This window comes from Rhinatrema bivittatum, chromosome 14, assembly GCF_901001135.1.
Source record: "Rhinatrema bivittatum chromosome 14, aRhiBiv1.1, whole genome shotgun sequence".
NCBI lineage: Eukaryota > Metazoa > Chordata > Amphibia > Gymnophiona > Rhinatrematidae > Rhinatrema > Rhinatrema bivittatum.
This window is the reverse complement of record NC_042628.1, coordinates 4,198,980-4,341,778: the sequence shown is the minus strand read 5'-3', so window position 1 is coordinate 4,341,778 and position 142,799 is coordinate 4,198,980. Positions and strand designations below refer to the sequence as shown.

Here is a 142,799-nt window from a genome sequence, read left to right as displayed (position 1 = left end):
GTTTTTAGTTTGGTTGATTTTTTTAAGTAATGTGATATTCTGTTGTTCATTTCTGATTTGATGTTATTTTATGGTGTATTATCAGTTATAAAATATTTTTCTATTTCTGCCTTGAGCAGATTTGTAACGATGGTTTAGAAATGTGATAAACGAAATCATTTGTATGATTTGAAAATGCTATGTGCATACCCGGTGATTTTTATAAATTTTTTATTAAACGTTTGCTGATTACTTTGGAGAGGGCAAGCCACTACAGCACTCAGGGATTAAAAATGCTGGCCCCTTTGAGGATTCATTGTAAGCAAATGCATGTGTTTTTCTTTGAGGTCTTCATTGAAGATGCGGTCTGGAAGTACAGAGATGGAACCAAGAGCTGCATCTTTCACATCGGAGAATAGTGTGGTGGTCATTAGTGATGACGAAGCAGAAAGCACGCTTGGTAATTCAGTAATATTTGTTGAATGCTCGGGTAAGTGCACTGTTCATCCTTTGTCTCTCACACACTTGGCTGATTTTAGGATTCCCTGATTCCGTTTTATCATAATGATGTAAAATTCTATTTATTTGTTATTTATTTGATTTATATTCTATGTTTTTGTACTTCAGAGTGGATTACATTCAGGTACTGAGGGAATTCTCCTACCCCCAGTGAACTTACAATCTAAGGGCCAGATTCATCATCTCCCAGAATGGGAGAAATGCCTTAGTGATTCAGGCCCTAAGTTTATAGGGCTCAGATTTAACCCAAAAAATCAACTTCCTTGCTGCATCAGGCCATAGATTGATGATCCGTTCGCTGTCCTCTAACAGCTGATCATTATGGATCTCTGCGCCTTCTCTCACACTCTGGCCACTCCCAACTTCATTAAAACAGTAATGCAGGGGCAGAGGTCGCTGTGTAGGCAGTGCTTCTGGGCCCTTTCCTCCGCACTGGAGCACTGGCTCCCTACTGTTGCCTGCAACCACCCTGTTCCTCCAGGTTTCATGAGGCAGCACACCAGAAAGACCAATCACGCCCGGGGTCGCCCCTGTTGTGCATCTCCCTGTGCCAGCCTCCTGCTTCCTGGCTTCTGCTCACTGCTACCACCCTGTTCCTCCAGGTTTCATGAGGCAGCACACCAGACAGACCAATCACGCCCGGGGTCGCCCCTGTTGTGCATCTCCCTGTGCCAGCCTCCTGCTTCCTGGCTTCTGCTCCCTGCAACCACCCTGTTCCTCCAGGTTTCATGAGGCAGCACACCAGAAAGACCAATCTCGCCCGGGGTCGCCCCTGTTGTGCATCTCCCCGTGCCAGCCTCCTGCTTCCTGGCTTCTGCTCACTGCAACCACCCTGTTCCTCCAGGTTTCATGAGGCAGCACACCAGACAGACCAATCACGCCCGGGGTCGCCCCTGTTGTGCATCTCCCTGTGCCAGCCTCCTGCTTCCTGGCTTCTGCTCACTGCAACCACCCTGTTCCTCCAGGTTTCATGAGGCAGCACACCAGACAGACCAATCACGCCCGGGGTCGCCCCTGTTGTGCATCTCCCTGTGCCAGCCTCCTGCTTCCTGGCTTCTGCTCACTGCAACCACCCTGTTCCTCCAGGTTTCATGAGGCAGCACACCAGACAGACCAATCACGCCCGGGGTCGCCCCTGTTGTGCATCTCCCTGTGCCAGCCTCCTGCTTCCTGGCTTCTGCTCACTGCAACCACCCTGTTCCTCCAGGTTTCATGAGGCAGCACACCAGACAGACCAATCACGCCCGGGGTCGCCCCTGTTGTGCATCTCCCTGTGCCAGCCTCCTGCTTCCTGGCTTCTGCTCACTGCAACCACCCTGTTCCTCCAGGTTTCATGAGGTAGCACACCAGACAGACCAATCACGCCCGTGGTCGTCCCTGTTGTGCATCTCCCTGTGCCAGCCTCCTGCTTCCTGGCTTCTGCTCACTGCAACCACCCTGTTCCTCCAGGTTTCATGAGGCAGCACACCAGACAGACCAATCACGCCCGGGGTCGCCCCTGTTGTGCATCTCCCTGTGCCAGCCTCCTGCTTCCTGGCTTCTGCTCACTGCAACCACCCTGTTCCTCCAGGTTTCATGAGGCAGCACACCAGACAGACCAATCACGCCCGGGGTCGCCCCTGTTGTGCATCTCCCTGTGCCAGCCTCCTGCTTCCTGGCTTCTGCTCACTGCAACCACCCTGTTCCTCCAGGTTTCATGAGGCAGCACACCAGACAGACCAATCACGCCCGGGGTCGTCCCTGTTGTGCATCTCCCTGTGCCAGCCTCCTGCTTCCTGGCTTCTGCTCACTGCAACCACCCTGTTCCTCCAGGTTTCGTGAGGCAGCACACCAGACAGACCAATCACGCCCGGGGTCGCCCCTGTTGTGCATCTCCCTGTGCCAGCCTCCTGCTTCCTGGCTTCTGCTCACTGCAACCACCCTGTTCCTCCAGGTTTCATGAGGCAGCACACCAGACAGACCAATCACGCCCGGGGTCGCCCCTGTTGTGCATCTCCCCGTGCCAGCCTCCTGCTTCCTGGCATAATTTTATATTTCTTTTTCAGAGGAATCGGCTTTGGAAGAGAAGACTCCTGAAGAGGTGGTAGATGACGAAATAGCTGTTACATTCAGTAGAAAAGCGAATGTGTTGCCCCATGCCAGATACGACTGCACGGCACATCCATTTGTGTAAGAAATCCATAGCAACACAAAGTTTACCCTAGTCTCGTTCAGACAGTCCACATCCTTATGGTCTTTGTAGGGGCGGGGGTTGGTCTCCAAATGGAACCAAGTGCTCAACGTCACAAAGACCTGAAGTCCTGGCCCCTTCTGTTCTCCAGAACAGACATTTTGTATTGCATTGGGAGTGAATAAGCCCTGCACTGTGCCTAATGCCAAAACAGATCTGAGCCATCGGTACGTAGGTGACACTCGGCTCTTTCCAGGGTTTTTTCTTTTCTGTAAATGAAACAAAACCAAACTTGGTGTGCTTGTTTTTTCCTGTAATGTACAGCAGCTTGAAACTTGTTCATTTTGTCAACTTTATTCAGGAGAACAGAATATGACGTGAGCGCTCCCTTAGAGAGAAATAAGGATGTGTGTGGACAGTGCTTCTGCTATCTGTGCGATAAACTCGCCTCTCTGGTAAGTGGGGTGGTTAACGTTTGATTCGGTGTTGGAACGTGGGGCTGAGAGGAAGGGCGATGCCAGCTTTAAGGCAGGGCGTGGTAACAGAGGATTCCTACTACTGGGGTTCTCCTCTGGGTGCTTGCTTGCATGATCCCCGTGTGGAAGTGTGCAGAAGAGAGATGGTTTTAAAAGCCCATACACGCTTCTCTGCAGACATGGCTTTTACAATTATCTTCTTAAAGGACTGATTTGAATATTCACTGATTTTCCACCTTTGGCTGTCAAATGGAACCAAACTTTCAAAACAGTTTGACTTTGAAGCGAAGGATCGCCAGGCACCATGGAAAACAGTCGGCAACTGTTCTCAAAAGCCCTTTGGAGAGAGTTGGATGAGGCCTGTACCATACCTGCCCTCCCAGAATTGTTTCTTGGTGATCAGGGATGTGCTGTCATCACAGTGGCATTTGCTGTTTCTTTTTGTATCATTTCCCATCTGAAGTGATACAAAAAGCACAATTTTAACAAGTGCTAAATGGCTTTCTCGTGAGCTGAAATGCAAAACTGAAACAAAAAAAAAAGAAAAAAATAGTAAATAAAATGAAAACAAATGAAGTAAAATGTTTCCACGCACTCCCCTGACACTCATAGTTTTATTTCTTTCTTCCTTTTATTTATGTATTTTTCTTTTAACTGTATGTTTTAGGGCAATAATCCGTTAGGTTTTGGTCCGTACCTGCAGATATTTGCTCTTGACCACCATTTGGGTGCCTCTTGCTGTGACCCACAACTTGGTTGACGTTTTGAATTATAGTTGTGCAGGAAGAACGGCTGCCGAAAATTACTTTCTTCTTTAATTTTCATGTGAAAATGGTTGTTTTTAGTATGACAGAGTACATTTGTATGAAAAATAATAAAATAAATTGTAAATGTTTCCATGAAAACATAGACTATGAAAGCAGCTGACGCCCGTTAGGCCCATCCGCTGGGCCCAATTTTCATTCCTGGTGCAGGGCCCCAGACCCCAGTTACGATCAGCTGTGCAGAGCCCTGAAGCCACGAGGGGAATGATTAAGATCTTCTCCTTGTGTCTTCACAAATAGGGATCCTGCGTGCTCACCCCAACCTTTACTGAATTTCTTAAAAAAAAAAAAAAGAAATTCTCCATTGGGAGAGTTCCGCTTTGGAGAAAAGACATGGATTTTAATTGTTGCTTATTTAAATGTAATCAAAGCTTAAGTACCATATGCTTTCTTCAGCCTGCACTGATTAGGTTTCTCGGATGTTGCTCTGTGTTTGCAATTGAAAATGTGCCTGTTTTTCTCGCCCGTTGTAACAGTGTCCATATTGGACCACCCCTTCCATTTGCCACTGCAATGCACACAACAAGAGTAAGTACTGGAAGGCTGCCCGGGACACTTCCCTGGCAGGTGTGCTTACCATGTTCAACCTGGACCTCACGGAAATAGACGCAAACCTTCGCCAAGGAGGTAAGCCATGTGCTTCAGGACGGTCTTTAAAATTTAAATAAACATAAGGTTTTAGGATTTTTATAACCTGTACTTCTCTCTATTTCTACATCTTCATGTGATTGTATGGGACTGCGTCTGTCTTTTCTGCTTTGGTGAAATTCATTAATGCGTTAATGTGAAAAATCCTGTACATTTTTCATTTGTAGGTAATTATTTGCTAAAATTTATGCAGACGCTCTCAGTGCAATATAACAGTTATTTAGCAGGAGAGCAAGTCGCTCGAGAGGATCTGTATCCCTGCATGTGCAGCTGTCATGGACAGAATCGGAAAGGCGTGGGATGCCATAAGTGCAGCTACCATCATACGGAGACGACGACATACAGGTGGCGTGTCATACGTGAATGACGACCTAGAGGTGGTGTCCCAGTATTGAGGGGAGAACCACTTAAATGCAGAAGGGAACTTAAAGTGCATTGTCTAGCAGAGAACTGAACCCAGACATTCCAGCCTTAACCAGTAGATTAAAATGTTTTTGTAAGAACATGTGTGTGTGAAAATGTTTAGTTTGCTTGCTTTTAATGGACTGAAAGTGCAAACAAAAATGCTAATTGAAAAATGTAAAAAATCAGCACTAACTGGCCCAAATTACAAAACCGAACATAAGAACGTGCCATACTGGGTCAGACCAAGGGTCCGTCAAGCCCAGCATCCTGTCTCCAACAGTGGCCAATCCAGGCCCTAAGAACCAGTGATTTGCAGCTTCCCCTAGGACTTGAGATCCCACTGCTAGCGTAGGTGAAGCAGCGTCACCCTGTCAGCCCATTCATTTGTTTGTCAGCCACTGTTGTCCTAACCAGCTTTTCTCCCTTTCATCTTCCCCTTCTAGCTATTCTCCTTTGCATGATATGGTGAGTGAGTTTCTAACTCAAGCAGAGCAAGAGAATCCAGAAACCGCAGCTGTCATGTTTTTGGGGGTAGCCAAGGAGCTAATGCTTCAGAAAGAGCCTCCGCAGTGAGTATTCCTCCTCCAGGAGGGAGCCTGGTTTGCAGGGAACACAAATCCTGTTGCTAGCACTTACTCTCGGCACAGCTGGTTATTTTAGTAGAAATATTTCTTCAAATTAATTTCACCCTTGCTTCTGCCCTTACTTATAATTATGAAAAAAAGCATAATTTGACCATGGAAATAGGGGTAGATGAGAGAGGATTTCTCTAAACCTAATGTGATTTAATCACACTGTATACATCCTCTTTGGAGGTGGAAGGCCAGTACTGACTCTGGAACACATAAAAATAAGAACTTAAGAACTTGCCATGCTGGGTCAGACCAAGGGTCTATCAAGCCCAGCATCCTGTTTCCAACAGTGGCCAATCCAGGCCACAAGAACCTGGCAAGTACCCAAACACTAAGAAAATCCCATGCTGCTGATGCCAGTAATAGCGGTGGCTATTCCCTAAGTCAACTTAATTAATAGCAGGTAATGGACTTCTCCTCCAAGAACTTATCCAATCCTTTTTTAAACACAGCTACACTAACTGCATGAACCACATTCTCTGGCAACAAATTCCAGAGTTTAATTGTGCGTTGAGTGAAAAAGAATTTTCTCCGATTAGTTTTAAATGTGCCCCATGCTAACTTCATGGAGTGTCCCCTAGTCTTTCTACTATCCGAAAGAGTAAATAACCGATTCACATCTACCCGTTCTAGACCTCTCATGATTTTAAATACCTCTATCATATCCCCCCTCAGTCGTCTCTTGTCCAAGCTGAAAAGTCCTAACCTCTTTAATCTTTCCTATAATATGAAATAAGAACATAAGGTTTGCTATATTGGGTCTGACCAAGGTCCATCAAGCCCAGTATCTTGTTTCCAACAGTGGTCAATCCAGGTCATCTCAGAGACATTTCAGTCATATGATGTGCATTCTGGATATTTTCTAGACATTCTGATGGACATATTTGGCTCTAATTACCCACCTTTCCTAAACCATACTCAAAGCGAGTTCCTGTTCATACCCCCAGATCAGTCCAGTCTCCTGGGTTTTGCCTCCCTGCCAGCAGATGGAGACAGAGAAGAAAAGCTTTACTGATACTCTTCCTTAACCTAGAGTGCTACCTGCAGTCCTTCAGTATTTCTCTCTCCAGCAGATGGCAGAGGTTTAAACTTGCAGTCTGAACTTACTTTAAAAAGTTCACCTCAGGAGGTTTTTTGAGGTTTCTGCTTCGGGTATCCAGGCTGTGGTATGCAGAGAACTTGTTTGTGCTGGGTTCAGTGGTTACAAGCGAAGGAGAGATTTTCTTCATCCTCCATGAAGCAGGCGGAACGCTTGGACGCAGCGGGAGCCTACGCGGCAGAAGCATTGTACCACTTAATTAGGACGTCATCCTGATGTCAGCGGCTTCGACCAGGTGGATGATAAGGTTAAGAGAGTGATCTGCGGATGTTTGGTAAAAGTCTCAGCTAGGAGCTATTCGGGGAGGGAGTGACTGGTGAAGCATCTGGGAGAGTCCAAGGGGCATAAATTGCCAGAAGACAAGACAAAGGGGAGAAGAAATCCTCTAAGGTCTGTTTGGGTTTTACAGACTAGAGAAGAGGCCCTTCACTAGTACAAAGGCAAAGCTTGGGCAGGACCAGGGGAGCTAAGTCCACTCTTCACTTCTGGTGACTGGGGGCAATTAGCCTACATTTCCGTGGAGTGGACCAAAATCACAACTGAGCAGGGAGTTGTAGGCGTGATAAAAGACGGCTATGCATTAGAATTTGCTCACAGGATATGGGAAGCCGCCATCGTCTCGTCTTGCGCTCCCCATGCCAAACAGGTGGCATTTTGCGGCATGCTGTATCGCTTGCCCCAGCTAGAGGTGAAAGTACTGCTTTTCCCGGAGGAATGGGGAAAATATTGGTCTTCCATTTATTTCGAGGTCCCAAAAAAGGAGGGGGATGTTCAGTCTAATTTTGGATTTAAAGAAGGTGACTGCGGCCCTGAGGGGGCCATGGCATTCGGTCATTGTGGCAGTTCACAGAAGAGAGTTCTGGCATTATTGGACCTCACAGAGACCTATCTACATATCTCATTTTCAGTCATGTGGGTTAATGACCGCACCATGCACGTTCACAGAGGTCATGGAGGCTGCAGCCCTTCAGAAGGGAGGAGTGCTGGTACGACTGACTCGTTTGGGCAAAGTTGGCGGACCTCTGCAGCTGGTGGTACAACGGGTCCTAGGGAGATTGAGGGCTCTGGGCTGGGCAAGGAGCCTAGAGAAGAGTCATCTAATGCCATCCCGGACCTTGGCGTGTCTGGGGGGGGTGTCTGGATTTGACCTCAGGATTGGCAGGGTATCTCACGAAGGAGAGGATGGTGAAGCTGCAGCGTGAGGTTTGCCACCTCTTGCAAATCAAGGTGCCCAGAGTTTGGGATTATTTACAGGTCCTAGGTTCTATGGCATTGATGACAGAACTGATTCCCTGGGCATTCGTGAATATGCGACCCTTCAGAGAGAGCCCCTCTCCCCCTGGATTCCATTATCAGAGGAGTTTCTTTCCTCTTCCACTGGTCTAGCCTATAATTCCCTAAGGGTAAGGTGCAGGGAGTGTGCCTGATCTCCCATCCGGATCTGGTTTAATTTCTTCGAGGGGGTTAAAACACTTGTGGCCCTGGTGAAGATGGTTGTGTCCCTTGTGGAATCTTAATTTAGTTCTGAGGGTGTTGTGTGAGGCTGCGTTCAAGGCATTGCAGAGGGCGACGCTAAAGGATTTTTAATTTAACAGGCTGAATGCAAGGCCATCAGGTCATCCACCATGCATGTGGGGTCATCGGGTTCCCAATCTGCATCAAATCGGCAGCCGGTGTATTTTAGTGGTAATTTGTTCGGCTAGAAGAATGTCAGAGCTGCAGACTTTGTCTTGTGCAGATCCCTTTTCTTCAGCTTACGGAGAATGGGGTTTCGTTCTGAACCGTGCCCTTATTTCTGCCGATGGTGGTTTGAACAGTGTAACTCCCATTCTTTTCCTAATTTGGATGTGAGGTGGGTGGTGTTGAAGTATCTCAGGGTGACTAATAGTTTCCGGACATCTCTTTGTGCCTTGGAATGGACCAAGGAACCCGGTGCAAAGCATCCAAGGATAATTTCTGGGACACCGAGGTGTGTTCTTATCTCACCCATTCTATAGAGTTTGCATTGGCTCCCTATTAAATGGAGGATCTCTTTTAAGATACTAATGTTAGTTTTTAAAGGTTTGAATGGTGGCGTTCCTGCAAGTTTTAATGCGGTGCTTAAGATCCACTAGCCAAATGCTTTTGAACGTTCCTTCTCCTTGACGAATCTCGTGAGAGACTGTTGTATGTGCAGGGCCCTGTAATGTGGAATTCTCTCCCTCAAAGTCTAAAGGACGAGTCCTCTCTATTAAAATTTAGGAAACTCCTAAAGACCGGTTTTGGGGGTTTTTTTCAGGCTCATGCTTAATGTGAATTTAAGTAGGCAGCAGATTTTATGATGTGCACTGACACATCAGAATAGACGGCCAGTACTGATTATGGACCAAAAAGGATTATGAATGTAGTCAGCTAGTGTTAAGGTTTTTTATGTTTTAAATGTGTCCTGTTTTGTTTTAATTATGTTTTATGAATTTATTTTATTTATTTATTAAGGCTTTTATATACCGACTTTCTTGATACAGATCAAATCAACTCGGTTTACATCGAACTAAGCAGTAACTATAAAAGAGACATTTAGAAGGAGCATAAAAAAATGTTTTATTGAAAATCACTTAGTCGTTTTGATTTGCGGCATATACGTTTTTAAATGATTGATTAATGCTGCATGCTGGATGGAGAATGCTATTGGCTTGGTGAACATTTGCAGAGATCGTCCGGAGCCGGAGAATCGAAGGCCTCATTTGACTCTAGTGTAGGCGACCCCCATGGGCCAGATTTCAGCTGGTATTTTCGCCACAGGAACTCTGTTGGGCGGCTGCTTGGATGTCTTTACGCACTTTCGCCAGACATTACCAATTGGATGTCCAAGATTTGGACTCCATCATTCTTAGAGAGTATGTTTTGCGAGCAGGACTATCGCATTCCTGCGTAAAATAGGAGAGCTTGGGTACATCCCAGAATCTGGACTGATCTGGGGTATGAACAGGAAAGGAAAATTGGTTCTTCCCTGCAAATATTCATTCCTGGAATACCACTACTCAGTCCAGAGCCCTGCCTGTTCAGGAACGCCCACTCGTCATGGCACTGGATACTGATGCAGGCTACTTTGTTTTGGCTAAATGAATGTTCTACTTCGTGTTTGAACAAATTTTTGATAGAGGCTCTGCCTTCCTTCTGCTCATTGAGGGGGATTGAGGGTCTCAGCTGTTGTTAGTTATTCTCATCTTGGCTTGGGTACAGGTCATACTGAGGGACTGCAGGTGGCACTAAGTTAAGAAGCAGTGTCGGTAAAGCTTTTCTTCTCTGTCTCCATCTGCTGGTGGATGCAAAACCCACTTCTCTGGACTAATCTGTGGTATTCCAGGAAGGAAAATTAGCAGGTAAGAACCAATTTTCCTTTACAGTACAGGAACAGTAGGTAGATTCCTGCTTCAGGGGCTTAAAATCCGAGTTGGTACCTGAGGCAAGGTCACAGGGAGTGTTAGTGGGTGAAGTGAAGTTTGAAACCTGGCTTCCCTGGTTCTCAAGCCTCTGCTCCTAATCACTGTTCTTCCATTCCACTGGGTCCCCTACATGGTTCATTTGGAGGTTCAGTTCTATAGGTTTTGTGGCACAGTTAATACAAAATGAGGACTCCCTGAGAAAGTCAGAGAGAAACTTCAGATACTGCAAGAAACCTTTGCAAGCATATAACCAACATCGACCCATCCCGCAACTGTGCAGTCCCCTGCCTACTCTGAACATTTTCTGCCTAGGACTCGTGATTCTTCACCTGCTCATATTTCCGATGCATTTTGTATTGTAAACTCTTATTATTCTTTTAGTTTTGTTGCATAAGAAGTATATAAAATCTCACTTTATATTTTGTCAGGGTCTCTCAAAGTCGGGATCCAACTGCAATGCTGAAGACTTCTGTAGTTGCTTTAATGGAAAGGTAAAGTGCGTATTGAAGAAGGGATTGTAAGGAGAGGTTCAGGTTTATATTTATAGAGCCATCAAACACAGAAGTTATTACCACGTCTATCCTCTGTGTTACTGGGGTCGGGGGAAGGGGGTTTATTGTATATCTCATCTCTAGGTATAGTGCTGGCCCAAACAAATCTGCATCCTATAAAAGGATGCACCATTTGAGAGTAACTTTGAAATGTTACGTTATGTTACACCAATTTTCAAAGTGGACTTACGCACATAAATCTGCTTTGAAAACTATCCCACCACATCTGTCCCACACAACTTATACCAAGTATTTGCTGCACATAACCTTTTCCTGAAATTTTATGCACATGAATCACATTAAAAAAAATCTAAGGATAAATCCAAGCCTCGGTTCCACCCCCAGAAATTCCTCTGCTCGTTCCAGTAAACCTGCAGGTGTAGGTGACATTAAGCACATCAGCTTTCCTGCGTCTTGGGCTGGCACTTTTATACCAAGCTATTTCAGCACATAAAATACTGTTTTACAGGCAAAATTCCTTTGGAAAATCACTCCCTTTATGTCTAGCACTGTAAAGAATTTGATCTTCCTTATAGTCGAGCGCTTCAAAGAGCAGCACAGGCTTCTTGGGCCCCCCAAAAGATGAGATTTGAGGCAGGTATTGCTGTTACGTTTGGTTTATTTTTTATTTCTCTCTTCATTTTAGGATCACCTCAGATCTTCAGACCATATTGGTGCTGCATAATTTCCCTAACAATCTCTTTCGGAAATTTATTGATTTCTTCAGGTCTCTGGCATTCCCCCCGCACTGTTACTCGTTTACCAATAGGTATTAATACTGGCAGTATCCTTCTAGGCTGGCTTGAAATGCAGGACATCTCTGTAATCAAAAGTAATCTCCTCCTCCTCCTAGGCTTAATGTTTTACCATGGGATGACCTCTTACTGACCTCTGTCTTAATGGGTCAGAACGTCACTGGTGAACAACGAACGAAGAAAGGCAAAAAGGAAATTCTGTTTGAAGCTTTACCGGTTGTTCAGGCTCGGGTGAGGAGAATGGAAGAGGAGGAGAAGTAAGAACATTATCTGTATTTGAATGCTTTCATTCTTGAGTCTTCTCTTATACATTAAATCACAAAGAAGAGAGTTCATAGCTGTGAATGCTCAGATGGCTTGCTCTGTGTTCCTATGTGTACATTACTCGCTGAAGTGCGTTCTGCTGGGTGTTTCTTCATGTTTAATAATCATTCTGCTCTGGTTCCTATGTGTACATTACTCGCTGAAGTGCGTTCTGCTGGGTGTTTCTTCATGTTTAAGAATCATTCTGCTCTGTGTTCCTATGTGTACATTACTCGCTGAAGTGCGTTCTGCTGGGTGTTTCCTCATGTTTAAGAATCATTCTGCTCTGTGTTCCTATGTGTACATTACTCGCTGAAGTGTATTCTGCTGGGTGTTTCCTCATGTTTAAGAATCATTCTGCTCTGTGTTCCTATGTGTACATTACTCGCTGTAGTGCGTTCTGCTGGGTGTTTCCTCATGTTTAAGAATCATTCTGCTCTGTGTTCCTATGTGTACATTACTCGCTGTAGTGCGTTCTGCTGGGTGTTTCTTCATGTTTAATAATCATTCTGCTCTGGTTCCTATGTGTACATTACTCGCTGAAGTGCGTTCTGCTGGGTGTTTCTTCATGTTTAAGAATCATTCTGCTCTGTGTTCCTATGTGTACATTACTCGCTGAAGTGCATTCTGCTGGGTGTTCATGTTTAAGAATCATTCTGCTCTGGTTCCTATGTGTACATTACTCGCTGAAGTGCGTTCTGCTGGGTGTTTCTTCATGTTTAATAATCATTCTGCTCTGGTTCCTATGTGTACATTACTCGCTGAAGTGCGTTCTGCTGGGTGTTTCTTCATGTTTAATAATCATTCTGCTCTGGTTCCTATGTGTACATTACTCGCTGAAGTGCATTCTGCTGGGTGTTCATGTTTAAGAATCATTCTGCTCTGTGTTCCTATGTGTACATTACTCGCTGAAGTGCGTTCTGCTGGGTGTTTCCTCATGTTTAAGAATCATTCTGCTCTGGTTCCTATGTGTACATTACTCGCTGAAGTGCGTTCTGCTGGGTGTTTCTTCATGTTTAAGAATCATTCTGCTCTGGTTCCTATGTGTACATTACTCGCTGAAGTGCGTTCTGCTGGGTGTTTCTTCATGTTTAAGAATCATTCTGCTCTGTGTTCCTATGTGTACATTACTCACTGAAGTGCATTCTGCTGGGTGTTTCCTCATGTTTAAGAATCATTTTGCTCCGTTTTCCTATGTGTACATTACTCGCTGAAGTGCGTTCTGCTGGGTGTTTCTTCATGTTTAAGAATCATTCTGCTCTGTGTTCCTATGTGTACATTACTCGCTGAAGTGTATTCTGCTGGGTGTTTCCTCATGTTTAAGAATCATTCTGCTCTGTGTTCCTATGTGTACATTACTCACTGAAGTGCATTCTGCTGGGTGTTTCTTCATGTTTAAGAATCATTGTGCTCTGTGTTCCTATGTGTACATTACTCGCTGAAGTGTATTCTGCTGGGTGTTTCCTCATGTTTAAGAATCATTCTGCTCTGTGTTCCTATGTGTACATTACTCGCTGAAGTGCATTCTGCTGGGTGTTTCTTCATGTTTAAGAATCATTGTGCTCTGTGTTCCTATGTGTACATTACTCGCTGTAGTGCATTCTGCTGGGTGTTTCCTCATGTTTAATAATCATTCTGCTCTGTGTTCCTATGTGTACATTACTCGCTGAAGTGCATTCTGCTGGGTGTTTCTTCATGTTTAAGAATCATTTTGCTCCGTTTTCCTATGTGTACATTACTCGCTGAAGTGCATTCTGCTGGGTGTTTCCTCATGTTTAAGAATCATTCTGCTCTGTGTTCCTATGTGTACATTACTCGCTGAAGTGTATTCTGCTGGGTGTTTCCTCATGTTTAAGAATCATTCTGCTCTGTGTTCCTATGTGTACATTACTCGCTGTAGTGCATTCTGCTGGGTGTTTCCTCATGTTTAAGAATCATTGTGCTCTGTGTTCCTATGTGTACATTACTCGCTGAAGTGCGTTCTGCTGGGTGTTTCCTCATGTTTAAGAATCATTTTGCTCTGTGTTCCTATGTGTACATTACTCGCTGAAGTGCGTTCTGCTGGGTGTTTCCTCATGTTTAAGAATCATTCTGCTCTGTGTTCCTATGTGTACATTACTCGCTGAAGTGTATTCTGCTGGGTGTTTCCTCATGTTTAAGAATCATTCTGCTCTGTGTTCCTATGTGTACATTACTCGCTGTAGTGCATTCTGCTGGGTGTTTCCTCATGTTTAAGAATCATTGTGCTCTGTGTTCCTATGTGTACATTACTCGCTGAAGTGCGTTCTGCTGGGTGTTTCCTCATGTTTAAGAATCATTTTGCTCTGTGTTCCTATGTGTACATTACTCGCTGAAGTGCGTTCTGCTGGGTGTTTCCTCATGTTTAAGAATCATTCTGCTCTGTGTTCCTATGTGTACATTACTCGCTGAAGTGCATTCTGCTGGGTGTTTCCTCATGTTTAAGAATCATTTTGCTCAGTTTTCCTTTGTGTACATTACTCGCTGAAGTGCATTCTGCTGGGTGTTTCCTCATGTTTAAGAATCATTCTGCTCCGTGTTCCTATGTGTACATTACTCGCTGAAGTGCATTCTGCTGGGTGTTTCCTCATGTTTAATAATCATTCTGCTCTGGTTCCTATGTGTACATTACTCGCTGAAGTGCATTCTGCTGGGTGTTTCTTCATGTTTAAGAATCATTCTGCTCTGTGTTCCTATGTGTACATTACTCGCTGAAGTGCATTCTGCTGGGTGTTTCTTCATGTTTAGGAATCATTCTGCTCTGTGTTCCTATGTGTACATTACTCGCTGAAGTGCATTCTGCTGGGTGTTTCCTCATGTTTAAGAATCATTGTGCTCTGTGTTCCTATGTGTACATTACTCGCTGTAGTGCATTCTGCTGGGTGTTTCTTCATATTTAAGAATCATTTTGCTCCATGTTCCTATGTGTACATTACTCGCTGAAGTGCATTCTGCTGGGTGTTTCTTCATATTTAAGAATCATTTTGCTCCATGTTCCTATGTGTACATTACTCGCTGAAGTGCATTCTGCTGGGTGTTTCTTCATATTTAAGAATCATTTTGCTCCATGTTCCTATGTGTACATTACTCGCTAAAGTGTGTTCTGCTGGGTGTTTCTTCATATTTAAGAATCATTTTGCTCCATGTTCCTATGTGTACATTACTCGCTAAAGTGTGTTCTGCTGGGTGTTTCTTCATATTTAAGAATCATTTTGATGGGCAAACATGAACAAAACTTTTTTTTTTTTTTTTTTTTGTCGGCACCAAATTAGGAGTTCCTTAGAGAAATTTTCATTGATCTGGACCTCTTATTCTTCCTTTAGGTACAGACAGTTGGTTCGCTACCTAAAAGCAGTCAGATGCAACAATTCACTTCCGTGAGTATTTTTCTGAGCCATTTGTTTTTATTTTTCTCTTTTCGTAGTGATCTGATGTGTGGACAGAATTCACACCTAGGTGTGGGAACTGTGTGGCTCTGGTTCAGATATGGAGCAGGTTAATGCTAACTGGAAAATGCCATCAGAATGCAGATTCAAGTGCAGAGTGGTGGTTTGTTTTTTTTAAACTATGTGTGGTATAATTTCTGTACAAGTTTTTTTTTTTTTTGATAGCTTGAAACAGTAAGCAGTATCATTAATAAAAAGAATAAAAGCTTTTTCTTAAGGTGTGATTCCTCTTCATCCAGGCAGGCTGGTCCATACAAGTGGTTTGGGCTCTCCAACCAGCAGATGGAGATTACTGACTTGCTGATGTCACTCCTGTATGGGTCTGCACAGACATCAGCCTGCCAGGATCTCCCTCTCTAGCAAATTGTGGATGTGCTTACTTCTCGTGGGCTTAGGCCTGCCAAGATAAGGCTGGTAACCTGACGCACCTCCTGAGGTGAGGAATGAGATGAAGGCTGCTGCCCTCTTCCTCCTCTTGATAGAGGAGGAATCCCAGCAGGATAAGGAAGCCTTAGGCTCAGCCGTTCTCCTTACTTCTTTCTCTGTCTGTGTCCTGCTCTTTGTATGTATGCTGGCTTTCCTCTTCTCCCAGGGCGCTCTGTTTGTTGCAGGCAGGTAGCTGTCCATCTCAAGACTGACCGAGAAAGTTTTGGGGGGAAAAAAAACAAAGCAGTGCAGTTGTGGGCAGGATTCAGTGATCGCGCGGGAGTCCCAGCCGTCGGAAAGTTGTGCGGGGCAGCAGGAGTCAGCATGCTGTGTGTGAGCAGGGCCTGCAGAGCGGCGTGATCAATTGAGGCAGGTGCCATTCTGACAGCAGCACGCAGCACCGTGGGTAAGGACACGAGGCGGGCGCCAGTTGAGTTGCTGTGCATGCTGATAAGAGTAAGAGCATCGGGAAAGCAGTGCGAGAAGAGGCTCCATATTTGCACTGCCTGTGATAGGAAGGTCTCAGGAGATCCCTGAGCATATGCCAAAGGAGTGTTGAGGTGCAGGGAGAGGTCCCTACGGGGAGCTCTGGGGACCTGATGCAGATACACAGGGGGTTCCCCCGCTGCAGGAGGAGAGTGCAACAGCTTCTCCCTGAACTGGTGAGGGGCTCACCCAGTCGTCACTTCTTCCCATTCTTTCTGTGCCTATTGGTTTGGGCTCAGAAGCTGTCTTGCCCTCCCCAGAGATGGACCTTTAAGCCATTTTGTGGGTGGCTCCCAAGAAGGGAGGGCTCCATTTGACCTATCTTGGATCTGAAAGGGGTCAATTGGGCTCTTCGGGTTGGTTACCCATTTCAGGATGGAAACCTTAAAGTAGGTGATTATGGCTGTTCAGAAGGGAAAGTTTCTCACTTCGCTTGACATATCAGATGCATAGTCACACATTCACAAGCAGCATCAGCATTTCTTGCATTTTGCGTGTTAGGTCGTCATTACCAGTTTCAGGTATTACCCTTCAGTTTGGCCACGGCACCCAGAACCTTTTCTAAGGTGATGGTGATCGGGGCTTCGGCACTTTGAAAGGAAGGAATTCTGGCTCATCAGTACTTGGACGACTGGTTAATCCGACCCAAATCAGAAGTGGAGAGCTAGGGTGGATCAGCTTCTGCAGTACCTGGGATGGGGTAGTGAATTTGGTCAGAGCAGTCTACAGCCTTCCCAGGTTGTGGAATATCTGGGTGCCTGGTTTGATATAAAGCTCAAGGCAAGGTGTTTCTTCCAGAGCAGCATATCCAGAAGATTTAAGAGCAGGTCCAGGCCTTGTGGACAGCAGTCGATTTGTCCGGTATTGCATTCCTGCAGATGCTGGGCTCAGTGGTGGCGACTATAAATGTTGTACCATGGGCACAGCCACATATGCGTCTTCTGCAAAGGTCATTGCTGGCCCGATGGAATCCACAGATTCTCCTACTATGGCGCCTTTTGGATTAAGGAAATTATGACAGCAGCCCATGTTGATGCAGGGAAGCCTATGACGAAGCAGGTGAGGGCACATTTGACCTGGGTGTAGGCGGTGTCCTGCTTGTAATTGCTCTTACTTTCTTTAGTGGAGATCTGTAGGACAGCGACATGGTTTTTCTTGCATATGTTAGCCAGGCATTATCGATACAACAAGGGAGGATAAGTCTTTTGCTAGGGCGATGCTGCTAGGAGTACAGGCTGCCTCCTACCCTTCTGGGTAGTAGCTTTAGTACATCCAACTTGTGTGGACTGGCCTGCCTGGATGAAGAGGAAGGTGAACTTACTTTTTACCTAATAATGCCCTTTCCTCTAGGGCAGGCAGACCAGTCCACCATCCTGCCCCTGGCTGCCTTGTGGCGGTCAAGTTTCTGATTTTTAGGAATCTTGTAGTATTGTTACAAGGATCTCAAATGGGATCTGGACAGTGGAGAGCCTGGTAAGTGGGTTCCTTTTGTGGAATAGTCCTCTTTACTGTTCCCTATGTTATTGTTGTATTAATATAGTGCTGAGTCTGGTGCCTCCATTTTTTGGGGGGGGGGGAAATGTGTTTGTGTATACATTAATTCATGTTTAAGTTGAGTTGCTTTAGTGTCCACAGTTGGCTGCTGAAGAAAATACTGGCAGGCTGATGTCTGTGTAGAGCTATATAGGAGTGACAGTGAGTCAGTGATCTCTGTCTCCATCTGCTGGTTGGAGTGCACAACCTACCTGTGTGGACTGGCCTAGAGGAAAGGAAATTTATCAGGTAAGAAGACATTTCACCTACCTTAGCTTTGTGGACAGTGGTATGATTTAGGGGCAGTATTTGTTTTATTGTCTTTTCTTTCCCTCTGTCAGTGTGTTACGTTTCATGCTGAGATGTGTATCTTGATTTAATAATGCACAGAATAACATTTAAAAAAAAATAGCAAAAGCAGAAAACTCCATGCATAGCTTTGTTTGTCTTTGCAGAACTCTTGTTTATTTTTACTGTCTTTCCTAAGATATACTGTACATGGAAATGCAAAATTATTGACAAGGAAAAGTTTAGGACTACTGGGATAAATGTGGGGATGGGGGCACAAGAACTTGCTTAAAAACAAAGAGCCAGGAAGGAGGCCACTTTACAAGATTCACTGTCTGGATTGGCACTGAGAGAAAAAGCCAAGGATTTAATCAGCCCAAAAACCGAAATGCCCCAAAGTGGCTTCCTATATCTTCTAGGTTGGTCAGACTGTTCACCCTGCTCACAGTGCACCATATTAAAGATACATGAGCAAAATGGGGAGAGGGCTGTCCTGGGATTGGGAAGTTGACCTCCTGCTTCCATTTACTCCCGTTTCCCTCCTGCTGCTATCAGCTGAGTTTGCCACCTCTGCTGGCTTCAGTTTGAATTCTGAATGGAGAACTTGGGTTGGGGGCTGATTTATCCTGCACCTCCCTTCCCCCCAGGGTCGCACCTTACCTGGAGTGTTGGGGGCCTCTGGGACACACAAAGTAATTAGAATTTTAGGAACTGCTTTGACAGCAGAATTTTGATATTCGCGCTCAGTACTGGATCTGTAAAGTGTCAAATTGACCTGAGAGAGGATTCTGTTGAGAGTTGCAACCAGTTAGTTGATGGAGACCTCTTCTCAGCCAGAGGACAGGCTTTAGCATATAATATAGATGATTAATCCCTACAAAGTCAATACCAAAAAAGTAGATAAAGTAAACACACCGAATGCGTGGAAAAAGGAGTTCTCCATTGACAAGCCAAGGTTGAATTAGCGATGACACGTGGTTGTCATCCAGTGATGCTGAAATTCACCCTTTCTCCTAGCTCATAGAGCTTTTGGTATACTGAGCATGCGCGGGAGTTCCCATGCATGCGCCGCCTTGTGAGCCCCTCGGTCTTTTTTTTTATGTTATCCAAGCTTCTGCATAGGTCTGGACCCTCTCTCTAATCTGGCAGTTTTTCGAGTCTTTTCATCCTTAACTCGTTTCAAGTTGCCTCTCATGTGTCCCAGGACTTGATCCTGCTGTAGTAGGGTCTGCATCAAGGCTGACAGGCAGAGTGCTCTCTCCTACAGGGACTCGGTTCATGCCCTGAGGAACTTTGCTTTTTGGGTGGGAGCAAGGTTTGACCTGGCAAAATTGATAATGAACCCTAGTGACTGAGGAGCTGGATCATCTTCTGCAGGGAGTCTTTTTTTGGAAAAGTGTGTAATTGATGATGATAACCCGGGGGAATCAGATAATCTGCTTCCTCAGACTGTTGTACCATGATTGTATTGACTGATACTTTCCTGAAGGGAAAGAACAAAACTAGTATTAACTTATAAAACATTTTTACCATTAACCTTGTTTGTTTTAACTCTATATTCTGCTTTGTCAGGGCCTTGTTTCCTTAGGGCTTTGCATTTTGTTGTTCATGATTACCATACTGGAAGTAACACTTTTTTTTTTTGGTTTTCAATTTTATTTTTCAAGCTTTAGGGAGTTGAAAGACAAAGTTCCTTTTTATATGTGCAAATACGGAGCCTTTGATTGTGCTGCCAGCTGTCTGCTGAGCTGGAAATCTGTTTCCTGCTGTATTGCTTGCCGTATCACGCCGGTGCAGTTTGCTGCATATCTGAAGATGTTGAGAACGGGCAGCGTCCCCTCGGGCAATGAGCTGCAGTGTCAGGGACAATGGATAGTGCACCAAGGCAAGTATAGCTGGGTGCTCTTTGAGATTAGGGACTTGTCTTCTGTAAAGAATTGTGCTTTTGGTGGATAGGTGCTACAAGTCCAGTGTATTGAATGGGAAGATATTAAAACAATCACAAATGATTTGCAATATAATGGCAATAAGTTTGCTCTAAATATATATATATATATATATATATATATATATAGCTTTTAGTGAGTTCTTTTTCTGCAAGGGTGGTTCTGACAGATTCCAGAGCTGCTTCTTTTTCCATAGGCTCCCTCGTGAAGAACGGCACATTAATAAAGATTGCAATACAAATATTGTATGCCAATAAGCTGCTCTACAGGAATGTAAGTATTGCATAGATTTGGACAGATAGTAGTGGGGAGTTGGCAGGGCACTCAGCTAAGTGGAAACCAACACAGCGTTCCTCTGTTATCATGAAATTGGGGTCGAGTCCTAATTTTCTCCCTCCCGTTTTAGTGCTCGTTGCAAGATAGCAAGGGCCAGATTCCACTAGGGTAAGGGATTACAAAACCAGGACTAGACTTGCATTTCGTGATGACATGGAAGTGAGGTTGCCCACTCTGACACATTGATGAGAGAGACTTGGATCTAAGCCATTGTGGGTCTTCATTCTTATCTACTTTGTGTTTTGTTGCCCTTCAGTTGAGCAGCTGTAAACTGTTTGACTAAAGTGATATTTTCAGGGTAAGCAACATTTCTTTAATTTGGTTGTATTCCAGAGGTAGCCAGCTCTGGTTCTCGAAAGCGATAAACAGGTCTCTCTTTCATGATATTTACAATGAATGCACATGCGGTAGATTTACAGTCCCCCTAAACCTTTTACTGGGGATCAGATTACTAAACTTAAGCCTGCCAAAAGCTTCCTCCTACCTTCTGAATTGCACAAAAGGCCTGCTGAAAAATTCTGGAGAAATGTCTCTTGCATCCTGAGCCTGCTTAAGTGGACCTTCAGGGGAGCTAAAACTGAGGCATCTCCAAATTCCAGCATGGCATCAGAAGGTGTCTACAATGAAGAGACACCCGTAGAAGAGGGATTCAAAATAGAAGCCGTTCTCACCAAAAACACCACGTTGGTAACCACCTCAGAAGTGAACTCGTATCATGGAAAGGGGAGCGACATAGGCCATGACTGACCACTCCGAGACCTTAAGATGTTTCCCCGGGAACGTCCCCCGCCTTCATGTAAGCAGTTCAAAGAGGACCTGTGGCAGAAGCAGAGTCCACAGCAGTGGCCGCATACAGCTGTCTCCATGAGTAACCAAATCATACTGGCAGTTTTTTATTGGAATATTCCAAAAGAATGTGAGATTGCCAGCAAGACAATTCAGACGTAATCTCACAGAGCATTGTTTACACAGTAGGTTAAATCCAATTTACTGACCAATGAGCTCGTTTGTTTGTTTTAATTCTATCTCATACATATTAATGAAGCTGAGATACCTGTAAGTCATGTGACTTCTTGTAAATTGAGCCCAGAAGGCAGGAATGAAATTTAAGACTAAACACAACATGCTTTTTAACCTTTGACCTACACTTTATCATTTCAGCATATTTCATAATGTTAGCAACCTTCAATGATTCTACAAGTCTATAATCGGTGTAAAATCACAGTGCAGTAAAGGCTTCATAGGAAAATCTTTTCAAAGCACCTTGAGGGAGGCAGAGAAATCACCTGAACAGAATTTTCAACTCTGCTTTTCTTTTTTCTTCTTTTAATTCTGCCAAGAGACAATCCCTCTGGGACTGGGAAGCTTCTCAGCAGCCTCGCTCTCCTGGGTGTGCCAGGCTCATCAGTGCCTAGACACAAAGCCTGCTGCACCACCAGGGAGTCCTACCTTGTGCTGGAGGCGAGAGAATACAGATCCCTGAGTAGTGGCGATGATGTCACCAAGGAAATAGAAAAAAAAAACATTTCAGCCCAAAAATCATTTTCAAGGAAAATAAAAACCAAGCGTCCTGTCTATAATTTACAAATGATTGACACATGGTGTGTGCAGCCACACACAGCTGGGGGGGAACATCTCCTTGACCACACAAAGAAGGGGGGGTGTGTGGCTGCACAGAGAAACCAAAGAGATTCCCCCCTCTCCGCTTGACTGCACAGAGCGGGGAAGGCCACAGATTATAGACAGCGAGCGTGGGGGGGGGCTAGAGAGACTCTTCCTGCCCCAGCTGCATTGGGTAAGGAGATCTCACACACTTCCTCCCTTGCCTGCATGGAGAGTGGAGCCAAGACGATTTCTTCACCCTCTTCTCTCCCCCCATCTTGGCTGTATGGAGAGGAGGGGAGTGTGGGGGCAGGGTGGAGAGGGGAGCGATGCCTTCCCTTCCCTGGCTGCACAGTCAGACTGGCAGCCGGATCTCATTCCTTGACTGCACAGAATTTAAGCAGAAAAACCTTGCAAGCCTTTTCACATGCGTGCACTTAATGTGGTAGTTACAGTTCATTAATATGCACAAAAGACTCTGAATTATTGCAGATTTGAGACCATGTGCTTTTCTAATACTGGAAATGTCTTGCTTCTTAGCCAAAATGTTGGAGCATTCTTATCCAAACCTGGTGCAGTAAAACCATTTTGGGGGAGAATGGAGAGCTGGAAACATTTTATTGTGCTGAGCCAGCAGCAGTTTTTCAAAAGGTATGAAGCCAGGAAGCTCTTACTGTATTTGGAATTCAGTTCTGAGCCTCTGCCTTTGCCAAGAGAAGGAAGATCCTGTGTAGGGAGGCTGGGTAGACAGCAGGAGCATGGGGCACGCTAGTGAGCACCCAGTAAGGAGGGGAAGTATAAAATCTCTGGGCACAACAGCAAAAGCATATTTCAAAAATAAAATAAAGTATCCATGACCATGCACAGCCCAAATAAATACAGACAGATCTTTCTACGTGTTGGTATTAGTCTTCAGTTTAGTCAAGCGTTGTATCCACCATACACCAGAAGCTTGCATTTTGGTTTAAATTAGAGGATAATCCAAAGATCCCCCCTCTCCCTCAACTTTATAAACTATTATCCACATCATCTTGATCCATATATTGCTTTTTCCACCAGCAAAGTGGGCATAGAGTAGATTTAACCTCAGAGCAGTGTGGGATGAATACGCTGCCTTCAGTACCACACTGAGCTGTGTTCAGCAGACCTCTCATGCCTTTCTCTTCTAGAACATCCTTCATTTGTCGCTTGGTGTGCTGGACAAGCTGAAGCAACATATCCATGTCAAGTTGCCCAACCAGTTTTTTCATGTAAGCTTTTATTTATATATGTTACACTGTTGTTTTTACATAATGTAGCATGTGACTTCCTGGATCCAGCATTCCCCATAGCAGTCCTTATAAGTGGGGCTTCCCAACTCTCTCCTGGAGGCACACCCTACCCAGTCCGGTTTTCAGGATATCCCTAATAAATATGCATGAGATACATTTGCATACACTGGGTGTCGGTGTATATACGTCTTATCTGCTGCTTCCTTATCCTCATCTCCACCCTGTGATTGGCTTTCAGACTGCAGCTTGCACCTAAGAACACGTATCTTACATGGCAACGGTCATCGCCATAACGTGAAGTAGTAATTATGTTTTTACTGAAATAAAAAATAAAAAGGTAATTTAAACCGGCTGACTATAGGAATCAAAAACCTTGTTTTCAAGAATGAAGGAGACTGTGCTCTCTCTGCACACCGTAACTATTAGGTGGTATCACAAAACTGAAAAATTGAATGCAATGCATGTTAATCTGTTTTGTATCTAATCTACATGCCAGCCGCCCAGCAGTGCCAAATAAGGACAATATTTTTATGCAGAGAGATCACAGGGATGGGCAAAGGGCTCATGTTTAAACCTGGCACAGAAAGATTATCATCAGTGACATAAAGCTTGCTAGAAAAGCAGAAAAGGAGCTGTAAGACGGCTGACGGCTTACAATCTAGTTTCTCAAACAAAACTTGTAGCAGCGTTTGTGTTTCCTAACTCCCTCCTGGAGGCACACCTACCCCGTCAGGTTTTCAGGATTGCCACAGTGAATTATTGGAAATCACCTCTCTGCCTGAGGCGTTTATGGTTCTCAGAGTATTCTGACTTATGGGGGAAAGGATGGGAAGGGGTAGCACAAAGGAAGATATTTGGGGTTCAAATTGTAATGCTCCACTTCAGAAGGGAAATAACATTGCTGTGGGCCACTAAAGCCTTCACTTTTCAGTAAGGTGCGACATAAATCCAGACGTATTGCTGTAATTAACAGGTTTCTTTCTTCGTTAGATGTCGTGTGAGGCTGAGCTCATCCTTGCTGTGCAAGCCATGGTTCAGATGCTCTTAGATCATGATGGCCAGCAGGTGTTATGCTCTGTTCTAGAAATTGTGTTCGCTTTTGGGGTAAGTTGGCAATTTTAAAAAGAAGAGACTCTTCCTGAGAGCTTAAAACCCTCAACTGGTTTAGGGAAGCCTCTCTCCAGTTTTAGATTTAGTGCTAGCACTAAAGTAATCACGTCCTGTTACTTGTATGCATGTGAGATATTTCAGAAAGATTGTTGTTGTCTTTGCCTACTTTTTGCAGCAGTAGGGGCTGTTTGATGACCTCCCTGCCCCCCTTTCTTGGAAGATGTAGGACCAGATGTAAACATCACAAAATTAGACTAAAAAGGGGGAGAGAGCTTACAAGTCAATTTACTGACACACAGGCCGATACAATATCGGCTCGCATAATTATTTTTCACTCAACGCACAATTAAGCTCTGGAATTCATCGCCAGAGGATGTGATTAGTGCAGTTATTTATTTATTTATTTAAGGCTTTTTTATACCGACTTTCTTGATACAAATCAAATCAACTCTGTTTACATCGAACTAAGCAGAACTATAACCAACCAATCAACAAGGGACACTTGTTGATTGGTTAGTGTAGCTGGGTTCAAAAAAGGTTTGGATAAGTTCTTGGAGGAGAAGTCCATTAATGGCTATTAATCAAGTTTACTTAGGGAATAGCCACTGCTATTAATTGCATCAGTAGCATGGGATCTTCTTAGTTTTTGGGTACTTGCCAGGTTCTTGTGGCCTGGTTTGGCCTCTGTTGGAAACAAGATGCTGGGCTTGATGGACCCTTGGTCTGACCCAGCATGGCAATTTCTTATAAGACAGGCGCTGAATCATGAGTGCCCAGCCTCCTCTCCTGCATTATTTAAATGAGGGGTCATGTAAAAAGGACGCGCTGGGATAAATTGTGCATCCGTAGTGCGTCCATGGCATCAGGCGACAAGGAGAAGTAGCTGTGCGCCCGTTAGGAAAATGGACGCTTGCTTAATGGGTGTCTGTTTCCCTAAGCTGATCACCGGCAAGATTTCTTTTTCATGCTGATTCCTGGGGTTCCTCCTACTTAGTGTTGGGATGGTGCTAAGTAGGAGGAACCACAGAAAAGTTGTATTTTGGGCTTTTTTGTGTGTGTGGGGGGGGAGTGTTTCAGACAGCTCGGAGCGCATAAAGACAGGGCTGGCGTTAAGTTTTCCGTGTTAAAACATGCACATTGGCGCTCGGTGATATTTTGCATCGGGGGTAATACCTAATAGCCTTATCTACATGTGATGAGCACTATTGGCTACGCCCTGGTTTGCACGCGCTGATCCCCTTATTCCCTGTACGTAACAGGATCAGCCCAGACAGTGGGTTATGTCCCCCGTCCAGCAGATGGAGTCAGAACAAAGCTTCAGAGGGTGCTGCCTCATAAACCAGTGCACCCCCTGTAAAAGCCTCAGTATCTTTCTGACTCCAGCAGATAGGAGTAGGGGAAGCTTGGCTTCCCCTGGGTTGAAGAGAGATTTATTCTTTCTCTTTTTCTCTTCTGTTTTCTTGAGGCAGCACCCTCTGAAGCTTTGTTCTGACTCCATCTGCTGGATGGGGGACATAACCCACCGTCATAACCCACTACAGGAACGAAAATTAGCAGGTAAGGAATAATTTTCTTTTGCATCGGGTGTTAGCCTAGCGCGTCCAAGAGCTCGTTAGCCTGTGCGCTAGGCTCGGCACACGATATAGCATCAGTCTGCCAGTTTAAAAAGACTCATCTCTTGGCCTAGAAACTTCTCAGAGGAGAAAATAATTCTGCAATTAAACAAGTAGGGAAGGGATGCAGAGCCAAGTCTTTGGGATTTGTAGAAGGGGGTCATGAAGTTTGTACCTTTCATACTGGGTATTGCTGGTTCTGTGGTAAATTTGGGCATTATGCATATGAATGCAGAGCTAATCCTGATAGTAACAGTACTGGTAATAGAGGGAGACAAGGAGGATTCCCTCACTGGGATCCTGCGAATGAGATTCAGAGGTATAGAGCAGGAAATATGCTTCAGAGTGCGTTTTTTCAACATGGGGAGAGCAGCTTCACTCTCACACACACAATTTGTGTGTGTGAGAGTGAAGGTTACACTGCTGCTGCTTGTGATATACCTGTCCTGTGGTGGGGCTGTGTGCATGTATGTGTGTGAGAGTGTGTGTGTGTGTGTGTGTGTGTGTGAGTGAAGGTTGCACTGCTGCTGCTTGTGATATACCTGTCCTGTGGTGTGTGTGTGTGAGAGTGAAGGTTGCACTGCTGCTGCTTGTGATATACCTGTCCTGTGGTGGGTGTGTGTGAGAGAGTGTGTGTGTGTGTGTGTGTGTGAGTGAAGGTTACACTGCTGCTGCTTGTGATATACCTGTCCTGTGGTGTGTGTGTGTGAGAGAGAGAGTGTGTGTGTGTGAGTGAAGGTTACACTGCTGCTGCTTGTGATATACCTGTCCTGTGGTGGGGCTGTGTGCATGTGTGTGTGTGTGTGAGTGTGGCCTTCCAATATACTTAAGGAGGCAATTGGAGATGGTGGAATGTTGGCAAATTCTCCAGTCCTCATGGTCCCTACCAGACCAGTCCAGAACATGGGTGTTTCTCCCATACCAGCAGATAGATACAGAGAATAAAAGCTTTGCTGAAAGCAGTAGAACTGTGCCACCAGTCTTTCAGTATTTCTGTGTGTCTAGCAGATGGCAGAAGTGCCAAACATACAGTCTGTGGTTGAATGGACTCACAGAGGGGTGCTGTGGTTTTTTGTTTGAGAGAGGATGAGCCGGGGGATATGTGACCCTGATTCTGGAGGTGAGGGGGGCAGATTGCATAACCAGTGATACTGGTTCCCTCTTTTCCCCTCCCCCTCCCCTGAATCCACCCGCCCTGGGACCTCTAGCAGGAGAAGAATCCCGGCAGGGGAAGTACCCTCTTTTAATTCCTCTTTTCTGTGTTTTGGATGGAGCCTTTTTCCAAAAAAAAATTATAAAGGCTGAGTACATCAAGGAGCATGAAATGTACTGAAGCAGCAGGCCCTTGGATGTGCGGAGGTTGCTGTTGCACTATTTGTAGGTGTGTAGATATGGCAGTTTCCTGCCCTTTCAATGTCTGGACTGATCTGGCTGAAAAATAAGGAAGGAAAAATGTATGCTCACCTAATGATTCCTTTCCTTGAGTCCAGCCAGACCAGTCCAGAACCCTCCCTCTGTTTTCTGCCAAACATAAAATATTGTGTACTATCTATCTGAAGAAGAGAAATGTTCATTGAGTCTTTAATAGATTCCGATATTTTGTTATCCTTGATTGGGGAGTTGTAGTTATTGTAATATTCTTAGCTTGTTTCCGGATACTGGCAGGTTGACAGGCAGAGGTCAGCACAGGAGCAAACCTGTTATCTGTTTCCATCTGCTGGTCAGTAGGCATGTGCCTGGACTGGTCTGACTGAACTCAAGGAAAGGAAATACAGAACAACCCCATATAATTTCCTGCCTCTCAGAGAGGGGTAAGAGTATTACTATTCCCAAGCCTCTCCCTTGCTCAGCCACCTGGCAACCTCTTTCATTCTGAGGAAAGCTGCTTTTAGTGCCATTTTGTGTATAGTTTTTATAACTGAAGTTGATGAGCAGAGAAGTTATCGGGATAAAAGTACCTTGATAACTTTATCCAAATATTCAGTGGCACTTAACTCGCGTAGAACTGCCGCTGAATATAGGCTGCTACAATTACTTAGTTGTCCGGGTCATTTTTCCACAAATCAGACTTTTGAATATTGAAAGCAAAACTAACAAGTCGGCCCTGTCCCCCCCCCCCCCCCCCCTCGCCCAAAAAAGAGCCCTATAATTTTAAAATTGCAGCACAGATCAAGAGACACCCCCTAAGAAATTAAATAAAGGCAGTGGTGCTAATCACAGACCCCCATCCCTGACCCCCCAAAATTGGCCTGGAAGCCCAGAAGGAGGAGGAGAGGCTGGAACAGCTCCCCTATGAGGAAAGGCTGAAGAGGTTAGGGCTGTTCAGCTTGGAGAAGAGATGGCTGAGGGGGGATATGATAGAGGTGTTTAAAATCATGAGAGGTCTAGAACGGGTAGATGTGACTCGGTTATTTACTCTTTCAGATAGTAGAAAGACTAGGGAGCACTCTATGAAGTTAGCATGGGGCACATTTAAAACTAATCGGAGAAAGTTCTTTTTCACTCAACGCACAATTAAACTCTGGAATTTATTGCCAGAGGATGTGGTTGGTGCAGTTAGTGTAGCTGGGTTCAAAAAAGGTTTGGATAAGTTCTTGGAGGAAAAGTCCATTACCTGCTATTAATCAAGTTGACTTAGGGAATGGCCTCTGCCATTACTGGCATCAATAGCATGGGATATACTTACTGTTTGGGTACTTGCCAGGTTCTTATGGCCTGGATTGGCCACTGTTGGAAACAGGATGCTGGGCTTGATGGACCCTCGGTCTGACCATTAAGTGCCTATTTAGCTGTCAGCTGAAGGGAGCAGTCATTGCTCTAAGTCACTCTTGAGTGAAGTGAATGCATGAATATTGAGTGCCGGTACAGCTTAGTATTCAGCCCAGTGAGAGGAGATATGCGCTTTTCCTTCTGCTGTGCTTCTGGGCCACTTTTGGGGATTAGAAGAAAGTGTTTTTGTCTAAGGTAGGGGTTGAGGGAGAAGCAGCTCTGCTCGTCCCATGCTACAGTTTAATTTCTTGAGGGATGGGGGATCAGCCACTATTTTGTTATCTGACAGCAGTTTTTCCAGTCAGTCAGCCTTTCTTCCAGATCGCCCCTACATCACGTCTTTATATCTGGATAAATTTTAGCCAGGGGAGAATGTTTATATACTTCATTTTGTCCAAATAACTCCAAAAACTAACTGGACAAACGCTTTGAATGTCGACCTCAGTATGCACACGGTGAACAATTGAGGGAATTTTGGGTTGGATACATGAGTGACTAGAGCTGCTGTTAGAATTTCAGTAGATGGGGAGGTTCCTTGTTAACCCACTAGAAAGAAAATGAAGGAAAATTGGTTCCCTGTATGTACCCAGATCAGTCCAGACTCCTGGGCTTTGCCTTCCTTCCAGCAGATGGAGACAGAGAAAGTTTTGCTGACACTGCCACATAACCTGGTGTGCCACCTGCAGCTCCTCAGTATTTCTCTGGCTCCAGCAGACAGAACGGGGTGCAAATCCTGCAGTCTGAGAAGATATAAAAAAAAGAAAAGTTAGAGAGATTTAAAGGCAGTTTTAGGGTTAAGATGACTACTTAGGTCCTCCCTGAAGGTCGGCAGGTCCTGATGGAGGAGCAGACGAGCGAGAGGGGTTGGGAACCCCTGGGTCTGTCCGGAGGGGGGGTCTGTCTGAGGGGGGAGATTAGTGGTGGGACCAGTTCCCTCTCCTCCCCACCTACACGCGGACAGCCGGAGCCTGCAGCCGCTTTTTGTATAAAGTTTAAAAAACCCCCACAGGAACAGGCTTCTCAGTTTTTATTTTCTTTTTGTTGTGCCGGTCGGGTGCTTCGGAGACTTCGGGCGCGCTTGAGGCTGCTTCTTGCGTGACTACGACTTGAGCTTCTGTGGGCCACATTTTGTCTTTTTTTGCAGCAAGGTTTGGCTTTCAACTCTTCAAGGGCCTTGGGGTGCCTTAGAGGCGAGATGCATGGGTTGCCTCTGGCTGCGCATCCGGACGTGGTACGTTTTCTGCGAGGTGTGAAACATTTGCGTCTCCTGGTGCAGAAAGGGTCCCCCCCCCCCCCCCCCCCCCGGGTCTAATGACGCCAGAAACTGTCCTCTGCGGACTGATGCGATCACCGGCCACAATATTTCCATGCGTGGAAGTCGTAGCGCCGTATTAACCTTCTGGGGATCCAGAACGGGCCGGAAAGCACCCTCCTGTTTTGTTGCTACGAAATAACTGGAGCACCCGCCCTGTCCCTGCTCTGATGGAAGGCCTAAAGCAATTACATCCGCTGCAGCGCTTGCCTTGGGACTCACGAAGGCTGCTTTGGGCAAGAAAATTCTAAAGCGTGAGCATCTCTTACTACGTCCAAGACCTATTAGTGCTACGGGATCTTGGTCCACTCTTTTTGTAAAAGCGGGTCAATCTTCCCATCCTGGCTTCATTGCAAGGGCTTTCCTCTGCCGGCCCCTGCAGCCACCCCAAAAGGACTGCTGCCTTCCCGAGGCTGAAGAACCCTTGCCGGATCGAAACCTCCTTGTATCCTGGGAACGGTACGGCCGTTCTTCTTATCCTCCGGCAACTTGTTCCCCTTTGACTTCCCCAAATGTTTTATCAACTGGTCCAGGTCTTCCCAGAACAACAGCTTCCCCTTAAAAGGGAGATTACAAAGCCGCGTCTTAGACCCCACATCCACTGACCAGTGCAGTGTCACGCAATCAAAGGAGGCCTGCCACCAGTGCGAGTCACTGGCCCCGAACTGCTCCAGACCCCCAGAGTGGTCAAGGAGCTGACAATCTCTCTCCCCGTGGTGCAAGAGTCTCCTGCTGCTCTTCTAACTCTGTTCCTATTTTTCTTTTTTAATTTTAAATGTAAAGGAACAGCGCCTGTGAGAAAGGTAACCTCAGATACAGGCTTATACCTTCCTGTGGTGAGGGGGAGAAGACCTTGGAAGGAGAGCGGGAGCTAAGCCCCTGACTTTCAGTCCCTCCGGACTTTGCAGGAATCGACAACCCTGGCTCGCTGCGCTCCCCCTGAGCGATGGTCCATGAAGATACCGAACACCTCAGGGAGCACCTCAAAGGAATTCTTTCTTTCTGGTTTGGTTTTTTTATTTCTCTGACTGCAGGTCTGCACCTCTACCATCTGCTGGAGACAGAGAAATACTGAGGGATTGCAGGTCTGCACCTCTACCATCTGCTGGAGACCGAGAAATACTGAGGGATTGCAGGTCTGCACCTCTACCATCTGCTGGAGTCAGAGAAATACTGAGGGACTGCAGGTCTGCACCTCTACCATCTGCTGGAGTCAGAGAAATACTGAGGGATTGCAGGTCTGCACCTCTACCATCTGCTGGAGTCAGAGAAATACTGAGGGATTGCAGGTCTGCACCTCTACCATCTGCTGGAGTCAGAGAAATACTGAGGGATTGCAGGTCTGCACCTCTACCATCTGCTGGAGTCAGAGAAATACTAAGGGGATTGCAGGTGGCACTCAAGGTTATGTAGCAGAGCCTGAAAAGGTTTTGTTCTTGACTTCCATCAGCTGGTAGGGATGCAAAACCCACCTGTCTGGTCTGATCTGGGGTAGGAACAGGAAGGTAAAAATTACATGAGGTGAAGATGCCTTGGCCCTGAAAGGTTAAATCTTTAAACGTCTTTTAGCCTTCAAAAGTGAGCAGAGAAGGCACAGCTCTGCTACTGACACATCCCTTCTTTCTTTAGAGCAATCTCTGGGCCCTGAAACTTCTCTTGGAAGGCATTAGTGTCAACGAACCCTTGCTGTTTGCATTTGCCACAGCGTTTAACCGAGAGCTGTGTGACCAGAAAATGTGGGCACAGAGACTGTGAGTAGCTTTTCCTTTCCTCGTTTTGAGTTTTGTGATTCTTTGCTGCCTGATGTCAGGACACAGGATCTCCATCCCCCAGTAACGAGAGCTCTCTTCATGTTGTAATTACTGTCGGAAGGATTCAGTCAGACACAGGATCTCCATCCCCCAGTAACGAGAGCTCTCTTCATGTTGTAATTACTGTCGGAAGGATTCAGTCAGACACAGGATCTCCATCCCCCAGTAACGAGAGCTCTCTTCATGTTGTAATTACTGTCGGAAGGATTCAGTCAGACACAGGATCTCCATCCCCCAGTAACGAGAGCTCTCTTCATGTTGTAATTACTGTCGGAAGGATTCAGTCAGACACAGGATCTCCATCCCCCAGTAACGAGAGCTCTCTTCATGTTGTAATTACTGTCGGAAGGATTCAGTCAGACACAGGATCTCCATCCCCCAGTAACGAGAGCTCTCTTCATGTTGTAATTACTGTCGGAAGGATTCAGTCAGACACAGGATCTCCATCCCCCAGTAACGAGAGCTCTCTTCATGTTGTAATTACTGTCGGAAGGATTCAGTCAGACACAGGATCTCCATCCCCCAGTAACGAGAGCTCTCTTCATGTTGTAATTACTGTCGGAAGGATTCAGTCAGACACAGGATCTCCATCCCCCAGTAACGAGAGCTCTCTTCATGTTGTAATTACTGTCGGAAGGATTCAGTCAGACACAGGATCTCCATCCCCCAGTAACGAGAGCTCTCTTCATGTTGTAATTACTGTCGGAAGGATTCAGTCAGACACAGGATCTCCATCCCCCAGTAACGAGAGCTCTCTTCATGTTGTAATTACTGTCGGAAGGATTCAGTCAGACACAGGATCTCCATCCCCCAGTAACGAGAGCTCTCTTCATGTTGTAATTACTGTCGGAAGGATTCAGTCAGACACAGGATCTCCATCCCCCAGTAACGAGAGCTCTCTTCTTTTTTTTCTCTCCTCTTTCTTCATGTACTGAGCAGATGGATTGAGCAAGGCCCCCTCTATGTCTCTCAGCTGGTTTCTGTCTTCATAACCCACCAGAATGCAGTGGTACGTTCTGCTGCCTTTTTAATCCTGAATATTATTCTGGAGAACTTCAACCAGTAAGTATGGGGCGTTATGATACCACACACATTCATGAGTGGTGATGCTTTTGTGAGAGGATATGTACTGGGGATCTGGAGTGGGTGTGTTAACTTGAATAAAAAGAAAACCTGTGTCCTTTGTGGTCTTGTACTGTGCAGCATTTCCAAAGTACACTGCTATTAACTAAATATGGCTCTGCAGAGTATAGAAGAACTCGGTCTTTGTCTATTCTCTCTTCTGCCACTGTGCTGCAGATCCCGTGCATGTGATCCATTCTCTCTTCTGCCACTGTGCTGCAGATCCCGTGCATGTGATCCAGTCTCCCTTCTGCCACGTTGCTGCAGATCCCGTGCATGTGATCCATTCTCCCTTCTCCTGTGCTGCAGATCCCGTGCATGTGATCCATTCTCCTTTCTGCCACGTTGCTGCAGATCCCGTGCATGTGATCCATTCTCCCTTCTCCTGTGCTGCAGATCCCGTGCATGTGATCCATTCTCCCTTCTCCTGTGCTGCAGATCCCGTGCATGTGATCCATTCTCCCGTCTGCCACATTGCTGCAGATCCCATGCATGTGATCCATTCTCTCTTCTCCTGTGCTGTAGATCCCATGCATGTGATCCATTATCCCTTCTCCTGTGCTGAGGATCCCATGCATGTGATCCATTCTCCCTTCTGCCACGTTGCTGCAGATCCCATGCATGTGATCCATTCTCCCTTCTGCCACATTGCTGCAGATCCCGTGCATGTGATCCATTCTCCCTTCTCCTGTACTGCAGATCCCGTGCATGTGATCCATTCTCCCTTCTGCCACGTTGCTGCAGATCCCATGCATGTGATCCATTCTCCCTTCTGCCACGTTGCTGCAGATCCCATGCATGTGATCCCTTCTCCCGTGCTGCAGATCCCATGCATGTGATCCATTCTCCCTTCTGCCACGTTGCTGCAGATCCCATGCAAGTGATCCATTCTCCCTTCTCCTGTGCTGCAAATCCATGCATGTGATCCATTCTCCCTTCTGCCACGTTGCTGCAGATCCCGTGCATGTGATCCATTCTCCCTTCTCCTGTGCTGCAGATCCCGTGCATGTGATCCATTCTCCCTTCTGCCACGTTGCTGCAGATCCCGTGCAAGTGATCCATTATCCCTTCTCCTGTGCTGCAGATCCATGCATGTGATCCATTCTCCCTTCTGCCATGTTGCTGCAGATCCCGTGCAAGTGATCCATTCTCCCTTCTCCTGTGCTGCAGATCCCGTGCAAGTGATCCATTCTCCCTTCTCCTGTGCTGCAGATCCCGTGCATGTGATCCATTCTCCCTTCTCCTGTGCTGCAGATCCCGTGCATGTGATCAATTCTCCATTCTGCCACATTGCTGCAGATCCCGTGCATGTGATCCATTCTCCCGTGCTGCAGATCCCATGCATGTGATCCATTCTCCCTTCTGCCACGTTGCTGCAGATCCCGTGCATGTGATCCATTCTCCCTTCTCCTGTGCTGCAGATCCCGTGCATGTGATCCATTCTCCCTTCTGCCACGTTGCTGCAGATCCCGTGCATGTGATCCATTCTCCCTTCTGCCACGTTGCTGCAGATCCCGTGCATGTGATCCATTCTCCCTTCTGCCACGTTGCTGCAGATCCCGTGCATGTGATCCATTCTCCCTTCTGCCACGTTGCTGCAGATCCCGTGCATGTGATCCATTCTCCCTTCTGCCGTTGCTGCAGATCCCGTGCATGTGATCCATTCTCCCTTCTGCCATGTTGCTGCAGATCCCGTGCATGTGATCCTTTCTCCCTTCTGCCACGTTGCTGCAGATCCCGTGCATGTGATCCTTTCTCCCTTCTGCCACGTTGCTGCAGATCCCGTGCATGTGATCCTTTCTCCCTTCTGCCACGTTGCTGCAGATCCCGTGCATGTGATCCTTTCTCCCTTCTGCCACGTTGCTGCAGATCCCGTGCATGTGATCCATTCTCCCTTCTGCCACGTTGCTGCAGATCCCGTGCATGTGATCCATTCTCCCTTCTGCCACGTTGCTGCAGATCCCGTGCATGTGATCCATTCTCCCTTCTGCCACGTTGCTGCAGATCCCGTGCATGTGATCCATTCTCCTTTCTGCCACCTTGCTGCAGACCTTGTGTGTATGCTCCCGTCTTCCCTTCCTCGCATATCAAAAAACTGTACATTGTGATAACAGAAAAGGACACAGGATTAGCATTGCTGTTCGAGGTGTCCATCTACAGTGACTTTTCTGTGCATCGTGTGGACAAGCAGGATGTTAGTCCTCACGTGTGGGTGACGTCATTGGATGGAGCCTGGCACTGAACTTTGATCTCAGATTCTAGTGCGTTCACACCTGCCCTACTGAGCATGTGCAGCTGTAATCATCCTGCCCACTCTAGGCAGAGATTTCAGTCTCTTTTTTTTTTTTCCGCAGAGCCGTGTGGTTGCGGTATTCAGCTTTGCTCTTTTTATGGAACTGCAGCTGTTTTTCTTTCTTTTACTTACTGTAATTTTTGTTTCTTCTTTTACTTTCTTTACCTTTCAGCTTTCTGCCAGCTGTGCAGCTGGGCAGAGTCTACTTCTGATTTTTAATAAATGCTGCATCTGCAGTTCAGTTTGTGCCCTCTCCTTGCGCTGCCTTTTTTGTACTTTTGTCAGGTGCTAGCAGGGCTGACAGAACGCAGTCTGTGGGTGATCCGTGTAGGCCGCTGAGCCTGGGGACTTGCCTGAGTTCCACCCAGGCAGGAGTTCTGTGTTGTTTCACTGATAGATTGGCATCGATGGAGGCAAGGACAGTGAAGATATTGAGGGCCGCACCATTCCTGGGATGCATCTTCCCCACATTAGTCTCCATAGGCAGGAGCCCTGGATGATGTAGCCTCCCCTCCTGCTTGCCAGTGATGGCAGTGCACTCTCCTTGTGAGAGATGGTGAGCAGGAGCCTGCGCAAGCTGCACTGCTGCTGCAGTTTGGTGGTTATGCTCCGTATCGGTTGCCCGTGCATATCTATGGGCAGTGCATCGATGATCTGATACATCGGGACCGCCATTGGGCACCATGGTCACCCTTGACACCATTGAGGTGCCAGGGCACCCTCAATACTAATGACGCTATAAGGACCATCGATCATGGGCACCATTAAGTTCCGTGTATGCTGTCTATTCACGGTTGCGGGCCATAGGCACCGGCCGGCCAATCCAAGGGCTGCAATTAGCATCTTGAAGCATTGTCAGGTACCGTGGATACTGTGGGGCAATGCTGCCTACCACTGCCATAGACAGAACACCAGTGGCACTGGGGACGCCGTCAACACGGTATCTGCTGACTCTATTAAGAGTTGGTGTAACAGGGGAGTGCTCCATGCGCAGTCAGGAATGGTGGGGGTCATCTACTCCTCCAAGCACCTTAGACACTGGGGGGCGGCATTCTCTCGGCCTATACGCTACCAGAGATAGCGTAAGCGCCATCATTGCATCAGGGAATCAGCTTCTTCGTCCATTCGCACCTTTGAGTGCAATGGGGACACTAGCAAGGAGGACTCTCATCGCTTTTTTGCATTGCACAGATGGTGATCAGTCCCTGCTGTGCTGTGGGATTCTACCCGCGGATGGGGCGATGAGATGAATATGTGCACAGCCAGACACAAGATGGGTACCGGCCATCGTGCTTTAAAAGTGGAGGGCTCCAGTTACCCTCTAGTGTAGGTGTGTGGGTGTTTCCCTCATGGCGAGCACACCATGGTGTGTGCCGCTGCCACAAGCCTGCGTTCCTGGTCTAACCAGGAGGGAAGTGTCAGGAATCTTTCCTTCCCACAGAAGAGGGGGTGTATCTTTCAACCCCCTCTCCTATTAACTTACATTGAATCCCCTTAGGGGGGAAGCCTCTGGTACTCCATCCCTTGCAGGCCAGGACTCGCAGATGTCAGGGGACAGCAGCGGCAGTCATTGGACCGTTCTCACTGGTGCATGGATTACTGTGGTGTCCTACCCCTCGACTGGGTGGCCAACTCTGGCCGATCTGGTCACTTATGAACCTCAGCAATGGGTTTTCAGGATTGGGAGGCCCCGATTCCCATTGCTTTCCTGTCCCTTTGGGTAGGGGAGATACGACTGGGTTCCAGAGGCGACCCTTATGGATTACCCCTGGGCTTCCAGGTTGTCCACCCCTTCAAGTGGTGGCCCTCGTTCCCTGTTTCCTAAAAAAGGGATTTCGTCACCTCTGATGAGGGGTTGCTCTCTGTTCCCTGCGGGATCTGAGAGCAAGTCGGGCGATAGTGCTCATCCCTAGGTCATCCTGTGGCGCAGCAGGGAAGTTGTTCTGGATTCCAGTCTCCCTGTAATATCCAGGGTTGCCCCTCCCTGGCAAAGATTAGGGGTTTTCCCGTGCAGGAAGCGCCCTTTTCTTACCTGCGGAGCACACTGTGCGGTGTTCGCGGATCACCACTCTTGCCAGTCTCTCTCGCATACCTCGTTGGGGAGGGTTCTGGTCTAGTTACATCTCGGTTGGCAGGTGTCTCTTCCAACCTCTCCCCACATCTGTTGCTGCATGAGGTAGGGGCTGAGGGAACACACAACAGAGGTCAAAGTTGTGGACCGGGCTCCATCCGATGATGTCAGCCGTGTGTGATGACCGCCATCCTGCTTGTCCTCGGAGAACAACTGTTACAGGTAAGCAAACCTGCTATATCCTTAAGTATCGAGAGATGCAATCAAAAAATGTGACAGAAAAATATCGAAATAGTCCCAATTATATTGGGCAGCACAGGCTTGATTAGGAAGAATGTCCAAACACCTTAATTTGTTGCCTGGACATACCTTATGAACTCCAGAAAGCTCTCTCTGGTAGAAGGCAAGTTTTAAGAAGGGTTTTAGCAGTAAATTTGAGAGAGTGACAGATTCTGTCCTGTGCTTGTCCTTTGTTTTCTTGGATTTAGGTTTTAATGGTTTAACATTGCACACACAGTTGTGGAAAGCACAGCATTTCTATTCAGACTTTAAAGTCATTTTATGTTGTGGCATCTTGTCTTGTTGCTCGAAAGCAGAATCTTCTGCAAAGATTTGGGACCCATACAATTTTCAGAGGGTTCTTTACCCTCTGAAGGGATCCTTTAGAAAAGTGCACAACTGATGATTTATGCACATACGCACTCTGTGCTCGTACGTTTACGTGCATGGGGAGCGGCTTTCGAGTCTGGGCAGGGTTGCGACTTAAGGCATGTGTGTCTTGATTTAAAATATATTTGTAAATTCTCTCAGTAAAACTCTGCACACCAAATAGCAGGCAGAATTGGGTGCGCTTGGTTTTGTTCAAAGCAGACTTAAATGCATAAGTCCGCTTTGATGTTTGGTGTAACTTATGCACATATTTGCTGGCTAATTCCTGTGCAGTGTTACAGAATTACCCCGAAAAGGCATTCCCTGTACGTACCAGGATCAATTTGGAAGAGTCAGAAAGTAGATTTAAATGAAGAACCAGTTCCAGTGCACAGAATGTATTGTCTGAATTCTAGTGTTTTTATATTTCCAGGTATTCATGGACTTCTTATGTTGCTAATTATCTTAGGAACAGAGTAAGTGCTTTCCTCTACCTCATTATATAGTTGGGCAGCAGGCTCTCCAGATGAGCTACCAGTGCCACCACAGCACGACTATAGAAACCAGCAAAAGCACGGACATTCTTCTAGTTGTCAATTGCAGATGTTTCTCTGTGATGTTTATTGCTGTGGCAAGCACTGCCTGACTTAAGGGATCAGGCAGCAGGAGAAAGCGAGTTGTACATGATCTGTTTTCTAGCTGCTCCTCTATAACTGCAGCAGAGAGGGTGCCACAGCATAGTAACAAGGTGGGGAGCGGCTGAAAGAAGCCCAGAGGATTATCCAGTCCAGCCTTGCTGTTGACTGCTTAATAACTCTCTCTGTGGGGTAATCGAAGGTAAGGTGAAAAAAACTACAGTGCATCTGTAGAGAATGCTACACCAGCGAAACAAATTCCTTCCAAACACTGTGATCAGCCTAGACAACGCCTATTCCTTTCCAGCCCTAGCAGGTAGCAGGAAGCTGTGAGTATGGTCCTCCAAGCCTCTAATAATAGAATGGGGAACTCCAGTTCCAGAACTGTTCTGTCCAGCAGACTCTCCTTTTTAAAGAAAATGCCCATTATACATGATCAGAAAGGGGCCAGACCAGTTCCTGGAGCTGGTTCTCTGGGTCAGCAGGGGACAAGAATGCTGCAGAGGGAGCGTTCACACTCCTCAGAAGGGTTGGGGGTCCCAGCCAAACCCCATGCTCAAACTTCACAAAGGAAGTTGTGATCTGACTTCTGGCCAAAAAGAAAGCTCACTGCAGTGACTTAGGTGTCCTAAAAATGAGGGAAACATCCTGGGTAAAAAAAAAGAGCATCAGGCATAGAATGCCGGAGTGCAACAAGACGGTCGCACTGCATGAGGGTGGGGGCAGTTTGTTTCTCCTAGGACGAGCAGGATGGGTGACATCATCAGATGGAGCCCAGCATGGAAACTTTTTGTCAAAGTTTCTAGAACTCTGACTGGCACACTGAGCATGCCCAGCAAGCCACTATCCGCGCGTCCATGTGGAGTCCCTCTTCACTCTCTCTTTCTTTTTCCCCTTGAAATACCGTATTTTTCGCTCCATAAGACGCATTTTTTTCCCCCAAAAGTGGGGGGTAAAATGTCTGTGCGTCTTATGGAGTGAATATTTAAAAAAAAAATTTAACTACAACTCCCCACCCTCCTGACCCCCCCCCCCCCAAGACTTGCCAAAAGTCCCTGGTGGTCCAGCGGGGGTCCTGGAAGCGATCTCCCCCTCTCGGGCATTCGGCTGCCAGTAATCAAAATGGCTCCGGTAGCCCTTTGCCCTTACCATGTGACAGGGGCTGTCGATGCCATTGGTCGGCCCCTGTCACATGGTAGGAGCAATGGATGGTCCATGCCATTTTTTAGGATGGCGCCGGCCGTCCATTGTGGGGGGGGGTGGGGGGTTGTAGTTAATTAAATTTGAAGGGTTGGGGGTGGGGGTTTTTTTTGTTTTGTTTTTTCACAAACTAGCATGATAAAGGTTTTCCAATCCTCCCCAGACCCGAAAACGAAATGAGGACAAAAAAAATTGTATGCACACCCATCACTCCATAAGATGGACAAACGCTCGGGAACGGAGCCAGTTTAGCACACCATTTTTTTTTAAATTTTCCCCCTCTGAACCCTAGGTGCATCTTATGGTCAGGTGCGTCTTATGGATCGAAAAATACGGTAGTTACCTCGTGGTAGTGGAGCTCTGCTCTTAGCTCTTTTTCAAATTATTTTTTCCCAGTCGTTTTCGACATTTCAGCGCTGGGTCCCTCTTCGGTCAGTGCGGTAGGTGTTGAAATTTTCCTTGTGCAGTCGATTCCCAACAAGTCGCTTCTTGGTGACCGATGGCCATCGACAGTTTGCCGGCTATTTTTCATGGCGCCGTCTGTTTTTCGCCAATGCCACCAATGCCCGTGGACCATGTCGATTACTGATCCATATGAGGTCTGTATCCTTTGTCTGGGGGTGTTGCATGATGTCCGAGGGTGCTGTCTGTGTACCAGATGACTCTCAAGAGCCGTTTTGCCTGACTGGATAAGATGGAAAAGCTTTTTTCCAGAAAGTCTGATCCATCTACTCTAGTATCGGGGGCATCAACACCTAGAGGCTGAGAGGAGCTGTTAGATTGCACCGGTTCCGGAGTCGGGCGCTGATGGAGACTGGTGACTATGCTTGCAGGACTTTCCTCAGGGCTTGGCCCAGTCTTTCCCTGGAGCCAGGAAGAAGATCATGACGTCCTTGAGTGCGATGACATCAGAGACGATCTGTCACCGGCTCCTCTCTCACAAGAGGGATTCGCCGGAGGAGTAGAGTGATGGCATTTGCTGGCCGCCATGCTGCCACCGAAGTGACTTGAAGGGGAAGAGGTACTGTCCTCTATCAGACTCGGGAGTCCAAGTCGTTCCCCAGCAGTTGTAGTGCTGAGCACCGAGCCTCCTAGTGGCTCCGAGGAGGCTCTGATGCCTCTTCCTCCTCCTCCTCCCGTCTTAAATACAGCGGACTTTCAGGAGGAGTTGGACCGCAATGTTCATGCGGTGCTCCGAGCCCTGCAGGGGTATAAAGCTGTCCCTGGCACTAGTCCCCATGCCAGTGCCGGAGCCTGCGCAGTCTCTCTTGGCACCCCTGCTAGAGCGTATAGACGTCCTGGGTGTACTTCCGACGCAGCCGGTGCCCAGGGGACCATCAGTTTAATGGTGCCCACCATTGCCCTCCTCTGGAGCGATTCCCATTATTGGGTCCTCCAAGGAGGAAGAACCCGTGCGGCCAACAGTGCCCTCGGGGCCCATAGTACCACAGCTGGAGTTCCCCAGTCCTGATCTCAGGGCCGTCGTTGCCCATGGTGCATTGATGCCAAAACCGAAAGGTTTGCGCAGGGACCCTCCACGCCGGTCCCTGGCGGACCTTAGTGAGGAGGAGCCTCCATATGATTCCTGGGAGGATGACACATCTTCTTCCTCAAAGCACTCAGACGGCCTTCTTTCTGAGCCGTCTCCACCAGAAGAAAAGCATCTATCTTCCCCAAAGGATCTTTCCTTTGTGGGCTTTGTCCAGGATATGGCCGAGGCCATCCCGTTCCAACTCCTTACTGAAGACGATGCTAGGCACAAAATGCTGGAGGTTCTCCAGTTATTGTCATGTTGACCATTGTGGGCAAACAAACTCTGTCCAACTGTGGCACCTCTCCGAGGCTGGCCTTAAGGCCAACTCAGTCAGGGTCCACCTGAGTGCCATCAGCGCTCACCATCAAGGGTTGGTAGTACGCTTATCTCTGTGCAGTAGGGCGATTTATGTGGGGGTTGCTTCAGATGAAGCCCCCCCCCCCATGCGTCGTCCTGTTGTGTCCTGGGACCTCAACGTGGTGCTATCGCAGCTCATGAGTGACCCGTTCAAGCCTATGCATTCCTGCGATCTGAAGTACCTAACCTGGAAGGTTCTCTTCCTCGTGGCGGTCACTTCATCTCGCAGAATTAGTTTCAGGTGTTGGTTACTTATCTGCCCTACACAAAGTTTTTTCATGAAAGGGTGGTCCTGCGGACTCACCCTAAGTTTCTGCCTAAGGTGGTGACTGATTTTCATCTTAATCAGTCTATTATTCCGCCCACCTTTTTCCCCGAGACCTCATTCTCACCAAGGCGAGCGGGCTCTCCACAGTTTGGACTGCAAGAGGGCTTTGGCCTTCTATTTCGAATGTACTGCAGACCACAGGCAATCCACACAGTTCTTCATATCCTTTGACAAGAACAGAATGGGCATTACAGTGGGCAAACAAACTCTGTCCAACTGGCTGGCAGACTGCATCTCCTTCTGCTATGCACAGGCAGACATTCAGCTTGGAGGCCACATTAAGGCTCACTCATTGAGAGCCATGGCGGCATCAGTAACCCAGTTATGAGCGGTTCCCGTTGCCAAAATCTATAGAGCCACAATGTGAAGTTCCCTACACGTTTGCTGCTCACTTCTGCTTGGACAAAGATGGTCAACATGACGATAGCTTCGGCCAGTCTGTCCTTCGTAACCTCTTCCAGGTTTAAAAACCCAACTCTCCCTGTCTAAGGCCCACTGTTGTGTTCATGCTGTCTCCCTGTGATACCAACAGCACCGCAGTTATTTTTGTGCCTGTTGGCACCTGGTTTGATGCCTGTTGGTCATAAGCCTTACCAGGAGCAGCCTGTAGCTTGGTATTCACCTATCTGTGAGGACTACCATCCTGCTTGTCCTAGGAGAAAGCAGATTTGCTTATCTGTAACAGGTGTTCTCCTAGGTCAGCAGGCTGTTAGTCCTCAGGAAATCCGTTCGCCATCCTGCAGAGTTGGGTTCTCCGGTGTTTTATTTTATTTTTTCGCTAGTCAATTGTATGTTGCGAAACTGAAGAAGGACCCCACTTGGACGTGCAGATAGTGGCTTGCTGGGCATGCTCGGTGTGCCAGTCAGAGTTCTAGAAACGTTGACAAAAGTTTTCCGTACTGGGCTCCATCTGATGATGTCGCTCATCTGTGAGGACTGTGCTGTCCTAAGAGAACACCTGTTACAGGTAAGCAACTCTGCTTTCACCTGAAAAGGTTTTGAAGGAAAACCATACTGCGTCCCTGGGACCTGACGATGTGGTTCAAGATGTACAGTCTCCAGCACTTTGGTTCCTGTTTGTGTGTTAAATTGAATTTTGGGCCACCCTGATGGTTCAGTGACAGTGCTGAATGCTGCCATGTGGATGATCAGAGTACTTTTACCAGGTCAGGTCTTCTGTTTCCCAGGTTGGCTGGGCCGTGGTAGCACGGGAGGGAGTCCCAATCTGTGCTGATGTGAGGGGTCCAGTGGTTGTAGGGTTCTGGGGGGAGCCCTGATGCATAACCCCCAGCTGAGGACTTGTTACTGCAGTGATCAGACTGCGTTAGCTGGGCGGGAAGGAATCCCCAGGTAGTTGTGAGTGAAGGCTGATGGTACCAGATGCCAGCCGGAGGAAGCTGTCAGGTCAGAGAAAAAGTAAGAACGAATGGCTTTTAACTTCTTTCTCTTCACAGGTTTTAACAGTTTCGCTTAAGCTGACCCCTGAGGAGCAGCATGAACTCAAGAATAAAATTGCAGTTTTTCAGAAAAAAGCGTAGCAGCTCCTGCCAGAGGAGAAGAAATCTGAACTTTGGGAGAGCAGTAGCCAGAATGCCTTAGAAATGTGCCCGATTTGGAGGCAAAATGACTTCTTGTAAATTCTGTTCAGTGTACAGTGTTCTTTCACCATTCATTTTGGAAATAAAAAGGTTTTCTATTTAAATGCAGTTTATGAATTTCATCTATCAAAACGGAATGTAGCGCAGTCAAGAAAAAGTGCTATAAAGCTCCCGTTTCCTGGCTATACTGGTTTGACTGGTTCCATGGGGAAAGAGGCATTGAGGTCTGAGGCTTTTTCCTTCTCCCTTGCCCCCATAGTAAATTGTCATTCCTCCTTCCCCCCCCCCCTCCCCGAGTCAGCACAGAACTGCTGCGACTGCCCCCTCCCTGCTGGCTCTAGCCTTCTGGCGTGTAAAATTCATATTACTTGTGCACTTCGTCTCACAACACCCAGCAATGCCAGTGGCCCCATTGGATTCACACTTTTTTGCTTTAAGAATATGAACACACACATGCAGATGACTCAAAATTATTCAAATTCCTCTTTGGCCAGACCAGTCTGGACAAAGTGGGTAATGCCCGCCAACCAGCAAGTGGAGATAGAGAAGAAGAGGCTTCATATACCTATGTGCTGACAGCAGCTTGCCAGTATTCTCTGTCTCCAGCAGAGGGTGGATAAGCTTTCTGTGCTGTGACCTGATTTCTCCTTCCCTATCCCAAGAGGATGTGTGTATGGTTGGCAGCTCCTGGGGTGATAGCTTCAGGCTCGCTCCCTTCCTCAGTGGATTACCCGTGGGAGTACTTGGCTCTCTTTCTCTCCTCCGCTTGAGTATTCAGAGCCAGTTCAGGTCCAAAGTCTTGTGCTTCCTCCTCCGCTGGCCTACCCCACTCTCTTCCTCCCCTTACTGCTTGTCTTGCTGCTACCCTTTAAAGTTTTGACCCAATTTCTGGCTCCCCCCCCACAAAGGGGAATGCTGATTATTCAGCGGCCAGAGGTTTGTGGCAGCTGGAGAGCAAGGCTTGCCTCTCTGTATGGGCAGTAGACAAAGCATTGCATGTGTTGCAAAATGCAGCAGGTTCTCGACCCTGGGACCACAGCCCAATTTGACGTGCTATGGTGACGACGGTGATGTGCTATGGTGACGACGGTGATGTGCTATGGGTGACGACGTGCTACGTCACTTCCGATCAGACAATATGTTTTCTTGAGAACGCAGGTCGGCGGTTCCATAACAGATGTGTAAACATGTGAAGGTTTAAATGTATTATAATAGTTAAAGGGAACTCCGCGCTACACAGATGTTTGAAAAACGTGGTCAGTAAACAGAAGGGAACGCTGTGTTGGATGAACTTTGAAGGACGTTTTGAGTAATATACACATGACAAGCCTTTTATTTTTAGTGTATCAGCATATTTAAAATACATGAATAACATCAGTCCCTGAGGAAGCCCCTAACGATAGGGGTGAAACGAAGAGATTTTGTATCATCTTTTGTCGGACATAATGAGCAAATGATCCTGATTAAGTGGTCACGGAAACATGTGACATATGCAAATATTAATTGATATAATCTATGAGCATTTGTGAAATTAATAAGAATTTATGTCAATGTTTGAAACTTGTATCTCAAAAAGACATATTTTTTAATTTGTGGGTATGAATGTATGAGTGTGCTAGCTTAGTTTTATTGTCTATGTAGGTTTACATGTGTGATATTTTGAATACATTTTGTATGTTTTATATATACAGTTTGGCTCTCTAAGATTTGTGTGAATTCATGACAAGACTATAGAGAGTTGTATTTGATCACCCTGTGTGTAAAAATACTTCTGATTACAAGACAGTTTGCAAAAAGCTAAAATCACTTTATTTATTTTTTTTGCTTGATGTTAGTTTTTTGCATATTGTTCAATAATTAATGCCATATTTGGTGTTTTATGTTCTGTCAGTCTATGCTGTCATATTTATGTTTTTCATTGTAATGCGCTTAGGCTGGGTGCCTTAATTTATAACTGTAATAAGTAACTGTATATCCTAATTTTACTCTGATACCACAATCTCTTTCCTGCACATGATACCTGCAAACCCCCTCCGTTAGCTGCAGCGTGAATTCTCTCTTTCTCCCATGCAGAGGGTTTACTCTTCAGCGCTCAAGAAGAGAACTTTGCATTCATTTTCTGCCGGTGTTTTATTCTAAAACTAAGGGCCTAAGGGCGGGCTTGTGGAGGATGGGCAGGCTGTGTGGCTCAGGTAACCTTTGTGCCACCTGAAAGCCCAGCCGGGAGGATGTTTGTTTACAGGGCTCTTTCCTGAGGTTTCACATCAAAAATTAGGCAGACATGAAGAATTGTGGGAGCCATTTTAAACACATGCGATGCTGGGCCTGCTAATGGTGTTTCTTCAAAATATTTTCCAAGTTCCACTAACTTGAAAAAATCAGAAAATGCCAATGTGTGAGAGAGAGAGAAAAAGCTTAAAGGCAGGGCCCAGCTCGAGCAGGCGGCTTTGCTTCTATTTGCATTTTTACCAGCTCAGTATGGAAAGTGAGCTGCCGTTTGTTTTTGCTTTTTTGCATTTTCCCAAGGCCTGCAGTCAATCTTCAGCTGGGCCCAAAACCGAGCTCCAGGGTTGTTAATCCAATCTGAGAGTTGAGTGCTAGCACAGCCTTTTTCCAGAGGTGCTGCTTCACCCTGCTGGGGTAGGGTTTATGCCAAACTGTAAAGCTACATAAAAGAGAGGAAACCATATGACTGAAGTTGGAATGGAGACACTTTTAATATTGCCAGCCAGCATTTTATTTTTATGTCTTTCATCCTATACAGCCCACTCCCTTATAGTTGTGCCTTATGCGGTTGATAGCTGCTGCAGTGATTTTCCTATGCGAGCTCTTGGAGGAAACGCAATCAACCTAAGTTATTGAAATGGACGCATCCTTTCTGTGAGTTTTCACCTCTGTTCTGCAGTCTAATTCTGTAATGGGTAAATGTGTTCATTCCTCCAGGAACCAGCGAGTGGACGCTGCCCCTCTACTACCCTCCATGTTACCCCAGTTACCCCTGTTCCTCCATGCCGCCGCTAAATCCCCTTAACCACCCCCAAATTATGTTATATTTAAGTGAACACCATCGTACAGATAATACAGCCAGTCTCTCAATACCTCCTTAGCTCTACATAAGTTGATTATAACTGTACATATTGTCAACTGTATATAGTTTTCCTCTATTTTGTTTCTTACTTCTACCAGTTCTGCCTTTCCCATCCCCCTATCCCCTCCCTCTCCCACCCTACCCCTCCGTATCCTCCTTCCCCAATAGTTTTATTGTAATTTTCCTCCTTGAGTTCATTGTAAACCGTCATGATGTGCTTCACGAATGTCGGTAGACAAAAGTTAATAAATAAATAAATAAATTTAGAGCACGGCAAGAGCTGGAAGCAGAGCTGAGCTCTCTCCGGCATCTGCTATTTCCATGAAAAATCTCATTATTTTTCATAGAATAAAGGAAAAAAGACATTTGTTGTTTTGACGATTTATCCAAAGGATGCCCAAAGTGGCTCATAGCACATCCAAACCATAACAAATCTGTATTGTAAAAATGACAACAGAAAGCAAATCAAAACAATATGAGAAAAACTTAAACTATAAAATTGTGATCAAAGCAAAGATTAATCACAGGCACGAACCCTCAGCTGAACTAATTTGAACCATTTGTCCTATAAACTCAAATATCCTCTAAAAATAATTCCTTCCCAAAAGCAGAATAAAACAGCTCTTTAATTACCCAAAGATAAGCAACACCTCATCCCTGACCTCTATTCTAGGCCCAGATCCTGCAGCAGTGCTCAGGAGGGGTCCAGTGAGGGTTTTAACGTCTGAGAAATCAGGAATAATGTTTGTTCCGTTTCTCTGAAGGCTTCACGTTCAATCCCCAGTGGGGCCCAAATTAGTCCAACACCCTTCAGATATATTGGAAGCGACTGCTTTGTTGTACAACAACGCGTTATGTTTAGAATCAATGGAATTTAACTGCAGGTTAGGGATTTACGTGGGGGAAGAGAGTAATAAGTAATTAAGTAGAGTGAGTTTTGTAAGAGGAAAGAAGAAAGATTTAGGGACGACTCTGCTCCCTTCAGTGTACAGGGAGGATTTATCATTCATTCCTGCAATGCTCAATGTCCGGCCTTACGTGCTGAGTTCCAGTATCCACACTGGGCTTGGACAGAAGCACAGACTTTGTAGGACATTTTGGCACAAATGTGCTTCAAATGAAGGGCATTGAATTACATTTTTTGGTGGACAACATGAATGAAGGTAGTTTTTATCCTAAAGGAAGGGCTTTTTTTTTTTTTTTAAGAAATCCTCTTATCTAACTCTCCTCGCTGCTATAACAAATGATGGTGGAAAACGAGTTGTTGGCGCAGGTTATAAGGATAGCGCACAGCTGCCAGCCACAGAAACTCAGCCGTGCGTAGGATCCCACGCCTTATCCAAATCATTTTCATTTCTTTCCTCTGGTTTTTTGCCATCCAGGATAGATTAAGCATCCAACACCCCGCATTCCCACCCCCCTCCCATATCTTACTACCAAGTTTTGTAAAAGTCTAAAACAATTTCTCAGACATTTGCTTATAGTGCTGTGCGGGCACTGAGCATTGTAACATGGTTACCCCATGGCCAAGTCATGGTTCTGCTCTCTGCCCTTTCTTGCCTCTGCTCTTCAGGGAGGGTAGGATGAGTTGCCTGCACTGCTCCCCACCCTGGCTGTAGCACCGTCCGTCCTGGCCAGATTCTTTCCTGGTACAAGGCCGCTCAGATGAGATCTCATACTGGTACCTGCTCTCTAGAGGTGTTTTTGGCTTATGGTATATGTTTTGTACCTGAGATCCTGCCAAAAAAATACTGTGAATCCCTTTATGTCTTTGCGATTGTAAACGTCGTCGTTTCTCTCTACGTGGCCTTTCATTTATACAGAAATATTTCCTTCTCTCCTTCCCCCAAGCAGCAGTGATGCAGCCTCCAGAAAGAAAAGTGCAACCCTAATGCTCGATTGTTTCAGCGACCGTCGGTACCCGCTGGAAGCGAAGCTGCTCAAAGCCCCTCTTCTCAAAATGTGCTCTGACTTCCCTGAGACTACAGCCTTCACCCAGGGCTGGGGTCTGATCTCATAATTACCTGGGAATTTCTCCCCCCCCCCCTGAGTAACTTGGGCCTGCACCAGAGGCCATGCGCTGGGCTCCTTCTGGGGACCCTGCAATCATGCACCCTGAATCTGCCCATTAGGTGTCACCTTTAAGCCAAGGTCTGAGCTGCAGCCCCTCGGAGCTCTCCGCAGCATCCCCAGTCCTAACTCAAGGATTGAACGGGGCAGTGCAAAGCCTATAATAAGTCCCTTTTATGTGGAAGGGAAAAGCTGTCCAGAGAGGTACCTGTGCTGGCTGAAACCACAGAAATTGGTCTTGCACCAATAATTACCAAGAACCTGCAGCAGAAGTGCCATGTGCACATTGCAGAAGGAGAATGCCGCCAGCCTGCGTGTGATCATGCATAGGCCTATATCCTGCTATCTTTATTATCCTGATCCCGTCGGATCCCTTACTGCTCTGAGCTCCACATAAAGTTTAAGATGTAAAGATCCGTCTTTCACAGAAGTTATCTTACCTTCAGAGAGATGTATGGACGAAGTGAATCACCATCCTAGCACTTTTGCCTCTGGTTGAAAAGTGCTAATAAAAATGTAATAATGGATAGTGTATGATGGCAGAGAAAGACCAAGGCATTCAGATGTGTGATTGCTGCTCCATGCAGGTTACCCACATTCTGAAAAGTTACCCCAGTGTTTCATTTCTATCCTCGTGCCACTAGGGCTCCTCTGTATTTATCCCGCGCGCTGTTGAATGCTGTCACGGTTTTTGTCTTCACACTCCAAGTATCCATTACCCTTTCTGACGTTGTTCCTGAGCTTTGTTGTATATGAAAGGCAATAATGTGTTTATCTCACACACACGAGTTTCCTGGAAACGTGAGGGTAAATCCCCAGTAAGGGCTGAGTGCTCGTCCCTAATCATACTGGCGTGGATTCGTACTATTGTGCAGCTGTGTGGTGGCTGCATCTGGACCACATTCACAGGTCCAGCAGTGGGATTAGCCAACCCCCACCATTTCTGCCGAAAATGGCCACACAGAGAGTGGCACTGGGGCCTCAGCTTCCTGCTGCTTTCAGTCAGGGCAGGAGTTTATTCTACTCTGGGGAGGACTGAGGGTGGGGGCTTCTAAGCTGTCTAAAATAAAAGCACAGCCCTCTCCACCTAACAGTGTTTCACTTGCTCCAAGTAGGATTATTTTGTTCCTGATCAAGCTTTCCCCCCATTCTCTTTCTATGGGAAATATTTTGTAAATGCGGTAAGGCGGGTGACAATGAAGCACACCCCAAGCAATGTATTCTTTGTTATGTACCTCTGAGAAAAGCTTGAAGCCAGCATCCAACACGGCTTTAAAAAGAGCATCCTCGTCAGCCCTGATCAGCTGATTCCCACTGACACTGACCCTGGCTCCACACATTTAATCTCTTTCCAAATGACCGGACAAAACTACACTGAGCCAGATTGCTGTTGGCTGTCAGATTAAAGGAGGCCTAGAAATCATTAGTATTACTAATCTTTTGCATTTCATAATTCCTTAATCTCTAAAGCCACGAGCAGGAATAATACCCAGGCCACAATCTGCTGTGCTTGTTCCCCACCATGGCTGAGAATTGCTCACATTAAAACAGCTCGGGTGCATTGTGGACTGCAGCCGAGTCACTTTCACTCACTGTCGCCGATACAGCACAATTTAAAAAAAGAATTAACCCTAAGGCAGATATCAGAAAGCAGGCAGCAATCGTTAGGTTATTTAACTGTTCTAGCAAACATGTTAATAAAACAGAAGAAAGAATAGGGGGATGAGTGATTTTATTTCATGGGAGTTCTGTATTTCTTTTGTACTATTGTACGTCTTCTTTTATATTTATCTCTCTCCAGTTGTTTTAGTTTAAATTCTGTCCTGTCTTCCATCTACCATGTTTTTTAAGCTCCCTGTTTAATGTAACTTTACTTTCTAACTAGATGTTAATTGGTTTCCCCTCAGTTACATTGTAAACCGGTACGATAAGACCTTGTCTTGAGCATCGGTATAGTAAAAGAAATTAAATAAATAAAATAAATACTAATGGACCTCATATTAATAGGTACAGGGGGGGAGAATGTAAGTTGCATTTTTCATTTCAGAACGTGGTGCTGGGTCAGAGATGCAATAGGAAGCTGGGTCACTGGTGAGAAGAAGCCACTGTTTTAAGTTAAGTTCTTTTATTTGCAATCAAAAAATCTGAAGGAGAGTTAGAGCGTTGCAGGTGACAAGGTCCATGATGATGTAAGGTGGCATTAAAACAGAGCAATGATTGTTACTAAAGCAATCGAAGGCTTTAATTCGAGTCGGGCGCTGTAGGAGAAAAGTAAGGCTTGATGCTTCAGGGGAGGGCTCTCAGTACACTTCCTGCACAGCGCTGGGAAAGTAGGCAAGTCGGAGAGTAACACGGAGGAAAGAGAATTTAAAAACTGGACCGAAGCCAAGAGGCAGGCGAGTTAGGGAACTGGTTAAGTGCAAAGAAGAGCAGACGAGCAGCAGGCCCACCAAACCCAGCAGAAGATGGGAAACAGCTGCAGAACTGGGTCCAAATTAAAGAGTTCTGACCCAAAATATGGTGAAGGCTTCAGAATCGCTGGGTTAGCATCTCCCCCTGTCTGCCAGTAGCCTTTTCCCTGTTTCTTATAAATTGATTTGGTGGTGTTGTCGTTACTGGCAAAATGTTCCGTGATGTTCTGCTCCCAGTTCCACAACATCTCTCGCCCCTTAAGTATTTACTTAGCTGCCACCCTTTCAGCGCAGGTACTGGAGGCCTTTCCCTCTCCCCAGGGGGCTCGCACCTGAGGCGATGGAGGGTACAGGGACTGGCCCAAGGGGCCACTTGACTTAATTGGACCCTGGCTTTTAGCCGCTGCTCTAACCCCTACGCTGCTCCTCCACCAGAGGAGCCAAGTTTTCTAACTGATTGGCGGTGCTAAAGCCCCTGGATAGAGTTCGGGTGGTGTTCAAGCAGCACCCACAGGGGCAGCGTCTCCAAATGGGTTTGCTGAGCTCACACTAGGACAGGAATGAGCCTCAGCTCTCAAACGAGTCGCTCATGCTCTTTCCAATAATTGCAACGTGCCAAAGAGAGCTTCTTTGTGGCGTTCGCAGGATGCAAGATACCAAGGTGTGCCTAGAAGTTTCTATAATCAGGCCAATGGCGCCCATTATAACTGGGACGGTTTCTGTATCTCCGGCCCACATTTTCTTGGTCTCTGATTGCATCTTTTGGTATCTGAGGATCTTCTCTCTCTCTCTCTCTCTCCAGATAGACCACAGGATAGTTGCTGAATATAATATCAGCACTTTTTTGCTATGTTCATTTTTTTAGCATGAAGCTTTTTATTGGTTGGAATGTGAATATCCCAGCCAGGTGATCACAACTTTGTCCTTCTCTGTATTTCAGTCAGGGTCGTGATCCCAGTGGCTCTCTGCTTCAGTGATGTCAGTGGATGAGCAGTGCCGCCTTATTAGGCCTCCGGACATCCAGTCAAGAGGTGAGGAACTGTTTCCAGTTCTGTGCTTTCGTTGCAGACTGGGACCCATCTTGGCTGCAGGCCACTGTCCTGTGCCGCAATTACCAAGCTCCCCTCTCTCACCTCTCCTTAGCCATTCGGGTGTCGGGTTTTGATTTCCCTCTGTCTTTATGCTTTTGCCAGTTGGTTTTCCTGGTCTGATTCTTTAAAGAGGTTTATCGATCTTGCTTTCCAAACTCCTCCGTGTGCTAGTAAATTCTCCCTCATTCCTTCTCCTCGCTGCGCAGAACGCTTGTCCTGGTTTAGGTATGGAGACGGACTGCGGTCATTGACTTTTTGAGTATTTAGGTCTGTGGATGCTGTTAGGTGTCTCTGCAGGCCTATCATCTCAATCTCTTCTCAAACAGCTCCAGTTTGGACAGTCTCAGTGCCTGTAAGCCTGGGTCCTTTCACCAGTTGATATTTGCTAGCATTGCTGCTTTGAATCATATTCTCTTTGCTTGTTTTGTTCTCCTGTGAGCACATTGTGCTAATGTCATGCCCACGCACCCTCCCAGTATCATGATGGTTCACAGTAAAAAGCAGAGGATACAAATGTTATTGTATAGGGATGGTTCTATTCTGTTTGGTTTGGAACGAACAAAATTAAAACCCCACTATACAATATTTTTTAAAGCAAAGAATATTAGGTGCCCTTTTGTAAAAAGATATTGTAATAACGAGGTACTGGAACATATGGAGCCCCGCAGGGTCCTCTTAAGAAGGCAAGAGTGGACAGAACTGAATGGTCAAAAGTCCAAGCAATGTTACAAACACTATTCTACCTCAGTTTAGTAAGAATACTACATCAGCCTGTCACACATTACATTCATGAAAGGAACACCAAGCAAGCAGTAGGGTTGAGATGACTCCTTACCAACGGGAATGTGTTAAGCCTCCTGGTGGCCCAGCTCCAGTTACCTGTCCAAGTTCCAGTCCGTCTCACCTAATTTTGGTTACTGAGCACCTCAGTCTCGTATGCAAATCTCCACCACACACACATACACCACCTAAAAGAATAGAAATAGCTAACAGTGAAGCTTAATAAAGAGTCCTGAGGCTCCGTTAAAGAGCTGAAAGGTGTGAATCTTTAATGCCAGCAATGTTTGGAGCTTGTACTTACTATTGTAGATATTTGCAAACATCTTAAAGTCATAAGAAGAATAATAATAATTTAGCGTAATTCATAGTATTCCCCAGCTAATGCTGTAATGATGCTAAGCAGCAGGGGGCAGGAATTAAAGGATTCCCAGGCTGCGAGGAGGTGTAGCGAGGCAGTTCTGCATTGCTTGCGTGATGATTTTTTCCTTCCATGTGCAGTAACAGAAGCGATAAAAGATGAAAGCTTTAGGAAATAAGCAAAGAGAGGATGATGTCCTGAGGCTTGCCCTGTCCTTTCTGCTCGGTGTGGTTCCCTTCCTATGACCTGGCCACTTTGGGGTCGATGGGGGAGATGGAACGATATGAATCGTGCTTTTATTTAAAGACTATCCACATCTAACGACTCACATACGCTACCTGTAGATACACCTGCTCAATATTATATGTTAAAGTTAACACCTGATTATTTTAGTTAAAGTTATTTGTTTAAGATTTCATTAAATTGTTCTTTGTATCTTGTTGTTTAAAATGTAAACCGGAGTGAAGGCCTCCACCAATATTTCGGTATATAAAAAACCAATAAATAAATAAAAATAAATAAATGCTTAATAATGTCGTTCACAGCAGGCGAGAGGTAACTGGAAGGGCTGGGCAGCTTCTGATACTGCGAGGGGCGTGCATGATGAAAAGGACGTTTGCAGGTACATTTCAGGGATTGTTGGGGTGGTGGGAATTTGGTTCATGACCTTTGCATTCAGGGCTGGATGCATTAAGATGTTTTCCTACAGCCACTAAGGGGCAATTCTGAGCATGCAAAGTCTCTTGGTGCCCCCCTGCCCGTCGGTTCTGAACAGGAAAGTCCACACCTGCTGTGCCTATGAAAAAGTGCCCACAGCTTGCAGCTGCTTCGCGTGTGGATACTTTTTCCAGCCTGCGTCTGAAAATCCAAAATGATGTGGATTGTTGCCTCCCTGGCCTAATGCCCACCCCAGGAACACAAACACCCAAAATGTGAGCCAAACTCTGTACTGTGGAGCCAGCTGTGTAACTTGCCCCCCATCCAGGCTGGGCATTTTCAGAAAGCCCCTGTGCCCAGCTGTTTGCATGGCAATGGCTTTTGAAAATTGCTTTGTTAATAGGAAACTCTCCTTAGGGCATCTGGCACTGAGGTAGGGGAGGAAAGGCGAGTGTAGTGTGGGATTTTATCTTTGACAGTCACATCAATAACAATTAGAGATCTGCTCACCCATTTTTTTTTTGTTTCTTTGTTTTGTTTTTCATTTTAAATAAATTAAATTAAAAAAATTAAGAAATGAAAAAAAAAATGTAGCCCCCCCCCCCCCCGGGAGAAGGAAAAGCCCCCCTCTCCCCCCCTGGCCCTCTCCCACCATCGCTTTCCTTCTTCCTGGGGCAGGAGGGACCCCTGCTCTCTGCTGCCCCCACGGGGCTGTGCTTAGAAACGGCGCTGGCAGGGGCAGACTCCGGTTTTCTAGGGCAGTGCCAGCCTCAGTGAGGTCGGAAGGGCCTGGAAAGGGGGGGGTTGGGTGGCAGTGAAAATGGTTTTTAAAACTAAACACTTTTTTTTTCCTTTTGTTTCATTTTAAAAATAAATTGAATGGAAATGGAAAATGCTGTTAAAAAGTCCCTGTTTGGTTTTAAACCCCTGCACATCCGTTTGCGCGGCCAGAAGGGCAGCGCTGGCTCCGTTTCGCACTTGTGCGCGCGGCTGCTCGGGCGCGAGCTCCTTGCAGGCAGCGCGCGGGGCAGGGCCGGCTCGGGACCTCTGCTCTGGGGGCCCCAGCCCCCCGGGAGGCAATTAAGGCAGGGAAGGTAACTATGGCAGCACCCGAACAGCCCCTGGCAGCAGCCCTGCAAGCGGGCTGAGCCGGCTTCCGCATTGGCTGGCAGATCGCTCGGAGCGGTTACCGGTAGCAGCGGCAGAGGAGCCCCGGATTAGCAGCGCATTAGGAGATTGCAGGCGGCGGGCACCAGGGGACCTCATTGATCCTTTGCTCCTCTCCCGGGGTAAGTTTCTCGCGCTCCTGAAACGGAAAATGAATTCATAGGCTTTCAGCCTTGGGCTCGCACCGGGAGCTGAGCTTCGGCGGAGAGGGTTTTGCTCCGATCCCCCCGGCCTGGGCAGCCCTAGGAGAGGCTCCGGAGCCCTAGGAGAGGCTTAGGCCGGTCCATGATAGGGCGAGCCCAGGTCCGCCAGGAGAAGCTTCCCGCGGCGTGCGCCCCCCACCTCCTAACACACAGTGCATGCACTCCCCCCCCCCCCACACTGCATGCACTCCCCCCCCTCCACCCCAAGCACACAGTACATGCACGCTCGCCCTCCCCCCCCCACTGCATGCACCCCACCCCAAGCACACAGTGCATGCACGCTCTCCCTCCCCCCACACTGCATGCACTCCACCCCAAACACACAGTGCATGCATGCTCTCCCTCCCCCCACACTGCATGCACCCCACCCCAAACACACAGTGCATGCACTCCCCCCCTCCACCCCAAGCACACAGTACATGCACGCTCGCCCTCCCCCCCCCCACACTGCATGCACCCCACCCCAAGCACACAGTGCATGCACGCTCTCCCTCCCCCCACACTGCATGCACCACCCACCCCCAAACACAAAGTGCATGCATGCTCGCTCTCCCTCTCCCTTCCCCACACAGTGCATGCATGCTCTCCCTCCTCCACACACTGTATGCACCCCACCCCAAACACACAGTGCATGCACACTCTCCTTCCCTCCACACACACTGCATACACCCACCACCTCATACACCCAGGGCATGCATCCCCTCCCCCACACACAGTGCTTGAACTATTACTCCAGCACACAATACATAGACCCCTCCCTAGCACATAGTGTATGCCCTAGTCCTAGTGTTTGAAAGGGTAAATAACTGACCCCTATTTACCTTTCTACCCCACTCATGATTTTATAAATCTCAACCACATGCCCTCTCAGTCTTCTCTTTTCCAAGCTAAAGAGCCCTCGTCTGTTTGTCCTTTCTCCATTCGGGAGCTGTCCATCCCCTCTATCACTGTTCTCGCCCTTCTCTGTACCTTTTTTATGTCTGCTATGTCTTTTCTTGAGAAGGGGCGACCAGAACTGCCCAGGATACTCAAGGTATGGTCCCACCATGGATCGATATAAGGGAATTAGGATGGTCTCAGTTCTGTTCTCTGTTCCTTTCCAAATAATTCCTAACATTCTATTTGCCTTTTTTTACTGCCTCCATACACTGAGCTGAAGATTTCAAGGTATTGTCCACACGGTCTCGGAGGTCCTTTTCCTGGGTGGTGACTCCTAACATGGAATAAGGGCATCCCAGACCTGATATTGCTTGATCTTATGTGACTGAATGCCACTTGTCCCTCTAAGAAGTTGGCACCTACTACTGCAGGTCATGTAACTAGTTAGCATGCAGGAGTCTCGTTAGCTAGCCCATAGCTTTAGCTCTACAGATTATGAGCCACACCTAGCAAATAAAGAACAGATCCCTATGTTTTCTGCACGCTGAATATTTGTGGTGTTAAGATAAATTGAGAATATTAGTGTAACTCAGGCACAGTGCCCGTACCTTCCCGCCAGTCCTACTATTCTTGGACTTCACCCGCCTGCCGCCAACTGGGAACTAAGCTGGGGTTGGAACCCAGGGCTCTAGTTAAGAAGGGCCAGTCCAGCTGCTGAAACCCGTTCCTGCTTTCTAGCTCTGTGAGGTCTAAGCCCTGTAATGTACACCATGGCCACAATGTGCAGATGTCTTTAACAACCTGCAGATGTCTCCCAAGCTGTCACTAGCAGCAGAGACTGCTCAGGTTGGCAACCTGCAATCCAGCCAGGACAGCAGATAAATTCAAATAAAAATCAAATCAGCGCAGCCTGTCAGGGTCCCTTTTTGAGCTATATGCAAAGTTTAGCCCAGCCCCTGTGCTATAAGTGTGAGTGAGGAGCCCTCGGCTGCTCTGGGTCCAGGATTCAGGCCTGCCAAGGTAAGTGGCAAGAAATCTTCATAGCAGCATAGGGATGGAGGGGGGCGGGTGGGGGGTGTCTGTTCTTATAGCAAGAGAAGCCATCTGATCGTTCCCCTGCAAAAATGAATTAAAGCTAAAAATAAGCTGCCAGCCCTACAGCACTTGTTGGAGTTGTATAAAGTCACAGACATGTCGGGGCGCTGGGTTTGGACAATAAATGAAACCCTCTCTGCTGAGACAGTAATATTAGACCAGGCTACAATGGGGAGGCACTGAGGGAGACTTCTGTTACTTTCTGGGAGAAGAATTGTATTATAGAAAGGTGATAAATGCCATAAAAATCCCTAGGAATGTATTAAGTTAAGTTAGACGGAGAAAAAGGGATCGCCTGATTTGTAGTGCATTATTTTCTGTGCATCCGCATCCCTGGAAGTGAGCTGTGGGTTTTAGAGGGCAAGGTGTCTTGGTTTCGGGAAGTCCCCTCTGCTGGCTGGCAGAGGGATGCCCCGGTTAGAAGGGTTTTCTGGTGCGCCCCCACTAATCGGGTTCACCTCAGGTAGGAATCCAACAATTGCCAAACTGGATCGTTCATGAGGTTCAGACAAAGGTAGAGGAATTAGGAGAGGTGCAGAGGTGTCCCTTCCAGTTCTGGATCCAGAGCTTAGCAATGTCTGAACCCAGGCTGGCAACAAGGACGGGCACAGAACAGATTTTTACAGACTCGCACAGGATACATGGGCAGACTGGGAGCACATCAGGGGCAGTCGATAGGACTGATTGTTAAAAAAAAAAAAGCCCAGTTTGAGGCCAGAGTTGTAAACCTTCTGTTCAGTGGCAAATGCCTGGACCTTAGGTTTCTGTACCATCAGATGTAAAGTAGGACAGCAACCAACAATTCAGGGGAAAATCAATCATTTCATGTTTAACGAGTCACTGGGCTCCTCCTGGAGGGCCTCATAACAGCTGAAATGTGATTTTTTTTTAATATATATAGATGTATATATTTTTGGAAGTTAATAAAATCTGCCATTACAGTACAAATGTAATTAAGAAGCAAATGAAATTAAATGAAATGCTGCACAATTAATGTCTTTTTCCTCATTCTTTCTCCTCCCCTGTGCATGCCAGGGAGGGCTGGTATAAGGCTAATAAGCACCCGAACCAAATCTTCAGTCCTGCACCCCTCCCAGTTAACTTTCAGGCCCACAGGAGCCCTTCCCTAGGATTTTATAATCAAATTTACCAATCATGGGTTTTACAGGATTGATGATCATAATTGCACATCATACTTTTAAATATTAATTGTTGTTATATATATCTGTCTATATATTTATTTATAGAGAGAGAGATAGAATTCTATTTCAGAAATCATGTCATAGTGTCTGAGGCATGAGTCAGCTGTGATTTTTGGAGGAAAACTACAAAAGAAATCTACAAAATGTATAAATGAAAAGAAATTGATACTGCAGTGGCTGAAGGTATCTCTGAAGTGGAGGGCTGGGCTGAGCTATGATGCATCCCCTTACTACTTACCAAACAAAAAAAGAATTAGATTGTGTCACTGTAACTGGGGTGACAACAGAAACTCCCTCCATTACCCGGCATTTTGTGTTGTAACACAAACCCTGCAAAAAAGACACTCAGATGCCATATAGCAAACTTGCCATATCAAAACAGCAATAACTCCCAGAACTCAAACAGCAACACTGCACATATTATACCAGACCCTAGAACACTAATGCACCTTCTATTAACTGGATTGCTACACTTCCCTACACATAAACTAGGCACCAGCAGAACACAGACTCCCGTCAAATATAGAATAAGTGATTCCAAATTACAACCAGATATCTGCTGACTAAAATGGGAAACCCCAAGAATCTGGGCCTGCAGTGCAACAGCAGAGAAAGAGAAACAGAGATGCATTTCTTCCACACTGAGCAAAATACAAAGATGCAAGAGATGCACATTCCTAACGCTGACGGATGCCAAGGGCCAAACTGAAAATCAGGGTTTCCTTTGCTATCTTTGTTAGCTGGGAGGAGGTGGTAGGAGACGGTGATTTTGGCACCGCTGGATAGAAAGTAACTGAAAATTATCGATGTGTAACAAGGAAAGAAAATGGATACAAAACTGTAGCCAAATGCAGTTGGATTAGAAAGAAAGGGATTAAGAGCACCTAATGGGTGCTGGAGAGGGTGTGGGATGGGTGCCTTCTACCATGCAGGGTGGACTTGCCCAATGGTAGTAATTGTACAAGGTTCACCCAGTAAAAATGTGGTTAGGTCGGCCTATTCCAGGTACTTTTCCCAAAAGAGAGGACGCCCTCCCCTGCAGGTGGCTGCGAAACCAAACAAGGCTTTGCCCTGGAAGCCGCTGTCCTGGAAGGTGCTCTCGCGTTCTGCGTTAAAGACGAGGGTGTGCGCTACAGATCAGCCGTCTTGCCTAATGTGCGGGAATAGTATGAACCGGGGAAATAGGATAGTCCGGGGTGTGCAAATAATATAGAAATAAGTTGGACTGTAGCTCTGTTTCTTATTGTACATTATATTGTAGAGCACATCTTCTTCCCTTATACGTTTTCTTATTCTGTATTATATTTGATGGGAGATATGCGCTTCTTGGGTTTTTTCCCCTGAAATTGTATTTTTCAGCTTTTCTTAATGAGGGGAGATTTTAAAGGGACATTTTTCCCACTTTTGGTTTATTTTTCTAATTGCTTTGGCCCCATTCTCTCTTATTCCCCTTTCCCTGCCTTCTCTCTTCTTTTTCACTTCCTCCCCTACATCTGTCTGGTATTGCTCTCTCTCTTTTCATTTCTTTTCCCTATTACCATAGCTAGATTTCATTTTCCCCCCCCTCTCTCTCTCTCCAGTTCTCCAAATCCGAATTCTTTGCCTCCTCAACCAACTGCTTCATCTTCCACTCACTGGGTTGCATCTCTCTCCTCCTATCTGGTTCCCTTACCCATCCTCTCTTACGCCGGGCAATCTAATTTCACTTACCCTATCTCACGTCCCTCACCATCCTCTCTGATTTGCTCTCACCCCCAGTCATCCTGTTGCATGCCCTCTCCTTCCCTGCAAACCCTCCTTGAGTCACACTCAATCCTCCCTTCTGGATTTCACCCTCCTGTGCCTTTGCGTGGGTCTCACTCCCCCCCCCAGCCCAAGTTTGCATTGCTTAATCAGGGAGACAGCATTCACCCTCTCCCTGTGCTCTCCCAACTTTCAGCCCTTTCCGTTTTATAACTAAAATACTTGAAGCACCCTTGTGGGTCTCTGTTCTCTCTCCTCAGTTTATTTACAGATACAGCAGTCTTGGCGATTCAGATCGAGTTTCCATCAAGGCTACCGAGCTGTTGAAATAGTCTGTGATCCCTCGAGCAGAAGGCTGAAGCCATCAGTACCTCATCCTGCCAGCAGAGGTCAGCTCGGTAGTGCAAAGTCCTCCACCCCATCAGCAAGGTATGAAGGTGCCCGGCCAGCCCCCTCCTGCTCCCAGGCAGATTCTGCTCTTCTTTTAATCCTACTCCCGTTTGCCTGAGTCAGGACAGTGTCCTAAATGTTGTTAAATGCTAATCCCCCCGCTAGCTCGGGCTGTAGGCAGAACAAGATGCCGCCTTATTCTGACTTTTTGCCAGCCAGTGAAGGTGAAAGGTGAAAGGTGGTCTGCTCAAGGAGGGGACAGAGAGCGCCAGCTGGAAGCCTCTTCGGGCAGGTTCACCGTGTGCCTGGAAAAGGACGGGGGGGCTGTGCCAGTTTTCCTGGCTGCTTGGGTGGTCTCCGCAGCAGGTTAGAGACCTTTCAGGGACAGGAGTTTAGCTTCTTAGGACTGACATCTTTTCTTTAGAAACTGCAACCTGCAGAAAACATCAGTTCTGTTAGGCGAACATCTGTAGAGGTTTCTTAGAAAGAGGTCTGACAGCTTGAGGCCCGATCTTTCCAAGACTGAGAAGTAGAAAATCTTTTCGCCCAATTCAGGAAGGGCTTTGAGAAACCCTGGATTTTTCCTGATATTTCTTTTCTTGCATTTTAGTTATTATTTCTGTGCAATAAAAGAAACACCTTCAAATTTGCCACCATGGATGATGAAATAGACGTCCCCCAGATGAAGAAGGAGATAGAAAGCCTGAAACATCAACTGGCTTTCAAGCGAGAGATGTCCTCCAAATCTATACCTGAGTGAGTAGCTGCCGAGTGCACGGGCCCCGTATATAGCGCACCCTCTGCCGGGCTTTCAAGCGAGAGATGTCCTCCAAATCTATACCTGAGTGAGTAGCTGCCGAGTGCACGGGCGCCGTATATAGCGCACCCTCTGCCGGGCTTTCAAGCGAGAGATGCCCTCCAAATCTATACCTGAGTGAGTAGCTGCCGAGTGCACGGGCCCCGTATATAGCGCACCCTCTGCCGGGCTTTCAGGCGAGAGGTGTCCTCCAAATCTATACCTGAGTGAGTAGCTGCCGAGTGCACGGGCCCCGTATATAGCGCACCCTCTGCCGGGCTTTCAAGCGAGAGTTGTCCTCCAAATCTATACCTGAGTGAGTAGCTGCCGAGTGCACGGGCCCCGTATATAGCGCACCCTCTGTCGGGCTTTCAGGCGAGAGGTGTCCTCCAAATCTATACCTGAGTGAGTAGCCGCCGAGTGCACGGGCCCCGTATATAGCGCACCCTCTGCTGGGCTTTCAGGCGAGAGGTGTCCTCCAAATCTATACCTGAGTGAGTAGCTGCCGAGTGCACGGGCGCCGTATATAGCGCACCCTCTGCCGGGCTTTCAAGCGAGAGGTGTCCTCCAAATCTATACCTGAGTGAGTAGCTGCCGAGTGCACGGGCCCCGTATATAGCGCACCCTCTGCCGGGCTTTCAGGCGAGAGGTGTCCTCCAAATCTATACCTGAGTGAGTAGCTGCCGAGTGCACGGGCCCCGTATATAGCGCACCCTCTGCCGGGCTTTCAGGCGAGAGGTGTCCTCCAAATCTATACCTGAGTGAGTAGCTGCCGAGTGCACGGGCCCCGTATATAGCGCACCCTCTGCCGGGCTTTCAGGCGAGAGGTGTCCTCCAAATCTATACCTGAGTGAGTAGCTGCCGAGTGCACGGGCCCCGTATATAGCGCACCCTCTGCCGGGCTTTCAAGCGAGAGGTGTCCTCCAAATATATACCTGAGTGAGTAGCTGCCGAGTGCACGGGCCCCGTATATAGCGCACCCTCTGCCGGGCTTTCAAGCGAGAGGTGTCCTCCAAATCTATACCTGAGTGAGTAGCTGCCGAGTTCACGGGCGCCGTACATAGCGCACCCTCTGCCGGGCTTTCAAGCGAGAGGTGTCCTCCAAATCTATACCTGAGTGAGTAGCTGCCGAGTGCACGGGCCCCGTATATAGCGCACCCTCTGCCGGGCTTTCAGGCGAGAGATGTCCTCCAAATCTATACCTGAGTGAGTAGCTGCCGAGTGCACGGGCCCCGTATATAGCGCACCCTCTGCCGGGCTTTCAAGCGAGAGATGTCCTCCAAATCTATACCTGAGTGAGTAGCTGCCGAGTGCACGGGCGCCGTATATAGCGCACCCTCTGCCGGGCTTTCAGGCGAGAGATGTCCTCCAAATCTATACCTGAGTGAGTAGCTGCCGAGTGCACGGGCGCTGTATATAGCGCACCCTCTGCCGGGCTTTCAAGCGAGAGATGTCCTCCAAATCTATACCTGAGTGAGTAGCTGCCGAGTGCACGGGCGCCGTACATAGCGCACCCTCTGCCAGGAAGCCAGCGCACACTCAGACCACAATAATGGAGGAGGTGACCCTCCCCATGGCACCTCTGCCCTTTGCGTTTTCAACTTCCAGTTATTTTCAAAGCAAGATAATAAGCAGGTGAAATATTTCATTTCAAATCCATCTCGTTAAACTGTGAATCTCATGCACACCCCCCTCGCTCCTGGGCCCGTAATGCAATATTCTGCCCTAAAAAGGTTGCACTAGAGATAAATTGTGCATCCCTAGTGCGTCCTTGGTACCTCGCGGCAGCTAAGTTACTGGCACAATACGCACACACAATATTCACGGCTGCATAGTCCGGAACCTCAGAAAAGCTGTGGGTAACAGGGCTGGTGCTTGCGCGTTGAGCTCGCAGCGATTTTATGCATTGGGTGTAATTTGGCACTGTCAGCTACGCACTTGTTTGCAAGCGCGTTTTAGGCGCGCTAATCCCGTTACCACAGCGGCTGTTCTTCCCCTCACTTCCCGTGCAGTTTGAGGTCTGCTGTGTCCTGGGAGGAGAAAGGGGATTGTGAGTTTCCTCTCCGAGGTTTGGGAAGGATGGAGGAGAAAGCAAGACGGCAGCTTTCTCACCCTTTTAAAGCTGTGGAGATTCCTCCCAGTCTGGGAAGACCGCTCTCACGCCCAAGATTTCTCTCAAGGGAGAAGGAAATCCCACTTTTTGTCCAGAAAGGCAGTTGGGAACCCACAGGCACTTGCTGTAGGTTTGGTGCAGAGCAGAAGTTTTTGCCACACAGTGTAAAGTGCCTACCCGCCCGTTACTGCAATGAGGGAGAAAAGAGAGGCTCCTGCAGCAGAGCAGAGCATTAGGAAACAGGCCCCCAGAGAGTAAAGGGAGCCTGAAGGCAGGAGGCTGGGAGTGGAGTAAAGTTAGTGGAGCCCCAGCTGAGAGTCCAGAGCAATTTAAGTCCAAGTGAGGGAAAAACCCACAAGAGCCCCGGAGTACAGCCCCCCCCCCGGAGTGGAAGACCCCCTCCAGCCCAGCTCCTCCCCCTCCCCCATCATTGAAGCCTGGGGAGGGAGCCTTACTCTTCTTCAGCTGCAAACAGCGTCACTGCCTCAGCCATTGCAAACATCAGCGAGCATAGGGCAGGTCTGGGTCAGATGAAAGAAAATGAGCAATCCCTTCTATTTTAAACATCCCACCACACCTACGCACAAAACATGATGGTAGATGACCAAGAACCTTCTGGAGACTTCCCCATGCTCTCTGCCTACTGCACAGCCCAGACCCTTCGTGACTTGCAGCCTTACCCTCGCTTCTGGGCTTGTCCAATTCGCTGCCTCCACCACTTCCCTGGGGCTGGGTCACTTCTAGAGGCCAGAGGATGTCCATTCAGCCTCCTGTGCCTGATCAGTCAGATAACTAGTCTTGTTACCTATGAGAACTATTCTTACCTGTTATGTTTTAACTCCACTGGGTGCAGCTGTTGAGGGAGTGTAATAGGCCTCGGTCCCCATCGTAGTTTGCTAGAGTGAAGCAGAATAAACCGCAGGCTTTCATTTGTATCTGCTTAGCTCTCTGATTACCTGTAAGAAATCCCTGCTCATAGGATGGCCGTGTGTTTGCCAGCCAAGCATGGTCTGCAGGGGCCTGAGGGGTGGTTTGTGCCATTCTCTGTGGTGGGTGGAGACTTGGAGAAAGCATCCAGACCTGTGTGGATGAATAGCACCTCGCTGTCAGTTCACACTCAGTCAGAGCATCTCACAGTCATTTAAGTAACTACTGGGGGTTTCTAGACCACTGGAGGCATTGCTAACTTTTCTCTTCCTCCAGGCCTGGATTTAGGCACAGGAAACTGCCCAGGCCAAGGAGGACTCTGCTGCTGCTTGCTTTAGGATTATGTAAAAGGGTGCCACGATGCCTACGAGTGCCAAAATCTTAAATCAGGCACTGCCTTCTGCTGTCAGCTGTTGGCATTTCTCGCCGTCTACATAACCAAAGGGGACTCATGTCCCATATTCTTTTCCTGTTCTCTTAAGAGTCCCATTCTCCTATCACATGAAAGCAAAACATTTAGTTTAGTTTTTATTTTGGTCAATGGACATGATTGAGTTTCAGTGACTGAATCCACTTGCCTTTCTCTTTGTCGTCTGCTTCCCTCCCTCTAGGCTGATTAAATGGATAGAAGACGGCGTTCCCAACGACCCGTTCCTGAATCCAGATCTTATGAAAAGCAACCCATGGGTGGAGAAGGGAAAATGCACCCTCCTGTAATGTCCCGACTCCGGCTCCCACATGAATGGCTTCTGATGAAATGTTTAATTTAGCATTAATTCTGAGTACTTTTAAAATTAGCAAGCTTTCCGACATGACTCATGAGCAGGGTCCCCATCCTATCCTTTTAGGTAGACGAGTAAAGTTTTCAATACAATACAGAAGTCTGCATTGGGGCAGCTGTTGGCAAAGACAAATACTATTATAGGTTATAATTATATAAACTATTTTGGGACATTTGCAAGGTTGTCCTACCCAGTTTAACCAGATTATTGGATTGGTAAATAGTCCAAAGTGGTCACGGACTAAACGCAGCTTTCTAGTGCAAATGAAGAATAGCAAGATGAATTTTTATTTACATGAGGAATTGAAAGGGCAAAACGAGACTGTACAGGATGCGTCTCGTAAGAAGGCTGAATTGTGATATCTCGTTTGCTTGGAAGGCTTCCCTTTGCATTGTGAGGTTCACTGTGGCAGACGCTGCGGTGCAGAAATATTTAGACAAATATTTTGAAGCCAGGAAAATTTTTTTTTTGTGCTTTTTTCCTCTGCCTTTCCTTTCCTAGCCTTCCCACCATCTTAACTCTCTTCAGTTCTCCAGCACGAAGCAGGTCTCCTCCCTGCAGTACAGCTTAGGCTATGCCAGGCTGTGGCATCACTTGAGCGGGCGCTAGGACTGACAGCGTAGTTGCCCCAGAATTTTTCCACCCCTCACAGTGGACCCATTGCTTTCTTTTCTTAATCTGAAGTAGTGTGAGGGTCTTGGCCCCTGCTTAAAGTCCAGTTATGGCTCCACCTTTGCATGTGAAGCTCATTTAGCTCCCAGAAGCCTGCAGCCCCCTGCCCCAGAGCCCATGACCATGCAGGCAGTGGGATCATGAGGTGACTGGAGCCACAGTGCCAGGGGCTGCACAGACAACAGCAAATCCATGTTCCTCATCAACTTATTTCCTCTTTTACTGTCAGTGCCAGAGACAGGGGGGGGGGAGGGGTCCTCCCTTCTAAATGGGACATTATGGTGCAACATTATTCCTCCTTATTAGCCACTCATCTCCAGCAAAACTCCTACTAACGCGGCAACCATGGGTGCCACCTTCTATCTTTGCACAGGCATCATCTCTGGCACCATTTCTATTGTGCTAGCATAGGCCTGTTTCCTGTCGTACTTCGAGGCATGCGTTTTTAAATTTTATTTGATCAGATTTCTATTATAAATAATGTCTCACTGTAAAAAAAATTGTGTCACTTGAAAGCAGTGGAGATAGCTCAAACCAAAACAGAAAAGGCAGGCACTCTAATAATTAACAAATACATTTAATTAATACATACAACTCTGCCTTAGTTAGCTGACACTCCAGGCCCAATACAAGCCTTTCACCAGGGTTGAAAAGCGACATCCGGTATTTAGGATATCTATACAAATCTATTGGCTTCTTTCACTAACAACAGCCAGCTATTGCCATTGGTAACTCATCCAGGTGCCACCTGGTACTGCTAGACCATGGGGTTTCATCAACAAAGCATCAGTAGGTGAATGTTAAAGAGATTCCCATCCAGGTAAAACTGCTCTCCCCTGAGCTGATAAATCCAGCTGCTGAATTTCACACGGTAAAAAAATTGGGCCATTCCTATACTTTATCCCAGACTTTACCCATAGGTAAAGCAAGGAGCGGACCCTTGCAAAATTGGTTTAAAGGCCTGTGGGCTTCTGTAATGAAAGAAGCTGAATTCACTGCAGGCTCTCGCACAAGGAGACCGCAGCAGAGATTTTCCTATGGGACCTTAAATGCTCACCTAGCTTGGATGGTGGAAAACAACAAAAACGTACTTAGATAAGAAGCAATCACCTACAAGCGGTTAGCTTCTGGATTTGGGATAGAGCCTTGCCACCACGACCAGAATAAGTAGATTGGTCTTTAGCAAGAGACTATAGAGCAAGTGTTCCTGCTGTCATTACAGAACCTACAGCTTATGAAACGTAGGTAGCTGGATCCCAGGAGGTCAAGCCAGGATGCGAACCGGAATAGGTAACAGATGACACCATGAGCACTTGTGAGGGCCAGTTATGATATGCATGCCTATTATATGACATGCATGCCTATTATATGTTCTTTCAACCCCAAGGAAGGACCTAGTATGGGAATAGAATGACAAATAAGCAAGGCAGAGCTGGCCACTGGCAAAGACAGGATACTGGGCTAGATGGACCTTGCCTTGACCCAGCAGGACACTTCTCACATTCTTAAGTTTTTATTAAACAGATCTTGTACACTTCTAGGGCACCTATTCCAGGATCTGGAGAAAGGGGGCAAGGAATGAGGTGACCACCTTTTGCAGATTTTATTATTCAATATAGTTAAAGCAGAGTAGGGGATGGCAGAAGGATCTCACAAATGCTGGGGAACTGGGACTGTAAAAAGGAAAAGAAATTTAAGGTGGAGGAATGCAAAGTGCATTGTAGGAGTAAGAATGGTAGGTTCCACCTTCAGAACTGAAATCCTCAGCAGCGATTAAAACAAAACAAAAAAAAAAAAAAGAGAATGATAGGAATTATTCAGAAAACAAAACTGCAAAATATGACTGGCTCGATGCTGCAAGCACCCTCCGAGTACTGGGGGCAGTGCTGGTCATCGCCTCTCGTGACCAGGAGCAGAAACGAGAGACGGGCACCCACAGTGAGAAAGGGGCTAGAACAGCTTTGGGTTTTATAAATCATGACCCATGTTCACCCTTTCACGGGGAGACACCCACTCCTCCTACGACCCAGTCGCAGATTTAACACAAGTTTAAGATTTTTTATGTTTCAGTCGTGAAGGTTAAAAGTCCGGCCCCATGGCTGGAGGGCAGGTGAGTGAGAGGCTCTTAGCCCTGTGCAGGACTTAGGAAGAGGGAACGGAGGTCCCGGCCCTGGCAGACAGAAAGCTGGGCTTACCTTCTCCTCTAACCTTAGCTGCCCTTTCACTCTGCACCCACCCACAGACGGCTTCAGCTTTCTTTTCAGAGAGCAGCTGCTTCTGCATTAACATCCCCTAATCTGACAATACTTTCCGAAAGGAAAAGCACAGCCCCGAGCAGCTGGAAAAAAAAACCAAAACGGCTTGCAGCAGCATTGGAGGCAAATAGCATTGTTTATACCTTATTTCTCAGAGACCCAAATAAATCCTAAGGACATCGATAGGAGCTGCCCCCATCTGTTTTTTTACTTTCACTTGAGTTGGTAATCAGCGCAAGCTCCAGGCAGATACAAGAGCGGCGGGAAGGCACCTTCATCCCTGCTTCTCGCCTTCTGTGGGCTCATTCCCTCTTCGCAAGGCCGGGCAAGGCGGAGGCTCCCAGGCCCATGCAGTGAAAGGAGGAGGAAGAGACTGAGCTGCAGGGATCCGGGTACAGACGCGTCTGAACCAAGAGCAGAGTAAAGAAATAAGCAGCAGCGGCTGCCCCAAAACAACAACCACAGGGAAAAAACAATCTTTCCCCATTAACATTTCCACTTTAGCAGCTTTCATTAAATTAAGTCAAGAGTAAGCTTCTCTGAACAAATAAATACACATTTGTAAAGGACAACTTTTATATAAAAAGCCCTATTTTCACTAACTGTAAGTACTTTTGTATATTGCAGCATCTGAAATGCATGAAGACGGATCTGTAAAGCAAATAAAGCAATAGTCCTGGACCTGGTTTCAGTCCTTTCATTCTTCCTCGCCGTGCGTGCTGCCTACAGCAGGTCTTTGACGTACAGGCTCCTCCTGACGGCGTTCGACATCCCCTCGTTGAAACGAAACCACACATCGCTCCTGCCCACCGCTTTCCCCATTCGCTTTTCGATGGACTGCAGCTCGCACTCGGGATTGGCTTTTGCTACGGAAGTTGGGAGGACGGGGAAAAAAAAAAAGTAATTAAAAAGTAATTCCATAGATTGTAAGTGAAAACATAATAAATAGCAGAAAGGGTTAAGTGTAGAGGGTCCCGCTCTGCACCTTCCCTAATTAGCAGCATTTGCTCCATTGGACTCCATAAAGCTCTAGCAAATGAAATTTCGAGGTGTAAAAACTCGGGAATCTCAGAAGACATGCAGGGGAGTTTGCACAGGGAGTCCCACCCCAGTATCACACACTTAGACCGATACTAGACTCAAGTGTGGTACAGTTTTAGTTGGATTCTGAGGTCATTTCACTTTTGTGCAGTTCGGAGGGTTTTGTGGTTCCCACATGGACAAGGGTAGCCCGGGCAGTGAAATGGAGTCAGTTTTGCTCATCTCAAGAAGGTAAATCTAAGGAATTAACTTGGAAGAGTTAAAAGAGATGCAATGCTAAGAAGTCTACCCACCCTCTAAATGCAAGGCCTGGGATCGTTTGTGATGTTGCAATGCCTTCAGTTTCGGGTGTTTTACAAAATGATGCTCAGGGTGCGCGCGCAGGACAGCAGAAGGCCCTTCAGATCGCTAACTTGTGCCACCATCACAAGGTAAACCTAAGTAGGACTGGGGATATCAGATCAAGGGGCCGAGGCATCAGGACCTAACGATTGTACCTGCAGCGGAAGACGCCATCTTCTTGATAAGTGGACGCCCAAAGAAGTCTGTTTCGGGCTGTGAAAGAAAGAGAAGATGCATTAGCAGCTCCCCTTCCTCGTTTCCCTGTGATGGTTTAGTAAAAAAGGCAAACACCCAGCGCATGACCGTATCATGAAGTTCCTGCTCTAAAATATTCACTGCACCGGGAGGGATAAAACTTCTCTGATCAGGGAGCTCTCCCTAGCAGGATCCCACTGTATAAAACAGGCTGCAAGGAAGCAGATTTGTAACAGGAGAGAGGATTCGATTAGAGCACAGCAAGGGTTGGCCAAACACTACACAAGGCTTCAGGTTTCATTTACCGTATTTTTCGCTCCATAAGTCGCACTTTTTTCCCGCAAAAGTGGGGGGAAAATGTCTTATGGAGCGAAAAATATGGTAGTTATTTCTTTGTTTCAGCGAGTGCATATTGTACACATGAACAGGACCCTTATCCCCCCCATTCTATGGCAGGGTAATCCCTCAGCCAGTTCTGTTTTCTGTCAGCCATCACCTGATTTCCCTGGGCGGGATTATATGCGCAGAACCACCATCCCACATCCCAAGCCAAGCAACAAAAAAAAGTACCATGCACTGCATCTCCTAAGAACATAAGAACTTGCCATACTGGGTCAGGCCAAGGGTCCATCAAGCCCAGCATCCTGTTTCCAACAGAGGCCAAACCAGGCCACAAGAACCTGGCAATTACCCAAACACTAAGAAGATCCCATGCTACTGATGCAATTAATAGCAGGATGTGCTTCGTGGCTTCTCACTGTTCTAAGAAACGAGCAGACACTCGTGTCTGACAGCCCTGGATCCCAGCAGGACCCTCCCCCCCACCAGTGCTGGCAGACGCCTCCTGGAAGGGAAGTTTATTCAAGCCCGAATCACATCTGGCAGCTAAGAGGAGATGCCTCGGTCCCACTCTTACCTTCTCCTGAAAGGCAGCTTTCTTCACGATGTTCTCCAGCCGCTGCTCATGATTTCGGATGGAAGATTTGGGCTGTCCTCTCTCGTTGCTCTTCAGGATTTCTGTGGAGTTTTCAGCCTGTTAACAAGCAACCCACCCCAAAGTTTTAGTGAGGCTTGTCGGGCTCCAGGTCACCAAGGACACCTCTCCATTAACGATCAAACGCCGGATCCCATTACTGTGCTCAAGACGCCATTCCTGGCTTGGGAAGCAGTTGCCCCAGTGTCCTCTGTTACAAAACAATTGGTCCATTCCTGTTTCTCAAAGCAGATACCCTCCAACCTGAACCTTATCCAAGCAATTCCCAAACTCCCACACAGAGCTTCTCTCTCCCCCCATTTTTATATCTGCCTCATGCAGCCCCTTCCAATCTTACCTTCTCACCGCACAGATCCCCCTTTCCCTTCTCTATCCTATGCCACCGTACACTTCTCTTTCTGACTTGCACAAAACTTTAATGGTTTTTTTTCACTACTTACATCTATGGTGGAGAAAACCACAAAAAGACCCTTCCAGTAAGTAAATAAATAAATAAATAAATAAATAAATAAATAAATAATAAATAAATAAAAAGTTCTCCCCAGGAGTGAAAGAGAAATCAGGAAGCAGCTTTTGTCCTGAGCCCTGAATGGTTTTGTGGGGCTGTTTTTCCGCTGCTTTAAGGGGCTGTTTTTCCACTTCGCCCTGTAAACAAGAGTCCTTGAGAGATTTATGCAGTCACTTTTCCACACTCGCACTCACCGAGAATATCATGCGCTGGAGCAAGCCACAGGCTCCAAAGGATTAATTATCTGGCAGTGCCGAATCCAGCGAGAGATCTCAGCACAGGTCATTAAGATACATCCAGGCTGAAGCCAAGCTACTTTTAACTTCTGTCACTTTCACGTTTCGGTTTTATTTTATTTAAGGGCCTCTCTCCTATTTACTCCAGGAAAGCAGCGTCACAGCCAATTTATTGTGATTGAGGCTAACAGTAGAAGTAGCATTTCAGCGCCGCTGACCCCTAAGAATCCGCCTGAGCTTACAGAGAGCTAAGTTACAGCGCAGGAGATGAGAGACTGGGATGGACTCCAGGCTGTATCCGTTTTCTGGGCCCGATGTGCTATTTGAGAGGTCCTGCAGCTGTAGCAACCGTTTCAGAGACTGCATGGCATGAAGGGCCGTGCTCCCAAGAGACGGCCTCAGAACAAACAATAGGAGGGGGCAAGGGGAGCAGGTAAGTGCGAGGAGAACAGATGCTTTACATCTGGAAGGGAACACACAGGAAAAAAAAACAAACTCCTCGTGCAAAAGCCACTGGGGAATGTTTTTGCCCCATTCTTTAAAATTAGCGATCCCGCACCATTTTCTGCAGAAGCTTATTTTCTGCGATTCTAGTCCCTTTCTGAATTAACTTGAAATTATATCCTTGAGCCAAAAAAAAAAAAAGGAAGCTATTCCAGAACCGAGCGATGAACGCGGCCTGCAGAATTGGTTGCACCAGGTTGCTAAAGGCGCGTCGGCACGCGAAGGCGCTGCTCTTACCCAGCCTGCAGTCCGTGCCTGCCGAAGGGCTTCTATCCGTCTCATCTTCTCCAGCTCGATTTCTCGGGAGATGAGCTGCTTGGCTTGGTACGTCAGCTGCTTCCGGGTCGGCAGGTTCGGGAATCTGCACACATCTTCCACATTCCTGCGAGGTAGGAGGGGGAAAAAACAACGAGAAATCAGGCCAGGCTTGCAAGCATTCTGCTCCGCCCGGGCTCCTCTTCCCAGGGTACAAATAAGGGAGCCAGTAGGGATGAAGGAGAAGGTGAGACTGCAACGCATCCTTCTCATTAGATGAGCAACGTTTTGCTCCAAGTCTGGAGTCTCCCACACACTTTTTTTGCCCCATTTCTCTGGAAGGGGTTTTATAAGCCTGGCAGCGAACATACAAAGCTGGATTCGGACTGCCTGATTAGTGCGTGGGGAAGCTACAATGTGTTTAAACTGAATAAAAATGAATTTGATATTTATAAGTAAACCTGCCATCTGCTTGCAGCTTCAGAAATAGCTAAGTGTCTGTGATGTAATCTACTAGAGTCACAAAAAAAAAAAAAGATATGCGCTTCCTTGCAATTCTGTACAATTTAAACCAGATTTGTAGGTCACTCTCCAAATTAATATTCTCTGCTTGCTAATTTGATGCTCCAGGTAATGCTGACAAAGGGTAACATCCCCCCCAATTAGATACAAATCTTATATGGTACAGGCACAGAAAATATAATTTAAGAGACTTCACTTCAATCCAAGATAAAAATGTCCTCAGGGCTGCCTGGCCACAGAATGCAGTTATTTTATCTGCAGTGCACCCATCTGAGCTTATTAAAGAAGCAGCATACACCCTCTGCAACTCCGACAGGCTCAGAGGGCAAGCAGGTGACATGCACCTGGAAAAGGTGGTGCCAGTAAGATATACGGTCATTGCTCACTGTTGAGCAGATTAAAGCTATAGGTTTTATTGGGGGTCAGATTTATCACTGGTTTGCATCATTTCTGTTGCATTGCCAGTTTCAAGTTAGGGGAGCGTAGCAGGAGTCCGCAAGGTGCTGGCTGGCATCCCTCGAGGATCCGTGCTTGCACCATTTCATGGCTCAGGGAATGGATAAATATGCACCGTTCTATAAAAACTTACAGACCACATCCAACCGGTTTCTCTCATCAGGCATGGTTATACCATCAACTTTGTCATCAATCAGTCAATGTTTACAACAAATTTAAGTTTGGATGTCTTCCAGCCAAAATGGGTTTAAATTTTCAGAAGACCCAGGCAACGTGGGCTTCCTACCCTCCACCTCCCTCTACACGTTCAGGCCTAACATTTCACAATTATCTTCATTCCTATTGTGGACTTGGTCTGAAAGTTGGGGTTTTAGACTGATTGATAAGGGATCAGAGACCCACATTTGTGAAGATTACTGCAATCAGGGCTATCATTAACCGATTATGATGCTACTGAAGTAATTTCCTACCTAAGAATGATTTTAAGATTTAAATTCAAGCCTCTCTTAACTGCAGTTGACTGCGGAAATTCTGTTAGTTGGCCTTGTAAATATCGAATACAGGCAGTACAAATGCTGCTGCCGTTTAAGCAAACGTAATAAATGAGGGAAACATCTTTCCTCAGTCCTTGCTCATTTACACTACAGCAAAGAAAACAATTTTAAATGTTATTGTTGGTCTACAAAACACGTGAAAGTGATGGGCCTTCTTATCTAGATAACCTTTTGTCTTTGTATCAACCCATTCGAGCTTTGCAACCTGCTAATGATTCAACCCTAGTTATACCTTCACCGAAAGAAATCGTTCTCGTGCCTTTTCCATTATTGGCCCAATACACAGAGCTAGCGGCCGCAGCAGACTCCTATAAGGGCAGTAAAGTCAGCTTTGAGCTTTTTTTCTGTCTCCATTCGCTGGCAGGGGGACTTCACTCACTTGTCTGGACTGGTCTGCCCTACCCTGCCATGGACAATAATGAATTGGCTAATTAGAATCAGATACTTAACTAATTTGGTAAGAAGAACATAAGATAAGCCATACTGGGTCAATCTACATGATTGAGTTTGGGTATCCTGTCCTACACAAATGTCCAAAAGGAACTTCTCCATGAATCCGTGGGAAGTGAGGGCACAGAGGAGAGGATCACCTTGCTGGTGGCTGAAAGGAATCAGTAAGTTCTGCGGAGAAGTAAACTATGGGGGTATATTATTAGTGTGTTTGTGCTTTTAACAGTCAGTAAGGTGTGCTTGCATTTCCCAACCTTCCCACCCCTCTCATCCATGTGAAAGTGGCACCTGCCTATAAATTAAACTTCACAATTCCCCACACCTTATTGAGAGTTTGATCATTCCCCTGTAGGCCACTACCAGACACATAGTGAATTCACTAATACATTTAAAGGATGCTAATTAGACACATTCCTACTCCCATAGCAACCTAAAACTTAACTAGGAACTGAACAAATTTCAGATGAAGGCAGCAGTCCAGCAGCAAGAGGGGGGCCTCCCAGTCTTTTGCATCGAGTGTCACATGTACGATTTTTTACCCACCGGTGAGAAGTTGTACATGTGCATGCGATGCAAAGAGCTCCTGGCTCTCAGAGAACGAGTCCGATCTCTGGAGGCTAGAGTGGCAGACCTGGAGGAGCTGAGGCAGACAGAGAGGTATATAGATGAGACCTTCAGGGACATAGTAGTCAAGTAGCTCGGCACGCACCGGCTACACGGCATCGATAGCCTTGCGCGCGCCGATCCCGGATTTTAGCGGCTACGCGCGTATCTACTAAAATCCAGCGTACTTTTGTTTGCGCCTGATGCGCCAACAAAAGTACGCCAAATCGCGCTATTTGAAAATCTACCCCTATATATATATATATATATATATATACTCTGTTACCTGCTACACTCAATTTATTTTACTATTTATTGTAGATATTTTTGTTTTCTTACGTCTTTTGAACACTGACGTGTTATTGATGTCTATTTAATATTTACGTTCTTATGTTCAGAAACTCTGTTTAATGTAATGCCTTAACCACGACTGTTTTGTTCAATGGAAACCAACCTGATTTGATATGTGTATCGAGAATGTCGGTATATAAAAATTCTAAATAAATAAATATGCTACATTACATATCTCCATGCTACACTACATATCTTCAATTTTTACCACGTTTGCAAGCTGTATTTTATCTTGCAATATTTATTATATGTTATTGGCTGTTTAAATAATCCTATTTTATTTATTTTGTATATTTTAGTGTGTTATGGTTTAACTAAGTTCTCCAATTGTTCCTGATTTAACATGTATTAACTAGCTGCTTTATTATGCTTAGCTTGCTGTCTTATTATGCTATTTATCTAATACTATCATATGTATGCTATTAATCAAGTTTACTTAGGGAATAGCCACTGCTATTAATTGCATCAGTAGCATGGGATCTTCTTAGTGTTTGGGTAATTGCCAGGTTCTTGTGGCCTGGTTTGGCCTCTGTTGGAAACAGGATGCTGGGCTTGATGGACCCTTGGTCTGACCCAGCATGGCAATTTCTTATGTAAAGCACTATTGCTGTCCTTATGTTAAATGTGAACCAATGTGATGTTACTAAACGAATGTCAGTATAGAAAAATCTACAGATATATATAGTCATGCATATTCATTGCAGATCTTCTGAAAACCAGACAGGTCCGAGTGGGACCAGAGCTGAGACCCATTCGTGTAACAAATTGTTCTTGCCTTCTATAGAGAGATTCCTGAGCACTGCATGTTATTTTCACTGTTTCATAAAGTAATTATATATGCATAAAAAGAAAAGTCACACTTAGTAAAACACATACAGCAACATTTTTATTTCATTGCACACCTGCCTGGCCTGATAGGGTTATTCCACAGCTGCAATCTCAAGATCAACAGAAAAAAAAAAAAAGAGACGTGCAACTGGTATTAAAAAGCAAAAGGGGAGACCAACCATAAGAGAAAGTTCCCATTTTGTGCTCTGCCCTTAATAAAGTACACTCAATGCTCAGTAGATGCTTTATCCCAAGAATCCTCCAAACAATGTCCTGTCTCTTGTTAGAAGGTACCAGATAGTCAACGGGTAGTCATGGGAAGCAAAAGCTGCCTATTCCCAAGGAGAAAGGAGCACTACTTCCCCTCGGCAGAAGTACTTACGGGTCCAGCTTGTACACATACTGGCCATCAGGCGTTCGCTCCTGGTGGTATGTGAGGTTGTAGGACAGCATAGTGTTGATCAGGTCAGCAAGCTGCTGCTTCTCTTTGAGGCTGTACAGCTGAATGTTCACCTGAGGGAGCACCAAGCAACGAGACAGTGAGCCCTGGACAAGTCTCAATCTATGCTGAAGGGGGGAGAGAGACTTCCTGCTCAATCGCACCACAAACTCATGCACACACTACAGGCAAAACAAAAGCCACACATCGTGCTGTAATCTAGTCAAGTGCCAGTCACCCTAAAGGAACTAGCGGCATAGAATTAGCAACCACGAAGCGTCTGCTGTAAACCATGGCCAGAAAAGTCTCTCTCAGGTACAAGGGAGCTTTTAACAGATTTCCTCCTCTTCCAATCGACAACTCTGTAAGATAAGAAGACTAAGATTCTCCCTAAATTGCTCTCATGAACATCATATTTCCCCTTCTTCATTCCTCCCCACATAGAACACAGAGCTAGAACGCAAGAATTGTGGCTTCAGACTCCACCTCTGCCCCTCTCGTGTCCCCATTTGCCCCGCGTTGTAACGGGGGGAGCAATGCTATACTTGGTATAGCCATGCACCCTGGAGGTGGTGCACGGGTGCCCCTGCAAGTGCTTGGCGTTTGGATGAAATTACTCTGTAAAACGAAGGCATTATTTCAAGTAAATGCCAGCTGCATCCAATTTTGCAGAGAATCAGGAAATGCAAAGTGGCGTCTCGAGTGCCTTTAATGTAGCTCAACTCTGATTGCAAATTTCCTCTCCTTTCCAAGCCGAGCTTCTCCACAAGCTAGGACATTACTGAGAGGGTATGATCTCCCGTTAATGCCATCGCACCCATCACCACACTACGGGATTTGCTTCAAAATACAAAAATAGGTCATAAAGAAGACTTTTCTTAAAGACGCAATTACCCTTAATAATTAATTTATTCATGAAAGACAGCCACACTCGCTATAGAGAAAGGCCCTGCAACCTCATTACCTTTAAGTGACACTTATACAGATACACAAGCAGCCATCCGCCACCATGCATCCAGAGTCACAATTACAAAAAGCTATTTCCTGTCACCACCAACTCATTTATACTCCCCCTCCAAGGCCATCCAGTCCTCCTCGTCCCACTCTCATCAGGAAGCCAACACAGATAGGACTAGCACATTTTCTTTTTTAATAAGTAGAGCTATCAAATAACCCAGTGTCTATGGAGAGACTGTAGGATGATCCTGGCCTTTTGCTAGCGTTAGGGTTGATTTCAGGTGGGAAGATGGGTTGGAAATGTGCATTGGAATGCAAGTTCAAAACTCAGGAATGGTTAAATAATTTCCCCAAGAGATTTCTTCACCTGGCAGCTTCCTGTGAAATGTCACAATGCGAACGCAAGGAACGCTTTATGTCCGGGAAGGCGGATGCAAGCAATCGCAATATTACTAATTTAGAATTACGATTGGCACATTAAATACCAGCCAGCTTTGCAGGGGTTACGCTAAATACCGTAAAAAACAAAAAAAAACCACACGTCAATGCGACCGAAAGAGGGGCCAAAACAGACACCTCTGGACAGGGGGCAATCTGTACTCCAGATGTGCAAGAGGCGAGCTTTCATTGAGCAGCTCTCATATTCTACCTCCGGCTCCTTGCTTGATACTTCAAGCTAGAGATCAGCAAACCACGAACACCAGCGCTATGGGTAAACTCGGCTATTTTTAAACAGAAAAACATTCCTGGAAAAAGCAAAAACAAAACCAGAAAAACAAATTATGCCACTAAATTTCTCTGCACCCAGATGATGTTCTGAAATGCTTGCTCTCTGATCCTAACCATTTCCAATTTCCCAGAGAAGAGAGAGTGGCCTGAAGCTGATTATGAGCAATGACTGTGCCCTGCGCAGGCGAGGCTGCAGGAGCTGCTAGATTAAAGTGAATGAGAAATGGGACTTTTATTTCCATGCTGTAATGCCGGGTATCGGGTGCCCAGGGTCTGCAAATCATCATCTATAAGGGGGATGTGAACAGGAGGCGGACTGGGAACGTAAATGTGTGCTTGACAGGGGGCAGCATAAACGGGCATGAAATGCCGCACTGTTCACGCATCCTAGAACGTACATTCAGGGTGGGCCAGCGCTGAAATTATCTCCCTCTGTGCCCCAAACAACTTCTGTAAACAGCATTCTCTGCGAAGGCAAAGATTCTTATTTTATATTACATTTTATTTTTTTTAAATCCAGAGTGTCACTCCTACTTCAATACTCCCCAGTACTGCTAGGAGGGTCACCATGTACCTACATTAATCCCCAGTATTAGGGACGTACACCCCCCATGACCCCGTTCTCCACTGCCACAAGCCCACCTTCTAATCCACCATTCCCGACTCCCTTTCACACCAGTGGGATTTTGTCACCCTCAGACCACCTCATACATTCCTCTGACCTAATGTCCAGCGGGGCGGAGTTCCACAAGTCCAGGCCGACCTGGTTCCTCATAGCCCCTCACAATTTTAGTACTCTCTGAGATACAGTCCTCGCTTTAGGACAAATGCAGTATTTCTGGACACCGCAGCTGGAAGCGACATCACACTCAGCCCTGTCTGCATGTGAAGATGCAGGAGGTAAGCCGAGCTTCACCATTAGGAGAAAGGGCCTTATAAGGTAACTGCAGCACTTTAAAAGCAGAGAACCACAAAGGGATGCATTGTGTTTCTTGCGAAAACAGGCATGTATGCAACTGTTACCCTGCAGCCAGTACAATTAAATCTTTAGTACCGCTGAAACAAAAATAACCCAAGCAGTTTTAGTAGTGAAAAAATAATTCACAGTCACACAGGATCAAAACAGAAAGAGGGGAGAAAAAAAAAAAAAAGATTCTAGTGATTTCCAGAAGAAAAGATGTCCTAAAAAGGGCAAGTATGAAATCAGCCTCCAGGGAAGTATTCAGAGCTCCTACATTGCCCAACGATTGTAGATGAATGCTCCTCGCCCTCGATAGGTACGCATATCAATACAGCTGAAGAATAACTTAAAAAATGGGACCACTTCAAGTTACATACAGCACAGACGAGCGTAAGTCTTTATACTCAATGGGATTCTGAATATGCGCTAGCCTGGTGGTTTTACTTATTAAAAAGGAGAACGTTTAGATTTACCTGTACATTTCCTTTCTTTGAATCCTGCTGCACGGATTTATGCCACCCTGCTAGCAGAAGCAGACAGCACAACCTTTTTTCCCTCTCAGAGACATCATTGCTGATATTAGAGGTGGTACCACACCATCACTAGCCAGAGACTTAGGACAAACCAAGGGCGTTGAAAAAAAAACCCTAACAAAAAACTCTTACAATATAACAGGACAAACTTTCCAATGAAGAGTTCTTTCTTCACAAACCAACTAGAAAGAAGAGGGAACAGGGATTTAATATAAGCTTCAGGTCCTCCCCAATAAAGAGAGGAAACATACTCCATTCTACTGCAAAACCTGAAAACTGCCAAAGACAAGCAACAAGTATCCACTGAATTCCCAGGCGGATCCTGGACTGGTCTAGTAGGATCCAAAGAAAGGAAATTAACGGGTAAATCTACACTTCTCCTTCCTTATCATCCTGCTAGACAAGCCCAGATGGGTGGGAATTACCCAAGCTCAATTTAACATAAGTGGGAAGACAACAGTACTGTCCTGAGAACGCTTGTCTAGAAATATGTATCTTCTTTAGCATTTCTCAAATAAAGTACTCTAATCACTTGAGGTGCACTGCACCTCTTCTTTAGCATTTACATCCACCCTGTAATGCTTAGTGAAGGAATGCAGACACAACCAAGAAGCCACCATACAAATATCCTCTGGAGTAACCATATCAACTCTGCTCACAAGGAAGCCTTTACATGTAAACCATTGCGATGGTATATGACTTAGCGACGGTATAGAAAAGATTTTAAATAAATAAATGAAGTGACTTAGGAACCTGCAGGCCCTTTAACAAGCTGAAGAGATCATCTCCTTGATCCAGTGAGCCAAAGAGGACTTTAGGATTGCCTCTCTTTGCAAAGGACCATCATATAATGAAAACAGCCCATCAACCTGCCTGAAAAATGTCACCTTTAGATCCCTAAGCTGAACTCAAACATGCAAGAAGTGATGAACTTATTCTTCCGCAAAAGCTGGAAGAGAAACCATCAGGTTCAAATGAAAATGAGGAAGAAACTAGGGCATGAAGGATGGTACTGAGCGAGTCAAGCACCACAGGTTTAACGCTGTGCAAAATGGATCTTGCTGAAATGGAGAAAGGTCCGACAGGAGAGCACAAATAGAGAAATAAATCACAAACGTCCCAGGCTAAAGACATTGCAAGAATCAGGCCATGAAGGGATAAAGGAAAAGTGGTTCTTACCTGCTAATTTTCGTTCCTGTACTACCACACATCAGTCCAGACTCCTGGGTTTTGCTTTCCTGCCAGCAGACGGAGACAGAGAGAGTTTTACTAATCACTTGTGCCACCTGCAGTTCCTCAGTATTGACCTGTACCCAAGCACAAAAAATAATTGTAAAAACAGCATCAAATTCAACAAATTTACAAAACCTTTTCAACAAGTCTGCATTCCCTACCAATAAAAAGAACTCAGCAGAGCAGATCTCTCTCCACCTCCACAGATCAGGCGGGTTCTGAACTGATCAGTGATACTACAGGAATGAAAATTAGCAGGTAAAACCAATTTTCCTTTCCCCGTGCGTACCCAGATCAGTCCATACTCCGGGGATGTATCTGGAGAGTCCCGCTCGCAAAACACTCTCGCCAAACGACCGGGATTCCGGATCTCCTACATCTAAGTGATAGTGCCTTGTGAAAGAATGCAATGACTTCCAAGTCGCTGTTCTGCAAATCTCCTACGGTGAAACAAGCTGAGCCTCTGCCCATGAAGCCGCCTGACATCACACAGAATGAGCTCTCAAACCCTCCAGAACCGAACGTCCCTTCGTAATGCACATAGGTCCAATGGCCTCCTTGAGCCACCTCACATTAGCAGCCTTGGAAGCCTGAGAACCTTTCTTAGAACCACTCCACAAAACAAAGAGATGATACAACCTCCTGAAATCATTCATAACCTTGAGATACCTCAACAGAGCTCTGCATAAGTCTAAAAGCTTAAGTTCCCTCGGATGAGGAACAGAAGACTCTATCTCCGGAAAAGCCATAAGTTCCATCGACTGATTCACAACCAAGGGTACTATCTGCAAGGACACCCCTGAATCCGAAATCTGCAGTAACAGATTACAGAAAGACAAATCCTGCAATTCAGAGATTCTCCTGGCTGAACAAATAGCCACCAGAAAAACGACCTTAAGGGTCAAATCCTTAAGCACCACTCTCCGAAGAGGTTCAAAGGTGCCTCACACAAACTTCTGAGAATGAGATTAAGATTCCATGACAGACAAACTCTCCTAACTGGTGGTGCAAACTCTTAGCCCCTCGAAAAAACCGAACTACATCAGGATGAGAAGATAGAGAACAACTGTCTACCCCTCAGACAAGTCAGAGCACCCAACCTGGACCCCAAGAGTTGAAAGCCAAGCCCTTGACTAAACCCTCCTGAAGAAAAGACAATATCTGTGACACTGAAGATTATAATGCTCGCATGCCGTTAGCGATACACCAGGATACAAAAACCTTCCAGACCCTTACATACGATAGAGAAGTAGATGCCACGCTCCTTCAGGCTAGACAGACAATAACTGCTTCTGGATAGCCCCTGTCTCAAACGCCGCCTCTCAAAAGCCAAGCCTCTAGACAAAAGTGAGCAACCTGGTCTGAAAACTTTGGCCCCTGCTGAAGACGACCCGACAGAGGGGGGAGAAGCGTAACGGACCATCCATGGCTAAGTTGACCAGATCCACAAACCAAGGCCGACGTGGCAACTCTTGGGCCACCCACACCACTTCGCCCAGATGTGTGTCTATCCAATGCAACACCTTGCCTACTAGAGGCCAGGGAGGAAACACGTAAAGCAGACCCTTCCTGAGGCCAAGGTAGTACCAACACGTCAACTCCCTTGGCCCCGTGCTCCCTTTTCCAACTGAAAAACTGAGCCGCCTTTGCACTGAGACAAGTCGCCATTAAATCCACATGAGGGCAGCCCCACCTCTCACAGATGAACTGCATAACTGTCTCGGGCAGCTCCCACTCCCTCGGATCTAATAACCTGCGACTCAGAAAATCTGCTTGGACGTTTTCTATTCCTGTGATGTGTAACGCCGCTATCTGCTCCAGGTTCTGCTCCGCCCAAAGAATCAGCTCCTGAGCAACTGTCAACTCTTGGTTCCTCTCCCTGCCGATTGATGTAGGCTACTGTCATCGCATTGTCTGACAGGACCCTTTCCAACCAACCTTGCAGCAATGGCAGAAATGCAAGTAAAGCTAAACATATCGCCCTGGTCTCTAAGCGATTAATAGACCACAAAGCTTTTGTCGCGAAACAGCTGCCCTGAGTAGACCGCTGCTGACAAACTGCTCCCCAACCAGACAGACTGGCATCGGTAGTAATAATTACCCAATCCGGCACCTAAAGATTGTCAAAATTCATTTTGTACTCAGCCAAAGAACCAAACCCCCCAAGAGAGTAAGAAGAGTCCGCCCAGAGGTCTTAAGGGAAGTCATAAATATTAAAACATTGTCCGTCTAGAAAGAGATTTTATGAGTCCTGCCCCCAAAAACGAACCCAGAGAGATGGGGATGCTGTCCTAATAGCAGCAGCCAGGGGTTCACTGGCCAGGTCGAAGAGCAGGGGAGACAGAGAGCAGCCCTGCTGGGTGCCCCTCATATCATCAAAAAAAAAAAAAAAAGGGGGAGAGCCGTCCATTGATGTTCAAACGGGCTCGTGGCCCCTCATACAAAGCCCGTATCCAGGCAACGAAACGAGCCGGAGGACCAGCAGTTTCCAAAACTGCTAATAAAAAGGGCCAGGAGACACCCGGTCGAACGCCTTTTCAGCGTCGAGTGAGATTGATATTTTGACAAACACACGACAAAGCTGCCCATTAACATAACTCGTTTCCCTAGCTGAGATTTGTTTGTGCGATGCAAGTATGCGATAGGCATTTAAACACTTACAATATAAACTTATCCAATGTCCGTGGCACAGCCAGAGCGCAGATCTTTCTTACTCACAGGTCTAAGCTTTGGGGAGATTACATCAAGCAGAAGGCAGAGCGTCTCCAGGACCAGAGCCCGCGGGCCCACGCGGCTTCGGATGGAGGGATTTATCTCACAGACCATGGAGTTTAGAAGGTTCTGCATCTGATTCAGCTTTGTCTGGGCCTGTTGCAAATGACAGTAAACTCATTAATGCACACTAGACCCAAACTCTCACTGCCAACACCGGAGTACACAATACCCCCCCTTACTGTTACACATTCGTTTTCTAAAGAAGTGGCTTAGTTTTGTCTGCGGTACTGCAATTCATATAAAGGCGCCTTGAATTGTTCAATGTCTCCCTATCCAATCAGGAGTATTTTATGTATATTCCAATGATAAAATGCACAGTTACAAACATAAGCTTAGAGTGCACTGCCTGTCCATATGGAAGAGCCCAAGTTTTCAGTTGAGTTTATTTATTTTATTTTTATTTTATTTATTTATTTAGTTTTATATACCGACAACCGTTTGCACATCGTGCCGGTTTACAGATAACTTACAACCAAAATATATATAGGCAAAGCTTTTACAAGGAACAGTGTGTAACATAAACGTAGTAACGGATTAATAACTAAATAACTAGGGGAGGGTGAAAAACAGATACATAAGGAAAAAAATATGTACAGGGAGTTCATCTTTTCCTCGCACACAATTACTTTATTCCTTCTCACCGTCCCTCTGGCACTGGGATAAGAGCCCCTGATGCCTTGCAAAAGGTGTTCAAAGAGAGATGCAACCTATCTCTGTGACCATGGACTGCAGGGCCTACGGAGTATCCCCCCTCCCCCCCCCCATAAAGCAACGACTGGGATTATGTGGATTTTTATACCAAAGGTCTCTGAGCACAGAGCTGGCACAGGATGACAAAGCTGCAGGCCTCTGCTGATCAGACAGGAAAGTATTGCTAATACTCTGCAATATCACAGGTCAAGCTTCAAGACCCGCAGAACAAAAGCAGAGAGAAGCTTGCAGGGGTACCAAGCTACAAACATGGACCAGGATCCATGGAGTCCTCCTCCACAAACTCATTCCCAGCCTCTCCGCTGCCCTCCCAATCTCTCGCCGGCGATAAATCCTTTCCCTTCCCCAAAGCCGTCTGCTGCTCGCCACTGCTCCCACGTCGCTGGAAGAGGCCTGCTCACCACCTCAGACCACCGGGAGCTTCCTCCTGCAGCAAGCCGAGACTTCCTGTGCACTCGCTGCCGACCCACTGACCAGCTCTCCTCCCGGTCACCTCACTAGCGCCTCGGCGGCTCCTCTCCCCCTTCCTCTGGCTTCAAACAAGCCCGGTTGCTTGCAGGATCGCTGTCCCTCCCAAACCCTCTCCGAATTCTTGTCTTTTAAAGAGACAGTCCATCCCAGAGAGAATAAAAGCCACACTTCCCTGCGCCTAGTCAGCGTCCGGACCCAGGGAGAGAGGGCCTCAGCGGGACCGAGGGAACCAGACCCCTGGCTATCAATCCCCTGCCAAGTTCGGGCCGAGCCAGACCAAGGATGCCAAACCCGAAATTTATTGTTAACAGTGGGATTCTGCTACAAGTTCCTTTTTTATTATTATTATTTTTATAACAAAGAAGTCATTGGCTCTCTGCTCCAATGGTATAAATGAGCACAGGATACTTCTGGCTACATCTGAAAGAATTGTGAAAGAATGACATGATCCTTTGTGATCGCATGAAAACCACGTGGCCATTTTATTCTTCGATTTCTACCCCATCTTTCAAAACAACAACAAAAAATATACCCAAAGCAATAGCTTCTCTTTAAATAAGCTTTGAATTTCAAAAATATGATTGTCCCCCCCCCTCTCAGATCAGTCATTGGAAAACACCTTATACAATTTCTTTCTTTCCCCGTGCAGTACTTCACCCACCTCGAAATGGCTGTTGGGGTAGGAGATCCTGGGCACGCTAGAGGCTGCGAAGAGCAAGTGGAAGGCGACAGGCAGGAAGGGCAGATACCGCATCAGCTGGAAGTTCTGCCCATGCATGACCACCTCGTTCACGAGGTCGGAGAACTCCAACCAGTCCAGGGCCAGGCACACTGTGCCAAGACTTGCATCCTTCACCTTCATGTTCAGGAAATTGTCATACAGACCCTGAGAAGAATGGAGACGCGTCAACACGTGAGAAGCAATGACAATTTATCCTATTCGTCCAGCTAAGCTCCTGATCTCTCACAGCTGGACCGTCCTGCACACACACACACTGGCTCTCATCATTAGGATCAGGGGTAGCCGGCCCCAGTCCTCAAGAGCCACAAAGAGGCCTGGGTGTTCAGGATGTCCACAATGAATATGCATGAGCTAGATCTGCATATTCATTGTGGGCATCCTGAAAACCAGGCCTCCGTGGTGTCGAGGACTGGAGCTGGCCATCCCTGCACCAGATTATACGTGGGGAGGGCAATTTTCAAAGCAATTTGCCAGGTAATTACTGATTTGCCCTGGTAAAAGGGCTGCCTGAAGAGCTTCTGTTCTTAAACTGACTAAAAGCACCCGCAGGGCTCTGGAATGAGTGGACTTTTAGCCACATTAGCTGCTGGTGTTCCTGTGGGTGTATTTAGATTTAGAGAGGAAGAGAATGCCCGTAGATGGTATTTTCAAATCTACAAAGCATTATTTCTCATGCAAAGGTTATCTGCAGGATAAATGAGACGCACATGTCTGTATATTTTGCCCCTGCAGCAATTTTGAACGTGAAAGAATGTGAAGTTTTCACTTTGAAAATCAGTGGAAAGACCCAGGGTAAGAAGTAACCGCGGTCTCTGCAGCAATGTTGAGACTCTGAAAATTACCCCCCTCGTCACCCTGCAATGCCATGAAATGACCTCCCTCACATAGGCTCTTGAACACTAAAGGCACAGCAACGCTGTAAAGGCAGCAGACACGGTTAATACATGCGATTAGCATTGCGGAAAGGTTTCATTAACATTTAGGTGCACTGAAGTTACACACAACTAAGAAATCCTCAAATAGCCCCCCCTTTGTGTTTTCTATTAAACTGTATCTACAAAGCAAGTAAGGTATCCATGTTTGTTTGTTTAAATCTTAACTGAGCTTCCTCCAGAGAATCCTTTCAAAGCGGCAGGGTGCTCCCGAACAGGCAAAGGCTGCGCAGTACCTGGGTGAGTTTCTCGTGCTCCCCCGTGGAGGCCGTCACGTGCAGAATGCGATGGAACCTCTGCGACGCAGCACTCAGAGGGGTCCCCGCGGGCTCGCTTCCTGCCACAAACTGATTTGGCAGCAACAGGTCCTGACCAATCCGCTTCCTGATGATGAAGGAAGAGACAAAAGTCCGTCGCCACAGATTGCAATCGAAGCCCTTTACTTTTATTTGCCTTAGTAAAAGTATTGGATTTTTTTTTTTTTAAAGTTACCCTGGGATGAAAAGCAGTTTACAGGTCTTTAATAAATTAAAATATTTACGTGAAAACAATCCATGCAATTTTCCATTTCTGATCCACTGGTCAGGCTAGCGTAAAATGTTCCCAGCTCGTGCACACTTTAAAAAGGTGCCATCCATCAAGGGGGACACCAGACAGACAGTCAGACAGTCAGACACTGGCAGTAAGCAGGGCCGACTATCAGTACCGCTCAGGTGTAAAGCTGCTGTATATGTAAATGCAAGGGGAAATAAATGTACTAGGGTATGAGCTGTTGCTGCACAATGCTGGGCTGTGAATCAGGGAGGCAGCCAGACCCCGACTAACAGGTGCTCACTCCTAGTGCAAGACCAACAAGCTTCGGCTGAGGGGGCCCAGCCTGGCCACTTCAGGGTTAAACACAGGCATTAGAAATGCCCAGGGTTCAAGAGGCAGAGAGAGGCACAACTAGGCCCGTTAAAGTGCAGACCCCTGAATGAAGAAGCAAAAGGCCCGAGACGCCCCTGTTAATGTGGGGGTCTCTCCCTTCTCTCTGCACAACACCTTTACTAACGTCTTAGTTTTACTTAGTGGGAAACAACAGTCAGGATCACTTATATTGGAAGAGAGATTAAGATTGAATTGAGAAGCAGAAATAAAAGTCAAACAATGCTGTACTTGAGAGCTTTTATTGGAGAAACAATCTGTCCCTCCGTCAGGGCGGAGCAGAATGAGCTGGGACCTTCACCTTCACTTCTTTAATTTGATTTTTCCTAGGAACGTTTCAGTATTTACTGCAACAAAAATAAAATCAGGAGAAATGACGTCATTTTTCTAGGTAAATATTTTTGTTGAAGCAAATACTGAAATTCCCGGGGGCAATAAAATACAAGCTGAAAGCGAAGGTTCGTACGCATGGATTAAATATTCCTGTAAGTTACAGGAGGTGAAGAATTCGTGCCTGGGGGGCCCCCACACTGCAGTAAGCTGACATTTGCTCAGCTTAAACGCCAGCAGGCCAGGGACGCACATCTCGCCGCTTCCAGCGCACGTCTCGCTCTCATATTTGGAAGATCACAGTAAAAAAGAGAAATGAATGACTAATAAAACTTTTACATTTCAAATTAAATTCAACCAAATCTGTGTGAAAAAGTGACAAGTTGCTATTTTATTTCTATGCTTAAAAAGATCGATTTATTTAAATAGTCTTCTAGGGCCTAGATTTATGAATCTGCTGTAACTATCACATGTGATAGGAAAAGGGGCGTGTTTTATGGTAATAGCGCACACTGCGATAATTAGGCTATGTTAGTGCTTTGCATAGGTATTACTGCAAAGTGCGTAACCACAAATTGTGAAAGTTAATACCTACAGAATTGCATTTTCCTACCTGTAAAGTGCTCATTTCACCACTGGGGGGAGAGAGAGCGCGCGAGGGCGAGAGCGCGGGAGAGCGCGCGAGGGCGAGAGCGCGCACGAGGGCGAGAGCGCGGGAGAGCGCACGAGGGCGAGAGCGCGGGAGAGCGCACGAGGGCGAGCGCGCGGGAGAGCGCACGAGGGCGAGCGCGGGAGAGCGAGATTGCCTTAACGCATGTGAAAACGGCATTTGCCCGGCTAGACAGATCTCGGAATTGCAAACTCTTTCTTGCCGTGATCCCTTTCTGCGAATCTCGCCCGACAAATCTGCCTTCGTTCCTGCCTTTCCTGTGAATCAGACGGTGGAGTTGCCAGGATTTCCGGACTGGTCTCGTGATCCCTCCTAGGGGCAGGAATCTCCATCTTTTGGACGTGCGGCGCGCCCTCTTGCGTTATTCGAAAGTCACCAACTCTTTCCGGCGCTCTGCTCATTTATTTGTGCTCTTCGGGGGTCCTAAAAAGGGAGAGAAGGCTTCTTGGGCTCGCTGGTTGCAGGAGACTGTTTCCTGCCGGTGGTGCTTAAGGCTCCTTCTACTCGCGCTCAGGTGGCGCCTTGGGCCGAGGGTCAGCTGCTGTGCCACCAGGAGGTGTGTCAGACGGCGGTCTGGGCTTCGCTTCACACTGTCACCAAGCCTTACTGTTTAGATGTGCGCGCCCCAGAGGCGGCTTCTTTTCAGAGCATTCTTCCAGCGGGTCTTTCGGGTTCCCACCCGGTATGGGGGGGCTTTGCTACATCCCACTTGTCGGGACTGATCTGGGTATCTTCAGGAAAGGAAAGTTGCTTCTTTTCCGTTCCTGTAATACCACAGATCAGTCCAGAGGCCCACCCTTGGGATCTGCTGCTGAGCCTTTGGGCTCGTACGAAGATGGTTCCAAAGATCTGTTGAGATTGTTATCGTGTTCTAGCGTTTCGATGTTTAGTGTGGTTGGTGGTTATCACCCTGTTAAATTATCTTGGCTTGGGTGCAGGTGGCGCTCTCGGATATTTGGCAGTGCCCAAAGTTTTGTCCTCTGCCTCCATCTGCTGGTAGGGATGAATAAAACCCACTTGTCTGGACTGACCTGGGCATGTTCAGGAATGCCCATTCATCTGGAGATTTGATAAATAGGAAAACAGGTTCTTACCTGCTAATTTTCGTTCCTGTAATACCACAGATCAATCCAGACAAGTGAGTTTTGCCTCCTCACCAGCAAATGGAGTCAGAGAAACAAAGCTATGAGGCACTGCTACATACAGAGAGTGCCACCTGCAGTGACCTCCGTATTGACCTGTACCCAAGCCAAGATGTAACCACAAAACCCCTCTCTCAGGCTGATAACGGGGAGAGGTGTACTCGGGGAGAGGTACACCTCTCTCAGGCTGATAACGGGGAGAGGTGTACTCGGGGAGATGATAACGGCCTCCTGGCCGTTATCATCTCCCCGAGTACACCTCTCTCTCTTTTGCACCTCCAGTTTCCCCTTAAATAAACTATATCCTAGTGAATACCCTCCCTCCCTCCCCATAACCTGCCCCCTGCCTATCCTCCTCCATTGCTCCCTCCCCCTTCCTCCCCCCGTTATCATTGATCCTTTGGTTCTCGTTGTATTCAGATTTTTGGTTCTGTTATTAATGTGTTATTGTTATATTGTTATATTGTTATATTGTTTCATTGTATTTCCCGCCTGAGTTCTTTGTAAACCGGCATGATGTGCTTCACGAATGTCGGTAAATAGAAGTAAGTAAGTAAGTAAGTAAATAAATAAATAAATAAATAAATAAAAGGGAAAACTATAGGGTTGGAAACCCCCAAAACCCTCCCAAAAACTAAATCTGAGAAACCCAAACAATGATCAACTGCCCAAATACCCTGAAAGGCAAACCGACCTGAACCACAAGTTGGCAAAAAACATTCTTTCGGCAGTGATGGGTTGGGACTCTGGACTAATCTGTGGTATTATAGGAAGGAAAATTAGCAGGCAAGAACCAATTTTACTTTCCTGAACATTCCCAGATCAGTCCAGACAAGTGGGATGCACCAAAGCACCTCTAAGACTGGATGGGAACCCGAAAGACCAGCACGCAGAACTCTTCACCAAAGAACGCTTCTTCCTGCGCCCTCGCGTCCATGTGGTCATGTCTGGTGAGAGCATGCGAGGACCACACCGCAGCCCTACAAATCTCCTGAGGCGACAGCGACATTCTGCCCAGGAAGAGGCTCGCGATCTTGTGGAGGGCACCTTCAGCCCCGCTGGAACCTGACGGCCCTTACAAACATAGGCCGTGCAAATAGCCACTTTCACCCAACAGGAAATGGCGGCCTCAGAGGACAAAAAGGTGATCGGAGCACCAGAACTATTGGACAGCTCCAGATAACGCAACAGAGTTTTCCTCACATCCAAAAGATGCAGCTCCCTGCCCCTAGGGGAATCCTTAGATCTTCCAGCTTTTCTGGTGTGGTCTAACGATTGATTAACATGAAAGGAGGACACCTTAGATGAAAAAGAGGGGAACCGTCCATAAGGAAACCCGTCACAGAAAGGGCTTCTTGCAAGACAGAGCCTGAAACGCCGAAACCTGTCTGGCCGAACAGAAGGCCACCAGGAACACTGCCTTCAGAGTCAAAGCCTTCAGCGTTGCTCTCCTCAAAAGCTCAAACAGAGCCCCACAAAAGACCAAATTAAGGCTCCAAACTGGGCACAACTTCCGCACCGTAAGTCACAAATGCTTGACTTATTAAGAAACGAACCACATCTGGACACGAGGCCAAGAATCTCCAATCGCCATTTGCCCCTAGGAGAGTCCAAAGCGAATGGTACTATAGGCGAGACCCTTGGGACAAGCCCTGCTGCACAAATTCCCAGAAGAGAGGAAGCGCCACCGACAGGGGATCCGCCTGTCTCTGAAGTCACCAAGTCTCAAACGCCCTCCAGACCCGAATATACACCCAAGTGGCAGGACGAGGAGCCTGGAGAAACGTGGAGATAACCTGCTCCGAATAACCTTCCAGGCTCAGCCGCCACGAGACAAAAGTGATCCTCTCGATCTGAAACTATGGGCCCCTGATGCAGCCGAAGGGATCCTGCACGGCGCCTTTGAGACTTTGTATCCTGTTCTACAAAAAGAATTTTCTTTTGTATCCTTCTCACTGTTCCTTCTTTCTCATCTCTTCATGCAGCTCCTCTGTCTATTTTCCCGCAATACCGGACACTCCCTATTTTGTGCATTCCCATGGTGTTAGTACCTTTATTTATAAAGGAACCTGGAAGAAATACTCTCTTTAAATGTTTACATTACAATTTTCCCAACTTCTGATTCAAAGTTTAATTTTTTGCTTTTGTTTCTCTGTGGGGTCTTGCCCTTATGTCATCAACCTTTCTTGTATGTTTGTTTAGATTTGCCTTATAACTGCCCTGGAGAAAACAAACAGAGTGAGTCATTGATCTCCTGTTCCGACCCTCCCCAAGCAGCCAAGGTGACACACGGCCATGTCGGGGGCCTAATAGCTCAATCACAACTATTTTGCTACTGTATATATCTACAAGATATGTCTGCCTGACGACTATACTGAGAGAGTAAAGCTTCTCGGCCACTATATTCCGGCTCTTGTGCCTGCTGATGACTCACTCCTATATTATTTGGACTTCCTTGTTGGTGTATCTTGTTCTCCGCTTCTCTTGTGGTTGGTTGTCTCTCTATTATGTAGCAGCGCCTCAAAGTTTTGTTTCTCTGACTCCGGGAGGCAAAACCCACTTGTCTGGACTGATCAGGAAAGGGGACATCTTTATGCTTTTTACTTCTATTATTTTATGCATCTGCTTTTAATACCCTTTTTACTGCTTTCATTACTCTAAATTGTATTTGGTCATGTTTTAAGTACACTGTAGTTTCGCCATGTGTTTTTGTACTTTATTCTGGGTTTTTACTGTTCATACTTTGTTTTTTATTTGTTTTACTGCTTGTTTTGTGTTATGATTTTACAATTAGTTTATTTCATTGCTAGTTATTAAACATTGTTCGTGCATCGCGTTGGTCTGTGATTGTAAGAAATGTGAATAATCAAATAATAAACTAAAAACTAAACAAAAATGTGCTTTTGCAGATATTGACAATTCTCAGTCAGGCTCAGGATCCCTTAGATGTAGAACTAATCAAATGCTTAAAATTCAGGACATCAAATGGATATAAGCAGGGTAACATTTCTATTTCTGGAGCTGCTGTTTACCTCTGCATTTTAGGGAGCTGGAAGATTTCCTGCCAGACAGAGAAAAGCCCCTTGTTCTGGTCCTTTACACCGATGCTCATTGTCTGCACCATCCTCATATTCAGCTCCATTTTGCCTCGACCATGCAAGAACTTCAACCACACACACAAAAAAAAAAAAAAAAAAAAGAAAGAAAATCACAGTAAGGTGAGAGCCCAGCAAACTTCTGTGCATATAAATTTCAGGCCACAACTTTAATGCACGCAAACATATCATTAGCTTACTACACACTGGAACTTTTTTTTTTTTAGTGTGCGCTGAGGTTCGGGAAACATTTTTACCTCATGTCTTATTAAACTGAGGCCTGAAGCAGAGCACCAGTGGACTAGCAAGAGAGAAATACTACAGCTAATGAGGGTTAGCGTACCTGCAAAGTGTTTAAACACGATCTGATATCATTTTCCGTTTTCTCACACAGAGCCATGAGGGCACCAGTCTCTGCTTTCATACCTTTTCTGGTAGAAATCTGGAGGAAAACAGGGGCACCACTATGTCATCACACAGTTTTTATGTTTATTCAGTCTGGACTGATCTGGGTACGTACAGGGAAAGTTGATTTATGATACAGAAATGCATAAAAGAAATAAAATATATTTGTCAAAACAAATTCATTTTATAGTCACTGGAAACAAAGTACAGCGGCGGCAGATCCTCGGGCGCGTTCTAGAACTACAGCGGCGGCAGACCCTCGGGCGCGTTCTAGAACTACAGCGGCGGGAGATCCTCGGGCGCGTTCTAGAACTACAGCGGCGGCAGACCCTCGGGCGTGTTCTAGAACTACAGCGGCGGGAGATCCTCGGGCGCGTTCTAGAACTACAGCGGCGGGAGATCCTCGGGCGTGTTCTAGAACTACAGCGGCGGGAGATCCTCGGGCGCGTTCTAGAACTACAGCGGCGGGAGATCCTCGGGCGCGTTCTAGAACTACAGCGGCGGGAGATCCTCGGGCGCGTTCTAGAACTACAGCGGCGGGAGATCCTCGGGCGCGTTCTAGAACTACAGCGGCAGGAGATCCTCGGGCGCGTTCTAGAACTACAGGAGAGGAGCCAAATGGTAAGAGCACTGGGCTGAGAACCAGAATTCAAATCCCACTTCTGCCATTGATGCCGTCACTTTATCCTGTCTGGCCACAGGAACAGACTGTAAACCCTCAGGGGCAGGACCTACCTATTGTAACTGAATGCAAATGACCTTGAGTTTGGGCTCTGAAAGATGAGCAAGCAAAAGCAGCAGCACTGCAACCTGCGCAGGTCTAGGATTCATGATGATCTGCTTAAATGTAGCACAGTGTATGACAAAGTGTTTATACTTTTGTGCATTTCCTCTACTCATTACTCAGACTCAGCAGTTCTATACCTGGGATATGGTATTAGCTCTGAGAAATGAGCATAGTCTTAAATGCTAGATGAACAAAAAAAGAAATCTGCAGTAGTACAAGTAAATCAAATCTCAGTCCAACTGTATTGGAATTAACTATTTATAAATAAACTCATTTTTATAGAAAGGGATGCTCAAAAGTCCCATTTCTGTATTGGCCAACATACACTGACCTCATATAACCTTTGCACCAGCCTAGATGGCAGTGTCTGTGGAAAACGCAGTAGGAACGCCTGCTGCCTCAGCTGCCTTAGTGCTGGAACAAACCTATTTAAGACATGCACATAAAGTAAGAGAAAATTGCAAGGGAGAAAAGTAGCAGGGCTTCGTAAAACATTAATCACTTCGCTGTAGTTAAATGCTTTAGTCTACACATCATCTTGAACAAATCCAAGCATTAAAAAAATAAAACACCAATAATACAAAGCACTGGGTGAGAGGATATTGGAGCAATGCTCCTGAAGGACCAGGATCTCATTCCAGCTCAGGAACTTCCTTGCCCGCATGAGTTGGGTGGAGGGCAGCCTCACTCTGGCATTCGTCAAAGTACTGGACATAATTCTGTAGGGAGCGTGGGGGTAACCTGCACAGTGCAGCTGATACTGGCATAAGCTTGCTGGGCAGACGAGTCGGATCATTTGGTCCTTTTCTGTCATCATTTCTCTGAGCTGCATCCTCCCCCGACCACACCCCACCAAAGTGAAACAAACACACTAACTGGTCATTGCAAATGCAGACGATTGGCCGCAGTAAAAGCCCGCCTTCCTTCTTTTTCTTCTTGGCACCACTGCCACCTCCTTCGGCTTCAGTCCCTGGCTCAGTTTCTCTGCAGTTCTTGCGGTTCACTAAACTCAGCAGCATGTTAATAGCGACCTGGGAGACAGGCAGGAACACAAGCGTTTGTTAGAGATAAGACATTGTCTTCTAGTAAAACCAAGGCAGGCCTAGCCACCTACTGCTGAATCTGCCAACTGTAACTTCTGTAGATCACAAATCTACTCTGCCTCACTTAAAGAGACAAAAGGGAAGGTCTCACTTCCACTTAAAAATGTAGAAAACTGCAAACTATGAAGAGCAATCCGTGCTGTTTTCCACATCAAGTCGGCAGAAGAGTCTATCACAGATATAGTGTGAATACAATTTTTGGCTTGCATGACTGTGTTACTTCACAATAGGTCCCTGGAGAGATACCAGTCATCCTGCTGAACATATAGATAAGCATAGTTTATCGGGACAAAGAAAACATGGATTTAGCCAAGGGAAGTCTTGCCTCACAAATTTGCTACTTTTTGTTTTGAGGATGTAAAACATATGGATCAAGGTGAGCTGGCTGATATAGTGCATCTGGATTTCCAGAAAGCAAAGTCCCTCATGAGAGACTTCTTAGGAAATTAGAAAGTCATGGGATAGGGGGCAGTGTCCTGTTGTGGTTTGCCAACTGGTTAAAAGAAAACAGAGAGTAGGGCTAAAAGGTAAATGTTACCAATGGGGAAAAGGGGAATAGTGGAGACCCCCAAGGATCTGTTGTGGGAACACTGCTTTTTATTATATTTATAAATAATCCAGAAATGGTAACAATAAGTGGTGATCAAATTTGCCAATGACACAAAATGATTGAAAGTTATCAAATCACAGTTAGAAATTGCAAGAGGACCTTGCAACACTGGGAGACTGGGCATGCAAATGGAAAACGAAATGTAATGTGCACAAGTGCAAAGTGATGCATTTAGGGAAGAGAAACCCAAATTATAGCTGCACAATGTGAGGTTCCACATTGGGAGTCACCACTCAGGAAAAGGATCCAGGTGTCAGCATTGATAATGCAGTGAAATCCTCTGCTCAGTGCGCAGCAGCAGCCAAGAAAGCAAATAGAAAGCTGGGGATTATTAGGAAAGGAGCGGAGAATAAAACTGATAATATCCTAATGCTTCTGTATCCTCCATGGTGCAGCCTCATCTTGAGTATTGGGTGCAGTTCTGGTCACCACATCTCAAAAAATATAGCAGAATTAGAAAAGGTAGAGAGAAGGACGACCAAGATGATAAAGGGGATGGAACAGCTCCCCTATGAGGAAAGGCTAAAGAGGTTAGGACTCTTCGGCTTGGAGAAGAGACAACTGAGTGGGGATATGATAGAGGTCTGTAAAATAATGAGTGGAATGGAATGAGTAAATGTTAATTAGTTGTTTACTCTTTCGAAAAGTACAAAGACCAGGGGACACACCAGGAAGTTACTGGATAATACATTTAAAACTAATAAGAAAATATTTTTACACTCAGTGCATAATTAAGCTCTGGAATTCATTGCCAGAGGATGTGGTGAAAGATATTAGTGGAGCTGCATTTAAAAAAAAGTTTTGGACAAGTTCTTAGAAGAAAAGTCCATAAACCATTATTTTGGTGGAGCTGCAGAAATCCACTGCTTGTTCTTGGGATAAGCTGCTTGGAATATCTCTACCCCTTGGGATCCTGCCAGGTACTTGTGACCTGGATTGGCCACTGTTGGACACAGGATACTGGGCTTGCTGGGCCTTGGGTCTGACCCAGAATGGCATGTTCTTATGTTCCTGTAAATCATAAGGGGCTTGGAATTGTTCAGAATATCAGCAGTGCAGGGACTTACAGTGGGGGCTCCGTCTATTTCATCTATGATTAGGCAGTTGGGCTGCTCATGCACTCCCAGAACAGACTTCATCTGAGTTGCAGCTTCAATCCGCGTCTTGAAGACATCAGGGCTTCGATCATCGCTGTAACAGAACAAAGGATTGCTCAGAACTGTATGCAATACGAGTGCAGCCCAAGTGAACTGGCTCTTTAGCACTGTCCCTTTAAGGACCACGTATAGATTTTCTCCACTGTTGAGAACATTTATTTTAAACACCTACTTAACCTGGCAGCTGTGGATGCTCAGCTGAGAGTCCTGTCATCCACATGATATAGAGGTTATCTCTATAGCTTTCTGAGGCAGAAACAATGTATTTCTACTACTTTATATATTAATAGCCAATGCAAGAGACAGATCTCACATGACGTGAACCTGCCCAGGGGATTCCAAGAACTGATTAAGGGCCTTCCAGCATTTAAGATGTGAGAAACTTCTTAAAGTGAACATCGATTCACCTGGCATTCATTTCCACCACGTTGTACCCAGCATGCTTTGCAATAACATGAGCTAACGTGGTCTTGCCAAGCCCAGGTGGTCCACACAGCAAAGCAACCTGCAGCAAGCAGAAAGTCAGACAGCATTAATCATACGAGGAGCTGAGGACACAGCTAACAGGCAAGGACTGGGGTCTTTCCAGGCAACTGAAAGTCAAAAGCTCTGGCTGCTCATCTGACCTTATATTTGGGTCTCTTGTGCTGATCCAGTTCAGCCTCCAGTATCTCCTCTGTGATCTGCTCTTTGCTCTTCCATTTGCCCTGCTGCTCCTTTTGCTGGTGTTTTAAGGGGGGGCCAGTTTCCGTGCTTGGCTTCAGTTTCCTTGCTGTCTTTTCCTTCCCAAACACCACAGGATCCCACAGCTTCAGCCATTTCAGAAGGCAGCGGTTCGTGTACTGGACACAAAAGAAAGAAAGCAACAGAGAGCATTAACGCCCCTGTCAGTTGTTTTATGAAGAAACGTCCAGACCACTCAGGCAGGTTACATCCCCCTACCAGCAGATGGAGACAGAGGGCACAGACTTCTCCTGTGACATCACCAGCACTATGTATAAGCAGTGCAGCACAGAGGGAACTCAGTATCCCTGTGAGAAAGCACCGAACCACCACGACTTCCAACACGTGATGAGAGAAAATCCTCCTCTCACTACCTTTCTGGTCCAAGGGTTAAAACACAAACAACAAATGAAGGGAAAAGACAGCAAATTACACAGAGAAGGGGAGACCTGATCTCGTGAAATATATGCGAGACAGATATCTGAGCCACGCATAACACAACATGGCACAACCTCATCTTTATGAAAGAGACCAATAACCGTATCATTCCCTCTCTCAGAGGCCACCTCCTCCTCCCTCCATAGATGTACAGCTTGCTGAATCCACCTGGCTCTCAGGTTCTTCCTAGTCCAGCAAAGGAAGCTCCGCAGAGCCCTCCTCCTGGAACGCTAGTGCAGAGCCAGGTCACCAGCAGGAAGCTTGGAAGTGCACAGAATCTAAAAACAAAACACACAACTCTGGGGAAAATTCTTCAGAGTAGCTAACCTAACCCAAGAAAACCTGGTTCAAAGGGCCCCCCATGGATGCAAGTTTTGGAGGATCTCAAATCCCATTTCAGAACTCAGTTGCTGCTGCCAAAAAGCTGAAGCACCCACGAAAACATGGCCTACAATGCCCAGTGCTCCCATCAAAACCACAGCATCAGAGGCCTCTTCCTGCTCGATCCCCAGCAGGGGTTCAGCCCCAGAAGACTCCCCCAAAGCAGAGGGGCAGCTGTCACCCCCCCCCCCCCTTAGAATCTCTTTGGCAAGACGACACGGAAGCAGAGAGGCCCTAGGGCTGATGCAGACCTCCTACAGCCGCAGGCCCCATGGCGGTGGCCACGCCCGGTCTTGTCCATCACAGGACCAAACATCCCCTTGCTCATCTCCACAGAATCCTGAAGTCCCCCCCAAAGCAATCACTTAGCCTGAAACCAGGCAACCTGCCACAAACCAATCTGCAGTTTCCACCGACCTGCCGCTCAGCTATGCTTCTCTCTTTTTTTTTGAAGCTGCTAAAGTCAAGCAGGTGAGGAAGGAGGGAGAGGACCAGGAGGATTCTCTTAGAGTGCCTATGGCAAAACCTGCAGGATCTCTTGTCCAAAATATGTTTTCCCAGTAGATACCACCACTCTTTCCCACCCCAGACCCGCCGAAGTCTCCTCTGGGTTTGAGAACCCCTGTTTAACAGGATCGCTCTTCTGGATGCACCAGAGGCCTGGCCCAAAACAGAATCAATGACTTCTCCAAGAAATCCTGCTGCACCACTAGTGACTCCTAAAACCTGCCGAAGACCAGAGTTCACTGGTCTCTCTCTGTGCTGCATCACCTTTACACTGTGGCAATGCTGTCATGGGAGAAGTCTGTGCACTCTGTCTCCATCTGCTGGAGACAGAGAAATACTGAGGGGACTGCAGCTGCCACTCAGGTTATGGAGCAGCACCTCAAAGTTTTGTTTCTCTGACTGCATTCTCTGGTGGGGAGGCAAAGCCCACTTGTCTGGACTCATCGGGGTATGTTCAGAAATGTGGTTTTACTTTGGGTTAAAATCAAAGGCAACCAGAACACTAAACACAATTGATATTCCAATTATTTCAATTTTCAGCATTCTAAGCAGATGATAGGAGCACTAAATTAGTTAAAAAAAAGTCTTTATTTAAAGTCAGACCTGTACTGTGGACCAGGATAAATTAAAAAGGCACTTTCACGAGATAATTTTGATTTTGCTAAACTAGGATTTGATGAAAATGGCAATAGACAGACTCACCAACTTATTAAGGCTTTCAAGGACAGATGCATCTGCCGAAGAGGACGCCGACCTGGAAAGCTCGTGCTCAATAAACCGAGGAGTCTACAAGTTGCCACCTGCCTCTGGTCATTTCTGCTACCCCAGACTAACACAGATATGGTCTCCCTCTGACGAGGAGAGCCGAGGCTCTGTAAATGATGCCGCAGCAGAGAGAGAACCTGCTTTATATCCTGGCAAGTCCCAGGGAACTTTTTAAAGTCATTCCCATGACTCGGAAGCAGATTTGATTATTAGGTTGATGATGAAGAGAAAATGAGAACACAGCTAGCAATAGCTTTTCCACCTCATTTGCAGCCACCCAACAGCCTCAAGCACGATACTCATTCTCTGCATGCACCATGATCCCTCGAACAAAACCAACGAGTTTTAATTCATTGTAAGCTGTGGCTGCTATAATTTTATTATTATGTGTATTTTACTGTATACTGCTTCGGACAGCTTTAGTTGAGAGCACAGGAAGTGGTTAATAAATAATTTTAAACACATTAATTAAAAAAATCCCTGGCAAGAAACTGCGGCTTTACAAGGCTCCGAGAGACGGAGTTTCTTTTCATTCTGTCTCTTACTACTCTGCGATTACCGACAGCCCCTCCCGTATAGGAGCTCCCTCTCTGGGGACCTATGAAACACGCTCTGCAGCGTAAGCGGCCACGTAACCTTCTGCTGAGACAGACGGCAGGCTTACGTCATCGCTGAGTAGCTCCGTGTAGTGCCTGGGAGTAAAACGATCGACCCAGAGACAGTGAGACGTCGCTTCATCGCCATCCTCCTCCTCCTCGTCTCCTGCAGCCTCCGTGGGCTCCGGCTCGTTTCCAGCCTCTCTAAGTCCATCATCCATGTGGCTGCAACGCATCCATCAGAAACCTCCTGTCAGTAAAGGACCTGCTCACATCATCACTGCCAAATGAGGACCCAGACATGCAAACATTTATACGGTCACAGAAAATCACAGCACATCTGTCCCCTCTGTGCGTGTAAAATTAAGTTTTGGCAAAGTCATTAAAAGAAATAAAGGTGACAGACATGCATCCAGAAGGAAGACCAATGTTTCCTGTTATATAACAGGGCTACACACAAAAAAAAAAATAGAGAGATGAATAGTAGCAATGATTTTATAAAAATAACTATACATATACTTTTATATATTTATAAAATCAGTCCCCATTGACCCCGATCTACCTTGCAGCTGAATCCAGGTCACAGACTATGGAGCTGATCTCACTAGTGGAATAAGCAGAGGGCGTGCAAAGTGCTATAAGTCCTATTAGCAATAAGCCTTGCAATGCTCCAGGACTTGGGGTTCACACTTCACAAGAGCATGGCAGGCCAGATCGACTCTGCCAGGATTTCAGTTTATACAGATGTTCAGTTCAGGACACACTAGAACTCAGTTTTATCTTTGCTCAAGGATTGCCTATTGAGCAGTTCTTGTATCTCAGCTTGCAGAGTGAAATAAAACACACTCAGACCCTGGCAGTTATCCTGTACTTCCGGAAGACGCGGTGAATTTAATCAAGGAAACCTGGCCCGCCATCTAACGTCTTAGAACTTATTTCTTTCTACTGATACTGAACAGCAGCAACTAATCACCAAGATTTGTCTTCTGCCAATTCAGTTTAATTTATTTTTTAGGGAACCTGGTTTTCAGTTTTTATTTTTCTTGGGAATTTCAATGTTATAACAAATAATAATAATGATGTTCACTAATTTTTCTGCTGCGTTTTATAACAAAGATTTTTTTCCACTGGTTTTTTTTTGTTATAACATTAAAATCCCCAGGAAAAATAAAACCTGACAAAGTTCCCCGTTTATGTTGTATTTTCTGTCGGTTTCACTGTCCACATCTTTGGAGAACCTTTTGAAGGATGGGGAGGTAGAGCATAAATGAATTAAAGCAGGAAGTGATGAATTCATTGTAAAGCCCAGTTGGCCACTTTGTGTTACATGGAAACCGATGTGATGTTTTCCTAACGAATGTCGGTGTACAAACATTGCAAATAAATAAATAAATTCTTGAAAGTGCTGCCTGTTGAGCCGCTCCTACCACAAGGACTCTTAAGTAAACCAAGGGCTGTGGCGCTGATCCACATCAGAACGAGATGCAGAGGTTATCCTGCTACATATAAAGTAGGAATGCAACAAAAGCAACTCGGGAGGGAAGTCGGAGATTTTAATCAAATATACACAATATATTATCCCTGTACAAGGTTTATGGATAAGATAAAAAAACGAAAGCAAGAAACAGACAACCTACGTTTTTGAGAAATTAAGCTGATATCGTTATGGCCTCATTTTCAAAAGCATTTACATGCTTAAAAATCGGGTTTTACCCGTGCAAGCGGGCTTTGGAAAATTGCTACAATTGTATGTTACATTTACATGCGAAACTCCTTTGAAAATTCAGCTGTAAGTTTGGAAAAAAAAAACTGTTTGCCATACATTTGGGAGAATTTCAGGCATTAAGGAATCATTTTTTTTAATTTTGGGATTAGAAACCTGTCTTCTTGGTGAAGCACGAGGCCGCCCTCATGAAGCCATGCACTACTAAGAATAGTAATAACCATCAACAATGCAACGATCAACTGCAAGAGCACTCACCTGTTTAAAAACTCGGTCAGCTGCTGTGATTCTTCCAAAATCTGCTTACGACGCTGAAAGAGAGAGATCAGAGGATTCTCTGTAACCTAATGTACACATTCGCCAACTATTCTTCTGCCGGCTTTCTGAAGAATCTCTTTACAATTCAACTTTGGCACTGTAATTTGGTGCAATCAAACCATCTTAACACCACTTGTGACACAAAGCACAGCACCAGTTGATTTACCTAACATGGATGAGTAGGTTTCAGCAATTTGACAAGAAAATAGCCTCCTGCGTGATGCCACCCCTCATAGAATGGTAGACAAATCCAACTTATTGCAGCTGAGCCCTACTACAGATTTGATCACCAAACTACAATGGCTTGTTTTAAATTGACTGCAATCGTTTTGAGACCAAGTTTGATAACATACAGAATATGAAAGGTCTATAAATAAAGTTAAATAGCAGGCAAACGTGCAAATGGAGACATTACTTACCTAATAATTTAGTTTTCCTTAGTGTAGACAGATGGACTCAGGACCAATGGTTTATGTGTTCCCCTGCCAGCAGATGGAGTCAGGTTTCAAAGCCGACATCACCCTAAATACATCCCTGCAGTGACCCCAGCCCCTCAGTATCCTCTTCAAAAGCCACTGTGGACCTGCTAGAGAAAAAAGCTTGATTAAAATTGGATAACCCTAACTGTACTCAACCAAACACGGAACTCCAGTAAGATTACAGATGCCCTGATCTAGGGACTGGATGACTGCTTACTTGAAATCTCTTGGATTCGATATCCACTCCAGGGGTGAATCCTTGGCACAGTTATGGGCAGGATGCTGAGTCCATCTGTCTACACGAAGGAAAACAAAATTATCAGGTAATTTCTCCATTTCCTAGCCAGATGGACTCAGGACCAATGAGATGTACAAAAGCTACTCTCGATCGGGGCAGGAGGCTGCCTGCAGTTCGGTTAACACTGCCCTTGCAAAGGCTGCGTCCTCCAGGGCTTGAGCGTCCAGGCGATAGAGCCTGGAGAAGGTGTGAAGGAGGACCACGTCGCCGCTCGGCAGGTATCGACAGGAGACAGCAGTCTAACTTCCACCCATGAGACTGCCTGAGCCCTAGTGGAATGAGCTTTAACCTGAGAAGGTAATGGCTTTCCTGCCTCCACATAGGCTCCTGTGACCACCTCCTTAATCCAGCGAGCTGTGGTAGCCGGCGAAGCTGATTCGCCTCAATTCCTTCCACCGTGAAGGACAAACAGGCGGCCCACCTTTTGGACCAGTTCTGAAACTTCCAGATACTGCACCAAAAACCTACTGACATTCAAATGACAGAGGAGGTGGTATTTTCACACGTCCTTGTGCTTATCTAGGGATGGCAAAGAAATGGACTGATTCAAATGAAACCCAGAGACTACCTTAGGCAAGCAGCATGGAAAGATACGAAGCTGTAACGCTCCTGGAGTCATCCGGAGGAACGGTTCCCAACATAATACCTGTAAGTTCAGAGATGTGACACGCCGAGCACATAGGCACCAGGAACACCGTTTTCAGAGTTAATAACGCAAGGAAAGGCTGCGTAGTGGCAGAAAGGAAGGCCCTGCCAAAAACCCCAATACTAGATTAAGATTCCACAAGGGAATCTGCCATTGTAGGGGTGGCTGGAGCTGCTTCAGCCCTTTCAGAACACGGGCCAAGTCCGGATGAGCCGAGAGCCGGGTTCCGTTCATTTCACCCCCGAGACAGGAGAAAGCTGCTATCTGGACCTTCAAGGAGTTAAGGGTCAAACCTTTATTCAAGCGTCCTGCAAAAATCCCAGGAACTCCCAGCATCTTCAGGGTCTGGGAAACCAGGGTCGGCAATTCCTCTCTATGGAAAAACCGTAACATGGTCCGACATGATTCTAAACCGGGAAGGGGGGGTGGGGGATTTCCCCATCTTCCAAGGAATCTGGATCCCCCTTCTTCATCTGTGCCATCCGGGTCCCTGCCAGGGATACCCTTGGTGGGTCGAGGCAAGCCTCGGGTTCTGCCAATAGGACTTACCGGCTGATGTTCCGTCCAGACAGGGGCAAGAGAGGTAGCAGACTGTGCCTGTACGAAGGCTTGAAAGCCTGGAAAGAATTCCACCCAAGAGACGGCAGCTAAGTCCACGCCTAGCCCAGGAGGTACTGGGGTAGGTGCCGCAGAATTTCCCTCTCCCTTGGATGACCCAATCCCGGAGTACTTCCAATTAAGGCTGTAGCTGATCCATCGTCTGAATGAGAAGAACCAGGCTTAGCAAACTCCGGGGAGGCCCAACTCTCCTTGGGCTTCCTCGGCGCTGACATAAGCGAGAATCCATGGTCAGGCTGTGCAGCCCTAACTTGAGGATCAGCGCTTATGTTTCTTTGCTTCTGGAGCCACTGGCGACAGTAACCGTGTTCAGACGGCTCATGCTTAAAATTTTATGCGCACAGATTTTGGGTGCACGCATAGCCCTTGCGCCCGGCTTTACTTGTATTCTGTGCCTAATAAGTTGGGCATGTATGACGCGCAGAGCCGACGCACTGAACGTACCGAAGCTCTATGGTGAGTAATACAGGCACAAAAACTCATGCAAGATGGCGCTGCCGCGGCCTACCACGTGTTATACCAACCAAGCCTACAGCGGGGGGTGTCCGCTTAACCCGCTCGGAAACCCACTTCCCTTACTTCAACGGGATCGGGAATGACGTTGGTACGGCGCACGGAGACTGAAGGAAGTCTTACCAAAACTCCAACATCTCTGAATCGGGAGGAAATCCACTTGGTTTTTTTTTTTTGGGGGGGGGGGGGGGGGGGGGGTTTTTACTTACTTGGGCTCAACGCTTACTGGCTGAGTACAGAGACGGCTCCAGCTGTGGGGGGGGGGGGGGGGGGGAGACTGCTTTGGCCATCACCGCCGCGCTCGGCTTCCTGCACTCCCTGCCTTTCAGCTGCTTCAGCAGCAAAATTCACGCCGGGAACCGGCTACCGGACCAAGGGACATCTCTGAGGGATCTCGGAAATCTCAACTGGGGGGGGGGGGACCTTTAGGTATCAGCACAGGAGAGCGGGGCTCAATCTTTTTTCCCAGTTTAAAAGTAGAATTTCTTCTTGCAAAAGGTACAGCAATTCCCACAGAGAAAGCACATCCACATCTGCTGGAGACGGAGAGATACTGAAGGGCTGAGGTCACTGCAGGGGTGAAGCTAGGGTGACATCAGCTTTGAAACCTGGCTCCATCTCCATCTGCTGGCAGGGGAGCATAACCCATTGGTCCTTAGTCCATCTGGCTACACGCTAGGAAACCAGCATTTTGCCCAAGCAAGGGTTGACCTCAACTCAATAAACAAGGAGAGACCAAAAATAACCCAAACCGCCCCAGAACTTTGCACTCTTCCCGTGTACTACTTCCACTGGAAAACCCAACACTTTTGTAACTATCAAAGTTTTAGTTCCAGCTGTTTCTATAACTGGCTGGACTATATTTTAACTAAAAGAGGGCTGAAAAGAAAAAGATGCCATGGAATGAACCCAGTGCTAGGAAGGAATCCTACTGATAAAACCAGCCTTTTGATTCAACTGGTAATAGTCGAGGAGGAAGCAATATAAGAATCACTGGTACCTGATCACCAACTTGCTCCTTCAGGTAAGAAAACGGCACTCCCAGCAAATGAAGTTGATGCTCAGCATTCCAACCAAGGCCTCCAGGTCTGAACAGCTGCAGAGTCACAATGCGACCGATTATCAACACCGCCCATGTATGCCCAACAATTGAAATACATTCATAGCAGCGCTCCAGACAAGGTACCCCATTTACAAAGTCAGATTATGCAAATTCACCTGGTTCAACTGTGTGCAAATTTCATTGTGGAAAGGCAGAGCTCAAGGACTGGAGTTTGCATTCCTGGTGTAGAAATGCATGAGATGACCCTCCAAGGAAATCGGAGAGCGAAGCCTTGTGGTGGCTGTTACGGGGCGTACAACAATAAAAGGAGCCTTTTCTGACTTTGGATTTATTCCGATTATGAAAATTTAGAAAACTCATCATTGTTTTGGGCATCAGATAATGTATTAAAGAAACTTGACAACATGAGAAGTAAATATCTTATTAATTGCAGTTTACATGATGTATATTGTATAAGGAGCTTCTCTCAGAATATTGTCTAGGTATCTTTAAAGGAAAAATAGCAGTAATGTGGTGCATTTCTAAATCCCTGTCTTTCATCTCTACCGTGACACTTACTCCAAGTCATCCTGATGGGCTAAATCAAGGTAAGTGGGGAAAGTAAGGATGCGGAGATGTCTTCTTCCTTTGATCATCTCTTGTCTCCGATGACGCAATATTGACAGCACCTTTTATAACCTCTCACTGCCTTAAAAATGCAGTTGAGAACCTGTGTCCATTGCCTCAGGTACAAAATTAGATTGTTAGCCCTGTAAAGACAGGGAAATACCTCTAGTACCCTGAATGGAATCCACTTTGAAGTGCTGGAAGTGGATTATTAAAAAAAAAATCTAAATAAAATGTCTCTGATTTGATATTTGCTCCAGTCTTCTCTCTCATAAAAGGACTTCATGTACAGGTCCTATATGAACAGGCAAGTTATACGATGCTGCTAGCTATATACTGTCATAGCTATTTTGTAACAAATAGCAACAGAAGTCCATCTGCACTATTTTTAAACAAGTCAATGACTGCATCTTTGATGGAAAACAGCATATTGCATACTATTTCAGATCCCCAATCTCAGCATACTACTGCATTTAAAGAAATGCAGAAACTTCAATAAAAGTCTTCAGCCCTTTTTGTTATTAAACAGTCATTTTCAAGGTTTGCGAGTCAAACAAGAAATGACTCCATTACTCCACATTATTTTGAAATATGGTGTATATATATATATATATATATATAATTAATCACTGGAGGTAAGTTTAAAGGGAGTTACATATATAAATGTTACATTCTATCATGCCAATTTTAAAAAGCCATTTACACACGTAAAGTGCCCTTACATGAGAATATCCTATGACAATTGAACGGTTTATACTGTAGCAATTTTCAAAAGTCCACTTACACAAGTGCATTTACACATTTAAAAGTGTTAAGCATATAAATGCTTTCTAAAATTACCATCACTGTTTCTACTTTATTATTAAATTCTGCATACTAGGCTTGTCTGAGAAACTAGAGGACCAGAGGTCGCCACCACTGGGCTATGTTATTTGCCTCACTGCTTTCTGTATCCCTTTCCAAATGTCAAGTCAACCTACAAATTCCCTTTAGCCAAGACCAGGATTCAGCTTCCTTACAAAGTCCATCATGTTGCAAACTCTTTGATGCAAGGACAGTATATTCATAAGATTCATCTCGTACAATGTTCTGTACACTAACAGTAGTGTATAGATAATAAAAACTTTGTTCAGTTTCACCTCTGCTCGGGATTCCAAGTGATCTTCCTTTAATGCCATGTAGACTCTGCTTCCTTCAGTTGATGTAACATGGACATACTCTTCCAAGACGGGAGGCCGTTTCAGTACACGTTTCCTATCCTCTTCCGTAGGGGTCACCTCCAAGGGCGCCAGGTCGCTTATCTCCAGTGCATCTGAGCTCAAGAATTTTGTACTCCTACCAGTACACATCAGAAGAGCAGCAAAAGAATGACAAGAACAACTCTGGAAAACGTGTCACCATTATCAGTACAACTCTGATCTCCAAGTCGAGAAATAGGAGTTTGACAGTTTCTGAATCTTTACCTGGTGCTTTGCATTTTGGAATTCTGTTCAGGTGGTGGTGGCGAGCTGTTCACATAAGCAAAGTCTAGGATGGGCAAATCATCTACACCAAAATCTAACTTCTTGACAGCTTCGAGTTTTGGTCTCTTGTGCTTTGGAGCTTAAATGAAAAGGAATAATTAGAGATGAAAAACAGATGTCCTGGTGAAAGTAAGAATTGGCATAAGGAGGCTATTAGGATGACAAACTAATATCAGGTCATAAGGAGAGAAAAACTACCCCCATTTTCCCTCTTATAATTCTCCCATGAAGGATAAATTTATGCTTTTCTTCAGGTAACACCTAGGACTACATCCAGGCTCTCTCATGGGGAGTGCAGGATCTGGACCACTAGATGTCCACCCCGTGGACCTCTGGCCCGAGCCAGCTAAAGGATCACCAACCCCCTGGCTCGTCCACTTCAAACAGAGGGGATGGCCCCACCAGGACCTCACAATCCTCTAGGAGGATCCAGAAATTTTGTCTTTTAATCTTAATTTTTTTTCTCTCTCTTCAGACTGCAGGTTTTACACCATCTACCAACTGCTGGAGACAGAGAAATACTGAGGGACAGAAGGTGGCACACTGGGTTATGTACAGGGTCAGTGAGACTCTCTCTGTCTCCATCTGCTGGCAGGGAAGCAAAACCCAGGAGTTTTGACTGATCTGGGTACATACAGGGAATTTATGCTTTTCTTCAGGTAACACTCAGGAATCTCAAAATAGTCTATTTTTCAGCAATTATCTCTGATAGTTTTATTCCTTTAAATAAAATATTCATATACATATTTATATTTGTGTGTGTGTGTGTGGCCGGGGGGTGGGGGAGGGGGTTCAGCTTTTTGCCTTTGCCTTCTGACTCTATACAACCACCTGGGGCAATAGCCCTCCCTGCTGGCAAAGGAGTGAAAGGACTTTCAGAACTCCCCCGTCCTATCCTGGATCCAAAATAAACAATGCACATGTGCTAAGGTTCACTATAAGAACACCCCTCCTGCCATGCAAGACTGATTTCCAAAATAAAGGAGAAAAAACAGATAATGTTTCACAACTGAGTAATGAAAAGCAGACTTATCCTTGCATCTTTCCTGAAGGTCAGATATTGAATCATGGCTGTGATGCGCAAGTTTTGCGTACATTTCAGTTTGCATGGCTATTTTCACAGGAGTCAGTACGCTGGCCCCAGTGCACCTGTATAAATCCACTATCCTGTAATGTACTGATTACAGATAACTGCTGCTTTATTCCACCTAGGGGACGGAATGCACCAGTGAATACAAATCAATTTAAAATATTATCAATTTAAGAGTGCACTCCAGAACATGCTAAGTGAAGGTTTACTATCAAAGCAGCTGTCCAAGAACTCTTCCCCTGGATACCGGAGAATACTGGCATTGCATTTCTTGGTATTAACATCCTTACTGAGCTCTGTAAATTTGGTATGGTTATCAGAGCTTGATGTCTGTTGAGTCTTGCGATTTACACTGGCAGAGCTCCACACATCCCCAGCTGCGATTGCTTCTTCAAAGCTACGCTTGTTTCGGAACTGTGATGTTTTTGGCTTTGTTGTCTGTGGTCCCTCATCTGTGAAAGGCACATTTAGAATCAATTTATTAAAAACAAAAACAGATGCTTCATACTACAATAATTAGGGAGCCACAAAAGGCACAAGCCTGGGTCTATCCACATCTTACAGTGAACTTTAAACATAAAAGCTGGGAACTACACTAAATGTAAACAATTATAACAGTAAAAAAAAATTATGACAGACATACACAAGGAACAGAATTTAGAGGCACAAGATTACCAATACAATGAACAAAAGTCCACATTAGAGTGCGAGGAACTGCAGTTACCACCTTATGAGACTAGGGAAGTGGGCATCTAAGCAGTAGATGAAATGTAATGTTGATATGTGCAAAGCGATGCACATAGGGAAAAATAATCTCAACTGTATGTGCACAATCCTGGGTTCCATATTAGAAAAACTAAAAAGTCATGGGATAGGAGGTGATGTCCTTTGTGGATTACAAACTGGTTAAAAGACAGGCAACAGAGAGTAGGATTAAATGGTCAATTTTCTCAGTGGAAAAAGGAAAATGAATGCACATTGCTATTTATTTATTTTATTTATAGTATTTCTAGACCGATAGTTCCTGTATAGAATACATATCACCCCGGTTTACAAGGAACTCAAACTGTCGCTTCATTTAGCGGTTTACATTAAACGGGTTTACATTGCAACAGGTTATAACAAATTTACAATATAGAATGCAATCGCTAAACAAGATAAAAGGAACAATGAACAGTTAAAATAGATAAATAAACAGTTAAAAATAATAGTTGTAATAACATGTGAGATAATGAATGATATAATTGTATGAGTATATACAGTGCTATTGGGCACTTCCCCATATGTCATCACAGGGTACGTTTTCAAAACTGGGGACAGTAACTTTTAAACAACTGTGCGGGAGTACATGTAGACGTGTATGGTGGCTCGTGTGAACGGACATGACCATTTTATGGCATGTGCACAAATGCTGGCTCTACCATGTTAAGTGGAAGGATTCTAGATACACGTGTCAAAGCAGTTACCAGTTTCCCCAGTCCGTTCCCAGTCCACCCAGGTAAAGGCTCCTGACTTCCTAACCCTATAGCTTCCTTTTTACCCTATAGCTCCTACTCTTCAAACCCCACTGACTAACCCTGATTTTTTTTTTGTTTTAAAACTTACATGTCATCTATAGCAGAAGTAAAGTTATGCAGTAGGGGACCCTGGCACATGCTTGTACGTGTAAATACGTATACGCATACTGCAGGTTACAGACCCAGAACGCCCATGTCCCATTCAAACTTCACCCATGCCCTACCCTTTTTTACTTCCCGATTTGTGCCTGTACCGAGATACATACATACTCACGCGCTTTTTAAAATCCACATGGCATGTATCTCCAGGCTTTGGCGCGCATTGGGCTTTTAAAATCTAATTGGGTGTAACTTGCATAACTCAACAGTATGTGCCTAAATGAGTTATCTTCTGTCTAAAAATACATGCAAACTCATAATTTCCACAAACTTGGTCACACAGATGGGAATGTCCTACCTGCATGCCTCACTTAAATTTTCAAAGTTATACAAGCAAACAGCATTCCATTTACAGCTCATTTTGTAACTCTAAACTTCACTGTGCATTTAACTATATAGCACCATTTGCACATTCTAGTTATACAGCTATCTCGTGTTTAAAAATCTGGTTGTGTGTTTGAAATTATGCACGTAACACTGCAATCCAGTGCACTACTGAAAATGTAACCGCGATGCACTAGCTTTGAAGAATTGAACTCCTCCATCAGATCTGCGCAGAAACTTCTGATATATCATTGGCAATGTGAAATGCATTAAATAGATCATTAGATCAATATGAAATGCAGTTCTATGAACAGTAAGAAAAGAAATGTACATTGTGTAATAGGGAGAAGAAAAGTCAGCACTTCTGGCACTGCATTATATGAAATGGATTGTCATAGCACTGTACAAAGGTCTTATCCATTTCCCCAAACGGCTCCAGATTCCGCCATTAATTCGGTAATGAATCCCTTTCATCACTGGGGAAGGATTTCAGTTTGCTGGGAGCATCCCTGCCAAAAGGCCCCGCCGTCGCTCACCTTCCAGCTCCGCCAACACCTCCAGCTCCGCCGCAAACTGGCTCTCAAAGTCATCCTCCACGCCGTACAGCTCCCCGTACTCGTCCATGGCGCGCGCGCGCGAGTCGCTCCGGGCGCCCGCTGAGTTCCGATTCCGAAAAGCCCGCGCCAAAACAGCACGCTCCGTCACTTCCGGGTAAGCCTTGAACTGGACGCCACACCTGCTCCGCCCCAAGCTCCCCATTGGTGCTCGTGGGCGCCGGATGACGTGCGCTAAAGCGTCGCGATTGGTCGGCGGCGTCCTCGCTCGGATCTCGCCGTGTTGTTTTTCCGGTCTCGTGCTGGATATGGTCCTGCTGGAGAAGAAGTTAAGATGCGCGCGCCGCTGCTAGTTCGTTGCGCAGTATGTAAATACAGCGCGCGCCGCCCCCTGCCATGCTTTCAGCTTGCGGAACAGCGTGTAATGCAGCGCGCGCCGTCCCATGCAGGGTTAGTGCAGGCCGCGTAATGCAACGCTCGCTATCCGGGCATAGAAAAGGCCGAATGTATTAAGGGTTTGAGCTTCATTTAATAAGGGATAAATAAAACTTTTGAAAATCGGGCAAAAGAGGTACACTCACGTCGCATTATGCATGGTGCAGCGTGCACCGCCTCATAACATCACTTCCTGTGTAATGGTGGTGTATGGCGCAGAGTGCAGCACACAGCTAGCGTGACTGAAAAATAAGTTCCCAAACTGGATGAAAGTAGATAGGCAATTTAATAAATTAAAAATATAGACTTTACCATATGATAAGGAATTGTTGGCACCCCCAAATGCAGCATGTGCCAGCCTGGGTAATGATAGTGCATTGTGTAATGCATACAGCAGTAGCACCCAATATAGTAAAAGTACCTCGATGGATAGTGCAGCATATCCCACCCCATGCAACGCTGGTGCGCTGTGTAGTGTGTAATAATGCACCACTCCATGCAATGTTAGTACTTTCTGCAGTGTATAATGGAGCATGTGCCTCCTGCAAGATAAGACCTTTGTACAGTGCTATGACAATCCATTTCATATAATGCAGTACCAGAAGTGCTGACTTTTCTTCTCCGTATTACACAATGTACATTTCTTTTTTTACTGTTCATGGAACTGCTTTTCACATTGATCTAATGATCTATTTAATGCATTTCACATTGCTAATGATATATCAGAAGTATGCACTTTTACAGTATGAATGTTTTTATATATTTATTTATTTTATTTATTTATTGTTTTTGTTATACCGAGTTTCATGACAGGCATCACATCAACCCGGTTTACAATTAACAGAGTGTGTAAAGCATAACATAACTTAAAACAATGTTCTCAATAAGAACCTTGAACTTTAAATACAGTGAATAAATACAGTGAATCAAATAAAGGATGTGAGAAAGTTACAAAAAATCAGGGAAATCAACTTGGAACTGGAAAAGGGGAGAGATTGTACAGAGCAATATTTACATTTTGGCCTATTAATGTAATAGAGTAGCAAAGTGATTAAATATGAATATGTGAGTAACTGTGGCGGTGCATCACTATGAGACGGTACATAAATAACCAGATGCATAAATACGATAATGGTATGATAAAAGCTCAGAAGGTATTGATGAGTGTCAATTTAAGGTTGGTTGATTTGTATTAGGTCCAGTTATAGAATAAGAGTTTGTGCTATTTAATGGAGGTTTTATTCAATGTTTGGAAATGCTTTTTTGAAAAGCCAGGTTTTTAGTCTTTTCCTAAATGTTAGAGAGCATGGCTCCTGTCTCAAATCAGGTGGGATAGAGTTCCAGAGAGTTGGACCTGCTGAAGAGAAGGCTCTAAGACTCAATGATTTATGTTGGTAGGTTTTGGCCTTTGGAATTTGGAGTGACTCTTTGTAGTATTCCCTGATGGGTCTGGCGGAAGTGTATTTTTTAAGAGGTATTTGTAGGTCGAGGTGCGTGTTTTGGTTGATAGTTTTGTATATGATGTTGATGGTTTTGTACATGATTCTATAGTGGATCGGTAGCCAGTGGAGGTTTTTGAGGATAGGTGAGATGTGGTCCATTTTCCTGGAGTTTGTAAGGACTCTGGCTGCAGAGTTCTGAACCATTTGTAGCGGTTTGGTATAGGAAGCTGGGAGGCCTAGTAGTAATGAGTTGCAGTAATCTAATTTGGAAAAGATTATTGCTTGTAGTATTGTTCTAAAGTCCTGGGCGGGGAAAAGTGGTTTGATTCTTTTCAGAATATGTAATTTGTAGAAGCAGTCCTTTGTGGTTTGGTTAATGAATGGTTTGAGGTTGAGTCGATTGCCCAAGATGGCTCCTAAATCTCTTACGTGGGCTGTTTGAAGGAGTGTGGGTGGTTTTGGGAGTGTATTATTGTTTTCCGGTGATATGAGCAGGAATTCTGTTTTAGAAGCATTAAGTACAAGGTTTAGACTGGTGAGGAGGAGTTTAATTTCTGATAAGCAACTGTCCCAATATTCCATTGTTTTTGATATAGATTCTTCTATGGGAATCACGATCTGTACGTCGTCAGCGAAAAGGAAGTGTTTCAGGCTTAGTTTTGTAAGAAGTTGACATAGTGGTAGGAGGTAGACATTGAATAGTGTGGGTGAAAGTGATGAACCCTGCGGCACCCCTCTATTGGAATGGTGGTATTGGGATTCTTTATTGTGAATTTTGACTCTATATCCTCTATTTTCTAGAAATGTTTTGAACCAGTTAAGTGTGGCACCTGTTAAACCAATGTTTGCCAGCTGTTTTAGAAGGAGGGCGTGGTTGACGGTGTCGTAGGCCGCCGAAAAGTCAAGAAGAATTAGTAAATATGCTTGGCCTTTATCAATTCCAGAAAGGAGGAAGTCCATGAGTGAGAGTAGTAGCGTTTCAGTGCTTGCGGCTTTGCGAAAACCATATTGGTTAGGGGACAGAATACTGTGGTCCTCTAGGTAGTTGGACAATTGGGTGTTTACCAATTTTTCCATGATTTTCGCTATGAATGGGAGGTTGGAAATAGGGCGGAAGTTGTTGGGATCACATGCATTTAGATTTGGTTTTTTTAACAGTGGCTTGATTGAGGCAGTTTTTAGGTCTTCCGGGTAAATACTAGGGATGTGAATCGTTTTAGGACGATTAAAATTATCGTCCGATAATTTTAATATCGTCTTAAACCGTTATGGAACACAATACAATAGAGATTCTAACGATTTATCGTTATAAATCGTTAGAATCGTGAGCCGGCACACTAAAACCCCCTAAAACCCACCCCCGACCCTTTAAATTAAATCCCCCACCCTCCCGAACCCCCCCCCAAATGACTTAAATAACCTGCGGGTCCAGCGGCGGTCCGGAACGGCAGCGGTCCGGAACGGGCTCCTGCTACTGAATCTTGTTGTCTTCGGCCGGCGCCATTTTCCAAAATGGCGCCGAAAAATGGCGGCGGCCATAGACGAACACGATTGGACGGCAGGAGGTCCTTCCGGATCCCCGCTGGACTTTTGGCAAGTCTTGTGGGGGTCAGAAGGCCCCCCCCAAGCTGGCCAAAAGTTCCTGGAGGTCCAGCGGGGGTCAGGGAGCGATTTCCCGCCGCGAATCGTTTTCGTACGGAAAATGGCGCCAGCAGGAGATCGACTGCAGGAGGTTGTTCAGCAAGGGTTCCGGCACCTCGCTGAACGACCTCCTGCAGTCGATCTCCTGCCGGCGCCATTTTCCGTACGAAAACGATTCGCGGCGGGAAATCGCTCCCTGACCCCCGCTGGACCTCCAGGAACTTTTGGCCAGCTTGGGGGGGGCCTTCTGACCCCCACAAGACTTGCCAAAAGTCCAGCGGGGATCCGGAAGGACCTCCTGCCGTCCAATCGTGTTCGTCTATGGCCGCCGCCATTTTTCGGCGCCATTTTGGAAAATGGCGCCGGCCGAAGACAACAAGATTCAGTAGCAGGAGCCCGTTCCGGACCGCTGCCGTTCCGGACCGCCGCTGGACCCGCAGGTTATTTAAGTCATTTGGGGGGGGGGTTCGGGAGGGTGGGGGATTTAATTTAAAGGGTCGGGGGTGGGTTTTAGGGGGTTTTAGTGTGCCGGCTCACGATTCTAACGATTTATAACGATAAATCGTTAGAATCTCTATTGTATTGTGTTCCATAACGGTTTAAGACGATATTAAAATTATCGGACGATAATTTTAATCGTCCTAAAACGATTCACATCCCTAGTATTTACCCGGAAGACCTAAAAACTGCCTCAATCAAGCCACTGTTAAAAAAACCAAATCTAAATGCATGTGATCCCAACAACTTCCGCCCTATTTCCAACCTCCCATTCATAGCGAAAATCATGGAAAAATTGGTAAACACCCAATTGTCCAACTACCTAGAGGACCACAGTATTCTGTCCCCTAACCAATATGGTTTTCGCAAAGCCGCAAGCACTGAAACGCTACTACTCTCACTCATGGACTTCCTCCTTTCTGGAATTGATAAAGGCCAAGCATATTTACTAATTCTTCTTGACTTTTCGGCGGCCTACGACACCGTCAACCACGCCCTCCTTCTAAAACAGCTGGCAAACATTGGTTTAACAGGTGCCACACTTAACTGGTTCAAAACATTTCTAGAAAATAGAGGATATAGAGTCAAAATTCACAATAAAGAATCCCAATACCACCATTCCAATAGAGGGGTGCCGCAGGGTTCATCACTTTCACCCACACTATTCAATGTCTACCTCCTACCACTATGTCAACTTCTTACAAAACTAAGCCTGAAACACTTCCTTTTCGCTGACGACGTACAGATCGTGATTCCCATAGAAGAATCTATATCAAAAACAATGGAATATTGGGACAGTTGCTTATCAGAAATTAAACTCCTCCTCACCAGTCTAAACCTTGTACTTAATGCTTCTAAAACAGAATTCGAAGTCAATAAGCTGAATCTCTTTGTTTTGGGGAAAGTATGTGTTATCTGGAGAAGTGGTGTTTGGAGTCAGCTGATTAAGGAGATCCGATATTTTTTTGTTGAAATGAAGAGCCAGTGAAGGCTGTACTTGAGACCTACCTACCAGGTACTGCATGATCTGAATGGAGAATTCCAAGCACCCCATATTTTTCATGTAATGACTTTCTAATAAAACCCACCAGGATGTGGACAGGCCTTTTTAAATGCTTCAAAATCTATTACTGTTGCAAGTTCTTACGTTGAGGTGGGTGCTAGGAGAAGTTAGTTTCCTTTCTTATTTTGAACTATATAAATTGTTTCCACAGGTCCTTTAATAATCACTGGAATGGCTCACAGATGTTGGCAGGGGTTTCTCCACTAGATGGGGTGATGATCTATTTGTATCGCTGCTTTCCAAAGGTTTGCTGCAATGGAGCCGGGCAGCCTTGAGAACCTCTCCATCCTGTACCAGAGCTCAGACTTCATCATTGTGAACAAACACTGGGACATCCGCATTGACAGCAAGATGTGGTATGAAAAGCTAACAGTTCAGAGCCAGCTGAAGCACAGGTTCCCGGAGCTGGCAGACCCAGACACTTACTACGGCTTCAGGTGAGGGGGTGAGAGAGTGGAACAGTACGGCTGCTCTCCTTTTCGCTGTTGTGCTCCCAATGGACCAAAATAAAACGCTTTGCATTGTTGACGGACAAAGATGCAGATCTGAGGGAAAAAGAAAATAGGGAATGGCTGGCAGGAAACCTGGTGGCATGGACATGTGGACGGATATAGAGACAGGATGCAGCAGACCTGATAACAAAAGTTCCTTGATCCCAGAAGTAGAGAGTGAGGGAGAGAGAAGAAAGCCCCCCAGGCCACACCTCTCACTCACACTCATGCTCTTCTGTTTTGCAGGTTTTGCCACCAGTTGGATTTCTCCACCAGCGGCGCACTGTGTGTCGCTCTGAATAAAGCAGCTGCTGGCAGAGCGTACAAGTGCTTCACCCAGCGACTAGTAACTAAAGCCTACCTTGCTCTGGTACTCACCCCCTTCTGTAACTTCAGTAGCCAAGACAGACACAATCAGCTCATTCCACTTGTAAGCTAGGCCGGTGCTAGGCGGGTGTAATGTAGCATAACATGCACCTTACTAAGGTCTAAAAGACTGTACACTGTAAGGGCATTATAAGTGCTGTAAAACATCAGCACAGGCTTTGGAGGAAGGTGCATGGAGCCCAACATCCTGTCTCCAGCAGTGGCCAGTTCAGACCTTTAGCCTGCACTCTCCAGAGTTAACCCAGATCCCTCAATCACTTCCTATATGCCTAGAAATTGTTTTATTCTGACTTTCACTTATCTAAGGCAGAAGTAAAGTTGCGCTGAAATGGACCTGGACGCGTGCCCAGGCGCATAGCTACATGCAGGTGTATCTCTTGGCCCCGCCCTGGAATGCCCATGCTCCGCCCACATTCTGCCCCTTTTTTCCCAATGCAAGATATTTGTACGTTGGCATTTGTGCACATATGTGGGTGGCTTATATAATCAGGTGGCTGCAAATAAGTGATACATGAGGGTGCATCTCCCAGTTTTGGCACACTCCCAGCTTTTAAAATTCACCTTTAAATTAGAGACAACCTTTAGTAAATAGGCCCCTAAGTTTGTACCTGAGGCTGATAACCAGGGATAAGCAGTGGCTTTCCTCAAGCCTCCCTGGCTAATAATGTTTTATAGACTTTTCCTCCAGGAACTTATCCCTTTTTAAACTCAGCTATGCCCACTGCTTTCACCACATCCTCTGGCAACGAATTCTACCGTTTAATTGTGTGGTGGATTAAAAAATGCTTTCTCTAATTTGTTTTAAATGTGCTACCTATTAGCTTCATGGAGTGTGTCCTAGTCCTATTGGAAAGGATAAATAACCGTTTCCTATTTACTCATTCCACACCAGTCATGATTTTATAGGCCTCCGTCATATCTCCTCTCAGAGCTCTAAACTCTGTAGCCTGTCATCAAGGGGAGCCATTCTATCCCCTTTATCATTTTGGTGTCCTTCTCCATAACTTTTCTGTGTCTGCTATATCTTTTATGAGATGCAGCGACCAGAACTGCATACAGTGCTCAAGCTGCAGTCGCACCGTGGATCGATACTAAGGAATTACAGTGGCCTTTGTTTTATTCTCCATTCCTTTCCTAATATTTCCTAACACTGAGGATGATTCACTAAGGCTTTACTCCCATCCTCTGTCTATGGGAGAAAAGCTTGGTGAATCAGGCCTAACATTTTTACCTTTTTGATTGCTGCTGCGCACTGAGCTGAGGATTTCAATGAATGGTCCAAAACGACTCCAAGATCCTTTTCCTGGGTGGTGATACCCAACATGGAAGCCAGCGCTGTGCACCTAGAGTTTGCATTATGCTTCCCTATAGGCAGCACTTTGCACTTGTCCACATTAAATTTCATCTGCCATTTAAACACCCAATTCCCCCCCGTTCACAAGGTCCTCACAGTCAGCGTTGAAAGGTTTTGAGTCTCCTCACTCACTGGTCGCACCACAGACCCTTTCCCACTTCAGGCAATGAATACATGGTGTGATTCCTTTCTGCAGGTTCGGGGGAGTGTGAGTGAAAACCGAATAACGATTAATTACGCCATCGGGAGAAACACCCAGGAAGGGCTGACCCACATGATGTGTACGGAAGGAACGGAAGGTACTGCCCCTGTCTGCACTTCACGCCAGGAGGAGCTGGCTCTCGCTGCACGTACCCTGCTCAAAGGGGCGCTGACCTTGTGTTCTTACAGATCAGATTTCCAGGAGGTTTGCAGGAGAAAAGAAACTACTCCCGGTGCAGGCAGTGCCCAGGAGCTGAGCCATCTGAAAGGGAGCAAGAAAGGTCAAGGAGGGGTGTATCAAGAGAAAGTCCAGCTGGGATCAAGAGAAAAGAAGGACTTAGGCCTGAGAAACGGCAGCTTTCCTCCCGTCCGCTTGCCTTGATGCTCCAGACCCCGAATGCTAGAACAGTTTGCTCCTTTCACACATGTTTCGTGTGGGGACAGAGTACATTATTAGCACAGGGGATACCAGATATCTGACACCGAGGCTGCTCCCTTGGTGTGTGTGAATATGTGCACGCGTGTGTGTCCGTGTGTATATTTTGCACACACGTTTTAATGTGCTCACGTTTGATGAGAAGCACGAGTGTAGGGCAGCGATGGTGGAATGCTGTAAAGCTAGGGCTGAGAGGGACCTTGAGTGTGTCCTGGATCCATTGGACACAGATCACCCCAGGCAGATGCTGCTTCCGAGCAGGATTTGCAGACTAGGAGCGGCCCAGCCTGTACCCTGTGTGCTCAGCTCTCTGTATTAGAAGGAGATCCTGACGGGCACCTTCTTTTGATGTTCCCCGAGCTTTCTGGGCCTGTGAGTTGTGAAATGTACTTGAATATTCAGACTCTGCCCTGCGAGTGAGCGGTGCTGTGGTTGCTGCCTCAGTGGCCCTCCTGACTCTGGGTTGTTGGTTTCAGTGACAAATTTCTTTGCCGTTTATTCTTTTCACCTGTAGGCTGTGAAAATGCAAAACCCTGTCAGACGGAGCTTCTAGTCCTCCAGCACGGACTGTACAGTGGAGAGCCAGTGAGCAAAGTACTGCTGCAGCCCCTCACAGGTGGGTTTCTCATCACCAGTACAAGACAAAGCAGAGGGCAGCAGGGCCCAGTCTGAGGCGTTTGCTCAGGATTGTCTGGGGGTGAGATTTGAACTTGGCTCTCATGGTTTCATAGATTTGTGCTCTAATCTCTTAAAATTTGCTGCCGGCTCCATGCATTGTATTTGTGCTCGTGGGGCCAGAAATTAACTAAACCATACGCAGCAGCATGATGAAACACAAAAGCAATGATAGCAGTCAGGAGGTGGCGGAGAATGCAAGTTCAAATAAGTGAAAAAATGAAAATAAAAACCTTCCAGGGTGAGCGTGGAATCTGGAGAGTCCCATGGGAGCTAGTGAGTGTGCCGCCGGCTGCACGGAGGGGTCGTATGGTGATGGGAATGGGGGCGGGGAGTCTGTCAGCTGGGATATTTCATAAAAAGTTAAAACATTTGAGCCTGGGACGTTGGGGGAGGCAGCAGCAGAGACTCAGTACAGGAGGAGGCAGAAGCAGAGACTCAGTACAGGGGGAGGCAGAAGCAGAGACTCAGTACAGGGGGAGGCAGAAGCAGGGGCTCAGTACAGGGGAAAGCAGTAAATGTCTTGTGCTGAACTCAGCGCACCTCCACCTTTGGTTCTGTTGGCAGGGCGGACTCACCAGCTGCGGGTGCACTGTGCTGCCATCGGGCATCCCATTGTGGGAGACTTCACCTATAGCTTTAAGAAGGACAGCGGGCCATACAGGATGATGCTCCATGCCTATGCCCTGCGCATCCCTACAGACACAGAGCTGATCGAGGTGACTGCGCCGGACCCCTTCGTCAGCACCGTGGATAAGGACTGGAGCCCTCAGCGCAGTGTGTGCGAGCTGGACTCAGCGGTCCAGGAACTGAAGACCAGGGGGACTGGGCCAGAGAAGGAGAGGCAGGCGCAGGCCCTGCTGGAGAGGGGCATGGAGGGCACAGGCACGGAAGGAGCAGGTGCAGAGACGGAGGAGCAGCGGGCACTGTGTAAGCAGTGGTTAGCGGAGTGGGCACCGGAATGAGCTGTTGCTTCTTCCTTCCTGTTTCAGTTTCTACCACCATGCCATGACCTCTCTTGTTACAGATGTGTCACTGGAGGGGGTCCTTTCAGTTATTGTTTTTTCTTTAAAGTCTTAATGATGAAGACTTTGCTTACTTTAGGGCAAAACCTGAATTTTAAAACATTCCATTCCTCAAAAATAAAACCTGCCGAACGTGTTTCTCCCAGTGACAGCGTGAAGAGGATGCATGCAGAGCTGGGAATAGTGCGTCGGGCATCGTGCACTGGCTGGCAGTACAGCCTTCTCAGCAGCAGGTGGCGACCTTGACCGGCTTTCTCCACAGGCACCGTGAAGTCTCAGGACGTGGGACCACCGGCGGCCAGGATTATGGACTGGAACAGAACCAAGGCGAGCCACAGCTCTGCTTACACGGTGAATTTAGTGACAGCATTAAAGTTGTATGAATATGATTTTGTAGTTCCTCTAGTAATAAATTCTGCAAAAAAAAAAAGATATTACGAGCAAAATCTTGCACAGAAAGCACCGCGGGTCTTCCCCCCTGCGGATTGAACGTGCAGGTCGGGCAAAAGTCTCGCAGTGCATTCTGCACAAGATTGAGGAGTGATTTTTGTCTCGTGAGGTTTGTCCCTTCCAGAAGTTGCAGGAACCAGAGATGAGTTGTGTCAGTCCTGTGCCACCTGACCTGCAGACGTTTGGTGGCCCAGAAATCAAACCCGGTCCATAATGTGCCGTAATTTGCATGTTCCATGTCAGACCCTGCCGTACATCCACATCAGACAGAGGTGCTGATTGTTCACAAGTCGCCTGGATCAGCGCAGTCTAAGTAGGAGTCCAGGACCTCTGTTCTCAGACTTTTCCCCTCTGCTCTGTGCCTGTACAAAATGCTTTTGAAAGAAGGACCCTGTCCATGGCGTCTGAGTTTGGACTTCTGTAATCCGTCAGTGGTATTTATGTATTTGTTGTACAGTGTAACACTGCTTGGCTTAGGGAACGCAGTTGCCTATGCTGTGATGTGTTGTAGCAGCATGTGGCTGTCTTTATGATATTTTGTACATCTGGAGTTAATGCTTGTTCCTGTTTTTGTGTATTTGTGAACAATGATGAATTAAACATGCAACAGCCACAGCCTTATCATTGTTATCCACCGAGATCTGTGGATTGCTGGAATACAAGATTTTTTAACTAAATAAATAAATACATGTGTACCTGTGACTTTGTTTGTTACGTTGGTTCCACATTTTCATGTTGGTAGATTATGTGGTCCCTTGTGACCGAGAAAAGTTAAAAACGGGTAAAATTTGGGAAAAGGTAAGGTAAAAAAACAACTTTTAAAAACCTTGCAGATCAGTTTGTGGGGCACAGTTTTGCAGTTTCTCGTCCTTGGCCAAAGCTTTCATTTCCAAAAGCTTGTGGAAGGGAAAATTATTCCACATTGAAAAATCTTGCCAATGAAAACTTCCGGTGTTTGGCATTTTATCCTGCTCCCCAGGGACATTGCTGCGGTGAGCGCCTGCAGCTGGCTTCAGACAGCCCAGCATGCTTCTGGCTGCCATTCACCTATCCCCACTCACCCCATGTGTTTAGGACAAGATTTGGGAGCTCGAAAGATGATGATTATCATGAGTGACGTTTATATTAAATCAGTGACGTTTTGACTCCAAGAGAAGAGAGTGAATGGTTGGCTTTCTAAGGCCATGGATGAGAGAGTCCTGCTGCATGTGTGCTTGAGAGACGAATTTGGAGAACGCGGAAGTGCATTTCCCCCCTGTGGAGAGCCAAATGCATTAGAGAACATTCTGTATCCAGCTTTATGCAAACATTGAATAAAAACACCAAATGTAACATTGCACTAGGTCCTTGATTTTGAATAGAATTTGAGAGCATTTCTGCGGTCCGATTCGGATGAAAAGGTTTGGTTTCCTGTAACATGATTGGCTTAGCATTTGGGGCATCTTGTGAAGGTGTATGACTGTGTCCTCCCCCTTTCCTTCAGGCCTGTCCTGCTACTGAAAGCCAGCTTGCTTAGGTCGGTGGATACTGCATCAGCCTGTTCTGGTGACGCGCTCACTTCATGTTATTCTGTGACGGTCACATTCCTTAGCTCGGCGTCGCAGCCACTCCCCAGTCACTGGAATGTCTGGGATGAAAGCCCAACCCTGCTTTCTTCTTTACCTTCAGCTATCCTCCCCCTCAGCATTGTCCTTTTTTATGCCTAATGGGGTCTTCATGCCTATAATCACAGATTCCTGAAGGAAACACCGGGGCCAAGAGTGGAAGACCTGGCTGTGCTTTCTGACGGGAATTCAGTGAAACACTCAGATTAAAGACTGTTGGGCTGCACTCTCTCCTCCCTGGGGGCGTTTAGCAAAGTTTTGCTGCCATGAAAAACTGACTCCAGGTTTGCAAAGGAAAAATCCCAATATGTGCTGGTGACAAATCTCCGCCCATCTAACTCTGGAAGGAGAGAGAGTAGCCCAGAAGTAGGAGAAGGCATTTCCCCGATGAGGGCTGTGCAGGGACAAACAACTCTGTCTTGAATAAAAGCCTGCTAATCTTATTAGGGCTTCCCAAAACCCTGTCCTGGATTATATCCATAATGAGAGGTCACCAGTGCATGCAAATTTATCTCCTGTGGATAAACTACCAACTCAGCTGATTGTAGGGTCACCAGGACAGGTTTGGGAAACCAAGATCTAGATCATTGCTTCACACTTGGTGATCGTCTTTGTGAAACTGTATTGATCATTTTTTGGCTTGGATGTGTCTGTGGCAGCGTTCAGACTGAGAAACTTCAATGAAACCCTGTCCTGCACCAGCAGGGATGGGGGTTGCCTGGAGCTCACTTTTCTGCCAGCAACAAGCAGGTTCTTCCTCAGTGCTTTCCTTAGACTTTCTGGGTATATTCCACCCCTGTGCAGACTCTCAGCCGAGCATGCTGCCCCCTCGGGAGTTACATTCTGTAAGGTGTGATTACACTCCGAGGCTTAGTATCTCATCAGAGCATGCTGCCTTCTAGGGATGTGTATTCGTTTGCAACGCATTGGCAATCCGCAACACATAAGTCCCTATCCGTTGTATTCGTGGGTTCGCGAAACGCATTTGTTGCCAGAGGATGTGGTTAGTGCAGTTAGTATAGCTGTGTTTAAAAAAGGATTGGATAAGTTCTTGGAGGAGAAGTCCATTACCTGCTATTAAGTTCACTTAGAGAATAGCCACTGCCATTAGCAACGGTAACATGGGATAGACTTAGTTTTTGGGTACTTGCCAGGTTCTTATGGCTTGGATTTGCCACTGTTGGAAACAGGATACTGGGCTTGATGGACCCTTGGTCTGACCCAGTATGGCATGTTCTTATGTTCTTAAAACTACATATCATATTAGTTGCATTCTTTTGGCTTGCAGTGATTTCCTAGCGGCCATTTGAAATAGGAGATAGCAAAAACCAGCCCTTTCCTGAAGTCATAAGTGACCTCACAGCCCTATCATAGAGTGGGTCAGACAGGTTGCCGAGACCAGAATGCAACCTATCAGAGCTAAGAATTTTTCTAATGCAGCCAATCGCCCCTCTCACTCAGTGCTCTGTGACGCTATTCCTGATGATGTAGCACTATTTATACGTTAAGCACGCGGTGTGCCACGCACTTTCTTGGCGGGGATAGTCTGGGGAGGAGGTCCGGGGAGGTGGCTGAACTCAGAGCTAGTCTGAGTGTCTCAAATCTGTATTCAATTGTTAGCTCTTTGATAGAATTTTCCATTGAAAAAGATATTTGTTCGATTTGACTGCAGTGCCAGCTAGCTAGCCATATTTTTTTTGACCACTTTTTTTTATTGATCTGAGGCGGTCTCTCTGTCTGTGAATCTGAGAGAAGCTGCTAGCAGTGGCATTTTTCTGCTTATTTTACACCCTGGGATAGGTTGCAAGCAGGATTTGGGTGTTGTGGGTGGGGGATATATTCAATTGCTAGCTACTTTGATAGAATTTTCCATTGAAAAAGATATTTCTTCGTTTTTACTGCTGTGCCAAGCAAGCCATCCTTTCTATTTAACTGCAGTTTTTTAAATTGAACTCAGGCTGCCTCTTTGTGCTCTTTTAAGCCAAGAAGACAGGGCACTCACTGGGCATCAGTGGGCACTGGGCAGTTTTGCAGACTCACATATATTGGGACAGCGGTGCTCTCTGAAGCCAAATCCCCAGTGGGCCTCTTTTGTAGTTACAAGCTTGGTGAGTGCACACATACAGCGAGCAGTCCCAGTTTTAGTGTACATCCAGGCATAGCTTCGTGGGCCTGGGGGCACTTTTGCAGACACATATATTAGGACAGCGGTGCTCTCTGAAGCCAAATCCTCAGTGGACCTCTTTTGGAAATATATGCGTTACAGCCATGTCGGCAATGGGATTCAAACAAATAATCAATGAACCTACCCACAAGGCAGGTCACACACTGGACCTTATCTTTGTGAACTCTGGTATAACACATTCAGTACAACCCACTTACAAAAAAGTTCCCTGGTCAGACCACTCCTTAATCTCCACCACCCTCTCAATGACCCAAATGAACAATAATCACGCCCCACAACACTCATTTCTCTACAGAAAAGTATGCGCCTCTGATGAACTCAGCAATCATCTAATCACGGAACTTTCACACATGGACTTCTCATCACCCAATGCAGCCGTTAACTCCTGGTCCTCCATAACAGAAACCGTGGCAAACAAACTATGTCCGTGGATAACAAAAAAAGTCAAACAAGGTGCGTCAAAAAGGCAGCCATGGTTTACAAATGAACTTAAAAACCTCAAACTCGACCTGCGCCAAAAAGAAAGTAAATGGCGTAAAGCCCCTTCCCCCTCCACACTCTCTACATACAAACTCGCCCTCCAATCATACAAGAGCACCACTTTAAAAACAAAAAGGGACTTCTATGCACACAAGATTCATAACATTATATTCGATTCCAAAGCGCTATTCACATTTGTCTCCAATCTAACTCAGGCAAACCCTCCTGACATACCACCTAACCAAGCTCAAACAAAAGCTGATGAGCTGGCACTCTTCTTCAGTAATAAAATCACCAACCTACTAACACAAATAAAGCATAATACCGGCACACCAACCAGCAATTACATTCTGCATAATAAAGACATCTCCCTCCAATCTCTTGAACTCACCTCCTCCTCAGAGATCCAAACACTTCTTAAGAAAATGAAACCCTCATCGCATCCACTAGACCAGATTCCGTCTAAATTACTACTGCTAATCCCGGACACCATAACCAAAACCCTAGCAGACATTATAAACTGCTCATTCATCCAGGGTTTCTACCCAGACGACCTCAAAATAGCATCCATCAAACCGCTACTTAAGAAGCCTAACTTGGACCCCAAAGATCCTAACAACTTCCGTCCAATCTCAAATCTGCCTTTCATTGCCAAGGTGATGGAGAACTAGTTAACACACAACTAGCAGATTACATAGAAGAACACAAAATTCTCTTCCCCACTCAATTCGGTTTTAGAAAAGCCTCAAGCACCGAATCCCTTCTCATCTCACTGACTGACTACATTATTTTGGGCCTCGATAAAGGACAGGCCTTCCTACTGATCTTATTGGATCTATCGGCAGCGTTCGATACTGTGAACCATGCCATATTACTAAATCTACTAGCGAACATCGGTATTGCAGGATCAGCACTAACATGGTTCAAAACATTCCTAGAAAACAGAGGTTTCAAAGTTAAAATTCACAACAAAGAATCCCCCAGATACCCATCATCACAAGGAGTTCCTCAGGGTTCCTCTCTCTCACCAACACTTTTCAACTTATACCTTCTCCCGCTTTGCCAACTGCTAAACAAATTGAACCTAAAACACTTCATATTTGCCGACGACGTCCAGGTTGTGATCCCTATCAAAGAATCCATCACTAAAGCGCTAGAACTTTGGGAAAATTGCTTTCAAGAAATTAACGAGCTCTTATCCAGCTTAAATCTAATCCTAAACCAATCAAAAAGTGAATTCATTCTAATCTCTCCAGATAACTGCAAAATCACTACAAATCCGCCACCCAACTTGCAAACCTCAAAAGTAAGAGATTTAGGAGTCTCCATAGACAACAGACTAAATTTGAAATCGTTTATCAACCAAACAACCAAAGACTGCTTCCACAAACTGCACGTATTAAAAAGAATAAAACCCCTATTTCACTTCCATGATTATAGAACAGTGCTCCAAGCAATAATATTTGCGAAAATTGATTACTGCAACTCCATCCTACTAGGCATCCCATCATCTCATACTAAACCGCTCCAAATGATACAGAACACCGCAGCAAGAATTCTAACAAACAAAAGAAGAAGAGATCACATTACACCAGTCCTTAAAGACCTACACTGGTTACCAATCCACTACAGAATAATTCATAAATCCCTCACCACAATCTACAAGAATATTCATGGACTGGCTCCACTCCATTTACAAATAGCTCTTAAAAAACACTCCTCCAACAGACCCATCAGGGAAGCATATAGAGAATATCTACAGGTACCACACAACAATACCACCCAACATATAACATTGAGAGATCGGGCCTTCTCCACAGCAGGTCCCCCACTGTGGAACTCCATCCCCCTAGAACTAAGACAGGAACCATGTCTTCAAACCTTCAGGAAAAGACTGAAAACATGGCTGTTCTTGAAAGCATTTCCGGACCCTTAAAGATTCTCTACCATCAAATGCAGCATTACTGATCATTTCCTATTAAACTGAAACAGTCTCTATCTACCAATCATTACAATGTTTTACTTCTCGTTAAACTGTTTATCTTTCCTCTAACTCTAATCCCAGTTAGAATGACCCCGTTTTATTGTAACTTTTTTTCTTCCATGCACTTGTTTTACCTTTTAATGTATACTCTTATGTTATTAGTTATTTACGTTATAATGTATTTCTCACCCCTTGTTTTATGTAAACCGACATGATACGAACTCCGTGAATGCCGGTATAGAAAAATACAAATAAATAAATAAATAAATAAAATAATTCTTTTAATTGAAATCCCTAGTGGGCAGTGACATTAAATCCATAATGTCAGGGAAAGCTAGATGTGGTCGAGTGATTGGGACTAGCAGAGGAGGCACTTCAAAAGGCAGTGCCAGACCCCCATAATAGTTAAATAGGGACCTGTTCCAATCTAAAATCTCTGGAGGGGCAGGCAGTTTCATCCGGAAAAAAATGAAATTTAAAGATGATGCATCGCCACCACCTGTTTCTGACCCTGTAGTTTTGTAGGTGAGGGAAGGGGAGGCTGAGTCATGCCAGACAAAATGGCGACACCCAAAAGCAGCAGTGCAACAGCAGACTCAACTTAGTGTTGACAATGTAGCACAGGCACTGTTTGCTTGTGATTCCGATGAAGAATCATCTTGTGTGGGATTCTCATCATCAGAAATGGAAGAAGTAATAGCTGAAGAAGGTTTAGTTAGTCCTGTCTTAGCCTCCACTTCAGTGCAGCAGGGGAGAGATGAAACTGATGATGATGAGGAAGAAGAGCAGTCAGCGCAGGCACAGAGGGTGACTAAGGCCCCTGGTATTGCTTCTCAGGGTGCACCCACTACTTCAGCTCCAGTGCCAGCATCCACCTCTAAGGCTATAGAGAAGGGATCATGAAAGAAATCTGTGATCTGGAGCCACTTTAAAGTGACGGAGGACCCGCGTTTTGCTCAGTGTAAGTACTGTGCCAGGGCTATTAGCAAATGGGACATCTATCTAATTTTGGCATGACGCATCATATGAAGAGGCAACACTCAACAACAGTACTACTATCTGGGGATGGTGGCAGTACCAGTCAGGGGACCCCTTTTTCCAGGCAGCGTAAAGAGGATAGAGGTCAAGCCCTTGTAGGGACATAAGGCCTGGATGGACAGGCACAGCATTAGAGGTCAAGCCCTCATAGGGACGTAAGGCCTGGATGGACAGGCACAGCATTCGAGGATAGAGGTCAAGCCCTTGTAGAGACATAAGGCCTGGACGGACAGGCACAGCATTAGATGTCAAGCCCTTGTAGGGACATAAGGCCTGGATGGACAGGCACAGCATTATAGGTCAAGCCCTTGTAGGGACACCAGTTTTCTATAGTACTAGAAACATTACTGTTGGCACCTAAGAAAGATTTTACGAACATGGCCCATATTATGAAGGTCATGAAAACTATTGAGCATATGAAATATACAAGCTCCAAACTTCTGAAGTCAGCTTTTTTATGTTCTTACATTCCAAATGTGGACGGACAGGCACAGCATTAGAGGTCAAGCCCTTGTAGGGTCGTAAGGCATGGACGGACAGGCACAGCATTCGAGGATAGAGGTCAAGCCCTTATAGGGACTTACGGCCTGGACAGTGGACAGACAGGCACAGCGTTTGAGGTCAGGTACATGTGCTGATATTATCTGGAGCATAGGAGGCAGTTGGAGCTGCTGCAAGGCTTTCAATTGCTTTTATTCATCTTGCCATTCACAGGGAAAATTTGGAAACCCAAGCAAAGGCAGGTTTATTTTCAAAAACACTAGCATTTCCATCAACTATGGTGCCTGCCTTGAGCGATGAGGGCTTATGATATCCCCTGTCATTGAAAATACACGTTCACTGGGCACACTGGTTGGTGGACATGACAGATATCGCTGAGCCACTTTGGCTAGGTGTGGCCAGACAGTGGACCTGTGTGCCCAATATGCCAGCGGATCTGTCTGCATGTCCTCTGTGGGCTCTGAGTATCGTGTCACTGACATTTGTGCTGGTTTCTCCTTTGCTTGGGTGGGCTGAGAGTTACTCATGCCAGCTGCTTTCTCTCTAGCCCGTAGCAGAACAGATGATTCTTTATGGGCAACATGCCTTTGACGTACTGAAGTGGAGGAGGAGGAAGTAGTAGCTGTCGCTGACAGAGTGCTGCTCCTGCTTGGGCTAGCACAACTCTCTTAAGTGTCTGCCGCTGTTTCCTCCTCTGCTTCATGCCTAACCTGTCTCTGCCTATGGTGCTCCTGATCACGGACTTTTGCTAACAGCAGGTCCTTCACAAATGAGAGACAATTGGACTATAAGACGAGTTTCCCTTTCACACGGGGATCACAGACTGTGGCGAGCATGTATGTGTGGTCTTCTGTTAAAGGCCTTAATCTCTCTTGCACCTGCTTCTGCAAAAAGCATGCAGAAGCTTGCAGCACCTCAGCTGTCATTCCCTCTTCCTGTTTAAAGCCCTCCAAATTTTCCTCCAGAAAATTAACTATAGGGATGATGTCAGCCAAGGTGGCACTTCTGGAACTCAGCTCCTCCAAGACAACCTTGAAGGACTGCAGGATTTTTACCAGCTGACTCATGACTAACCAATCATGATGCCCTAGGGGATTCTGCACACCTATCTCCATTGAACCAGAAAGTTCATGAAGGGGTGTCTGCATCTCCACTAACTTCTCCAGCATCATAAAGGTGGAATTCCACCGGGTGGCAGTGTCTTGAATGAGACGCTTGTGAGGCATCTTCAAATCAGTCTGCTTTTGTCAGAGAACCTGCCCCGCCTTCACACTTCTGTGGAAGTGCACTGCTATGTTCCTGCACTTGTGTATTAACCTATGCAGGTATTCATTCTCTTGGTGATTGGACTCCAACCCCAGAGCTGACTTCACTACCAGGTGCAGAGTGTGTGCAAAACATCGGATGTTCTGAAAGCACCCGTCGTAATTTGCCTTTGCCATGTTTGCACCATTGTCTGTGACAAAGAACCCTGCCTGAGGATTCCTGTCTCGCTGGTGTAGTTGCCAGCCCGCCAGCATCTTTCTGATGCATGCTAGTATATTGGCTGCGGTATGGGCCTGGTCCGTCAGGTGGGTGTGCAGTAAAGCCCACTTCCACCCTGATACTTGTTCACTATTAGAGCTGCTGCCTGCCCCTGCCTCAGCCAGGTTCCACCAGTGTGCTGTCAGGGAGAGGTAAGAGTGTGCAGCATTCATGGCGGTCCAGATATCACAAGTGAAATGCACACTCCCCTCTGCCTTAGCTAGCAGCGCTTGGATGTGACTGCGACACTGGTTGTACAGGTTGGGGATGACCTTTCTGCTAAATGTGGTTCTGGGGAGGACTTTGTAATTTAGAACTAAGACCTTCAGCAAATGCTTGAAACCCACATTCTCCACTATCTGCAAGGGCTGGTCATCAAGGGCAATCATTTCCCCAATGCTCCTGGTTGTAACTTTTGAGGCTGCCTGCCTCCTACCCCGGGATAGCGTTACCGCACACCACCCCATTTCCTCTATAGTGGGTTGTCGCTTCTGATGCATGGCAGGGGGCTGCTGGCCTGCCACCTGACTGCTTGTTATGTCCGTTGCTGTCTGACGTCTCTGCTCCGCCCACCTTACCTCGTTGGCGACTCCCTTCAGGGTTGATGGAAGGCTAGCTGCTGCGGCGTCTCTTTGCTGTCCTCCTCCGGCGTTCCCAGACCAGCTCGACGCTGCACACTCTTTGATGCTATTGGGTCGCAAAATGCACTGGCAAATGAATTGTCCATAAGAACATAAGAACTTGCCATGCTGGGTCAGACCAAGGGTCCATCAAGCCCAACATCCTGTTTCCAACAGAGGCCAATCCAGGCCACAAGAACCTGGCAATTACCCAAACACTAAGAAGATCCCATGCTACTGATGCAATTAATAGCAGTGGCTATTCCCTAAGTAAACGATTAATAGCCATTAATGGACTTCTCCTCCAAGAACTTATCCAAACCTTTTTTAAACACAGCTATACTAACTGCACTAACCACATCCTCTGGCAACAAATTTCAGAGCTTTATTGTGCGTTGAGTGAAAAAGAATTTTCTCCGATTAGTCTTAAATGTGCTACTTGTTAACTTCATGCAATGCCCCCTAGTCCTTCTATTATTCGAAAGTGTAAATAACTGATTCACATCTACTCGTTCAAGACCTCTCATGATCTTAAAGACCTCTATCATATCCCCCCTCAGCCGTCTCTTCTCCAAGCTGAACAGCCCTAATCTCTTCAGCCTTTCCTCATAGGGGAGCTGTTCCATCCCCTTTATCATTTTGGTTGCCCTTCTCTGTACCTTCTCCATCACAATTATATATTTTTTGAGATGCGGCGACCAGAATTGTACACAGTATTCAAGGTGCAGTCTCACCATGGAGCGATACAGAGGCATTATGACATTTTCCGTTTTATTAACCATTCCCTTCCTAATAATTCCTAACATTCTGTTTGCTTTTTTGACTGGTGTAGCACACTGAGCCGACGATTTCAATGTATTATCCACTATGACACCTAGATCTCTTTCCTGGGTGGTAGCTCCTAATATGGAACCTAACATCGTGTAACTACAGCAAGGGTCCACTCATAGAACTCCCCCCCAGTAGTCCCATCTTACTGCCTACCTACAAGTGCAACATCATAATAATTCCAATTACAGAAGCCTTTTCAGTCAGCAAGTCCCTGAGACCTGAGGCTATTAAAGGGTGACCTTTCACGCTCTTCTGTTCTCCAGGCAGAGGAAAGGCGGGTGCCTCCCCTGTGACTAACAATCCACTCTCATTCCCTCAAGCAAGATCATCTTCATTCATTCTGTTTTTCTATTGCCTGGTAACCAGGGCTAAAAATATCACCAGTAGCAGTGCCTCGCCCCAGAATTTTTTATAAAGGCTTCCTTGGTGAGACCTCTCATGGATTCCTTTGCCCAGTGTTGGAAGCTGCACCCCCAGAAGGTGACAGAAAACAGGGTATCCAGAGCAGGGGCTCTCTGCCCAGTCCTCAGAAAACACCCCAAAGATCTGGTTTATAGCAGTGGACCCCAATCCTGTCCTGGGGGCCCACCAGCCAGTTGAGTTTTCAGGATATCCAGAATGAATATGCATACAATGAAGACAGTGCATGCAAATATAACTCACGTATATTCATTCTGGATATCCTGAAAACTTGACTGGATAGGTGTATCCTGAGGACTGGGTTGAGAACCCCTGTCTCAGAGGAATAAATAATGCACAATAAACCAAGGGTGGCCAACTCCAGTCCTCCAGAGCCACAAACAGGCCAGGCTTTCAGGATATCCTTAATGAATATGCATGAGACAGATCTGCATACATGTATATTCATTGTGGATATCATGAAAACCAGGCCTGTTTGTGGCTCTGGAGGACTGGATTTGGCCACCCCTGCAATAAGCAAATATTTTTCGTAGAAAAGGAAGTTCTGAACAATGGTTCTGAACCCAGCCCTAGGGACTTGCTTAGCCAGTCTGGTATTCCGGATATCCACGTTGAATATGCATGAGTTATATTTGCATAGATAAGTAATTCTTGACATTGGCAGACATTGGCCCAAAATTTCAAAGTGAACTGCAGTGTTTTCACTTCTTGAGATCATACAATTGCTCCCTATTGAGTGTAGGATCTTTGCTTGGTATTTCGTTCTTTGAGGGTGAGGTTCCAGATTATGTAAGGCAGAAATTGACATGGACATTCTCCAGCAAGTTGTGTGCACTCTGGTCAGTTGGCATTGCTACATCTAACTTCTTTTAAAGAAGTGGCTGGAGTGCGAATGTGGGCTCATTCTTGGAACTGTAATGTTTGGCCGGTCAAGGGGCTGTCCCACGACCAGCTGCACTCACCGGGCCGCCAATGCGGGGAAGACGCCACCATGCCACATCTCAGCAGGTCCCACCTAGACGCCTGCGTGTGTGGAACACCATTACCTATAGGCCCCATGGCGGGAATCGGAGGAGTGGGTGCACACTAATGACGCCGCGTGGCTGGGTATATAAGCTCCAACTGCACTCCCTAGCATCGCCTCAACACCAGGTCCTCCTGCCTTGTGCAAGGTGCGTTTCTTGCCTTGACCAGCCTGCGTTGTCCTAGCCTCAGCCTTGCCTCATTCCCACTCCTTGCCTGCTCCTGCATCAGTCCCTGGTCTGCCTTCTCTCCCGGTATTGACCTCTGCTTTGAACCCTCTCTTGCCTGCCACTGACCATTGCTTTGCATCTGGAATACGCCCTGCTTGCTGCCTGCCCCACCCCTTGGCCTGTATCCGGTGATTCGCTGACTGCTGCCTGCCCTGATCTCTATTCTATATACTGTCATTTAAACTGTTGTAATGTAAACCGAAGTGATTAGTAACTTCGGTATATAAAACTGTTAAATAAATAAAAAAATAAATCTCAGCTTGGCCTCGGACTCTCTCTTTGTCTTTGCCCTTTGGGACCATGGCCTAAGTCCCCTGGAACCCAAAGACTCAATCTGCGGGGAACGGGGTTGGTACAGGGGAAGCCCAGCTCTTTCCCAGCTGTCAGCGTGGTCCTAGTGGACTCACCTGCTGGACTGCATCAACCACGCCACAGCCCAAGGGCTCACGACCATCACGGGAAGAAATTGCCTGAACCGCTGAGGCAGGAGTCTGAGTGGGCCTTGTTAAGGCAAAGCCTTAAGACTTTTCATTTTCTGGCTTTTTAAGCTGGTCAGTTTAGGAAATGCCTTCTGAAGTCTCTCTGTTGGTTTAATTGGAGCTGGATTTGGGGGTCGAGGTTTGTTTTGTGTTATTTGATGCCAGTTTTATTATACGCTGTATTTGTTGGTTATGTTTTTCTGTGCACCGCTCTCGAAACCTTCTGAAGGATGGAGAGGCCGAATAAAAATGAATGAATCGATAAATAAAAATAAATTGTGAGAAAGGCAGGTGGGTGGATGAAAGAGCTCCCGAGGGGGTCGTCGGTGCAGGTCAGAAGAAGGGGCAGCCCGTTGGCCCGGGTGGCGAGTGCTCCGCACTGCCCTAGGGAAGGTCCCCGATGTGATCCTCGCGTCCTCTGCTTCCCAGGTTAGCTTAGGGGTGCTGCGGAGGCAGTGCTTACAACCCTGATAGGGGAGGGAGTCAGGGTCACTCCTTAAGGGAGACCCCTGAAGGCCGGATTCAGGGCCCGTGAATGCAGCACCTCCAGAAGGAGCCCCCCGTGCACGGCCTCTGCTCCAGGACAGTCAATGACCAGATTAGGTAAATTGGGGACGAAGGGATTTATTTTATTTATTTATTTAACACTTTTTTATACCGACCTTCATAGTAATAACCATATCGGATCGGTTTACATAAAACAAGGGTATAACTGAAGCAATAAATAAAAGTAATTAACAAGAGAAGTGAATAAGGCAAAGTTACATTTAACAAGGACTAAAAAACTTGGGAAGCTTAAAAGCTGGAAGAAAGGTAAAGGCAGAAGGTAATTAAAAAACATAATACAAAAAGGAATTTAGGTTAGAGCATAAGATGCTTTAACCAGTGAGTGCCAGAGTCCTTCGTTTGAATGGTTGGAGGACCTCAATCTTCTAAATCCAAGTGAGGAAAAAGAAGACTAAGGGTTGTCTGGAGGATCATCGAAGGCTTGGTGGAATAGCCACGTCTTAAGTTTTTTCCTGAACGTAATGAGACAGGGTTCTAGTCGGAGGCTTGAAGGGATGTTGTTCCAAATAGACGGACCTGCTATTGAAAAAGCTCGGTCTTTGGTCGAGGAAAGGCGTGAGGCTTTAGTTGGGGGGTAATTCAAAGAACCTTTATGATTATCTCTAATTGGTCTGTTGGAGGAGTGAAGTTTGAAGGGTATTTCAAGGTTGAGTTGGAGTTGATGATGGATGGATTTATGTATTAGGGTGATTGATTTGTAAAGGATTCTAAAATTCACTGGTAGCCAATGTAGGTTTCTGAGGATATAAGTGAGTGAAGGTTCCTGGTACAAGATTACAGTCCTGGTTTATTCATTTATTTTAAAACTTTTCTATACCGCCAGCTCCAAATGATTGTAACGGTTTACACAATAAAATTCATATCACAAACAAACATAACAATTTTAAAAGGAAAAATCACATACAGAGCCTCCCTTCCTGCTACTGGTCTTATCCATCTTCTCTCTCTCTCCTTTTTAGAATTGCTTTTCAAATTCCTGCCTAAATAACCAAGTTTTTAAGAATTTCCTAAATTTATCAGTGTCTAATGTGACTCGTAACTGCTCTGGCAAGTTCTGATTCAGCTGGAAACCCCTGGATCATCCCCTCCCCCGCACTAACAGAAGTCATGAAATACCAGGACAGACCCAGAGGATCCTAAGGTTTGTGAGTGTGCGACATTAAAAACCGAGCTCAGACAGGCTCTGCTGTATTCCACCAGGCTCCTTCTTCCAAAAAATCCCTGCTGTTACAGGTACCGGTCTGAACCACCTAGCAGAGCTCTCAAATCACTGCTTAGTTATCTCTGAAAGCATGCGGTTACCTCATTACAGATTGCTGGGAGCTCTGGCATGGATACAGCATCTCCCGGTGATGGGAGCTCCCTCAGACTGCAGCAGGGCTTCTGCTAGGTCCTGATAATAACCAACCGGGCACACAGTACTTACACTACAATTAAAGCTAATGTACAGGACACGAAGCAAGATTTGGATGGTGTCAGTTTTCCAGGTGGGAAGATCACGGCCGCCTTGCCGTTCTGCTCCTTCTCTATGTTCTCCGATGAAATCTGTGTCAGGTCATTACAGTGGGAATTCCTCGCTGTATATCAGTGATTGCAATTCTGTTCGTGTGTGCACTGTCAGCCTCTGCCAGTATTGAGTTTTGTATATTTATTAGTATTACATGAATGCTTTGTTCTTATTTATTTTTTTATATTTAAAATTGCGTATAAGTTATGTATACGCAGCCCTAAGCAGCATACAAAATGGAACATACATAATTATGTAAAATACTAAACATAAAAATCAATGCACAAGCATACATAAAATGCTAATACACAAGTAGCACAATGAGATGAAAGTACCAAAAGCATGGAAGAGAAAAACTAGTGTAAAGCAAATAGGGATGCAGCAGTTTCAACAAATTGAAAAAATTCACAAAAAGGCCTATGACTTAAAAGTCTGTTCAAATAGATAGGTCTTCAGCAGCTTTATAAAGCAGATGGATAACCATAGCAAGACAAGCAATGATTTACTTCCGGTTCTTTTGCGAGTTTCTGTCAGGCTCATACAGCGTCAGATGAATATCCAGAAGGCCTCTCTGTTAGGACCACAGTGTCCAGCAGGATTAGACAGCCGAAGCTTCAAATTGGTCCATGGCAAAGAATCACTCCTGAGCAGCTTAAGCACGACTAATGCAACCTTATACTGAACACACCATGTGAAAGGGAGCCAATGAAAGTCCGTCAGACCAGACCAGAAATGAGGCGTGTGGGCTATAGAAAGAGCAGCCGTAAATAAAGCTTGAACTATCGAGTGAAATTCCTCAGTGTCCTAACAATGAAGTCTATAATATCCAGCCATTAAAACTGCTTTCACTTGCTTCTGCATTTGGAGATTTGATCATCTGTACTCCTAGGCTTCCAGCATGAGAGACTACGGGTATTTCAGTATTCTCAAATAAGAATGAAGAACCTTTGAGTCCTCTGCAGGATCATCATTTCTGTTCAAGGCTACTTTCTTGTGATTAAGCCAGTTCTTTACAGTCCAGAGACAGGAGATGAACGAGGCAGCAATGGCCGCCCAAGATGAAATTGGATGTCATTGGCATATATACAGTATCCCACACCGAGCCCAGCCAGGAGCTTACAAATAGACGCTAATTAGATATTGTAAGATTGTAATAGGAATAATATTTAAATTACTGAGTTTTATGTCTAATTGTATTTAACTGATCTTTTATTATCTGTATTTATTTGATTTTATGTTTAAATTAATGACTGTAAACCGATGAGATGGGTTTTTTTTTCCAAACACCGGTATAGAAATTAAAAAAAAAAAATTAACAAATAAATAAATAAAGAGCACAGCTGACACAGGGCTGAGCCCTGCAGGACACCAGTGTTCAAGGTCTTCCAATTGGAGTGGTTAAGGTGCAATGGTAATAGGGGTGAGTTCTATCATTTAGATAGGACCGAAACCAATGTGAAACCACTCTGGAAATACCAAGCTCTCGCAGCTGGTAACGTAAGATCTCATGCTTGATGGTATCAAATGTTACGGAGATATCTAGACAAACCTATGAACAAAAGTATCACAGCTAGAGATTAATAACATCTTAGTGCTTAGTCCCTTATGAAACCCAAATTGGAAATATTCTAAATTGTGATGGCTCTCCAGTGTTGCTCCAAGACAGAGGCTTCAACTACCTTTGCTAGAAAGGGCAGAGAAGAGATTGGATGAAAGTTCCCCAGGTCAGCAGAATCCAGTTTGGGTTTTTTAATTAATTAAGAGGTGCACTTCAGGCTAGATGGCATAATGCATTGCCTTCAGCTAGTGATAAATTAACTATACTTGTTAGGGATAGAAGAAGAATGGCCTTCACCATCTTTAAGAAGGTAACATGGCAAGGATCTAGCAGACATCTTGGAAATAATCTGAGAGATTTCCAAGCTAGAAATGATTTCATTATCTTTCCACTTCTTTTCAACGTCATTCAAGGATGTGTTGCGTCCGTCGGTGCTAGACGGCTTCGCCTCTTTTGCCTCACCTTGTTCACGGCTCCTCCCTCTTACCTTGGGAAAATGGCTACCGCCGCATCTACAAGCCAACCTCTCCGGTGTCCCCGGAATGGCTATGGTGCTGCCTCCCGCCATTGCTCCTCCCAGGTACCTACTAGGATGCACGCGCGTGTGTCACCCACATCTTTATTCCAGCTTTGGCGCGAACCTCGGGGGTGTTCCCCTTTACTGACCTCATGCCATCCGGGTATATAGCCTGTACTAATTTGCTAGCTTGTTGAGTTAGCAAGGACTTGAATCCATTCCTTTCTACGCTACTCTACCGCTTCCATACTGCCGCTGGAAGCTTTCTCTCTGCCCTTCGGGGTAACTGCTAACCTGGGTACCCGCTCCTCAGGGGCCTTCTGCTTTATTTCAGGTACCTTACAGGGATCAGGTACTCGCTCCTCGAGGGCCTACTCGCCCTGCCTCGGTGCCTGTACCATCTTCTTCAACCTGGTGGAATTGCATACCTACAGCAAACATCTAGTGAGTAATCTAACTCTCAGTCTATCTCATCCACAGTACTGCCTTGCTGGGAAACCTACACTGAAACCTCCCTATACCAACGGGGTGAGAAGGGCTCCCTCTGCTGAGGGCCCTGAGACTGCTACATCCAGACAGCCTCACTACTGCCACCTCTGGTGGTACTCTTCAAGCTGTATAATAAAGAACTAACTCTGTGTTTGTGCATCCTGAGTCTAGACCAGTACTGTGGCTCCTCACGGGGCTCCTCCCTGTGGGCGTGGTCATCTGCCACAGTACCCAAGGTTCCACCCAAACACCGCTTAACCATAACAGGATGTGAAAGAATGAATATTGGACCTAGAAAATGTGGAACAGATGTCAGACACTTATTTGAAAAATGATGAAAAATGTCTTCACACAGAGCCTGTCTAGAGGTATTTAAAGAAGAAGCTTCTGGAAGAATAGTGATAATTCTAAACAACTGATGAGGATTATGATCAGCTCTCTAGAGCTGAGCTGCAAAGAAAGCCTTCCTAGCAGTATCACATTTTTCTCTGGAGATGTCTAACTGCCATTTATAGTCAGCAAGTAGCTCAGAAGCATTGTGGTGCCTCCAGCGTCTTTCAAACCATCTAAGTGTTGGCGCTCATGATGAAGCCCAGTGTTAAACCACCCTGCATATTTCATTCTATGAACCTGAAAAGACTTGATGGGAGTCAGACTATGTAAAGGGTCGATCAGTGATGAATCCTAGCCTCTGAAGGAGCTGGGAGCAGCTGACAGACTCACATTCAATAAGTCAGCTCAATGTGTCCTCTCAGGTTCTAACTATAGGGGGCTTAGGTGCAGAGACCTGCTGTAAATGATATTTGAAAAATAGTCAAACCAAGGAACCTGGTGAACAATGAGTCCAGGAGGGAAACTGGATAAAACAGAACAGTTGATAAAAAACAAATGGAAAGTATAACCCAATTTATGTATGGGCTCGTGAACCAAGATATTGAAATGAATTAATAAAATGAGGAGGTCTGAGTAGCCAAAGGGACAGCATCTACATGGAAATTGCAGTTATTGAAATCCACATTGGACTCCATTAACATCTCAAACACTGGAGAGCAGTCAGCAGATAATAACCCATGAGGACTTAGCAGCTATAGTAAGCATCTCATAAGGGGACCCCACACTAGGCCTATTGATAGAGATCTCAAAAGTGCTCCTATAGATGATGCACGAGCCCCCACCGCAATGTTTTTCTCTAGGTTGAGAAACAGTTGCGTAACCTGTGAGACGGATGTCATTAATAACAGCTATGTCACTATCTAAGAACCATGATTCATTGCTACAAAAGAAATCCGGCTTATGAGAACAAAGAAGATCACACAGAACAGGGATTAATCAAACTAATCTTCAACTGATCATAGGCAGAAAAACAGGTGAACAGTGACGCTGAATAGGAACAAAACAGGGAGGGGCCCAAGCAGGTAGAGCACCGCACCTTCTCTGTCCTATCATGACTGTTGCTTTATCAATCTCTTTTGGCATTATTGTAATTATACCATTGATTTGTCATCTCCTTTGCAAATTTATTAAATCACTTTCGTAAAAAATACCTTTTTATTTGATCCCATTTTGCTTTTCGCATCTCCACTGTATCTGGCAATTACTTTGATCAGGATAACCTGGCCTCTGTCATTCACTCATCGCTTAGACTCTTGCAACTCTCTACTAAATGGGATTCCCACAACAAACTTGAAACGACTGCAACATGTACAAAGCACAGCGGCTAGACTCTTAGTAGGCACCAAATCATCTGACCACATCATGCCCATTCTTCACAATCTTCACTGGCTTCCTATAGAAGCCAGGATAAAATTAAAAATCCTCTGATTCACCCTCAAATATGTGTACAAACAGGCCCCAGAGTATCTCTCGCCTCTCCTTACTCCCTACATCCTCCAGTCCTCACAGATGCCCCTTCTTGCCGCTCCTACTCTGACATCTGCAAAACCATCCTGCACGAAAAAGAAGGCTTTCAGCTGTTCTGCCCTCAAACTCTGGAACTTGATTCTGCTTCCTATCCGACGAACTATGTTACATATATAGAAACATAGAAACATAGAAATGACGGCAGAAGAAGACCAAATGGCCCATCTAGTCTGCCCAGCAAGCTTCACACATATTTTCTCTCATACTTATCTGTTTCTCTTAGCTCTTGGTTCTATTTCCCTTCCACACCCACCTTTAATATAGAGAGCAGTGATGGAGCTGCATCCAAGTGAAATATCTAGCTTGATTCATTAGGGGTAGTAGCCGCCGCAATAAGCAAGCTGCACCCATGCTTATTTGTTTTACCCAGACTATGTTATTAGCCCTTATTGGTTGTTTTTCTTCTCCCCTGCCGTTGAAGCAGGGAGCTATGCTGGATATGCGTGACGTATAAGTCTTCTCCCATGCCGTTGAAGCAGAGAGCCATGCTGGATGTGCATCGAAAGTGAAGTATCAGGCACATTTGGTTTGGGGTAGTAACCGCCGTAACAAGCCAGCTACTCCCCGCTTTGTGAGTGCGAACCCTCTTTTCTTCTCCCCTGCCGTTGAAGCAGAGAGCTCTGCTGGATGTGTGAAGTATCAGTTTTTCTTCTCCCCTGCCGTTGAATCAGAGAACTTTGCTGTATATGCATTGAAAGTGAAGTATCAGGCTTATTTGATTTGGGGTAGTAACCGCCGTAACAAGCCAGCTACTCCCCTCTTTGTGAGTGTGAATCCTTTTTTCCACATTTCCTCTTGCTGTTGAAGCTTAGAGCGATGTTGGAGTCACCGTAAGCCTGTGTATGTTTATTTAATAAGGGTATTGACTCCAGGCAGTAGCCATCATTCTGGCGAGTCACCCACTCTTCATTGGCAGCCTCTTGACTTTATGGATCCACAGTGTTTATCCCATGCCCCTTTGAAGTCCTTCACAGTTCTGGTCTTCACCACATCCTCCGGAAGGGCATTCCAGGCATCCACCACCCTCTCCGTGAAGAAATACTTCCTGACATTGGTTCTGAATCTTCCTCCCTGGAGCTTCAAATCGTGACCCCTGGTTCTGCTGATTTTTTTCCTTCGGAAAAGGTTTGTCGTTGTCTTTTGATCATTAACACCTTTCAAGTATCTGAAAGTCTGTATCATATCACCTCTGCTCCTCCTTTCCTCCAGGGTGTACATATTTAGATTCTTCAATCTCTCCTCGTACGTCATCCGATGAAGATCCTCCACCTTCCTGGTCGCCCTTCTCTGTACCGCCTCCATCTTGTCTTTGTCTTTTTGAAGGTACGGTCTCCAGAACTGAACACAGTACTCCAGGTGAGGCCTCACCAAGGACCTGTACAAGGGAATAATCACTTCCCTTTTCTTACTCGATATTCCTCTCTCTATGCAGCCCAGCATTCTTCTGGCTTTAGCTATCACCTTGTCGCATTGTTTCGCCGACTTCAGATCATTAGACACCATCACCCCAAGGTCCCTCTCCTGCTCTGTGCACATCAGCCTTTCCCCCCCCATCGAATACAGTTCATTCGGATTTCCACTCCCCATATGCATGACTTTGCACTTCTTGGCATTGAATCT

General features: G+C 46.0%; 4 protein-coding genes across 10 annotated transcripts in view; 3 read left to right on the top strand and 1 right to left on the bottom strand.

Annotated features, from left to right (window-relative positions):
* The window catches only part of LOC115075718, a 48,851-nt gene extending 5,208 nt beyond the window's left edge, over positions 1-43,643 (top strand). Inside the window, exons 2-20 of the mRNA XM_029576384.1 lie at positions 327-469; positions 2,544-2,667; positions 3,030-3,123; positions 4,445-4,595; positions 4,784-4,961; positions 5,465-5,590; positions 10,606-10,668; positions 11,375-11,497; positions 11,582-11,740; positions 15,128-15,181; positions 19,651-19,868; positions 20,126-20,202; positions 22,408-22,518; positions 23,037-23,117; positions 24,129-24,242; positions 31,572-31,693; positions 32,693-32,815; positions 38,321-38,363; positions 43,396-43,643. Of these exons, the coding sequence (XP_029432244.1) occupies positions 340-469; positions 2,544-2,667; positions 3,030-3,123; positions 4,445-4,595; positions 4,784-4,961; positions 5,465-5,590; positions 10,606-10,668; positions 11,375-11,497; positions 11,582-11,740; positions 15,128-15,181; positions 19,651-19,868; positions 20,126-20,202; positions 22,408-22,518; positions 23,037-23,117; positions 24,129-24,242; positions 31,572-31,693; positions 32,693-32,815; positions 38,321-38,363; positions 43,396-43,479 (2,175 nt within the window). The 5' untranslated portion in view covers positions 327-339 and the 3' untranslated portion in view covers positions 43,480-43,643. The remainder of the gene's footprint in view (positions 1-326; positions 470-2,543; positions 2,668-3,029; positions 3,124-4,444; positions 4,596-4,783; positions 4,962-5,464; positions 5,591-10,605; positions 10,669-11,374; positions 11,498-11,581; positions 11,741-15,127; positions 15,182-19,650; positions 19,869-20,125; positions 20,203-22,407; positions 22,519-23,036; positions 23,118-24,128; positions 24,243-31,571; positions 31,694-32,692; positions 32,816-38,320; positions 38,364-43,395) is intronic.
* An 11,312-nt stretch (positions 43,644-54,955) lies between these two features.
* GNG13 (G protein subunit gamma 13) lies at positions 54,956-67,801 on the top strand. 2 transcript variants are annotated; one of them, XM_029576049.1, is made up of 4 exons: positions 54,956-55,283; positions 60,544-60,712; positions 61,284-61,429; positions 65,121-67,801. In XM_029576049.1, the coding sequence occupies exons 3-4, from the start codon at positions 61,329-61,331 to the stop codon at positions 65,224-65,226; spliced, it is 207 nt and encodes a 68-aa protein (XP_029431909.1). In that variant the 5' UTR covers positions 54,956-55,283; positions 60,544-60,712; positions 61,284-61,328; the 3' UTR covers positions 65,227-67,801. The 2 variants fall into 2 exon arrangements, with proteins under 2 accessions (XP_029431909.1, XP_029431910.1); XM_029576050.1 differs by lacking the exon at positions 54,956-55,283 and adding an exon at positions 57,211-57,263.
* Positions 66,525-111,815, bottom strand: CHTF18 (chromosome transmission fidelity factor 18). The gene is made up of 22 exons (XM_029576042.1): positions 111,587-111,815; positions 109,341-109,502; positions 107,901-108,039; positions 107,577-107,772; positions 105,769-105,864; positions 102,155-102,207; positions 100,242-100,398; positions 97,390-97,605; positions 97,171-97,268; positions 96,674-96,797; positions 94,770-94,924; positions 94,225-94,318; positions 93,045-93,143; positions 92,639-92,769; positions 86,777-86,924; positions 85,528-85,752; positions 83,628-83,777; positions 76,440-76,570; positions 72,276-72,420; positions 70,713-70,829; positions 69,757-69,814; positions 66,525-69,084 (listed from the first exon to the last, which is right to left on the bottom strand). Exons 1-22 carry the CDS (start codon positions 111,807-111,809, stop codon positions 68,942-68,944), a joined length of 3,060 nt encoding a protein of 1,019 aa, XP_029431902.1. The 5' UTR covers positions 111,810-111,815; the 3' UTR covers positions 66,525-68,941.
* A 23-nt stretch (positions 111,816-111,838) lies between these two features.
* Positions 111,839-122,397, top strand: RPUSD1 (RNA pseudouridine synthase domain containing 1). 6 transcript variants are annotated; one of them, XM_029576047.1, is made up of 6 exons: positions 111,839-111,932; positions 116,835-117,120; positions 117,421-117,544; positions 119,112-119,214; positions 120,067-120,168; positions 120,795-122,397. In XM_029576047.1, exons 2-6 carry the CDS (start codon positions 116,939-116,941, stop codon positions 121,190-121,192), a joined length of 909 nt encoding a protein of 302 aa, XP_029431907.1. In that variant the 5' UTR covers positions 111,839-111,932; positions 116,835-116,938; the 3' UTR covers positions 121,193-122,397. The 6 variants fall into 6 exon arrangements, with proteins under 6 accessions (XP_029431907.1, XP_029431908.1, XP_029431905.1 ...); XM_029576048.1 differs by having other exon boundaries at positions 111,851-111,968; positions 116,929-117,120; XM_029576045.1 differs by having other exon boundaries at positions 111,866-111,968.
* The last annotated feature ends 20,402 nt before the right edge of the window (positions 122,398-142,799 follow it).

Coding starts and splice junctions, on each gene's coding strand:
- CHTF18 (XM_029576042.1), bottom strand. CDS start 111,809: ATGGGGAGCTTGGGGCGGAGCAGGTGTGGCGTCCAGTTCAAGGCTTAC. Junction 76,571..83,627: donor TCTCCCCAAAGCTTAGACCT/GTGAGTAAGAAA, acceptor GTGCTCCCTCAG/GTGAACATTCAGCTGTACAG. Junction 69,815..70,712: donor AAGCTGCCTTTCAGGAGAAG/GTAAGAGTGGGA, acceptor TTTCTTTCACAG/CCCGAAACAGACTTCTTTGG.
- GNG13 (XM_029576049.1), top strand. CDS start 61,329: ATGGATGATGAAATAGACGTCCCCCAGATGAAGAAGGAGATAGAAAGC. Junction 61,430..65,120: donor TCCTCCAAATCTATACCTGA/GTGAGTAGCTGC, acceptor CCCTCCCTCTAG/GCTGATTAAATGGATAGAAG.
- RPUSD1 (XM_029576043.1), top strand. CDS start 112,029: ATGCAGCGCGCGCCGTCCCATGCAGG. Junction 112,055..116,928: donor CGCGCGCCGTCCCATGCAGG/GTTAGTGCAGGC, acceptor TGCTTTCCAAAG/GTTTGCTGCAATGGAGCCGG. Junction 120,169..120,794: donor ACTGCTGCAGCCCCTCACAG/GTGGGTTTCTCA, acceptor TTCTGTTGGCAG/GGCGGACTCACCAGCTGCGG.